The 104818-nt window shown below is 37.9% G+C and overlaps 1 protein-coding gene and 2 long non-coding RNA genes across 3 annotated transcripts; 1 reads left to right on the forward strand and 2 right to left on the reverse strand.

Moving 5' to 3' along the window:
* Window positions 1–5484: 5484 nt before the first annotated feature.
* APC (APC regulator of WNT signaling pathway) lies at window positions 5485–99264 on the forward strand. Its single transcript, XM_054002501.1, has 16 exons — window positions 5485–5659; window positions 38053–38205; window positions 53593–53677; window positions 54607–54808; window positions 60461–60569; window positions 62059–62172; window positions 67341–67424; window positions 73640–73744; window positions 77350–77448; window positions 79984–80362; window positions 81444–81539; window positions 82105–82244; window positions 83249–83326; window positions 85272–85388; window positions 85917–86131; window positions 86543–99264. The coding sequence occupies exons 2-16, from the start codon at window positions 38071–38073 to the stop codon at window positions 93096–93098; spliced, it is 8514 nt and encodes a 2837-aa protein (XP_053858476.1). The 5' UTR covers window positions 5485–5659; window positions 38053–38070; the 3' UTR covers window positions 93099–99264.
* On the reverse strand, window positions 23279–27579 carry LOC128821441 (uncharacterized). Its single transcript, XR_008441118.1, has 2 exons — window positions 27488–27579; window positions 23279–23486 (listed from the first exon to the last, which is right to left on the reverse strand). It is a non-coding gene; the product is annotated as an uncharacterized LOC128821441 (long non-coding RNA).
* LOC128821442 (uncharacterized) lies at window positions 82896–100269 on the reverse strand. The gene is made up of 4 exons (XR_008441119.1): window positions 100186–100269; window positions 99442–99532; window positions 95048–95126; window positions 82896–83019 (listed from the first exon to the last, which is right to left on the reverse strand). It is a non-coding gene; the product is annotated as an uncharacterized LOC128821442 (long non-coding RNA).
* Window positions 100270–104818: the final 4549 nt, after the last annotated feature.

Below are 104818 nucleotides of genomic sequence, written 5' to 3' on the forward strand. Positions count from 1 at the left end.
GGGAAGTCATTCTTCTTAAGGGGGCATTTTCTTTGTGATTGGCAATCCATAAATAGAAAAGGCTAGTCCCTCTGTAGCAAATATCTGTAAAATTAGTATCTAAACATTTGTCTACTCTTTTACTTACTTGGAGTTCTCCAGATTGGCCTCTGTCCTGAAAGATAAATGTTGCCAAAATGGCTCCTCCAAAATGTTGTTTAAATACACCACACAGCAAACTGCCAATTGTAAGAAATGCTTTCCTCCAGTAATTATATTCTCCAGAGTAAGGTGAATATTATTCTACTTAGTATTATAGTTAACAACATTGACATTTTTCATGCCTTTATTTAAAATGTTGTTGTACAGAAAAGTTTTTCACAGTGAGCTATAGAATTACCCCAATGAAAGCACCTCTGAAAACATCCATCTTAGAACTAACATTTGAATATATGGGCCAACAGCTAGAGAACTTGTCTTGGTAGGCAAATTCCCCTTAGAACATTTCAGAGTGAATCTTCAGTATAATCACCTTGTTCAACTGTCAAATTACTGAATTAGAGCTGCTGCCACTTTATATTGATCAGTAGATTCTGGTTTATTCTTGTGTATGTTCTTATGATTACAGATTGAGGACAGAAACTGACTTATGTACATGTATCAAACATTTAAGTGCAATGAAATATTAATCTGATCATCATCTGAACATTGTCTTAAAAACTAAACAACAAGTGGTAATAATCTCCAATTGAATGACTAGCCAGCAAGCTGAAAAGACAAAAAAGGAGATTGTTTCAAAGACTACTTTGATAAACACATTCTCATCCACAACTTTCATGCTACCACAGTATACCATTCACCTTTATTCAGTGAATTCCCCATCCAGCACACAGAGAAATCCTGTGTTTACTTCTGGAATAGGTACTCAGCAGCAGAAGGCACAAGGGGAGGAAAAGGAAAGGTCATAACTAGGTCGTAGCAGTATGTTACTCCTACACAGAGAAGAAGAGAGACAGATTTTAACACAGCTATTTTTTTCTCTAGGGCAAACGGCTAGGGCAAATTCCTACTGATTTCTAATGGCATATGTTTCCTTATGCCACAATTTAGAGTGGTTACGGCCAGGTCCCTTGAGAATCCTAACTAGTTACTGTTTTTTACTTCTCTTGTATGTCTTTATCCCCTGTGAGGCAGGTTAGCTTGAGAGTGACAGATGGTGTATTAGCCAAAGTTTCTTTCTCCACTAGCAGGTGTTCAGCCACAGGGGCCAGGGAGGATCTATAGCTGCAAGAGCTCTGCAGCAGCAGCAGCTGCTTGAAGTGCTCTCAGCATACCACTGAGTTCGTTCACACTGCTGGGGCAGATACATTCTCTATTTTTCACCTGTGGCAACAGTCCTGTGATGCACTTCAGCACAAAGGTGCAGCTTATACTTAAATGTCTGTGTTCACATTATTACCTCAAGGAACCAAAGCTCTACAAATTGTAAATTACTACTGCTGTTGTTACATTTTCCTACAGTTGTTTAGACAAGGTCTCTGCAGGCTGAACAACCTCAGCCCCCTCAGCCTTTCACCACAGGAGAGGTGCTCCAGCCCTCTGACCAGCTCTGAGACACTTCTCTGGACTCACTCCAGCAGCTCCATGTCCTTCCTGTGTTGGGAGACCAGAGTGGGGTCTCACCAGAGCCAGGCAGAGGGGCAGAATCCTCTCCCTCCCCTGCTGCCCGCAGGGCTTTGGATGCAGCCTTGGATGCACACTTGGCTTTCTGGGCTGCCAGTGCCCATGGCTGCCTCATGTCCAATTTTTCATCCACCAGTACCCCCAAGTCCTTCCTCTCTGCTCTCAGTTCATTCATTCCCATGCTTGTGTTAATAGTGGGGATTTCCCCAACCCAGGTGCAGGACGTTGCACTCGGTCTTGTTCAGATTCATGAGATTCACATGGGACCACTCCTCAAGCCTTTCAAGATCTCCCCAGGTGACATCCCTGCTCTCAAGCACGTCAACTTCATCACTCAGCTTGGTGTCATCTGTCCACTTCCTGAAAGTGTACTCACTCCCACTGTATCTGTCATTGATAAAGCCATAAAATAGGATTAGTCCCTTGAGGGACACCCTTCATTACTGGTTTCCACTTGGACATTGAGCCATTCACTATTAACTCTTTGGATGTAACCACCCAGGCACTTCCTTCTCCATCCTACAGTCCCTTGATCTATCAAGATCAAATCTCCCCAATTCAGACATAAGAATGTTGTGAGGGACTGTACCAAGAGTTTTACATAAACCCAGTTAGATGACATCTATAGCCCTTCCTTGTCCAGCTACAGTCCAGATACAGTTACTCCACTATAGAGGGCTACTGTTCAATCTGTTCAAAGACATTCTCTTTTCTTTATTGGATTCAAGAAAAGTTGAAGGTTTCTCTCTTTTTATGAAGTGGAAGATTATTGTGTGTACCACAGAGACATTTAAAATTGTCTTTTTTAGAATTTACTATCTCACAGCTGAACATTCTTTGATTTAATCCAAATTCCTTATAATATAAAATTATTATGATTCTTATCTGTGGAGTTTTATCTTCTTTTTGCCAAGGTGAGGATTAAATCATGAGACAGTATTTCTTGTTTGGACTCAGATGTTTATTAGTTCTTACCTATATTGCAGTCTCACAAACTGTGAGTTCTATAGCACTTCACTCTTAACAAACTAAAAATGGAGCTGTATCTCTCTCTTTACAAGGCCTATTAAGTATAAACTACCCAACTAAGAAATAACATCTAAATTATTTTTACTTTTAACCCAATAATAACCACCCATGGCCCACAATGCAGACTTTTTTATACAATTACACAATACCACCCAAACCCATGAAGAAGGTAAAGAACTAGTCTATGCCCTAAAACCTCCATCTTGCCTTATATATATTACTATATTCTAAAATCTTAAACTCTAAGTTTTCCAACATGTGATATTACACACTTCTATTTAAACTACACACCTGTAATCCCAGTTCCATCATTCAATTTTGGAAGTCTTCTCCACAGCGTCAGGTCAAATGCAGTGTTCTCTTGGGGGTCAGTGCCTGTCAGCACAGAAAATCTAAACTTCTCAGAAACCAGGGTTCCAACACTCATCCTTTAACTTTTAGGCAATATGCTAGTGAAACTAAAGGTGACTGAATTTACAAAAATATTACTGAGAACAACTGTCTTTCAAAAAGCCATAATAGTGTGATACATCATATGACTCTGTAAAAGATACCATTTGGAGCAGCTGAATCACAGGATCATAGAATGCTTTGGGAGGGACCTTATAAAGATCATCCAGTTCCAAATCCCCTGTCATGAGACACCTCCCATTACACCAGGTGGCTCAAAGTCCCATCCAGTCTGGACACAGCTTTGAACACTTCCAGGGATGTGGCAGCCACAGCTTCTCTGGGAAATCACCTTCATAGTAAAGAATTTCTTCCATATATTAACTGTGCCAGTTTTCATAATATTGGTCAATTTTTTATCAGCTGGTATTTAGATATTCGTGATCATGGTTTGTAGGATACAATTTTATGACACTTGACACAGGGATAATCATTAAACAGTAATGACAGAAATTGCAAATAAAAATTATATTCAAATCCCAGGAAAATTTCATTGCTAAATTAAGCAGAAAAAATAATATCAAAACTTAAAATGCACAGACATAGCTATTCATCAGTATGTACCAGCTTTCCTAAATATGTGCTTAACACTCACAAACATTTGTGGTTTGACAGCCTTTTGTTACAGGCTCTAGTATGATCTCTGTCCAAGGCAATTCCTTTGATAATGAGGGGGCAGAACTTGTCTAGACCAAAATAAAGAGAGCAGAAAGCTGTTAAACACTTCAGGTCACATCAAGGCAGGAAATGAGGACTAGAAAACAATTTGAAGAGCACATTGCAAAGGATGCTCAAACTGGTAGTAAAAAGGTCTTTACACACATTAAAAGAAAGAAGGTAGTTACAGAATTCATGAGATGGGTTAAAAACAAAAGTCCTAACTGGGGTAGGGAGTACAAGGGTGTGGTCAAGGATGGCAAAGCCAGCAGAGAAGATCAAAAACTTGTCTGCCCCAGGCTGCATCTGGGTATGCTTGGGATTCACACCACCAGATCTGCCTCCCACTGAGCATGGGATCTACATCAACTTGAAGTAACTTCACAGGAAATACGAGCCTAAATAGGGAAGAGAAATACAGGCTGTGCAAACATTTCATCTGTAAGTGAAGAAAGTCATCCAAACTAGGCAACATTGAGGCACAAATGATGAGAGACCTCAGCTACCAAACTGTGGAACTACTGGTTGTGGCATAGAACCCATCCTCATGGTTGGGAGGAGGCCACCAAAGCATCACTGCCAAGTGAAGCCATGACAGCCCAGCTTGAGAGAGAGAAACTGGAGAGGCTGAGCTCATCCATTGTGAAGCTGAAACACTTGTGGCAAAGCTCACTGAGCACATGGACAAACAAGGGCTGCCAGGGAAGATTTTATCCTCATGTTACCAGTGACAGGCTGCCCAGAGAGGTTATGGAGTCTCCATCCTTAGAGATATTCCAGAACGGTCCGCACACAATGCTCTGCCACTCAGGTGACCCCCTTCTTCAGCAGGGAGGTTAGACCAAAGGAGCTGCTGCGGTATTTTCCAACCTTGCCCATCCCGTGATTCTGTGATCTTTAAAAGGCAAACCGCCCGACCGCCTGCTGCGTGAGGGTCTCAAGAAACACATCACGAGGGGCCATCCCCTGTTTTCCTTCAGCTTCCACAGTGCCCATGGGCACTCTGAGCTTTCCGCCGACATCCCCTCCCTCCCACACCTGAGGGCTGTTCGCACCCACCCCTCAGCAGGGACCTGTGCTTGTTGCGACCCCGGCAGCCTCGGGCTCTCACTGCCCGCCACTCCGACCGTGCCGCGCCGCCCACCTCCTCTGCCAGGGCAGTGCAGCCGCAGCCTCGGGAGACTGACCCTGAGTGACCGGCCCCGGGTGACCGACCCCGGGTGATCGATCCTGAGTGAGTGACTCTGCTCGGGGTGACGGGCCCTGTGAGGGGGATGAACTCCGGGTGACTGACCCTCCATGGGTGACTGACCCTGGATGACTGATCCTCGGCAGGAGACCGACCCAGAGTGACCGACTCCGAGTGGCCGGTCCCGGGTCGAGGAGCCCCGGCGCGCCCCCGGGGCGCACCCGGCAGGTGCGCGCTCACGGGGCGGGGCGCGGCGCGCCCCCGCGCGTGCGCGCGGCCGCCGCTGCGGGCCCGGGATCGCCGCGGCCGCGCCTGCGCGCGCCCCTCTCCCCTCCCGGACAAGATGGCGGCCTCGGGGGCATCGGCCAGGGGCGGCGAGTGAGGGACGGGGGAAAAGCGGCCCCGGCGCCGTGGCTGAGGGGAGGCGGCTGCTGGGCAGGGACAGCGGCAGGGGCTGGGGAGGAGGCGGCCGGGGGTGCCCCGGGGCTCTGCGGCGGGGATGAGGAGCCGGGGAGCCGGGGCAGGGAGCCGGTGAGGAGGGAGCGGGGCTGCTCCGTATGCGCGGCTGCCCGGCGCCCCTCACCGCCCCGGAGTCGGGGCGTAGCTCGGCGGCCCGGTGGAGGCGTCGGAGGAGCCACGACGGCTCTGGAGGGGGCAGAGGAAGGCGAACAGGTGAGTGCCGGGACCGGGATGAGCCCTCGGGGCACTGCCCCCGCCCGGTCCAGTGCGTGTCACTCGAAGCCTGTGCAGCAGCTTTGCTTTCCGTGGTTTCTTTTTTTTTTCGGTTTTTTGTTTGTTTGTTTGTTTGTTTTGGGTTTTTTTGTTTTGTTTTGTTTTTTTTTTTGTGGGTTTTGGGTTTTTTTGGGTTTTTTTGTTTTTTTTTTTTTTTGTGGGTTTTGGGTTTTTTTTTTGGTTTTTTTTTAATTTTTATTTTTATTTTGCGGTAGCACGATGTAATTTGACATCACTGACTGGTTTAGTCCTTCAAAATAAGTCTGAAAGCATTCAGGTACTCCATATCTAGAATACCCCTGGAATACGAAGGCTGCATCTTAGGAAGAGCTTGAGCCGTGGTCTCCTGTGAAAAGATATTTAAAGGCCTTGACCTGCAAGAACCTTAGTTTAAAACTCCACTATTAAACGAGTCATTAACCTCGAAACTTTGTGTTAGGAGGCTTTGTTTCTTCTGTTATGTGCCCTCTGACCTCTGGTGATGAAGGGTGGATGTGTACAGGTGTCTGTGACCACAGCCTCAGATTCTGTAGTAATTTTAGCCTTCGTGGCCATTCACAGCTTCAGAATTGACCGGGTATAAATCAGAATAGTTCCAAATTCTGTAAACATCAGACTTCTTTGAGTAAGTACAGAGAAATGAAGATGCAGGTGTACTAAACCGTCTGACTTACTTGTTTGCTGCTGCCATGCGTGTCCCCCCCAGCTCTAAACAATACAATAGTGCTGACCTGTAGAGCTGTAAGACAAGCCTTTTGGTAAGGCTGTCACAGAAATTTCTAACCTTCTGAAAAAATTAAACATAGTTCTGCAGAATCTGATTTCATGTATTTGCTTCTACCAGCTACTGGTTGAACTAGAGGAAATAGTTCTGTGTACAGGTGGAGAAGCACCTGTACAAACTTTGCTTCAGAAGTACTGCTAACATTTTGGTAAGTTAAGGCTACGTCAAGAGTTAGGTGAGATTAGGTGACTAATTGAAATGCAGAGAAATGAAACATTTTCCTCTCCAGGTGCTGTAATACTACATTTTTAAACTGACTTTGAAAAAGCTTGTATGCCAGATGGGTTCATCCAATCCTAAGCACTCAAGAAATACTGAAGTGGACATCATGAGACCATTGTTATGCTTCAGCTTCAACTTCCTTGATATGTTTTTTTTCCTTTAATTAGAGTGAAGACTATTTATAGCGTAGTTGTGCCCATTAACAAAGGCCTTGCAAGTACTTGCTCTCCTTACATGCTTTAAGTGTCAAAAAAGTACAATATTTGGTTAGAGGTGTATATGTACTTGGTAGCATAAAGGAGAAAAAAGATTGTGGACAGACATATGGTGATGTAGTTACTGAATTAATATTTTTTTATTTCTAAGAAATACAATAAGAAACTCTGCTGAGCATAAAACATGTATTACAGCCTGCCTTGTTTATGCACATCCCCCATGCAATGAAACCCATGCTCAGGTATGTCAAGTGTTGGTATCCAGACATCTGTTGCACAAAATATTCTCCACGTAACTGACATCACAAATACACAAATACAAGTTTTTTAGAACATACAACAAGTACTGTCAGCAGTGTGCTATGCCACTGTATGCAATGAGTTTGTGATACTGTTTTGGTTTGTATTAATGCTAAACTAGTAGCTGTTGACCCTAACAAACACCTGCATTTTGTATTTGCAATATTTTGAGTATGCTTAATACACAAATAGATGTGTTTTTTATCTAAAACTCAGTGTAAGAATTTACTTTCCATAAATACTTTTAGGTTATTTTTAGAACCTCTTCTATCTAGGTAGCTTCTATAGTAAGGCAGTTTTATCTCTCTGTCATTGTATTTAAAACTAAACAGCTTAATTAATATTAAATCTTCCTCAATCCTGCCATGATTGAGAAAGAAAATTTTGATTTGGCTTACTTTATCTTGGCTAAAGTCTAAAAATTCCTTCTTTCTGCACAAGCAAAGCAAGTTGAATTGGTTTTTGATAGTTAACTTTTGTATTGTCTTTTAAGCAGCTCAGTAAAAATAAACAGAATTATTCACACAGGTGAAGCATAGATGTATGCTTTTGGAAATATTAGCAAGCTGTTCTGAAGTATCATGAGTACACGAAATACCATGGAGGAAAGATTGAGGGAGCAGGGCCTGTTTAGTCTGGAGAAGAGAAGACCAGAATCACATCAATGTCTGTAAGTATCTGAAGGGAGGGTGTCAAGGGACTATAGCCAGACTCTTCTCCGTGGTGCTGAGCAATAGGAAAAGAGGAATGGGCAGAAAGTGATGCACCGGAAGTTCCACCACAATATGGGGAAGATCTCCTTTACTGTGCAGATGATCACACACTGGGACAGATTTCACAGAGAGGCTGTGGAGTCTCCCTCATTGGAGGTATTCCAGAACCTGGATACAGTTCTGAGCAATGTGCTCTAGGATTACTCCGCTTGAGTAGAGAGGTGGGACCAGATGAGCTATGTGTCCCTTCTACCCTTACGCATCCTGTGAGTGGGAAGTGAAAACACACCACTGATTTAGGATAGTATGCATCTTGTCTCTACTTCTACAACTTCTCAGAAGTTGTTCCATAGCATTGTACAGTAGATATCTGTTAATTCTGTGGTCTTTTACTCACACTTACCTGAAATTCAGTGTAAGAATTCTTTGGGTTTTGTGTTGTGCCTCATATTCTTCTTTGAGTTGTCTCAGTATAATTTGGACATTAGAAAGCAATATGTAGTCTTTTTATATCAAGTTACATGTTTTCACAGTATGGTTTTAGTAACTTACAGGATATTGATGCAATAAGCAATAATTTAGCTTGTAGGTAATGAATTTGGTTAGTAAAACACAGACTTTTTTAACATTTCATATTTTAATGGAAGTTTCAATATTATGAATGTTAAAAGAAAAAAGTGTCAGGATTATTTTATAATCATTGAAGTGTATTCGGAAGTTTCCCTTGTAAGTTTAATGATGTATGTATGAAACATAATGAATGAATGTATGTGAACTCTGCTGGGAAATAGTTGTAACTAATTTTTAAATGAATCTTCTAATTGTTTGCTGTTCAAGCTCATATTATTTTCATAATCCTTTTTTTACCAGTATTGGTAAAGCAAAACCCCTGTTACTTCATAGCCATACCTCTGACACCCTTCAGATTAACATATCCAACTTAATAAGCTTCAGTACTTCACACTGTTGGGATTTTGGTTCTAATCAACTTGAATTATCACTACAAATATAATTTTGGTTAAAATAGTGTTAAAAATAACTGTGATCTCTGATGGTTATTTCAACAGCAAATGATGGTGTGCTGTCATAGAACGTGAGCTGTTCCCTGATTGCCGTTCAGTTTTAGTTGAAAGGTAGCATTGAGTTGCATCAGTTGTAGCTGATAAAGCTACTGGTCAGTGAGCATTTGCTCAATATTGTACCTCAGTTTAACAGGGATAGTGAAGGATAGGAGAGTGGTATGTGGTTGGAAGAAAGGTTAAAAAGATAAATATCTACTTGCATTTGGTATCTCCATGTGCTATTTTAGCAGTACCTCTGATACTGCTTGCTGGTCATGGTCACAAAGATAGTATATGCTAATTTGAACTGACTGCCAAAGATTAATTGGGTTCATGAGTATGTTCATTTGTGTCTTAAAGCAGTTATTCTTTATTAAATATTAGTCATCTCTAGTGGAAATAAGAAATTTTAGAAGCATTAATGCTTTTTGAGATCAGAGAGAATTCATTTTGCCATTACTTCCACATGGATTTTAAGACGATAAGAAGTAAAATTCAGTAGACAAGACTATGATCTGAATAAATAAATACAGTTGTATTACAGAACAAGTAGTTTGATTTCACTATGGAAATGTTAAACTAAAGCATTGAAGTTTAAGTATCAATAGCATTTTGATACGCTTTCAAAGGTGTCATATTATTCTTCAGGGGTGCATTTTAACCATAAGCTGAAAGAATATTAATCTGTAGTGGATGAAGAAACCTTATTCATGTAGACTTTATTTTCAAAATAAAAAGAATTTAGGCTGTGCAAAATAGTATAACGATGCCTCTCTTAATGCAGTGATTTTTTTGAAGATACAAACTTTATATTCTTACCCTATAATAGAATTCTGATGACATAGTCAAACATTACTTAAGACTTAGCTTTTCATACGTAGATTAAGTTCTTAGAGTGAAAATTGTTTATTTTTCTGGAAAGCAGATACCAGTAAAAAGCTCTTACTTTTGCTGTTAATGGTATGATTGTTGGCTGCTTTAAATAGATTCTGAAATGTGCTGAGTTTCACAAAGCTGAGTTTGGCTGTTAGTAGATTGGCCTTTTTTTGTAGTAACTGGCATGTGGAGGGAACTGGAAGGAAACTAGGACTTCTCATTGTTGTGTGACAAGAGTGCAAAGAAATCATGAAAGCATAAATTGTGTGAGTTGGCTTTCTCTTTATTAATGGAAAAACGTTCTCAGGATCACATGAGCTTTTTCTCTTCTCTGAAACCCCTGCTATGGAGAATCCGCATTGCTGCTGTTCTTCTATTTAAATACCCTCAGCCAAGAATCAATTTAGAACTAAGCAATACTTTTTCTTACAGAATAGTGTTAAAAATTCCGATGTAACACATTTTTTACAGAAATTTAGGTGTATTACAAATTATGCCTAATTTGTCTCATTGTACTCTCACTTTAAGTGGAGTAAGTCATAAAACTCAATATAGTACTTGGTGCGTAGCTATTTCTTGGAATAAGATTTAAATTTGTTTGCATACTATAAGTTGAAATTCAGCTGATGAATGAGAAGCATTTCCCTCAAGCTCCTACTGGCTTGTTGTGTTACAGACTCAACTTGGAGTTTGTGGGTTGAGGACTTTGTGTAGGTAGTGAGGCTGACAGCTGACTTCTGATTCAGGTCTGCCAACCTGAACTCAGTGCCAGGGCAGACCATGGAGCAGATTGTGCTGAGTGCCATCTGGTCTGCAGGATGACCAGGGGATCAGGCCCTGCCTGCCTGGGATCTTGGCATGCATTTATGAAAGGCAGGTCTGGCTTCACCAACCTGGTCTTCTATGACAATATGACCTGCTTGGTGGATGAGGGAAAGGCTGTGGCTGTTGCCTGCCTGGACTCTAGTAAAGCCTTTGGCACCATCTCCCACAGAGTTCTCCTGGAGAAACTGGCTGCTCATGGCTTGAACAGATGTGGTGTCCGGGTGAAAACTGTCTGGGCATCTGGACCTTGAGAGTGGTGATGAGTGGAGTTACATCCAGCTGATGCCTGGGCACCAGTGGGATGTCCCAGTGTCCAGTGTTGGGACCAGTCCTGTTTAATGATGTGTTCCCTCAGTCAGTCCAGATAACACTAAGTTGGGCAGGAGTGTTGATCTGCCAGAGAGATGGAAAGATCTGCAGAGGGATCAGAACAGGCTGGATCAGTGGGTGAGGCCAACGGCCTGAGGTTTAAAAAGAGCAAGTTCACAGTCCTGCCTTGAGTCATAACAACCCCTGCAGCTCTACAGACTGTGGGAAAAGTGGCTGGAAAACTGCCCTGTGGGAAAAGGGGGGAGCTGGTCAACAAGGGTGTCCTGGCCTGTGTCAGCAAGAGTGGGGCAGCAGGAGCAGGGCAGGGAGCGTCCCCCTGGGCTGGGCAGCGCTGCGGCCACAGCTGGGAGTGCTGTGCCCAGTTGTGGGCCCCTGTGAAGCAGAAAGTTGCTGGGAGACTGGAGTGTGTCCAGAGGAGGGAATGGAGCTGGGGAAGGGGCTGGAGCACGAGTCAAATGAGGAGCAGTTGAGGGAGCTTTGGATGTGTAGCCTGGAGAAAAGGAGGCTTAATGGGAACTGTATTGCAGTTGAATATCATACAACTGCCTGGGAGGAAGTTGTAGTGAGGTGGAGATTCTTTCTGCCTGGTAACGATAGGACAAGAGAAAACAGGTTACACCAGGGGAGGCTTAGGTTGATACCAAGGAGAAATTCTTCACCAAAAGGGTTGTCAAGCATTGGAGCAGGGGAAGTTATGGAATATCACAAAGTGGAAGAAAAAGTTATCATTTCCAAGTACCCGGAGGTAGTTAAAAGACTTGTAGTTGTGGCACATAGGGGCATGGTTTAGTGAGTGATGGCTTGGCAGTGTTATTGGTGTTGATGATCTTCAGGGTCTTTTCCAACCTAAATGATTCTTTAATCCTAAAAATGCAAATGAATGCCTGAGTAAGCATGTCAGGTTAGAACTTTTGGCTGTCATTGTACATGCTGAAGTGGATTCCTGCTCCTTATTTTGGTTTGTCTTCTAATGTCTGAATTGTTTGGTTTTGGGGTTTGTGATTTTAGTATGTATTGTTTTGTAACTGTTTTTGGGAATATGGAAAGGTAAGAGTGTGAATAAAAATATAATATATACTGGATACAGAAATAAGAAGTGAGGTTCTAACACAGAAGTGAAAATAAAAAGTACTGTAACATTAAATGTATCCATATAATTTCAGTGAATATTACCCATCAGTGTCTTGAAAGACTTTTTTTGTGCTAAAGTTGTGTGAATATCTTTGGTCACAGACTTCATGTTCAGATATATACAGAATGGATCTGTATTCCATGTTGCTGCTTGTGTTATGCTTGGAGAAACAGAATAAACTTCAGAGTGATAGGAGCAAAGTGTTACTACATCAAAATTATTGTAAGGAATTTGTCTAATGTACTTGTTATACGTCATGTGGGTTTATGTTGGAATAATTTCATGGAAATTCCAGTGTGTTACTAGAAGTGAAGAAACACACCATGTAGTGTGCAGAGATCTTTGTTGTGACAAGTGTTTATTGCTTTTGGGTTTTATAGTTAATAGCTTTTTCATAAGTAGTTTTGTAATAAATTTGTGTCCTTCTCAGTTGGGATAGAGTTGCAAACTCCTTCCTTCTCTACAATTCATTACACAAGTCATTATAAAGATGGTTTTCTTGATTGCTGTAGGTAGTTGTTTCTCAGTGTGCATAGAAAGCTCTTGCTTGAAACTGATCTCTGTTCTCAGAAATTATTCATTTGCCAAGTAGCAGAGTTTGATGAAAGTAATACTGTTTTTCATGTGACTCCTTGGTTTCTCTTAATTGCAACTTAAAACTACAAAAAAGCTAGCACTGCAGAGAAAGGTAAAATTGAGGTGAGTTTATAGCTAGACCTCCATTTCAGTGTTTTTGTTTGCAGGGAGGAGAAGGGGAAGGTTTAGTTATTGCTGGCAGCACAGACCTGAAGATCAAGTTTACACAGTCTGTTAAAAAGCAGTCATATATGCTATTACAAGAGAACTGCCTATCAAAATCACTTTTTTTCACAGATATGCAGGCTCTTTGTTATGCAAGAGGATAATATTTTTTTCACAGATAGTGTGTACAAACTACTTGTATTCTGAACATACATTTAGGAAAGTCTTGTTCTGTAGTTAATATTAATTAACCTTTGGCTATGTTTGGGAGCATATGCAGGATGGAATGGGAAGGAAATCTACCATGTTGATACCTATTTTGGGACATTGGAATTTAGTCGCTTGGAGAGTACACTGGTTTAGTTTGTAATTTTTTTAGAAGTGTTTTTTTGTTTCAGACATGTTATTGAAATGAACTCTCCAACCAGTTTGTTAGGTTAGGAAGTCAACATTGCTCAGTTTGCTGAGTGCATGGGGATAGCTCTGCCCAACATCCACACCCACTGTCAGATCTTTTTGCTACACATTGTAGCAAGCAAAGAAATTAATGTTCATTGTCTATAAATAAGGTAATTCTCTTCTTTAATTAGTGTTCTATCTTCTATTGGTTATTGCTTTCTTGCTTCTCATCCTAATTAGCCCACATTTTCACTGGTTTGTTTGTTTTTTTTTTTTTTTGTCTTTATCCCAGATAGAGAAGGTTTCAATGTAATTGCTGACTTTTCTTTGTTACTTCCTTAATTCAGAGTTCTGCAAAATGTCCTTGTGGTCCATAAATTCTGAAACTCTATGTCCAGTTTCAGCAATAGGTCTCTCTCCCAGGCTTTGTTAACCTCCTCCTAGGTCTGAGATCACTGTAGCTTATCTGGGTTGATTGGAATTGGTTTAGAAGAGTTTCAGTAATTTTCCCAAACTCTGTTCCCACAACAGCAGGCTATGACAAACCTTGCTAAATGCTGGCTGCAGTGATAGATGACAGACTAGAAATTTACACTTCTTAGGATTTAAACAATTAAAATTAAATTTGGTAATTTTGATAATTAAATTTGGTAATTACTATTTTGGTAATTGAAACAATAAATGAGAAAAGTTAATTAAAACAATTAATTAGAAAAGTTATTTGGAAAGTTATATCATTAACTAAGCACTATATGGTACAAAACTATGCATTAGTCATGGACAGGGATCAAACACTTCTGTGTGAACAACATTTTCTCCCACTGCTACATAGACTTTTTTTAAAAATATAACTTTGTTTGGAAACCAACTTAGTAACAGGATTGTCATGTAATTCACTAGCTATAGGAAAAGTGTTTTGTGATGCTGTGGTATAAGAATTTGAGAAGATGTGTTCATGTTCTACAAGAAGCAGTCATGCTGCTTGTCCCTCATAGATGATCAAGGTTTCTTCTACTGGTGTGATGTAGCAACAGCTTTTATTTTCATTTTCATTCTAATGGAAACATTGAAATATTCAGTTATCACTGATAATTGAAATATTTTAAGTGCTTCTTTATTAAAAAAAGAAAAAAGTGGAGTAAAAATTGCCTATTTTCTTTGATGCAGTTTAGTATTGCAATCCATTCCTTGCCTTCTTGAACTATCTGTGAAGAGGTTGTTGAGTAGTGCAATATTTTTTGAGTGCAGTGGTGTTGATTGTAATTTCAGTCATCAAGAGTTACCTCCATTGCTTTTGTAAGTCTAACATACTTTGGAACAGGCTAAGTTTTATCAGACTATGAAACAAGACATTTATTTTGGAAATGGAGTGAAGTAGTTTGATCAAACAAGCTCTTAGTTTTATTAAGTTGCATTTTGTGTATACAGTGTCAGAATAAAAATACTGAGTTCCTCAGCTGTTCCTCTTGGACACAGGTCATAGTAGGGCTGTCTTTGTAGTTCTAAATTCAGAAGCAAGTTTTGCAAATAACTTCCGCTTTGTCTCAAGTCGCTGACATCTTAGTGTCGTACTGCTACTGTCCATCTTGGTTAGTGCTGCTCAGATTTCATGTGTCTTTTCCATGGTTACTCGTTTCCAAAACACCATCCTAATATTTTATGTGTTTTGAAAATACACATTTGAAAGTTTTTTTTTTTTGTGTGTTGCAAAGTCTTTTGGTAATCATATTGATCTGGATGGTTGGTCATGTTGGTCTTTACTATTCAAAAAAATGTAAGCTTGTTCTCTGGACCAGAAATTTGGTATGCCTTCATTTGTTAGCTTTTTCATGCAATTAAGTAATGAATTCTAGTGCCCAACACTTTGAAACATTGTCAGAAGTCTACTTACTGTCTTTTAAGGGTCCAAGTGGGTGACCTTTGCACTCCTCCTGCCTATTTATAGTAAAAAATACTTTTCCTGTAGCTGATGTAGTTCCTGGTTTGAAATGTTGGTATTCTGTAGCAACTTGCTTATTTCAGTGAAAATGCTAGCCATCTTACCATTTTGCTGTTCAGTTAAAGCTTCAAGTACGTAAGTAGAGATTTCATTTTCATGACAAAGAAAAATCAGCTTTCATTCTGAAAGAAAAGTTTGGACTTTCAGGCCTGTGCCAGTGCCTTTCCAGTGCCCCTAATGCTTGCCCAAAGGAAAGAGTGTCTCTTATTGTCATGTTTAGAGGTTCTTTGAGTGAAAAATTCCCATTTATGATGGGCAAAGTATAGGCCATAAAGGGCTAAGTAGCTGTGCTGCTTCTACTATAGTAGAAGAAGCAATACTAGACCAAAGTAGTCTTGAACTGCTCAATACTTTTTAAAATATTTTTTCCTTTTTGTTTTTTTTTTCTTTTTTTTAGGGGTGGGTTTGGGGTTTTTTGTTGTGTCTTTTAAAATTCAGCTGTGTTGTGGAGGGAGAGATACAGGTATTTGAGTTAGACATTCTACAAAGAAAATGCTGTATATGCTTTGAATAATGGGATTTCTGGAATTAAATGCCTGCCTGTTCTCACTGAGATTGTTTCCAAAGTCTGTATTTTTTGCTCAGAAAGATCTACATTTAAGATCTCTATTCTTTCTAAGCTGTTCCCCGCACAATTTGCAATCCAAGGGCTCAAGTAAAGTCTCCTTGATTACTCTGTATTAGTCATGAAAGACTTGGATGTGGAATGAAGTTGGGGTAAAATTGTTGGCTATCAGCAGGTGGTGTACAACAAAAATAACTGCTGTGTAGCACCTGCTATACACCAGGATCTAGACCAATTAAAAACAAAAAAACAAAACAAAAAAAAAAAAAAAAAAAAAAAAAAAAAAAAAAAAAAAAAAAAAGCTGATTATGTTACAATTTACTTACTTCTGTCACCAAAAATGTATTTGTCAGCAGTTTCGGAGTAAAAGCTTCAGTGCCGGTAACCCTGATGCTATAATTGTCACCTGTCATTGCTGAGGAGATAGTGTCAGCAGGTAGTGCTGAAATACATGAGATTCCAAGGTTAGCAAATCCAATATATGATTGTATATCCTTCCACACAGTTGCTTTTTAAAACAAAGTTAAACTGCTTTTTACAAATAATTTTTTAGTATACTAAAGAATTTATTTATAGACTTTATAAATACCAGAATTAAAGACAACTGAATACTTCCCAATTTCTTCATATATTTGTTTCTTCAATCATTCTTGGTACCAGTCTTCCTTCCTCTCTGTATTCCAGCAGAATTACTGTATTAGGGTTTTGTTCCACAGTATTCAAATTGTTCAACTACAAGCATTTCATTGTATAGGACTCTAATTTTAGCCCATTGTAGTGGAGCAGTGACTCTGTTTCCTCAAAAGCGAGGAAAAAACCTTTCAGAATGCATGCAAATGATTTCTAGCATTTGCTCTAGCATTTTTCTACATTTTGTTTTGTTATTTCAGTGAAAACTACAGGTCTAAATTAGAAATAAGAGATGAAAATGGGCATTGTGATTTTTCTTTCATTCCAAATATAGCTTATTTGTTTATATGTATTGTTATATATATTAATAACTTTTTAGAAATCCAATGTACTGAATGTGTCTTAGAGGAGAAATGACAACATAATGATACTTAATTTACATATATAAGTGTCTAAATATGTTCAGAATGATCTCTAGAAAGTGTTAAGAGCATTGCATAGCTTGGAATCAATTAACAGTTTAAAATAAATCAATCTCTTTGCTTTTTTTCCCTTTTTTTCACTTGAGTGTCACTGACATTTCATACAGGGTACCAAGAAGCACAAAGTATGCCTGAGTACCAATTCATATACATATATGGTTATTATATTTTTGTCCTAGAACATCTTTGTTAATTTAACATGTGTACACTGTAAATATATAGCCTTGCATTTGTTTAGATTCATTCCACTGTTGTGTTAATGTATGCCAGTGCAATAAAGTAGCCAGAATATTATGAGGCTTCTTTTTAGTTAATATAAGACTAATGGGATGTTTGAATTGGCATGGAATTAGGTCTCTGACAAAAGCTTTAGTTACCAGTCCAAGTGATGGCTTGCTAATTAAATGTCTAAATGTCATTAAGACCTTGAGAACTAGACTTGATTCATAAAGCTTTTTCCAAAAAAAATGTTTCAAGTGCTGGAAGCTGAAAAGAATTAATTGAATGGAGAAAGAGAACTTGCCTTCCTCTAAAACCAGTGGATTTGTGTATTGCTTTGTTTTCCATGAAAGAGTAGTTGTCCATACATGACTGTCTTTATACTGTTCCAAATCACTCTCTCAATTTTACTTGTGAGCAAGATTTCCAGGTCTTTTTTTTTTTTTCCTTTTTTTTTTTTTTTTTCCCTTTTTTTTTTCCCCACAAGTGAAATAGTGCCCAGAGTCATGTAAAGCTATTGAAGAGTCCATGTGACAGTCTGGTATGCATGCAGCAAGGAAGACTTGAAACTAGTTGTAGTGACAAAGCCTGGTTGTAATTCACTGTTCTCTAATTTAGAAGTCTCAGGTGGTTTAGAATATTTTAACTTGTTCCGAAAATACTGGAAGATGTATCTACCTTCAAGGTATAGTGCTGCTGTGGCTGTTTTATTTTTGCTCTCTGCCAATATATTAAATCTTGTCTTAAAAGTCAACTGCTCTGAGTATGGGTGGCTTTGGAAAATACTTATCTGCTACTTCCTTAGCCAGTGTCTGTTGTTTGAAAATTTTTTGACTAGTGACGTAGAAGTGATGGAGTTCTTTAGAGTGCCAAGTAACTGTTTGTGTGGGCAGTTTACCACCTGGTTCACTGTTTGAAGAAGAACTGTCTGTTTTATTCAATCTGCGTTCCTTCTAAGTTTACTGTACCATTTCTGAACCTCGATGGATAATGCTTTCCATCATTCTTGCCTCTGTTCTGAGTTTTCTAAGTTCTAAGTATAATTATATTGCTTCTGTTCTCTAGAAGCCTCGTAAGCTTCAGAACTGCTTTATGTTGTAGAAATCTCAAATCCTTAAAAAGACACAGATTTTGTGCTAAAGCAATTCTGCTGTTCAAAGCCTGCCGTGTAGAACAGTATTGGGCAATAAGGTTGTCATGAGCCTCACTAACAGCACTTGGCAGCATTTGCTCTTCAGGGAAGGAAGGGCAAAAACCAGTAAATAGGAGAACACCAGGGAAAGTGTCAGCCTGGTGTAGACTAGAAAGCCCCTGCTCTTGTAGCTCACTCAGTGAAGTCACGCTGTGACTCCAACCTTTCCTGGAAGTGCTTGGACATTGTAGAGTGGCTGTGTGCTGTCACAGGCGCTGTCCCACCCTTCTGTGTGGTGGGTGCACATCTGGGCATACAGGGCCAGTTCTGGTTGAGTCAGTCATCAGGTGACTTTAGTCACACCTGTGTGTGATAATGTGATGAATGAGTGCCATGAGTGAATGTTGCACAAAATTCCCAAGTGTCTGGTCATGAGATGGGGCAAAAAAAAAATCAAGTAAAGCAGAAAAAAAAAAAGAAGTGACAACAGCTCATTCGTAGTCTTGAATAAGAAAATTTCAATTACTGCCTATTGTGTTTCTGAAGAATGACTTTGGTTTTCTGTTCAGTGACAGAAGGGATTTTGTCAATGGCATGAGATCTCTCCTATTGTTTCTTCCTTGTTAGGACAAGTATTACCTACTGTGAAGATTTCTGCCTTTCTCTTGCCACCTGAGGTAATTAGCTTACAAAATTAACTCCTTCATTGTTGTGGGAAATACTTAAAATTTTTGAGCTCTCAGCTTACCTTAATTTTCAGGCATTAACAAGACTACTCTGTTTGGATTTTTTCTTTGTGTAGAAAGAATGTGTTATGTTTGTTTGCCAGAGTTTTCTTGGGATTGCTCAGTTTACTTGAGTTTGCAAGGCAAACTTTAAACTTGAATAGTTTGGGTTTTAACATTAAAATGTTACAAATTACTTCTAGCAAGGGATTCTGTACTTGATTAGAAATAAATATATTTATAAAGACTAATGGATCTATGAAATGCAAATCCATGCTGAGAAGGACTGTTTGTGTCAAATATGACTAAGGGCTGGTGTTCTAGCTAACTTGCACTGGAGAGTTTTTAAAATTCAGTCTTTGCATTTAAGATTGAAATATTTGGATTATGTATTAGGAGAAAAAGAGGTCTTCTAGTACACTTAGTGATGGAGAGCTTTTATAAGTATTGTTGTGATTAATTAAAATTTTCCCTTCCCATGACTGTAGGGATTAAAATCTAAGATGCAAAGCGCACCAGTAATGTAATTTTAAATTGTTACATCTTAACCTGTTTCTGCAGAGTTGCAACATTATATTCTTTAATCATGCATTTCTATTAGGGGTTCTAAGATTTAGTGCATGCAGTTTAAATAGTTTGGTTGAGTAGCTTGTGACCTTGGATTCAAGCTGGGAAAAGAAGCTGGCATTGAAATACGTATTCTATCTAGATCAAGAAATTCCTCCCTTCTCAGTTTTTGACAGACTTAAATGTGTTTTTTCTGCTCTTTTAGTCCACTGACGCTTTATTTGCTCTGGGCATGGATATCAGTCCTTTTCTTCAACTGGTTTTTCCCAGTACTGTACTGAAGCAACTTGGGTAGTAGTAAATTTTCAGTAGTAGCTGTCTCAGATGCTGGTTTTGTTACTTTGAAGATGCATGGTATTTCCAAGATGGCCCAAATGGCAGTTTTGTGTGACTCCTAAAAATGTGGATCACAGAGCACTGTTGTAGAGCTTGGTGCTGGAAGCAGCTTGTCTAGAAATACAATGAATATTTCAAATTTGTATTCCTTTTCTACTCTGCAGGTAGATTAATTTTTAAAAAGTATTCATGCTGCTTGAATACTGGGCAGAGCAGCTTGAATTTTTATCCCCTGTTGGCTATTCAGTAAGCTGGATCTTCATTATTATGAGAATAAGATATTGTCGATTTCTCAGACTTTTATAAAAACACTTCTCTCTCCATTGAAAGGAAAAAAAGTTTTTTCCCCTTCACTAGTGTTACTGAAATTAATATTTAAAGATGTCATTCATTCAAAACCCCAACAGAAAAATGTAACTCCTAGCACCCACACCAGCCACACATATTTTGAATTGAGGCTGTGTATTTTTAGCTTTCAATAAACTGACTAAATGGTGTGCCAAATGAGGAGGGGAAGAAATTAGTATGCCACCATTGCCTAGAGGCTTGTGTAAGAGAAATTCCCTAAGGGAGTGAGACCCAAGTCATCCAATGACACATTTTTATGGTGAATAAATAAGCTGAAGAGAGTAAGAATGCTTCCAAAACAAAAGCTAACCCAAAAATATGACATGAATCATTATTTGCAATGATTAATATGGCAGTGAGCAGAAAAACTACATATTGGCCAGGTGTCTTGGAGGGTTGTGCTACCTAAGAGCACAAGTCCATTCTTGTCCTGGTTTTCAGCTGAGATAGTTAATTTTTTTCCTTCCGCGGGAGTGCTACCTCCCACAGCAGCTCATCTTTGCATGCACAGAAATCAATTAATGGTGAAGTTCTGTATTGGTCCTGAGAAATTAACTGGGGGATTTTCTTTCTTAACCTTACCAAGCAATCAGCTCAGTCTTGGTGGTGTGAGACTTATTATAATTGTTCCAAGACATTATGAGTATATGCACACTGCAAGGAATTAAATTCTGAATTAACTGAATTGTAAACTTCCATGTATTTCAGTCCTGAAGTCCCAGCACTGTTCAGTGTGACCCTTACATTAGAGGCTGTAGAACAGTAAAAGTTGGTATTTTTTGAAATACCTTGTCTCAACTTGTGGGCTTAATTCCTACTGAACTTTTGTGATTTGATTAACTGCAGCAATGTTGAGAAATTCATTTCCAGTTTGTCTGATCTGTGCTGATGGATCTCTTTAAACTTGTGACACTTAAAAATATTTTCAGTATACAGTGATAAAAAACAGCCTACTTTTTTCTAAACCAGCTAAGTTGCACTCCTAAAACCATACAGTATAAATCTTCCTTGACAAGCCATTTTTATTTGTGGTCTTTCTTCAAACTCCCTAGTAATTACTTTTATGTACTGAAATGTGGAATTTTTTTATATATCTTTGAGTATGATATATGTGTCCTCAGATTTCTTGCCAGCACTTTATCATGTAAATGATAGTTTTTCTAGATTGATTTGATACAGTTGTCCTGTTGTACCTAAGAGCCTCTAAGGCTTGAGCCTTAATCTTAAGTGTTCAAAATATTTTAATTATGGTGAGAGAACTCACAGCCATGACTTAGCAAGATCTTTGTGTTTCTAGATCTAGTCAAAGCCTTTCTTAATGTGGTGGGTTTTATGAAACTTGTGTCTAGCTTTTTTAATCTTAGCAGACTTGGAGAATGGTCACGGTTAACGTATGTTTCTTGGAAAAGGTCGTTGCTTGCAGGATTCCACAAAAATTAACTTTCCCTCTTTTTCAATACCATTGGCAAAAAACGTATTGATGACCTTTAGCTAAATAGATGACCTTCAGCTAACTGATTTATTACTACTAAAATGTCAGAATGCTTACAAGAAATCAGCTCTTGCATTAAGAACATCTGGTTCAAACTGAACAAAGGGAGGACTGAAAAGAAGATTGTGAAGAAAAAGGTAAATAATCCACTGATAGAGCTTCCATTTGTCAGAGTGGTGTAGAATTCTGGGATACTCTTGGTCACTATAAAGCTTACATGTAGCCATGTAGCATCCATCTTTTAGCAGAGACCTCTGTCAACCACAGTGTAACAAAAAACTGAGTTTAACCATCCACTTGACACGCAGTCATCCATGTGTCATGTGAGTACTGTGCCTTCTTATGGTTAATGTACGAAGAATCTGCAAAATAGTGCTTTATCTTGTAACCCAGGCCACTGCAAGTGTTCCAAGTGTGCACTCAGTGCAGATCTGCCATCAGACAGATCCAGAGTCTGACACTTCCCCAGAAACATGGGAAAATATGCTGGTTTTTATCTTTCTTTAAATGTATTTTTCTAGTCTGTGGCCCCAGTGGAGAAAAGAGAAAAAGTATGTATTATTGAAAAAAAGTCCTCTAGGAATAACCTTCCATCTGAAAAATAATCACCAGAGAATCCCCGAGGTATCCCGACTGAGGGCTTTTATATTGAAGATGTTTGGCCTTCAATACCGTTAACAGACTACTAAAACAGAATTACTGATAGGCTAAAAGGTGCAATTACAAGTTTTCAAATTCACTGGATAAGCAGTTGGAATGAGTGGGTTGGCACATACCAACACAGTCTGGTCAGTGGGCTAAGCTACACTTGAAAGTCAGCTCTTTATCTGACCACTGTGAACTCACTTTCTGCACATTACAGACAAATGACAAGATTCCTAGGTCACATCTCTAAAATCAGCTTCCAAATTTCTTCAAAGGTTGAGCCATTTAGTGGATTGAATAAGCACCATCCATGAAGCAAGAAGTGAAAATTACAGGATGCAGATACAGTAAACTACCTAACAAGCCTGAAAGAGCTACAGCAGAGGAAATGAAGTGATATAATGCCAGGATAGTGTGATGTTCTTAATTAGTGGAGGAGGAAATCATAGGAAATGTGACACAAAGTTATGTCAGGTGGTGCTTATTATGTAGCTGAGATAGAAGAGTGGATGATGAAATACACTGAATTAATGGTTTTCTAAACAAATTCTTCATTATTGCTTTACTGTTTTTAGAAAATGTGACTAGTATTGCAGGCTGGGCTTTGGCTCCACACTAACAGAGCTAACAGATGTGAGGAAGCAGTATTTCTCCTTGATTTTTTAATTTTATTTTTTTATTTAAAGCAAGAAAGCTTCATGCAGATGGAAAAACTTAGTGAGAGGGAATAAAGTATGAGTGGGAGATGCCCCAGAGAGCAGACTACTTCTGGACAAAAGTAAGGAATTGGCAAACAGTAGAGAGCATTAAATAGTAAAGGATTTAAAAAGCAAGTAATGTATTTCTGTACCTCTGACTTAGTTACAAAATAACTAAACAGCATGCATTTTTCTGCTTTTCTCATTTAGGTTATGGTACCTGTCTGTGGGGTAGTTAATTGACCCCACAGACGAGTAAGGACAGACCTTGTCATTGCTTCATTGCTTGTGGAAAAGTCTTCTCAAGTTCAGGAACTGGTAGCACAGCTTCCTGGACAGGGAAAAAAAAAAAAAAAAAGTGGAATTTAGTACATTAGTATAGTAGAAAATCTTTTCTCAGTACAGAAAATTCTTGCTTTTGTAGGATTACTGCATGCGTTCTGGATGATGCATTGGGAACAATAATAGAGTTATTTTCTTCATTCTTTCTTCATCTGCATGAGAAAGGCAATCCTTTAGGTTCTTGATCCTCAAGAAAAGTTTTTCTGATGACCTTTCTAATGCTTATAGTTGGAAGTTTCTATAGTTGGGGAAATAATATGCAACATATATGATAGAATTATGATGGAGAAAGCAGGGCTACAGCTCTTAATGGCCAGAACAGTGATAGTAATGCCAGTGGGATCAAGCTATGAGTTTTCTCAAGTGTGTATATGCAAATTTTCACTGGTCCTGGTCACATGGTAAGGACAGACCTCAGAGGAAACCTGGTCTTCATGTGGTCGTGAGAGATGTGAATGTACTTTCACAGTACTAAAGAAAATAAGGAACAAAGAGAATGTTCAGCTTCACTGATGTTTTTTTTTTTTTTCCCCCCGTGTAAAGTTGAAAGGCACAAGACAACCTTTGGTTACAGCAGCTGCTAAAATTTGTCATTGAGTCCTGTATTGAGATGAAACTTTTGTCTATGTAAAATAGATGTGAAATGTCTTCAGTTTATTTTGTTAATGAAATCTGCAAAGTACCATCTTTTTAAAAGTGCAGTCTAATATAAGCCAATGCCTAAGTCTCGCATTAGAAAATTCTGAAGGCAAGATCTCAGCAGCATTACTGTTTCACATTTGCAAGTAATGCCAAAATAGTTCCTGGCACCAGAGAGAGAACTTAGTTCATTACCCAACCGCTCCCTGTCCAGGGTTTCTGAGGTAGGTGGTTCTGTGCATGTTCAATGACTAATAATGAAATATCAATCATTTTAAATATATTAGATAGTGAAAAGTTTCTAGGAAGAAGAGTATTGCTGCAGAGGGTGAAGTTGCAAACGTTGAGAGAATTATCCTATTTATGAGCCAGCTATCTAAAACCAGAAAATCTCTTGCATTTTCTGTTGTAGTAGTCATGATTTTATGCGGCAAATAGATACTTTGGGGGATGGACCTTATGTTTTTAAAAATTTAGACCTTAATCTTCTCAGAGATTCTAATTAGCACTACTTAGTAGTGGGTTGTAACAGTTAATGACAGTTTCATTTTGTCTCAATATTTTTATAAATGCAATAGGAAACATGTACCATATAGGTTGCATCAAAAATTGCCTAAAAAATACTGCCAATTCCATTTCTGGACCCAAATTCTCATCTGACTGTTTGAGAATGCTGGGCTAAGTAGGCTGTAGGGATCTTGTCCAAAATCACAGAAGTAATTTGAAACTGAACAAGTATCTTTAGATACTAAAATTTTCTATCCTTTGGATTTGATAGCTTACATGGATTCATGCAGAGAATTGACTCTTCTGATAGATTTAAAAGAGTGGGTATATGTAATATCTTGCAGGTATTGCTAAGTCTGTCTTGGTAATGGTTTCTTTCAAAGAATGAAAAAGTCATCTTGTTCCATCTGCCAGATAGAAAATAACTAGCCAAAAATAAGCTTAGTCTAAAGACCTTTTCCTGTAAAATTCCTTTCTTTTTTCCTGAGAGCCTGACCTTTTTTTTTTTTTCTCAAACAGTCTTTTGTTGGTATCAGTTTTATTAAGAAAATCCAGTACTGGACATCGAAAGCAGTTTTGAGAGAATATATTCACCTGTATAGCAGTGGTTTGACACCACTGAAAGATGCAATATGGGAAGGGTCAAAGCATGCTGTTTATTAAACTGAATTTGACTTAATATTGGATTTTGTTGCAGAGGCAAGTACATGTGACACAGACACAGACCATAAGCTGCCATGTTTATAAATCATAATAGAATGGGCATTACCATGAGGGAGGAAGGGAAGGGTTTTTCCCACCCACTCAGCTGTCATCTTGGCAGAAAGCATTCAAGAATTTGTGTTTCTGCTTGTTCTGCAAATAAATGTGGGACTTCAGGCTACAGAGCAGTGAATTTGCTCAGATTGTGACTCCCAGACTCAAAAAGGATTAACCAGTATCAGCAGTAGCAAAAATCGTTTCACGTAGTGGGAACTACAGTTCGTTTTTCAGATGAAAAATGAAAATGCAGAAAATGCAGTATGGTGTGTGTAAATAAATACATTATGTAGCCTTCCATCTTTAGTACACATGGTTTGGGTTCTCAAAACTTAGTTTTTCACTTTTAAGCCTGGAATTTAGTTTTAAAGTACACAGTATTTCAGTTTATTTGGTTATCTGGTGTCATCTTTGCACACGTAGTCATTCCAGGCTGTGTGGCACTTGTTACTTCTGAACACTTGCCACTCTTCAGATTTAAAACTATAACAAGAGCATCCTGATTTGGGGTTAAGCTGTAACTCCTATTGCAACAATTTGCTAACTGATAACTCAGGTGTTGAGTGGTGTCTGTATTTATTTGAATGTACCCTTACACTAACATAAAGAATTTTAGGATGGAGAGAGCTTCACAATAACAACTGGGAGCATTTTGGTTTGCTTTTCTGAGGGGTGGAGCAGTGGTGTATATCACTAAGATATCAAGTAAGATGGCTTTAGGTCTAATGACTAGGTTCTAAAATTTGATCTGTTAAGAGTACTGTGACAATTTGTTACAGCTGAGGGAGGATGAACTTGGTTGCTGTGAAATGAAATCAAGTGGATGATAAACCACCATAAACCATATGATGTCAACAATTACTGTAATTTATAGAAACTTTATAGCAAAAAAATCATAAAGCCTAGAACACTCTTGACTAATGGCCCACTTAACTTTGGCTTAAAGTGTTTTACCGTAACAGCTGAGGTGACAGTACCTCTGCAGTTAGCCTGAGTGGTGAAGTTAGACAGAATTTTGTGCAAAACTATCCTGAAGGTAGCAAATGACGTGTCACCATCTTCTTAATCATGAAGATGTTTGATAAAAGGTTATCTAGTAAAGGGCATCTTTTCTGAGTGTGGATTGTTGCCTTCTCTGATTGGAAAAAGGACATATGAGGAAACAGCTCAAATGAAATTAGTAGCATTTAAGTAATGTGTGGTGCAATTGCTCACATGCATGCACAGGCCCGCAGTGCCTTTAATTTAATCTCATCCCAACCATGAGGTCCTACATATTTGCTTGTCTCATGCAAATCAAAAAGATTATTATAAGCAGAATGAAGGATTATAAGAAGGCATATCAGGACATATGTTTTTAATGAGTTACCTATCCTCATGTCCCCTTGTATAAGCGTATAACTCCATAATTAATGTAACATACCACAGGGAAGGGTATTGTTCTGCTCTAGATGAGGAACCACTGTGCCTTTTCAGAAGTCTTCCATCATGCCCTATTTTGTTGAGGTGGGTCACACTGCCCATAGACCTATTCTTGAATCATTCTAGGGGATTTAAAAGGTTTAATATTGTGCTGTTTCTGCAAAGCTGACTTTTACATAAAAATTTTTAAAAATATTCCTATAGTACCTGTTATATGGATAATTGTTTTTAAAGTGAAAAACAAACACAGCTGAAATATGGCTTAATTTCTCCTGTGTCTTGGAGTTCAGTAGTGTGCTTCTGTGAGGTTTTAAGTCATCCTCGTGAACACGTTGTTACATCCTTACCTTGGAGAGAGATAATTTCTGAAAGGAGATTATAAAATAGTTTCAGGAATTGATTTCTTTCATAAATTAATTTGTCTTTTAGATTTTTTTTTCCAAGTGGTACTTATTGTTCTTATTTAACATCGCTTAAATGTTAAATATATTTGATTTGTTATTCAGTAACAACTTTATATCTGAAAAGCACATGAAAACAATGTTTTGCTGAACCGCAGAGAAATCTGAGATACCCTTGAAGGACACACTTCCTGCTTCCTTTTTAATAAGCAATGTCTCAATTTATTTCTAGGTGAGCTGTGCCAGCTTTAATGCAACTTACTACACGCAGAACCTCGTTTCATTTCTACATGAAAAACGTAAAACGTTCTCCGCGGGCAGGCGGGTGAAGAGCGGCCGGGAGCGGCTTTGCGCGGCGCGGGCTCGGCGTGCGGCGCTGGGGCAGCGCCGGGGCCGCGCGCGGAGCTCCGCCCGGGGCGGGGTGGGGCGGGGGCGGCCGCGCGCGCCATTGGCCGCGCCACACGTGACCCGCGGGGCCGCGCCGTGCGCGCGGCGCAGGCACGGCCGGTGGCGCGGGCGGGGCCGGGCGCTGGCGCGGGGATGGAAGCGCGGCGGCCGCGGCCATGGGGTGAGTGCGGCGGCGGCGGCGGCGGCTTCCCGCGCGGGCGAGGCTCGCCGCGCCCGGGACGGGCGGGGGGAGGGGGGGGGGGGGAGGAAGCGCTTTCGCGGGATAAAGAAAAAAACAACACACCCCCCCCCCCCTCCCCCCGGAAAACGAAAAAGAAGAACCAAAAAATCGGGGGGTGCGAGGAGGGGCTTTCTGGCGGCAAGGAGGGGAGCCCCGCAGTCGCGGGGACAGGCGGGCGGGCACGGCGGGGAGCCGCCACGGGCGAGAGCGAGCGCAGTGCGCCGCGCCGGCCGGAGGCACAAAGCCCTGCGGAGCCTCTGCGCGGGCTCGGGGGCTGGGAGGAGCGGTAGGAGGAAGAGGAGCGGCGGCGGCCGCGGGTCTCGGTGCGGGCAGAGCCGTGGAGGTGCCCCATGCGGGGCGGCGAGGCGCTGCCCGCGGGTGGCACCGGCCCGGCTTTGTTAGGGACGGGCGGCGGCGGCGCCTCCGCTGCCGCAGCGCGGGGGACGCGCGGGTGGGCGGCCGGCGGGAGCGCTCGGGGGGCAGCGCTGCGCCCTCGGCGCGCCCTGGGATCCGCTGACTTCTCACAGATTTATTTAACGTCACAAAGAGGTGCTTGGGTCCACGACTTAACCTGAATGCTGTGGGAAATCTTAATAAATTATGTATGAAGCAGTGGGTCCTTTCTTCCCCTTTGTCAGATACGCAGCTTTTATGCTAGTAATTAGGTCATTGCTAGCAGAGCGCTCCTTGCTTTTGCAAAAATATGTGGCGATTTTTGGAGGACACATATGCTGCCAGATCATTTCATCCTATTCGGGTTTCGTGTCAAGATACGGCATTCTTCCTATCGACTCACATGGAAGACCTTGTCTGTGGGCTGTAAGGGGCATTTTTCGTTTGATAGGATTTTCTTCAGAGGACCAGTAGGACCCGGTTTTGACTTGATTTGGAGAGTCATACCCTGAAAAATGCCTTTTAAAGGCGTAGCAAGAAACACACAGCTTCTTAGTGTGCCTAGAAGTATTTTCAGTAAATTTCAGTGCATACGTGAATAGCACGATATAGATCTGTTTCCGTTTTTAAGTACTTCTTCCACCCTTTGCTGTTTGTTCTGTTGAAAATGTTTCTTTATTTTTTTTCCTACTGTCTTTTTCCCATTTGGTTAATTTTTTCTGTTATCTAATGCAGGTGATAGATTCATGAGTATTTTGTCAAGATTATAGTTCTTTGAAAATACACATAAGCATGTATACTGAAAGCCATTTCCTGGAACCAGACTCTTCTGTATTTTTAAGGAGACTTGAAGTAACTATTAAAATGCTTATCTCCTCAGTTCTGTTAAATACAGTGATGCACAAAAAAGGTTTGATAAAGAAAAGTCTCAGTTTAAATACCTGCTTTATATATCCCCTCAAAACATTTTCTATATATTTAGAATCTTGAATCTCCTGTTTTATCAGTTAGTGAGGCTTTGGATAATATTACATTTTAAAACAGCACTTGAGAACTTACTATTTGGAATAATTGGTTTCAAAAGGTAAATTGTTGATAGTAGATATTTCAGCTTTGGCATTTTGAGGCTTCCTTACAATTGCTTAAATGTTCAAAGAAACAGAAGATGCAGAGGTGTTTTCACAACTTTTTTTTTTTTTTTTCCTAAAAGGAAAGAGAGTGACAAAAGCACAATAGTGATTTTGATGATCATTATGGTGATGCTTCTTCCTGTACTTTTTTAACTCTTAAATAGTATCATTCTGTGTAACCACTGTAGTAGTTCTGTAAGTCACACTCTTTAAATGATAACTTGAATAAAATATCACTTTTAAATATAATACATTAATTTATTTATGGGTGTAGACTTTACTAAACATCATCCCCGAAATACAAAGTACTTCGTAATGATAAATGTTCTGATACATCTTGTCACAGTATGCCATTGTTATATCAGCATGGAATGATACAGCACAAGTTGGAAATTGGCTACAATTGGTTCCCTTGATCTCTAAATTCTTATGCTGGATTTCAGAATGCTTCTTGATTTAGTTGGTAAAATGTTTATGTTGATGACATATGGTAAATTATTTTATTAATGTGGCAAAATCCTGTTTAAAATAGGCCATACTACTAATGATATGTTGTGATGGTAAATTATTGTCAGCAAAGACTTAGTTTCTACTAATGGTTTTCCAAAATTCATGCAGCACCTGTGTGATCAGGTGCTGATACATTTCCTGCAAGACAAATGGTCTTCTGGTCCTTAGAAGTACTGAAGGGAACCCTGAAGATGGCCCTGATAGGTCACCCACGATGGAGAAAGACTTATTTATTCTAAATTATTTTTATAATATATAATAGAATTTTTATAGTATGTACAGTGTTTTAAATTATAACTGATTTATTTCATGTTAATTGTTTTGAGTTCATGTTTTCATGTAAAATATGAAAAGAAATACCTCAGACTTTTAATAGCTCAGGTTTTTTAATAGCTTAAACTTTCTAGAATTTAATTCTTAAAGATTACGAGAAATGTGAAAGTAAACAGGAGCAAGTCATGTGCAGTGAAGGCATACACAATTAGTCATGAATTACAAAGATGATCATCTTGAAGGATGACTGTTCAGGCTTGTGAATCATTCCTGATCCAATGTAAGTTATGATTCAAATGATGACTGGAGTGGTTTGTGTTCAATATAGTGTTTAAATGCAAATCATGTTTCGAATTTTCACAGTCATATTCTGAATACAGCATGACTAACCAGCTAAGGAACTTCCCAACCCAGAATTATGAAGGAAGAAGTGGGAATTTTGTTGACAGTGTAAAGAAGCTGAACTTGACAGTTCATAGCTTGAAATGTATGACTTCTTGATTTTACTCTTTTGGTATTAATAAGAATGTGGTTTTTTCATTGTTAGCATTCTTTAGTGACATTCCAAACAATAAATTATTTTCATTTTTCACACAAACACACACTTGACCTTTATCATACTTGACATGTAATGAGGCACACAAGAGTTCAGACCATGGTGTTCTCATTCCTTCTCTGCCTGGTCTTTCACGGAATGCTGAGAACACGGATCACTTATCACTTTTGGTTAAGATGAACAGATGATGCTTCTGTTCATGGTTGGTGACTACAGGACAAGTATTGAATTTACAGAAGTATCCCAAAATATAATTATGGATTGAAAGCTCTTGTCAAGTTATAAATTCATTTCTGAAAGAATTAAACACAAAAACGTAGTCTTTACCCAGTCCCCACTCAAAAGGATTTAGGAAGGTTGGATATAATAAGATTGGTTTTAGTCTGTTGTCCACAAAAATAACCTTCATGCAGAAGTGGATAGAAAAAACTAAAAAGAAAATCTTCTTCATGCAACTGAAGTTTAGAGAAAATTGTGTGGTCTACTTTTAAAGAGACTAACGCTTTCACAAGTTGTGTTAGGATAAGTAATAACAAAAATGGCTCTTCATCTGGCCTTTGCCTTTTTTTACAGGGTTGAAAACCCCAGGAATCCACAGTACCTGTAATCTGGAGATTGTAATTTGGTATTATTTGTTACCAATTTTTTTCAATGTCATCCTTTTCAAATTTATTTAAAAGAGTAGTATTATATCATTTGCAATTAATTTTCTGTTTTCAAAGCCCTTGTCACTAAAAGAAACTGGATGCAGAGCAGTTTTCTGTGCTTATTGTTTTTTATACTCCTTCCTTAATTTTTGTTCACCTACGTGGGCTCAAGTAGAATGAATGAGAACATGAACAGATCTGCTGCTCCACTCATGGGAGGTTCTCATTCTGGGATGGGTATTTTCTTAGTTGTCTCTAACCACACTCAAGGACACTTCCAGACAGCTCTTTATATCTGTGTGCCTGCATTGCCCAGTTGAAGAGAACCCAAGCAAAATGGCTTCCCTTTCAGCTGCTCCTGGCTCAAAGTTTGGGGGATTGTTCTTAAATTTGGGTGGGGATAGGAGGATCAAATATGCTGGCAGCAAAGGCCATTTTAGTAAAGGATGGACTTATCACCAGATGGAAATAACATCATTTTTTCAGTGTGATGCTGAAGAAGGCAGAAATTTTTTTTTTCTGCTGTTTAGAGAGACTTAAGGCTTTTATGATTTGAGTCCAGTGGAGTATTTTTCAGTGAGTAGGGAAGGAGAGAATTGGACAATGCCAATGAAGGATAAACACTTTTAGATTGGCAAACCTTGAAAGCTTGCCCAAACTGAAATGGATAAGACAATCCCTGACACAGTGATACTCATTTTTGATAAGTTCTTGAACACAGCACTTGGAGTGCTGGTATTTTGCCAGAGCTGAAAACCTGAAGGCAGGCTTCAAACAAAATAATAGAAAATTCAGTACAGTATTCAGCCAACAGAGAAATTGAACTAATGCAAATTGGCATAGTTTGATACATTCAAAAAAAGAACAGTAAAACCCCCACACACTTCTTTCTTATGAGTGTATAGATAAGTGGACTATTTTCATGCAGCTTCCTTAAGGAACTTACTTAGCTTGGAACAGCTGTGCTGGATTTTTTGCCCCTGTCTGTCAGCCTTGCCCCTCATTTGGAAATAGCTCTGCAACAGCTGCTGAAGCATCGTGGCTAATGACCCAGCACAGTAAGTTTAAATTGACACCTATTTCAGATTACCTTGGCAGTCGAGCAATAATCTGCAGTGGTTTAGCAGCTGCTGCTTGAGCAGCTGAGCTCTTCCCTGGGTGGGAACCGTGAGGAGATGGGTGGAGCAGACAGCTGGGAAGGAAGGCACCAGCACAGCCCTCCCGGCCACCCCACCACTAGCCACAGCCACTGCTTGCCAGAACCCCTAGGCCTAGTGCTTAAAAATAATCTGTTTTTAAAGGTAGTTTAGAGAAACTAATTGGAAAAATATCATGACAGTGTCAGCATTTCCTCCCTGAATTCAGTGTAGTGTGCCCTTGAAGACACAATTCCCCATTATACACATTCCTATACATTCCTATAAATAAATGACAAAAATTGATAGAATGGTAAAGAATAACAAGGATGAGATACTGGGCTCTGGACTGAAGAGCTGCATAGAATTTGTGGATGTAGAAAGAAATTTGAGTCAATGGTCCTTCCCAGCGTTACTAAATTATATTTTAGATATTCATGAACTTTCGACAGAATCAATATTTAGATGTAGATACAAAAAAATTCAGAATTTGGATACAAAGATTAAAAAGATCAAAATTTATAAGCATGTAGGTACATTGTAACTACATGCAGAGTTAGATTTGTTACATTAAGAAGATAACATTGTGAAAAATCTGAGTTAACAGAGCATAGGAGTAAATTTGCTTACTGGTGGTAGTACAATGTAATGGTAGTGTTGATAAATTTTATGGATAAAAGCAATAATGGACTCTGCAATATTTTCATAAGGAGATTTAATATCTGACAATTTGTTGGGGCTCTTAAGTAGAACCTCTTCAGGGCATATTGAGTATATATGCTTGCTGATTTCAAAGAAGAAGGCTCTAATCAGTTAAGAAATTCTATGTTTTCAGGCAACATTACATTTTTTCCTGTCAGTAGGGATTTGAGATCAAAATGATTGCATGTAAATTCCTTTCTGGGCAGTGGCTACTGGTACAATTTTCTTAATATAGGAAAATGCATATTTAAATCTTAACAGTATGTTTGCATAAATTTAGGCTTTGCATTAATTTTGATTTGTGTGCATAAAAGAGTTCTATCCAGCTTGAAATTCGTCTTTGATATGTATATTCATGCAGAGTGCTGATTCAGTAAAGCGTGAAATTTCTTGTCACAATTTCCCCTTCTCTGATAGGAGATAGAGAATAAATATGGGTCAAGGAAGTAACACAGATAGATTTTTTTTGGGTGTCTCTTACATGAGGGTATTGAATTTCAAAATTTTTGTATTCTGAAACAGTTATTTTTCAGAGTAAATCTAGAGAACTCAGGATGTATTCTTGCTTTTGATGACCACTTTGTGAAGAAACAATGCAGTTAACAGTGTAAAAGGGAGCTTGACTTGAAGCATAATAGTGAATTTCACAAAGGTGGGTTGTGTTGCATTTGTGATGCATTTTCCCTTGGGCTGGGTGAAATGTGGAATGGATTCTGGAGTTCAGAGTTCTTCCCTTCTCCTCCATTCTCCCTCACTGTAGTGGTTTCCTACAGGGGGAAAGAAGAGCTGTTTATTCTTGATCCAGCTGATTCTGACGCTAGTGGTGTTGCACATATTTGCATGTGCAGTGGTAGAGCTTCAGACTAGTGGGCCATGTCTAAGATATTCCTTGTTTTCTCTTGGGCTGGTTAATTCTGCTCCAAATGAGGTGCGATGTGGCTGGGAAACCTGTCTGGCCAAGAGGGTCCAGAGTTTAACTCTTTCTTCAAAGCAAGTAATTTAACCACTAAGAAACTTCAAAAAGGGGATGAAGTGGTGCAGTCAGTTTCTATTTATGCTGATGGTTCTGTGTTTAGAAAACATATAATATATAATTTATAAATTCTTTTAAATTTATAATTATTTTTTACTCAGCGCATGGATCCTAGGATCATTTTGGGACCTGAATTCTGATCTGATGTGTCAAGTTGGAGGCAGTTGGTAAAAATGTATTTTCAGAAGAGAGGCAGATTTTAATTTTGAGGGGTTTATCTCATACATGGAACAGCTTACGTGTAATGGAGCCCTGTGATTCAAATCACATCCTGAGAGATGACACAGTGTTCAGCATCAGAAAGCCTAAGCTGCCTTGTGGTCATACATTACCTTTGTCAGTTTCACCCATTTTAAAATTAAATAATGGTGTCTTTTGTGAAATACTTTGGCATTGCATTATTTTAGAAGAAGAAGAAACAAATATCTTGGAGATATCAAAAATAAGTACGGCAATTGTCTGTATTGAAGTTTAGGAATACGAGATTGGATTTCTTGAGCCGTGAAGTCTGGCTCCTTCTTGTGTAGTATGCTTGGCAAGGATCCTGCTGAACTACAAGTTCTAATTAATGTTGCCAGCCTAGGTTGATAAATGACCGATTTACACCCATTTGTTCTGTGTCGGTATTGTGTTTTAACATAAATGTCATTCTCCTTCTTCGGTGTTTTCCACTCCCTAATAACAAAGTATGGCTGTGTCATTCCAGCCTTTGATGTACTGAGGCAGCCAAGGTTTTCTTGGCTAATCTCTTCTAAGATACTCTGTCATTCCCTGATCACTTCACATCTTTCTCTGCACCCACTTAACTTAAGTTCACTTTTCTTACCCACCTCTTTGTAAAATTATTTGATTACTCTGGGAATCATGTTGCCTCTCCTTGTGCCAGTCGCATTGGTGGCACACAGTGCCCTGCAGGCTGGCTGCTGAGAGAGTTCACTGCTCCAAGTTTTGAGATTCCTTTGTGAGTGACCCTGTGTCACTATGCTCTGCAATTCCACCCTGTTTCTACTGCTTTACTTCTGAGTTCATCAAATTCATTGTGTATGACGTGGAGTCCTCTGACTTCGTGCAACCTCTTGAGTTTATGGGAGCAAGTTTTGATGCTACTTCTTGTGCCAAAGTCAACAACAAAACATTTAAAAATGCCGGTCGCAGTCTAGTTTTGGGGGAACTTTGCTCACAGCCTGCCTCCAGTGCAATAATTTGGCTTTCAGCTCTGTCCTGTGTCATCTTGATGATTTTGAACTGCTCCTTACTTATGTACAGTTTTTCTGTTCTTCTCTGTTGCAACTGTGGTGACAGTGTCGCTTCCTTTGGGCATCTATTTAACAGCAAAAAAAAATGTTTTGGGTTACACAGGTTGTGGTAATCAGCTAATTTTTTTTTTAATCTGAAAACCCAAAAAGCTTGACATTTGAATAAATCAGGAAGTAACTTCTAGTCTGAGGCAGGATACTGTCTCTTAGTGGTGATGTCCTACTTTCATGTTACAGCAGTAAAGGAAGCTTAGGAATTTCAATCAGAAGGATGGAAAGCCAAACCAAATCTCTCCTTCAGGATCCTTACTCGTTTAGCAGAAGTATGTTATGCACATAAAATACCAGAGCTATGCAATTTTTGTATTTCTATCATAGCTCCTCCCCTCATCCATTTTTCTCCATTTAATTTGTTGTGTGTGTACATCTTGGTAATGGGGGTGATTGTTCTGAATTTCAAATCTGTAAGATAGAATTCCTAAAAATGGACAGGAAATGGAAAAACTGGATACTTATTTGTTATTACGTGTCCTTTCACATTAGTAATGAATTATAGCAATGGGAGAAAAATATACTCTTATCTAGAAACAAGTTGCATGTCCTATGTGGCACAGAGCAGCTTCTGTAAACCACATGTAGATGAATAAATGTGGTATATTTTACTGATATACTTCAGTAAAAACATTCTATCAATATTACAATGTAGTGCTAATTCATGGCAAATAATGGGAAAAAGTTTGCATTCTTCTTCACTTCTGTCTGCCTTTCCTTGAGCTTGTGCATGCAGTGTGTTCTGAAATGTGAAGTATAGCTATTAATTTTCTTAATCATGGAAACTACTACTTAATAGATAAAAGCATACATGAAATAGAAGCAGTCTGTCCTTACTGATTTTTTGGTGTATGTGTGTTTGTTTTGGTTTTGCTACAACTCTTCTTGACAAGACTCAACCTTTTAGGTGAAACAGCTTGATGGTAAAATCCCAGAATTTGCATTGCAGAGAAGTTATTTCAGATTGCCTTTATTTCTCAAAAATTAGGTCTTCAGTAAAGCATGACCAAATTTTGAAAAATAAATGTTACAGATTCTTTTCATTCATGGAAGTCACAATTTCATAACTGGCAAGTGTCTTCTTTCTCCTTTGATGGTGGCAGGTGCTTGGAAAGGAAATAAACCAGTCATTTCAAATGCACTACAACTTTTGTTATTGTTCCTTGCTTCAGTGCTGTACTCTCTTCTTTGCGCTTTCTTCGGTTTAAATTTAGAAAGGTTAAACAGAATTTTCAAAATTTGTATTGAGGAACTAAAAGGTTTTTGAATAATTTTACCTTATTTTTAGTAGACTGGATAATTCAATTGAGTTTCATTGGGAAGAGGAAACTTGATTTATAATGGGTTACACAAGCAGTAAGGTCTAAGTTTGGTCAGAGGTTACAATGAAAATACTAAATAATAGCGCTTAATTGTTTCATCTTTTCCAAAGTACTGCGATAACGAAAGGGAATGTTGCTCTGTAAGTTGGGGTTTTTTTCCCTCTGAGTTACAGGCCATATACTTAGGAGATGTCTGCAATGACATTGGAAGGGTAACTTGTGTTATGTGAATTGCTATGCTTCCTTTTTTTCTCTGTAATGGCTGATGAATAAGAAACTGATAGCATTAATTCTGAATAGCTTCAAACACTAATTAGCCATGTTTTAGTTAACTTACATTGTTAGATTAACAACTTTGCTGGCTTTTGGTTTGGAAAGTGGGGAACAATTTGTAGTTCATAATTGAAATTGAAGTATTTGTTTCTCTCTTCTATATAATGGCTGAGTAGTTGTGCTGGTGTTCTGGGACTGTGTTACAGTTTTACTGAAAACAGTATGGGATGCCTTGATATCAAGAGTAGCTTTTAATCTTTAAATTAAGTGGTGCAGTATGACCACTTTGGAAGAAATTTGTTTTAATCTTGTGCCTTGAAGGATATTTTTACAAAATATCTACATACTTAACTAGATTTGATGATGTGGAGTTTTTTCAGTTAAAATTTCCCAATATATTTACTGGTTTTCTTTCATATAGCATCTCCCTCAGAGTGTGTGCTATTCCTAGGAGCATTGAACATCTGTGACTACCATTCGTTTCCTAAAATAAGTAGGCAGTCAGCATCTTTTAGATATGTGTGAAGATGCTTGTTATCTATCAAAAAATTATTATATATGGTCTATTATCTGCAATTTCTCCCTGTTGAAACTGTAGTGCCAGTAGTAAAGATGCTTTTGTGTGATGCAGTGATTTTCTTTCATGTATGCTGGCTTCCCCTAATATCTGATGCACTTGACAATGAACTCGTTTTCATTTGCTTAATCATGCACACCAAATGGAAACCCACAGAAATAAGTCTTGATCTGGCACTAGTTCTAGTCATTAACAGTTTGGTGTAATGGATTTAAATTAAATGTTTAGAAAGTCGTGTGGTAAATGGGAGAGAGAGATGATTTTGTGGTTAGCTACATTCAAGTAGTGAAGGGTTTTTTCTAAAATGCTTAAATTCAATATTTTCTCTTACTTTTTTAAGGGCTGAGGGTAGCCCAGGATGGCCGCAGCTTCATATGATCAATTGTTAAAGCAAGTTGAGGCATTAAAGATGGAGAACTCCAACCTTCGGCAAGAGCTAGAGGATAACTCAAATCACCTCACAAAACTGGAAACCGAGGCATCCACTATGAAGGTATTGCAAGCTCTGTGCCTGTGTGTGGGGTTTCTGTCACTGCTCTTTGTGTCTTGCATGGGGAATCCCTCAGAGAGTTTTGCGTGCTTTTAGATTCCTATGGAAGTCCTTTTCCAGGCTGTGTAAAGGAAAAGCTTTCAAAGCTACATTTCTTTACTATTATTTTTTAATTTCAAGACTGTTTTCTAGAAACAGCTCCCAGCGTGGTGTGATAAGCACTACCATTTTAGCACAGCGGTACTTCCCAGCAGGAAGTCCAGAGTGCTGACCAAGGTTGACAAAGCAAGTATTGTTTGGCTCTTGAAAATGTGGGAAACACTGGAGGTTTTCAGTGTTTTCAGGTAATTTTAAAAATTTGGGGGTTTACTATAATTAAAATATTTAAGGTCTTAACAGGAGAAGTTTCTTTTACCATAAAACCACAAGTTCTCCAATCTCTCCCAAAGCCTAAATTAATACTTTGAAAATTCATGCAGATCGGTTCCTGTTGGTGTTTGTTAGCTGAGTGTAGGGCTTCAGAGCCACCCATCCAAGAGCAAACACTAGACTCAAGTGGAATTTAGATGGATTTTAATCAATAGGAAGATACACAGTCAGCTGCATCTGTGTGATCCATGATACTGAACAAGACAAAATTTTGCTAGCCTTAGAGCTGCATTAATGCTGTACTCTTCCTAAGATGACAAATCCTGCTGCTTTTTACTAGCAGACAGCAAAACCAGTCTGCTTTTGGTACCTCAGTTAGAAGGGCTCAGAAATTGTTGGTATTTCTTTGTATACTCCTGTATAGGGTAGGCATATTCTAAATATTAAACATTTTTTTTCTCCATCTCCTTGTTTCCTGATCTTTTTATGACAGACTTACTGTTCCTTTACAACCAATGTTTAATTTTTAAAATATGGTAATTTGATTAATATAGCAAATAAAAATATTTGAACTCAATTTTCTTCTCCTTCAGCATGTAGACTGTAAGAAGAAAAATTCACTGTAAGAAGTAAAATTATCATGCTTTCTGAAACACTAGTTACAACACTTTAAAAAAAGCAGATATTTCAGATATATTTAATCCTTGCATTGCAGTATAAAATGAAAATGGCTTTGCTACCTAAATTAAAAGGAATATAGTCCTTTACACCAGCTACTTGAAATGATTGTCATTAACAGCTGCAGAAAAAATGTTCATTGTCTGAGTTACATGTCTGAAAACTAGTTCTGTCATTTATATTATTTTTCTTATATAATTTTTCTTAAGATAATATTACAACAAATTTGTCAGTAACTCCCTTCCACTCCCTGTCATTGCAGTCTAAATTAAAGAAGGCAAGAACAGGACAGATGATCTTCCTGCTAGTTTTACAAAAGAAGAGTAAAAATGTCTTTTTTTCCTCTTCTTCATCCACATACAGGTGTTTTGATTTTTGGTTGGTTGGTTGAGATTTTTCTAGCTTTTGTGCAGATAATTAAATTTCCAGTGACCTAAAGCCAGTCCAGCTGTACAAGCTGGTCTCTAGGGCATTAATTTGGGACGTGGAATGGCTTTATGTTCTTACATTAAATCTGGCAGACAACCAAACAGAAAGTGGCTCTATTGCACTCCTCTGTGCTTATGAAGATATGCAGAGTAGAGGTCTCATTTTTTTCTGTCCCAAAGTTCCCTTCTAGATCTAAGGAATATAACACAAAAAAACCCTCCAACTCATATATCAAAGTCATTATGTTTCTTTTCATTGTGGGGGATGGGGGGAGAAGAGATTGTTCAGATTAGATTTTTTTTTTTTTTAAACCATGTTGTATTAGGAAATCATTCCTCAGGTGTATTTGCTCCTGCACCTGAACTAAGAAGTCATGTCTTTCCCCTGTTTGGTTTGGACCCTTTTCTTTGGAAGGGATCACAACACAGTTTTGATTTGACTTGAACCTGAAGGATGGTGTGGGAATGATCTTGGGGTCAGATTGGAGTAGGTGGGTGAAGTTTGATGGGGATCATTGCAGGATTCTCTTAAATGGGAAGATAATTTTAGTTTTGCAGGCTTCTACAGAAATTGTGTGTTGGCTTTTTTTGCACTGAAAGAAACTACATGGTTTGTATGGTTCCAGTGCCATAATTAGGGATAATTACAAGCAAAGTCATTAGCAGAGCCAGAGCAGTCAGGATTGAAAGCTCTTTGGCTACCATATATGCAGTCAAAAAATTTCCTGAATGTCTTGGAAAAAATGAGCACAGAAGTATCACAGAGCCCTTGTAACCCATCCTGCCAAATGAAATCCCAGATATTAGCTGGGGAGCAGATGTGTAGAAGACAAGCTGTGGTTCCATGGCAAACATCCCTGTTCTTGCAATGTGAATTTTGGTCTGTGGCCCAGTGCAGGGACATCTCACAGTGATTCTTTGGACTGCTGCTTTGTTTGTCTCCTCATTTCCTTATATTCTTTTATCAGTTGTGAAGGGCAGTAGTTAGGAAGGGTATTTTAAAGACAATATTTAAAGAATTTGATTTTGGAAGTAACAGTGTTAAAATGTTGTGTAAGTGTGCCCCCCATCTTTATAATCCCTTCATTTCAGTATTGTAAGGTAATCATACAGGAATTAAAAGCTTAACATGAGCTCATCTTGCACATGTATTTATTATAAATACTATTGACCTATATAAGAAGTATCTCCGAATGCTTCCTGTTTAAAGCTAAATCTCTTATTTAAAAGTGAAAACTCCCATTTGCTGACCAGAAAACAACATAATGGGTAAACAAAGAGAAATGTGATAATGGGGGTGCCAAAATGTCCTGTAAAGCAATCTCCACTTCGTTTTTTAATTTGTGTTGTCCTAAGGATTAGCTGTTCAAACAAAAGAAATCCCTCAGAGTATTATGAGTAACTTGGGAAATTCAGTTGTTTTTATTGGCTTATTGTCAGATGAAATACAGCAGTTTGGTATGATAAAATGTTCTCTCTAAATCAACAAATACCCTGTTTGATGGTCAATGAAATAACAATGTTGGCCCATTAATAAAGAAAAATGGTGTCATTGTCTAGATGTAAGAGTAACTGCATAAAACACAGACTGTGGACAAATTTAGAAAAATATGAACAGTTTTATCTGAATTCAAAACCTGTAAAATTCATGGAGAAACAAGAAGTAATCCATTGTCAGCTATACTACTTTGTGCATATACCTATATGTCTTCCACATTTGCAAAAGACTTTTTGTAAGACTTTCCTGCCTGGTTCTTGTAGAAGACAAGTATTTTTCTCTTTAAGGATTGCATTTATTTATTTATAGTGTCATAGCTAATTAATATCAGCATTTTCCCTATATAAAACCTGGGGGGAGGCAAGTATGTTCACTTTAACCTCCAGAAGTCACATAAGAGTGACATTATGCTTAATTTCCACATTCAATGTTTGAATGCTTTGATTTTTTAGTAAACTAGTAATTCATGATATCATGTATAAGAAAGCCATTTTTAGTGTTATGTGATGCTCTGTGAGCAAAACATTGTCTCTTTTGTTTTCATATAATGCCCTAACAATTTCATTCTACATACAGCTTTTCAGTTTATTCAGTGTCTTCTGTATTGTATCCACATGTATCAAAAATAAAATAGGAAGACTGTTGCTAGAAGTGATTCAAATTTGTTGATTTTTTTTTGAGAAGTGTTCTAACCAGATAAATATAAACTATAAAGAAATGCAGTAGTGGTTAAACTCTTTTCAGAAAATTATGAGCTGCTCATTCATGTGTTGTAGAGGGTGATGTTTAGGCAGATAATTTTCTTCATATAAGCATTTTAGTTTTAATCATTTTCTGTGGGGTTTTTTTGTTTTTATTTAGGTTGCGTGTTTGAAGGAATGAATGTTTAAATTACAAAGTCCTAGAGAGCTCATTAATATCACGTCCATTGCAGATCCAGAGTGTGGTTTATTTTTGACATGGGTGGTGTTTGTGAGTTTCTTCTGCTAGTAAGCCAGCCGGGCAATAAAGCTTGCAATGCTATTCTGTTGGATTCTAACATATTTTCAATAAATAAAAAAAGAAGAATGAAGATATTTTATTTTGAGGATTTTTATTTTGAATACGTTTGTTAAATAGTAAGTTACGGTAATTTAATGTGGTAGCAAAAGGAATATTAAGTCTCTACAGTGTAATATCCCAGATTTATTTCAGTGTTGTGCATACTTTGGGATGTTGATGAATTAATACTCAAATTTGCAGAATTAAAGGTAAAAACAATGGTAAAGAAGATGCCATTGTGCCTGGTTTTCATCTTCTGTTATGATGGCTTTGAAAAAATTGTGAGAAAGCTTATCTTGTATTAGAAGTACAGTACTTTTATGTCTAAATATGATGTAGTTGCATTTTATTTTATCTGCAAGTTCAACTTCCCATTATATCTTTTTATGCTTATTGGAAGGAATGAATATACAAATCCGTATCAAGAATAGCAGATTGACCATCAAGTTAGCAATTTAGCAGCTACACTAGCTTGTTTGTCTCATTTTAAGAAGAGGGACTCTGGAAAATGTGCTGATTGCAGATTGGACCTTGTTAGCCAATGTTTGTCTATAAAAAAGAGAAGATGGATGTTCAGAATGTTCCAGAATCTAACTTAACTGTCTTGTACTGTTTTGACATGCACTTTGTGATCTGTAAGTCATAAGGGTTAAAAGAAAAATTTTCAAAGTGCTGATCCTTTACATCAGGCATACTCATGGCTTAATCACACCCATTTTTAGGAGATTTCAGATACTGTTTTACCTGTTATGCCCCTTGACTAAATTTTAAAATTTCCTTTTAAATGTCTACTGGGCCATTCTCTCTTTAGGAATGAGTAACTGCTCTTACCAGATGTCATCCTCATCAGGTAAGCAGGTGATCCCATTTTCTTTTAAATTGACAAACCACACTTGGTGACCTTACAGTCTGCATAGCCACCACTTCTTGATATTTAACCTTGAAAACCTGTTTTGTTCAGATCAATTGTCTCTGATCATCAGTGTTTATTGATCCTTATCATAAAGCATAGAAGGTGCTGGAGATGATATTCTAATTGGCACAGCAATTTTTGGTTCAATGTGTTGTAAGCTGTGTGCTTGCAAATTAGAATTTGAAGCCCAGCGTAGTCACAAAGACCTCTGATGCACACTGCTTAACATATTGTCATGTGCTGTATACACATGCTGTTTCCATCTGTCTGTGTGCGTACTTCTTCAAGTAGGTGGTAGATGAACACAGTTGAGACATACCCAGGTCTGCAATAACATCTTCAGAAATCTAACAACAGTTTTTCTTCTAAGGTATCAGAAATTACGCATTTTGCTGTGAATACTTACTGTGTCCAATAACATCGCTTTTCCATCTCTGTGCAAAGGGAGAGTGTTTTTAGCTGCAGCCTATCTTTTCCTTTTTTCATTTTATCTTCAGAGAAAATACATTCAGTTGGCATTGCATACAGTGAAATGTTTTGCCAAGGCATATATAGAAAAACAACTGAAAAAATTGCATTAAGCTATGAAAACAAACCATTCAGACAAGAATGTTTAAATATGTTAAAATATTTATATTTGATCTGGAATTGCTGTTGGTGAGCAGGCTACATGTAGTTACTAAACTGCCGTATAACCTGAGATGTTTTATTTGAATCCTGAATGTAGTACAGTACACATTTCTTAGTATATCCCGTTGCATATTAGAATATTAGCATTATTTTCAGAACTGGATTCCAGAATCTGATTTCTGATTGATCTAAGTTATCTGGTATGTTGTTACTTCTGCTAAGAGATCAAGTCAGATATAACATAGTGGATTATAGTTGCTTCATGGACCAAAACCAGAGTTGTGATATCTCCACAGCAACTGGTCATGGAGAACTTGGTGGTATTCCCTACTACGCTGAGAACATCTCAGTAACCCTGTGTGGAATTTTAAGGTTCTTGGATCTTTGATGATTATTCAACTTAAAGGTAGAAAATGAAGTGCAGAATAAATAGTCTTTTTCTTTTTACTTTAGAAAAACAGTAGTGTCTTAGTGAGATTTCTGCCATTACTGGTATTTCTTTTCAACATAATCTTAAGTCACGTGGAAAAAAGAGTGGGATAGAAGAGTTTGAGTGATGATTTTCATGGTGGTAAAAATGAACACATGAGTGTGAACAATTGCAAAAGAATCTTCTGGTGTTGAGTGAGTGAATTGAATACGTGATAAATAAAATTCCATGGTCAAAAGCATAGAAGAGTCATGGCTTCTGGAAAAGAGCCTTAACTTTATGTACACCATGAGGACTGAATTAATATGGCAACAGCATAGAAAGAGGTATTACAGATACTCTGAATACCTGAAAAATAAAAGGGCTTATCCGTGTAGTGTCAAGTTAGTGCTTAGTTTGGATTCACAAAGTTGGTCTGATACTGGGAATTACTGGGCATAAGTAGGGAAACAGAACAATTATAATTGTGCCAGGGTGAATACATGCTGATCCAGAAGATGAGTATTATGTTCTGTTCTGATGAACGTCCTCAGGGATGACCTAGTAGAATTCATCATATTAGGTGCCAGAAAAATCAAGTGACCTGAAAATCTTCCTGAAGTGACGTGGTTGGATAAAATAGGACTTTTCAGGTGAAGACAGAGGAGAAGGAGCAGGACAGGATGGATATTGAGCTCTAATAAAAGATCATAAGTGTCATGAGGAGAGTTATTAGGAAATTAGTAATTTTCCTGAATACTGGATCTAAGGGCATCAGATAACATTGTGAGATAGACAGTGATAGATTGTTTTGTATCATGTGTTTGCCATGGGAAGTGGAATGACTGGAGATGTGGTTTCAGGAAGTCTGCAAGTCAAGGCCAGAGGGAATCTGAGGAGAGGACATTCAAGAGAAATGAACAGTAGGTTTTGCTCATGTATCCTCACTAGGCTCCTGCTGTTGGAGAGGAAGGAGTTTGGTTTGGAAAGATGTTTGGTCTCTCTCAGTGTTAAGGATTGTGTTTACTCTTGATATGTGTTTACTCTGTTCATATGAGAAGCATCTGAGGAAGCTGGGGAGGGTCAGCCTGGAGAAAATGAGGCTCATGGGGGACCTTCTCACTCGATACAGCTTCCTGACAGGAGGCTGTTGGTGAGTTGAGAGTAGGTCCCTTCTCCCAAGTAACAAGTAACAGTCTAAGAGGAAATGGCCTCAAGTTGTACTGGGCATGTTTAGGTTGGATGTTATGAAAAATTTCTTCACTGAAGGAGTTTTAAAGCCCAAGAACACTCTGCCAAGGGCAGTGGTGTAGTCATCATCCCTGAATGTATTTAAAGGAGGCATAGATGTGGCACTGAGGGACATGGTTTCATGTAGGACTAACCCAGTGGTAGCATTAATGGCTGATCTTGAAGATTTTTCCCAGCCTAAGTGATTCAGTGATTCTGTTATCATCCTGTAATGTCAGTACTATGCTGCTGTGAGGTTGCAGACATATTACCACTCTTACTGCGTCCTTCAGTTGTGGTATTTGTTTCCTGTCATCCTAGGTCTGTCTGTGCATGTCTGGCTTACAGCTCTTCAGAGAAGAATCCTGTTTACCTGGATACGGACTGTAGTGAAAGAAACTTCTTTTTTTCACTTCCTTCTTGAAGCAGTTGAACATAGATTTTCCCTTCTTAATTAGCCTATATGTCGCCAAGTGATGAGAACCTTCTAGCACATTCTTCATTTGCTCATTGCTATGCAAGGAGTGTACCTCAGAAAGTGGTGCCTGTTTGAATCTACCCTTGTCCTGGCATTGTTTCCTTGCAACTTCCAGCCAGCTCTAATGAGTCAACTTCATTTTGTCTGACTGATTTTTCAGCATTCTGGCTGATGTGGCCAAAGTTAAGATGTTTGGGGTTTTTTAACACTTTCGTACTCCTGGCTCTTAGGAGGTTTTTTTTTTTTTTTTTTGGTAGTGCAGGCTCTGCTGTGTTAGCAAAGCTTTTTTTTCTTCTCTAAATTTGCAGTTCTTTAAAGCATGTTTTGATCTCTACTCTGTCTGGCACACAGGAGGTGCTTTGTCCTAATTTCTCTGATACTTCACTGAATTTTGTGGCTCCATTTTGAAGAGCATTAAGCAGGAACATAAATTCCAGCCATCAATAAAGGGAAATGCTTTGAAGAGCAGCTAAAGATGCAGTAACAAGTGAGGAGTTTGTGTAAAAAGTTTCCTGCTTTTGAGAAGGAAGCTATGTGAGGCAATCAATAAATCAAAAGCATAAATGAATAAAATTCATGTGCAAGTCATGTTTTTATCAGTTGCAGTGAATTTGACCACCAGATCGGTTCTTTGCTTGTAGCAATAACAAACTTTGTGTTTGAGGTAAACTACAAAAAAAACCTTAGTAATTTGTACAACTGCGTTTATTTTTACTCTTTCTCATTTTTAGACTTAAAACCCCAGAACAAACAAAAACCCCAAAAACAAATAAACAAAAGCATTTTATTTGGGTTTGCAGATTGAAATATTTAAGAAATTACAGTTTTTAGGCAGATGATGCCATCCTGATTTTGCCACTTGGTCTGTACATCCTCTAATACAACTTTACCTATTCTACAAAAAAATTTTCCAAAGTCAGTGTGCTTAATGCTCCTAGGATGGGTGAAAATATATATTTGTATAATATATAGTGTTATTTTCTAATTTGCTGCTGCAAAGGAAGTTTTTAAATTGGTATTTTCAGGCATACAGTGTTGTGTAATGAGTGAAGTATTTCTCTTGAAAGTTACTCCTTTATAGAAATTGAGTCTACAGGAAGCATTGAACATTTTTTACTAGAATTTTTTTTTTTTCCACATTATTAAAAGTAAACTAAAACTCCATCTTCTTCTGTCAGCTGGATTTCTTAGCTAAACTGTCACTTTGAATGACTGTGGTCTCATTATGAGTGGGTCACATACTTTCTGAAAATTGCACTCCCCATCAGAAACACTGCCTTTGGACAGCCAAGCTAGTAGGGGAGAAATAAGTGAGAATTATGAGATACACACCTTAGTCAGCACTGAACAGACAGTGCTCAAAATCCAAATGCATTCAGTACAAGCTAACAAAATATTTTTCTTTCAGGGTAACCAAATTGTGTTTTGTATTCGGAAATAATAATACAGTTTTTAAAAAATTAGTACATTAGCTGTGAATCAGCTAGACATAGAAATTTAACATTTTACCTGCTTATTAAGGGAGAACTTTGGAAACATAAAAGTATCTGGCACTCTAAAAATCAGGTCCCTTCCAAAGGGTTGGCTACACAGGCACAGCAGGTGCACATATGTCCCTGCTCTCAGTGTGAGCTTCTTTAAGCTTTGAATTCATCCCATTCTGCACAAGTGTGATAAAAGTTGACAGAATATGGTGTTACCTAGTTTTGTTCTTTGATTAGCCATGCTAGCTTTCTGATTTTTTCATATTTGCTTTTTTTAACTACGTGAATGAACAGCCGTACTGTACATGATAAAAGCTGGTCTTGTCTGGAAATGAAATGAGGTTTGTTTCTCTCTTTTTTTTTTTTTTTTTTTTTTTTTTTTAGCAAATGCATTGTTTGATGAACAGATAGGGGGAAAAGGAATTGATTCAGCAGTAGCATTCCTTGCCTGTGTTAATATTTGTGAAATAGGTGCTAAATTCTCAGTCTCTGTAACTTGTGCTGCGTGAATTCACCCAGTATTTTCCTTTTCATATCTGCCTGTCTTTCATATAATTTCAACACATCCTTACCCAGCATGTAAGCACTTGAACTTTAGAATTCTTGCAAGGGAAAGCAGTAATCACAGGAAGCATTATATGTTCTTATGATTTATTCTTTTCCCCCTAATAAGAACCTGCATCTTCATTCTCAAATTATTTCCCTTGTTCTTAGTTGGATTTTGCATTTGCAGAATGTTTTTTGTGGCTTTTTGTGCCCCATGCACTCCATCCTTTCAGGAGGGAAGAGGTAATGTTGTTCTGAAGGCACATGGAGGAGACTGTCACATCAGGATAGTGATGCAGGCAATTAAAACACTGATAGCATGGTAGATACTGCAGGAGATAGCACAATGGTTAGATCCTCCAAGAAGTAATTTTGAAAATAATGATGTGTATTGATCATTTGATAAATCCTAATGTGTTAATGCAAGAAACTCTCATAAGGCAAACTGATTCTTACAAATTGTATCAAGTGATGAATTCTGGGAATTTAGTGACTGCACATCTAATGCAGTCAGACATCTTTTTAGGCTCACATGAACTAAAAATGTGGTTATAAAAGTCATTTAGCATTCTACAAATCACAGATATGTAACATATCAGTGAATTTATTTAATCTGCAAAGAAGCAGCAGTGGCATTATATTGTTGGGGGGCTGTGTGTTTTTATGATTTTACAATAAGAAATATTTTTAGATCTTTGCAATTCTTAAGGTTCTACCAGGATCCAAATTGGCTGGAAAATTGAAGAAAATATTTGTTTACTTTTCTTTTTAGAATTTAGGTGAAATAAAGCTGATGATACATATAGTTAATACCATTGCTTTAGACAACCCTCTTTCTGAGCATAAAATCAGATAACTTTAGTTGACCTGACAATGTACTTGCACTAAAAATTTCGTACTGTCTTCTTTAAGTGGTTACAGGAAGTGACAGCTCCTGAGCATGGTGGCACTGGGTGAATATTTTCCATTTAGAAAATGACATTGTTGGAAATTAAAATGAACAGCATCATTTCACATAAGAAATGCATTCCTCTTTCTGCAAGGTTGAAAGTTGAGTTGCTCCGGTGTTCAACCTCAGTCAACAGTGCTGTCATTGGTGGTGTTATCGTTTGCACCTGGCTACAGGGTTGAGCAGCCTGAGCACTTCTTGGCACTTGAAGGGCTCCCAGCAGACCTGATTAAGCAGCAGTATAATTCACCAAAATGTGTAGGAGCAAAGAGCTCCTTCCAAGCACTCCCTCAGCCCCTATGAATGTTGTACTATATGTGACAGAATTAATGCACTGTCAAGTTCATGTAGTTATGAAAGGTCATATAAGAACTTGAACTTAAGTTTCTACTATCGCTACAAAAGAATGATATTCTGATGTCTACCCCTCCACCATGGTTCTGACATTTAATGGTTTTGTGGAATTTGAGTGATATTTTTTTAGTCTATGCTACCTTTTTTTCTGCATTTCTAAATAGTAATTGAAACAATGCTCAGCTCCACTGGAGGTCAAAAATTACTTTCAATTTAGAAAATTTATGTTACATTTTCAGCATACCAGGTTAAAAATACAGGTGCCAATGCTGTCAGAAATATTGTAATTTAAAAAAATGATGATTTGGTTAACCATGATTTTTTATTCATTCATTATGCATATTCCCATTCTGTATGCTGCTAATAGATGATGGATTGCTCTCTGAAATTGTAAACACTTTATTTGTGCAATTAAACCTGGTTTTATATTCAAATACTGTAAATACAGTGGTAACCAACATAACTGGCCTCTGAGTATTTCTGGTGTGCTGCATCCAGGAGTTTCATACATTTAATTTTCACTGTGATTTTCATAGATTTTGTCATTCACTGAATACACATAGCTATGACAAAAGTGAATACAACTAATAAAGTTTAATGTTTAAGGGGTATGGCGGGAGAATAGTGTTTACAGAAGACCAAACATACCTGAATTGCCATCAAAATCTGTTTTTACATATACTATATTTTGAAATATTCCCCTAAGTATTAATATTTATACTTACAGTTCCCAAAAATTGAATACACTTTAAGTCTTAACTCCTTGGGATTTTAAATCAGCCATTGTAAGCATTATTCCTCTGTGATTCCTTTCCTTATTAGCAGCTTGAGTAAATTCACAGCCCTTAAACCATGTTATTTACAAGAACCCTTACCACTTAGCTGGGTGCACTTACTGTTAGTAAAGGTGCTTTTATTTACCATAGTTGTGCAGTTACATGCTGACAGATCTGATCTCTTTTATTTAATTATTCATAAAGTAAGTTTTATGTCAGGATTATATTCACAGAGTCCAAACAAGAAAACCCAACCAACCAGACAAAAAATAGACAATGTTTCAGTATTTCACAGTCCAGAGACTGTGAAGACAGAAACCCTTTTAAAGGATGATGAGTCATAGGGCCTGTTCTATTTCCAAAAACATTCTTTTGTACTTCTGCACAGAACAAGATAAACTAGGTTATACTTAAGTGACCATTAAAATAATTTGACTTGCATTCTTTAAAAGAACAGAAAAAGCCTTGCAGCCTTTTCTTACAGATTTACATTTGTGTATTTTTTCCGTAAGTCACTGCTAAATCAGTAAAGAGTTTGCTTAGAATAATGCTGTAAACCACTACTAAAAAACTTACTGAAATTTGCATAACTAAACAGATACTAATTGAACCTTGGAGACTATTTTATGCTTTAGTGAACATGATATCAAATTTAATATAAAATTATTACGGAAAAATACTATTTCAAAGCACTCTATATACGTAAACAGCATTAGTGTTGAATCCTAGATTTATGAACAGTGAATAAATAAAAAATTTTCATTAGCACAGTAACAGATAACTTGCCATGTCTCCTCCAGAAGGATTATTGCAGAAAACTTCTCTGTTCCTTATTCAAGTTTAAAATTGCAAATTCCCTGCATTGTCATTTTAGCACACAACGTCATTTTCCACCATTACTTGGCCATGGGGCTGCATCTCCTTCTCTAACCTTTGTCTCCTTTATTTAACTGCCTATTGAATTGTCAGCTTAGATTTTGAAGTGTACTGTGATGGAGTTTAAAGTTGATGTCACAGCCCTGTAATGGCATTGTCGCCTTAGCAATAGCACTGTAGAAAAGAAATGTAGAAAAATACAGGAAAACTGACTTGAGAAAAAAAATGCCTGTGCTGTTGCAGGAAAAAGGGCATGATACAAAAGCTAAAAGTTAAAACTTAACTTTCTGAATTGAAACAGAAGATTTGAGCAAGGTGATCCAGTGTGCTAGTGTTTAACTGTTTCCATTATTTAGAAAAGAGCAGTCCTTTGCTGCCTGGACACCTCAGTGATGTAATTTGTAGGGCAGGAAAAGCTGATGGTAGTTCCATTTAGCTTCTTATATTGGCTCTTAGAGCAGGAAGACTCATTACATGGGGAAGTATCCTAAACATGCTGAAACAGCAGTTTTTCCACACATGTGAGAGAGAGGATTCTAAAAAGGGAATGGAAGGAAAGGTGGGATTTTAGGTTTTTCCCTTGTAAAACAGTGCTGTTTTCAGAGAAAAATGATGTATTAGTTATTTCTAAATTTGTCTGAGTTGACAGGTTTCCAATAAGAATGCAAAACTCTCTCAAGACCACTTCACATATCCACACTGTCCTTTTAGACTTTAAGCCAAGACTGCTATCTGCAGATCTGCCCTTGTATCACACAGTGCAGGAGCCCTTCTTTGAAAAACACCACATCAGTTATTTGTCTGCCTTTGCTGACAGGGCAGATGTTATGTATAGAGATGGCTGGGCCATATGGTTGATGAGGGTGCCCTTGAACATACTTAAAAGCAGAAGCACAGGGAAGATATCTTTCCAAGAGTATGGATTTTGTCACCCCAGGCTTGATCCTAAAGGCAAAGCTGACATTAACAGGCAGTGCAGTAGGAGCAACTCTGTAGGTGAATTGTGTTGAGGACCCAGCACACATTCAATCTATATTTCAGGGTATTTTGTCTTTGGACTAGCTTTAGCCTGGTCCCATGGAGTGAATGCCCATCAGCAGTCCTGGGTGTAACTGCTGGCTTGGCTTGATCCAAGAGGAATGTGGTTCATGCTCCGAGATACCTGCAATGGGAATCCAGGTACAGCTGGTGTGGAAGGATGGAAATCTGGCATCAAATTCGTCCAAACTGACATGAATGTGGACAAACACCTTGACTCCATCAGTAAACTGGAAATCTGGGTGTCTATACTCCAGAATTATTTTTCCCAGCTTAGCATGGCAGAGGCTGCAGCACCTGGGCTGCTACCATTTGGTCTGAGTGTTGGTCTGAGGACTTGAGATTATTTCCCCAGAACTCTGCACAGTTCTGTACTCAAAATCCTTTTACTCACTTTTTTTTAGTAACAAGTAAGAACACTTTGAATAGAGAAAAGCTTATCGCTGCACTGCTTAAAAAAAAATCTTGACTTTTTGTAGATTCCATGGGTTTTTTTTCCTCTTGAAAAGAGAATAATGCATTTAAAAGGTACGTTCTGTGTAAGTTGCAAAACCCACTAATATTGACAGTAAGGTACGGTAGACTCTCAAAAGAGCAAAACTTTGGTATGGACATATTTTTAAATTGTCTAGAATTCATTAGTTTTCAGATCTAAACAAAAGTACAATCATGTGTACAGAGTCTGTATATGAAAATTACAGAATACCTTCCATTATTCAGAATTGTTTAATTCAGGTTTAATCTCCTGACTGTTGCTGCTTCTAAAAATATTTTCTAGGCACAGTATGAAAAATGATACTTTAAATTCCAGTAAGGGCTTTTTGCCTTGTAGCCAGTCTTTTTTATTTGTTCTTGCTATTGATGCGTCTGTCATGATGATATTGAAAAGACTTTCACTAACTTGCATTTAATTTTCTACGTGAATTTAGGCCACTGAGCATTCAAGACCTGGGGGCTTACAGGCCCCTTTAGTGTAATAGTCATTGTTTACTATGATTTTTTTGTAGATGAGAACTATGTTCCTTCAGCTGTATAATTTTATCATACACAGTTTCAATAGCACATGGCCGTATTCTCAGATTTGAAGCTTCAGCTGCATGAAGGAATTTACATCTCTTTCTGGTGGGCCTGACGGTGGTTGAAATAGAAGTAGTAATAATACAAATAATAGGTGCCATGAAGGAAACCTAAATCTTTTGCTCCCAGGCATGGTAATAGTAGCATTTGTAGAAAGAATAACATGATTCTTCTTGCAGCTTTACAGTGGTACTAAGGCCTCAAAGAAAACAAATCCTGGGCATTGCTTCTAGTCAAGATACTTTTCTCTTAGTTACATATTCAAAATTTATTTTTACAAGACTGACTGATTTCTCTGTCCTTACATTTCTTCATCTCTTAATTCAAAATAACTGGTATTCACTTTTAGAAGAACTTCCAAACAATCCAATAGATTGAACTGCCAGATAGGTTTATGCAAGATACACTTTACATGATGACAGTGCTGGGGTAAACATTGTAGAATATATCTGATGGGAATTAAAATTATGACATTTGATCACTGCTCACATGAAATATAATTTACATCAGTGTCTCAGCAGCTGTTAAGTGAGCGTGCACTTTAGGGTAGGATAGGATGTATTTACCTTGTGTGTTACTATTGTAAGGATTCTTAATTAGGCTTAATTTCTTATAGGAGGTACTGAAACAGCTACAAGGAAGTATTGAAGATGAGGCAATGGCATCTTCCGGACAAATTGACTTACTGGAACGACTTAAAGGTAAATCTAGAATTATGTTTTAAGTAGGTTAATTTCTTTGTCCATTGTTTTTAGTTTGGGATAAAATTTTTGAAGTCAATTGTATCTTCTTTCCTGCACTGACCTTGATGATTAGGCATAGTCTCAGTGCCTGAACATTTTTGCTAAACATTTTAAGACACATTCTCAGGGAAAAAAAAAAAAAAAAGCTTCTCCATTTATACTTTTGCTGCTGTAACTCTAGGATTTCATATGAATTGCATTTTATATAACTCACATTTCTTTCCTTGGAAAAAAAAAGTTAAAGTTGGTGTAGTTCCACCAATTTTCTAAATTTGTTTGCATATCCTGCCCTCTCCATGTCATATTACTGGAATTGTTTCTGTCATTCTGCAAATTTATGGCCCCTTCCTTATAGCATGGGCTGGAAGTATATATCCCCTTGTATGGGAAGTGCCAGCAAGCCCAGACCACTAACTCCCTGTATACATCCATCATCCCTGCCACTGACCCTGAAATTTCATAGGGATGTCTATGTTTAAGAGCCCTGTGATGAACAGGGTAGTCATCTGTTACATGATGGTGAAACATTTTCAGGATCTCTGGAAAATAAATTGTTAGGAAGTGGGTCACAAGGTAATTCATTATGTTTATGCAAAATTCTGCCCATTTCTTAAGTCCTCTGGGAAGGAGGCAGGCAGGCTTTTGTAGGATACTGTTCTGATTGCCAGGATTGTAGTTTGGCCATCTGCTCAGATAACTGCTGTTCTCCAAGTCCACCATATCCATTGTTTTTGTTCACAGTATTTTCGCTGCATTTCTGTGCAAAATGCTTCCATAAAAAACCACATGGATTTGTTCAGGAAGTAAGAAATTAAGACAGAAATTATCTTTTAACTTCGTGCTGCTGAACCTTCAGCTCTGAAAAATGTTTGCTGTTTGTTATCCAGAACTGAATTTGGAAAGCACCAGCTTCGCTGGGGTGAAGTTAAGGCCAAAGATGTCCGTGCGTTCGTATGGGAGCCGGGAAGGCTCCGTGTCGAGCCGCTCAGGGGAGTGCAGTCCAGTCCCCATGGGGTCATTTCCAAGAAGAGGCTTTATGAATGGAAGCAGAGAAAGCACTGGTTACTTAGAAGAGCTAGAAAAAGAGAGGTAAATTTATTTGTTTATTCCTCCAGTATGGTTTGACTTCTGATCTTAATGTGGAAGTTTACTGACACACACAGTATTTAGCTATCATGAATATGGTTTTGATCAGTGGTGACAGGTAAAAAAACAGGAATCTACATTTTATTTAGATGCACATGCAGAAAAATACTTCAAAAATGAAGTATCATTCAGTTTCTGCTTCTTCATATGTGCATTTCATTGTTACTCTTTGTTGGCTGAAGGTTTTATTTTGATAAGCAGGTTGTAACTGTCTGAAATATATTTAAGTAGCAAGGGTGGAGCATTCTAACCACCTCCATATCTCCTCACCACTGTTGCTAAATGCTGAAGCTGTACCAGGATGATGGTGAAATAGTTTTCTCTTGATTGCAAATGGTTATTAAGTACCATAACTGGTTTATCAATTATTTACTATTAGCAGACATTTACCTAGTGACTCTACTCTCTCAGCAAATGTATCAGCTAAACAAAATATGTGTTCTTATCTTCAAGATGTTGTTGCTATCAGATGTTTTGTATTGACAAAATCCTGGAATTTCTTTTCTTGAAAGGCAGTGGTACCCATGTATAGGAAGACCATACTTTTGGATTATAATTCAGAATTGTAGCACTTTATCAGTCACTTACAAAGGAAATGCAAAGTAAGAGACATGCAGGTATTTCCACTGAAGCCATCTTTATTTCTTAAAATGAATCTGACTGAGATACCAGATGTTTTCAGAAGCCCGTCTGCAAGACAGGGTTTCCTAAAGATTTGGTCCTACTTAATGGATGGGCTATCAAGCTGTGGGCTGCAAAACCAAATAAACTGCAACACAGTATTTTTATGCCTAGTAGACATTAAGTAGCAAAAAAATCCAGTTTGAATTTGTAATAGAAAGCTTTGTGGGTAATGAGCGTGTTGTGGATAGCCCTCTAGAAGCCCTTCCTCTAAAGGATTTTCTCTGGAGTTCAGCAAAATTTTTCCAGCCAAGACCTGAAAGGACAATGCTTTTCTTCCAAGATCCAGGTCCCGGGTTTTTTTGGTCCTATCAGTAGAATAAAAGTAACTTCCCTGGGTCCATACTGAGCATGTTGTAGCAGCCACTCAATTTTTTTCCTTCTCCTAGCCAGGACCACCACTAATGACACTTGTTCAGTTGCATAAAACGTAGATTTCTGAGGCACTGTATAAGAATATTTAGGAATTCGGGAATCTATCTACTTGCTTATCTCAGTCTTCAAGAGTCTGATGTGTTTGTTATTTACTGTCTTAACAAACTGTGCATTTGTTTGTATTCTTCCAGTGCTGTGTTTTGCTACAGATGATACTAAAATCTTTAAACTTGGAACTTCCAGTGTGGTTCCAGTGAACTCCTGCTCACTTGGAACAAGCAGCGTTTATAGCAGCCAGAGTTCTTTAAGGTGATTAGCACCTCTGATTTATGATCTGTGATCCTTCCCCATCCTGGTGGATTCAGAGGTGATTGTTCTTAGGAACAAGAACAATCACTCAGTACTCACTGCCATTTTTCTTGGCAGTGAAGACAGCTTAGGCAGTAAACCAGCCTGTGTTCCAAATAATGCTGGAGAAAAGGGATGTTAAAATTTCAGAGTAGCTTAGACACTGTTACTGTCATAGCTGATGGGGTAAATATTTGTGTTGTGGAGAAGATGTGTGGAGGCATGGCCAGATCACATCTGGCTTCATTATTAGTAAAATGACAGATAATCCAAAACTGCTCTGTTCTTTAAGCTGTTTCAAGGTACATGTGAAAGCATGTAGAGCATTGATAAGAACCCTGGGTAGCCAAATGAATCAAAACTGGGGGGGGGGGGGGGGGGGGAAGTATAGGACTGTGCATCTAAAATCACTACCATTTCTAAAAGAAAATTAAACACTTATTTTCGTGTGTTTTGTGTATGAACTTGTTTGGCATATTTACTAAATTTCTGTGTATCTAAATGTATATATTTGCTAATCAGTTTTAGATTTTTGCACTTAAACAGACTTTCAAGAACTTGTTGAAATATGCAGAAATATGCATCAGGAGACCATTTCCATTCAGTATTTTAACACGCTGGCACAATATATGCTACTTAAGGGCAACAGTGTTTGTGTGAGGACTAAATGATGTATTTAAATATTTACAGCAATTCGGTGGGCACCTGGCATCCAGTCAGGGTCAACCCGCCACACTTGACTGAAAGTGAACTTCAGAGAGGAAGACAATTTATCAATTGATTCACCTGCCAGAATAAAGATGAAATTATTGGCACATATCTCATTTGCTTGGCTCTCTTCTAATTCCAAAGTTTAAAAAACCAAAGAGAAAAATGGGAAGTGGCAGCACTGTGCTTTTAAATTGCCAGTTTAGAATACTCTAATCATGAAATATCTCTTGCTTTCTCTGGCTATTTCCAGGTGTACTTGATAAGAGCATTGTATCAACAAGAAATTTTTTCAGAGTGTGTGTTTGCCCTTGGCAATTTAGCAAATTTAATAATCTCACCTTTCTAAATTCTGTAATTGGCCACTAAAGATGACAGTCTTCTGTGAAATTTTATATATTTTTATATATTTTATATGAAAATGTTTGTATGCCTTCTTTATTCATTCTGGTTTATGGCATTTCTTTGTTTATTTCTTTGATGTTGATTTGGAGCATTTTCTATCTTGTGGCTTCTTTCTTCCATTATGCTTTATCCTTTTGGCTGGCTGGTAAAACTGACCTCAAACTTTACAGCATCAGCAGTGCTTTTCAAGATTTTATTTTATCTCCCACCAATTGAAGTGAAAGTATTAATTATAGTTGTAATTTACATAATACAAGTAGAGTAGCATGTAGTTTGTTTCCCTTCTCCCTTTTAGCCAGGAATAATATTGACATAATTATGCAGAAAATACTTGAAAAAGAAGTCAAGAATTTTCTGCATTCATTCAGCTTCCTCTATTGTTGGGAGCTTCAAAACTGCCATATGAGAAGTCTTTGAAAAACCCACCCTTCAGAAGAACAGCTCAAATAGAAAACTTTTTGTTAACTCATAAAAATAGTGTCAAGTTCCAAAAGCTTTCTTCATTTGCTTTGCTGAATTCTCAGTGAACTTGACTGGGTTTGACAGAGAACAGAATTTTCTCTGATGCTGTGAAAGTCCTAATGTAAGCACCTTAGGGGTATAAAAAATATGGAATAACTGCACTGGTTTTTTCCATCTTGTTTTTCATGACCAGTAGCAGCTCTTCCACTTCAAATCCTCTCCTAACACCAAGAAGCTCCAGGAGGCTGAGAAGCAGCTGTACTTCCGGTTGGAATAGTATCTGAGAGTAATGTTAAACGTGGGGAACAGCTTATCAGACACATCTACAGAGAACTGCTGTTTATTGCTGCTTATTTTCAAGGAAACTGAAGTGCAGCCTGCTGTAGTTGTAGTGACCCTTCAGGTTCTGTGCTGGGAGAACTTAAAGACTGCTAAAACCTGAATTCTCATGGAGCAGTGATACTAAACTAGTAATCCCACATGAAGCATCACTTCAGAAGACAAAATGACAATATTAAATTAAACAAGTCGCCCTCGGGTCATATATTATGTTGTTTATGCAGCTCTGATGGTTCCTAAGTTATTTTCTTGCTTCCAGCATCCATTGGGCACGTCAAAACAGATTGAATGACACACTGTGTCACATACTGAATACCCTACATTTCATAACAGGAACTTAATCACATGTTTACTTAGCTGAAAGTAATCCCTTCAGTTTCTGCTACCAGTTATTTGACATCAGAGGCAGAATTAGTTAGTCCTTTCACATTTGCAAGTCCTCAAAAGTAAAAATACTTTTTATAAGGATTGCATTAATTGTGCAATCTTTAATTAATTTGCAAATTTTATTTCACAGCCTGGACACAACTGGTGCCTGGGCACTCAAGGTGGTAAAAAGGGAAGCTATGCAGAATTCCACTCTGTCCAGAGATTAGGCACTAAGGCTGTGTGGCAAGAGAATGGGCAGGTGAGAGGCAAAAAAAGCTTTCTCAATGAGCTTTCCCCAAGCACCATCTATTAGTTTTGCCTTCAGTCTGTCTGAAGGACTTTAGGAATTTCTGCCAGCCACATCCTTCTGACTGAAGAATTACTGCTGTCCTGTGATACTGCTCTGGTTACCTGCCAAATTATGGTAATTGTTTGTTACTTCTTTTCAATCATTTTTATTGTAAACCTTGGCATCCTTAAATCTGCTTCAACATGACTGTTTGATCAAGTCTGGAAATTTATGCCATTTTGTTCATATTTACAAACATTTAGCACTCTTAGATGTGTGTAGTTTTCCACTCTCACATTCAAGGGGAGGGATCCTCTCGTTTAATTTTCCATTTGCACGCAGGCCAAGCCACTTATATAGGATATGGAATAAATGTTAACTCATCAAAATTAGCTTGAAATATTTTTAAAGCAGGAAATAAGTCAAACAGATTCTTTTAAATGCAAATTTTAAAATTCTTTCTTCTTTATTTTGTGTGGAAGATGAATTACCGTCTCAAATCATGTCTGTGATGCATTATCAAAATAGTCAGGGGAAATTTGTACTTTTGTTGTATGCTGTGTAATTGTTCCTTAATGACTTACAGTAATTATTCTTAATGTGTTTGTGTGCTTTATAAAGATTCATTTGCTCAGAACTGCTGCAGCCAGAGAGGGATGCAAAAGTTAAGGGATGGGAAATAATACTGGGCAAACTTGTATGCAACTTTCTGTCTTCTGGCTAAGTGTTGGTTTTGTCATCTCTGTTAATGAGCAATATTAAAATATCAGAAGGAAGAACAGTACTCACAGAAAGCATTAAAAAGAAAATAATAAACTTGTATTAAAAAAAAACACTGGCTTTTCTGTTTATTCCTACTAGCAAGATTTTGCTGAAAAATTTTAGTATATATTTTGAGGAGTATTGTAGACATGAGCATTATTTTACTATATTCATAAGATTTAGAACTATACAAAATTCAGTTCATGAAGGATTGATAAAGTAGTATGTGAAATTTTTAATAGTTTTTTTCCTTGATAGTCTGCATATATTATTCATTTTGTCTTTCCCAGTTATTATTCAGGTATGCAGTATGCTTATGATACACATTTAAAATATTTTTAACAGCTGTAAATATATCTTGTCTATAACATTTGGTGGAAAACACTGGTTTAAAATATTTTAGACACTCACAGAAATGGCTTGTTTTGCATGCTTTACCTGTAGTTTTGCTAGTGCGAAGGTGAAGATTCTCAATTCAGTAATTCAGGATTGAGGGTTGTACACATTTCTTTGACAGACCTTTTCTTAAATGCTGTTTGCACTAGACAAAGTATATTTTTGAAAGAAGCAGGGTACAAGTTAACACTATAGCAGGGTACAAGTTAGCCACTAATAACTGGTTTTGCTTTCACAAAAGGTCTCTTAGCTTTGGATTTCAAAATGGGTTTTTTAGAGAAATATGTATATTTTTTCTCTCTCATAGATAAGGACCTGACATGCTTAGCACAAAGGAGTGGATAGGTTGATTAGCCAGTGCCAGGGAACTGAACTTAAATGTCTCCTTAGTGTCTTCTTCAAACCTCCGGATGGAAATGAGGTGTTAATGGTGAGAAAATTCCTCCTTCTGCTTTTAATAGATCTCTGTTGCTTGCGGAGCTTGAGAAGGAAGAGAAAGAAAAGGACTGGTATTATGCCCAGCTTCAGAACCTCACTAAAAGGATTGATAGTCTCCCCCTTACTGAAAATGTAAGTACCTTCTGAGTGCTTGGTGAGATGTCTTGTGCTACAGCCTCTGTTTAGATGCTGTGTGTATTTTATTAATTTGGTGACATTCTCAACTATCACTTTAGTTCAATTTTTTTTTTCATTCGGTATGTAATGATAACTTAGCTTAAATAATGCATTTCGTATAGAATTTTACACATAAAATTCATCCGTATCAGTATAAATGTCAGTGAAAACAGAGGAACATTGAGAAGTCATTATGACAAATTAATTGCATGGCAGTACACTTCCTTAACCATCTTCTCCCTTGTTCTTTTGTTTGGTGGATTTTTCTGGTTTTGAGAGTAATATTAGCATATGACAATGTACACAAGAGGTGTTATTTCACAACTATCAGTAAAGTGATTCTACAGCCCATGCAGGTGTTGCTGTAAGCTTTTACCTTGGCATCTCCAAACCATTTACAGTCAAGTCACCGTTAACTGGGATAATAATGTCTGATATCCCACATAATGCAGGATTTCCTGTTAGATGTCAGCAACGTGGATGTATTTGCAGTGCATCCTTCACACACAGAGTTGGGAAGATGTGGTTGAGAGAGTCACACCTGATGAAGGATCAGTCAGCCTTCTGGAAATGGAAACAGACAGCTCTTCTTCAGTGGGCAGAAGTAACACTGAGTCATGGCTGAGCTTAGCAGAGCACCAGAACCAAGGGAGAAGGTCTGAAAAAGATTTTGGGGATCTGCAGCCCATTCTTAAAGCACTGTCAGCTGTATCTCTGTCACACTGTCGTAGGTTTTAAGGTTGACTCCTCTGTTCCATAGATAATGAATTCACTTAGCTACTCTTAGGACTAGAATGCATTACTTAACATCTACACTAAAGGCCTTTTGTGGCAATTTATATCCATTACTGCTTAGGCCAGACACAGCAAACTGACAGGTCCCATTTGGTCCTTGCAGATGATTGTCTTGTTTTGACTCTCTGAATTGACCTTGGTGAAGTCTTTTGGAAAGACTACTCTTGGAGACTTATTTATTTACAGACTGAATAATTGACCAAAGCCAGTGAAGAGCTTTGTGCCTGCCTCAAAATTTCTTTTAGTTCAAAAGTCTTCCCTTAGGCTGTATTGCTGCTCTTGGGTTTAACACTTGTGCTCTTTTCATAGGCTGTACAGTAGCTTAATACTTTTGAATATTTTTGAAAATGCCAATTCAGATGGCACACATCACAATTTTGTTGGTAGCAGCCAGATGTTCCTGTAGGGAATTATAATTTCTCAGTGCTTATTTATTATATTTAGAAATTTGACAAAACTCAGGTATAGTCTGCTGGTTGAACATCATTGCATTCTTGTTTTTCTAATGCAGTCATGTTTTAAGAGCGTATTACTGTTTTGTTTATGAAATTTGTTGTAGAAAAGTAATGGTTCTGCTTTTTGTTCTGAGAAATACATTGTTTACATCAATGGTATTTGCTAAAATGCCTTCCCTGTACTCTGGTTTCAGTTCTCCTTGCAAACAGATATGACCAGAAGGCAGCTGGAGTATGAGGCCAGGCAAATCAGAGCTGCAATGGAAGAACAACTGGGCACTTGTCAGGACATGGAGAAGCGAGCACAGGTACTGTTTGTCTTTCACCATTAAAAGCAAGGGGAAAAGTTTTTCTGCATATTTATTAAATTATTGGTAATTGTATCTTTAAACTGTATGTAAACACAGCATTTAGTTAGCCTTTCAAATACAAAAATAGGAATCAGGACATAAGAAATAATAGGGCAAAAAGTACCCTCATCTGCCTGTTGTAAATAATCCTTTTGATTCAGCAGATGTAGACAATTTATCCAAGAGAAAATACTTTTTAATGATAATTTCCTTACAATTTACTACCATTTTAACTTCAGAAAAGCCAATGTATTTGCAACTGCTTTATTTTACATCTTTTTCTGCTGGGTTTCTTCATGGTTCTGAGTTTAGAATAACATCCAGCTACTGTTGTTAAGTTTCCTTAGCCAGAAAAGATGTATCAGGGGATAATCTTTTCAAACAAGATGTTCAAGTAAAATGTAATTCACATACATATCTGGGAGTTGTTTGCTCTCACCAAGAGTTGTTTTGCATTCATGATGAGGATATGTACATACCTAACCACATGGCCCACCCTTTTGGAAGTATAAATCAGAATGCAATCATGTGCAAATCATAAATTAAATAATCCATTGGTTGCTGGTTATAAAAAATAATCCTCCATAGTAGGAAAACAACAATTTGAATTATTTGTTAACATTTATTACTAGACGTATTAAATAACCAACTTAGTAAGACTTGAGGGTTTTATGGTGAATGTGATGATAATCAGTATTTTCAGTACAAAGTTTTTTTAGGCATTATCTCCCTCGCTAGGTTGACTCAACACAAAATTTTGCTCCATGAGAAACATTTCTAATTTGGTTTTACATTTAAGTTAAAGCAACTGTGCTGATTACAAGAGGTAATCAGAATAGTTGTTTTAAACTCTAAAGTAGTAATCTGGTGGACTTTTCAGAAAACTCTGACAGTTTAAAGTATTTAGCCATAGAGATACCCTGCAGCTGTCGGGTTATGTGTGCAGGGCTGTGCAGGGATTTGGCTGATGTTCTCAAGCAGGCCCAGGTTCAGTCTGCTTGGGGAATCACTGGCTCTGATCTGGGAGCTGCAGGGCAGTTACTGGGGTTTATCATCAGGGGTGATGCCCTCCACAGTTTCAGCTGTGCACTTTGTGTCAGCCTGTCCCGAGTGAAGGTGCTGCACAGCAAAACTCCTGGGAAAGTTCTGCTGCTGTTAACAGGCTTAAGTTGGAGGAAGATGAATTAAGCTAAATAGGCAGGCTAGACTGCTGGCAGCATTCTAAATGCGCTCAGGCAGGGATTAAAAGAAATTATTCAGACACACAACTTGCTGTAGTTATATCACTATGTGGAAGTAATCAAGCTGACCCTGAATTTGCTTCTTCCCTGATTTTTGAGGGGTTTTAATTTTGGTGGGGGGAAGAATGCTGCCAAGATCATGTTGAAACATTTTATGGGTTTCTGAATTAATGTTTGACATGGAGTCTGTCACAGCTGTTTCACTCTCTCTCTGTATGTGTGTAATACTTACATACTTGCAGAAATTACAGTGCCTATTGTGATTATGTAAAGATTATTGAATACAAAGTAACTGCTTTTGCATGTGCTTCTTGTGAATTTATCTGGAATTCCCCTTGATTTCATTCTGCCAAGGACCAGTGCCAAAAATATATAGAAGCTCACTGATGTGCAAATATCTAAGAGCAAATTGTGCATTATTTCACTGTGATCTTTAAATGTGCAAAATGAAACATTTGTATTTGGCAAGGATATTCAACTTAGTAGTTTTACCATTTTCTTTCTGCTCAGTATTTTCTTTCCAACCAAACTGATTGGGATACACAATACTGCTCAAAATGTAGGCTGAAGGGAGGGAACATTTCAGCCACATAAAGGTTGGCATTGCAGACGTCTCAAATTAAGAGTCCCAGAGATTATTCTGTGAGAGATCTGGTAGCCTGCAGTTGCCCAGGTAGTCATTGCACTTTTCTGTAGCTGCCCTTTCTCGTGAGCCTTGAAACAATGGCTTTCTCCCATTTTTTGTCTGGCATGATTTGGCTTTGTTTCCTTCTGAAGCAACTTAACTCACAGCAACTCACTGTTGATGTCTTCTGTGAAGATTGTTCACAATCTTCATGTGCCCAGCAGTTGTTCAGAAAGATAGATAAGAATGCTGTTGGCAATTTATTTCAGCTAGTTTAATGATTTACACTAACTTGTAAACTTGTAACTATTCTCTGAAGCCAGTAATTTCACATAGTAGTGCTTACTCGAAAAAAAGGAAAAAAGCATTCTTAATGATGTTTTATTTTTACTTTTTTATTTCTTCAAAGGTTGTAGCCAATATATTTAGTAATAAGTAGTAGCAAACTTAATTTCTGTAAGATATATTTAAAAATACTTCAGTTCTAAGACTGAATTCATGTTCACATAGAATTTATTTTTCCTTCAAGTCAGACCAAAAAGGATCTTTTTTTTTTGAGGTTAAAATCTTACATTAAATTACCATTCTTATAAGAATTTATACCAAGATCTCTAAAAGTTTGCTAAAACAGCAGGCCACTAAAGATACAAGAAAATTTAGATCCTGGAGTTTCACACATATAAACATTTCAGCACTGTTACATTTATATGGTGGTCTTGTATGTATACCAAGCCATTAATGCATTTGTCTATTATATATGTTTATTTTGGAAAAAAACCCGACCAAACAAAAAAGGCAGACAACATTTTAAAAACATAATGTTATTCCTTATTTTTACTTTCTATATAGTGATTATTTTTCTGTCACTGTGAGTGTGGAATAATTTTATTTTTGTTTTGTTAGACTGGTTACTGGGGCAGCAAAAGCCAAATAATGTGTAACTTCAAATGTAAAGTTACTTTCTGCAACTATTTTATGTTAATAAAAATTACAAGTAAATGTAATAATAAATGGGAATGTAGTTGAACAAATAGAAATCAAAGGTGATATTTCTCAAGTAAGTTCTAAAGTTAAAAACGTTGTTGCTTGTTCCATTGTTTTGCCCATTTGCCATTAGGCTCTACCTCTTTGTGGCAAGAAATGCATCCCTTTTTTCTGTTTCTACAGTGTTTGGCACAATGTACAGTCCTTGTTAGTGGAACTCCCCAGTTTCCCTGTACTAGAAAAAATTAATTAGAAGAATGATCTGATGTTTAAATCCCTGGACTGAAATTGGAAAGGGCAGATAGAATTCCTGTCCCTTTGGAGGACTCAGTTAGTAATACTTGGCAAATCATTCAGTATTTAATTGTTTTCATCTGCACAACTTCTTTTTCCTGTGTTTAGGTGCATATATAAAGATAATTAGATATTCTTGATGCCCTTTATTGGCTACATTGCTGGTTACACAGAAAGAAACTCAATTTATGGGAAATTTTGGGGAGACCTGTGTCTTTTGAGTGCTTAAAAGGGGACCTGTAAGAAACTTTTTATCAGGGAATAGTGATAGGAGAAGAGGTAATGGCTTAAAATTCATGGAGAGTTGATTCAGATTAGGTACAAGATAGAAATGTTCTATGGTGGGAGGGGTGAAACACTGGAAGAGGTTGCCAAAAGGCAGCAGGAACCCCATCCCTGGAAATATTCAAGGTCAGAGAGGGCTTTCAGCAACATGATTTACTTGAAGATGTTCCTGCCCTTGGCAGGGAGTTTGGAGTAGATGACCTTCCAAGGTCCCTTCCAACCCTGACTATTCTATAATTGTATAAAATTCAAGTAATTCTTAAGGACAATGAGAGACATATTTTGTCAGTCATGCATCATGTCACCAATGCATAGATATTCCCAGAAATACTTTTCTGTTATCTTTCTAATACTTAAAAATTTCTTGAACCAGGAGCAAAGGGTGGGATAAATTAACTGTTTGCCTCTGTGTTGAAGCTTTTATGTGTTTTCCAATACTTTGCTTTACAAAATCAAATCAAATTTATAGCTTAAATTTACAGCTTTCCAGCTCTACTAAATGTTGATGCTTATGGTGTTTTTCCCACAGTGCTTCTGATGTGTGTTTCAGTAGTTCATATTTTGTGATCACATTTTCTTTTGTGTTTCTAGCATTGTGTTTCTATTGCGTGTGCATCTTCTGGCATTAGCACCTTTTGAAAGTCCATCTTATTTCCATTTTCAGATTATAAATGTGTCAAATAAGGTTGGTTACAATGCTGATCTTTGCAGTGTCCACTAGATTGCTTTTCTAGTATAGCACTGTAAATGTTAATCAAGTAAAGGCATCAGAACGTTTTTCAACAATATGTCCATTTCATTAATCTCTCCATACACAAAAAAATGACTGTTTAATCAGTTTGGTCTTCTGCCTACATTTAAAGTCAAATAATGTGAATTTATTAAATTATCAAGGTCATACACTTACTGTTTTACAGACTGATAATGCATCCTGTGCTTCACTGTACAATTTGTTTGGAGTACGTGTATCCTGTCACATTTGGAGTCTCTTAACATTCCCCTTTCTAACCACAGAATGGTTGCAGTGGGAAATGAGTAGCAACATGTCTGTAAAAGACTGATTCAGAGATGTCTGTAAAATCCCAGATAAACCAAAGAAGCAGTATGTAGATTTTTTTTTTTTAATATATATATACTTAGCCTGTTAAATTCTTTTTGAGATTTGTAGGAGAGGAAAATCTCCGAGGTTAGGCATAAGCAAAATTATCAAATCAATATAGCAACAGAATATAACAGAAATCTATCAGGGTCTCTTACCTTCAAAGACACTCTGCAAATAAAAAATATCTCTCAGATCTCTGAAAGGCAAGTAAAATTCTGATATTTGAAATGAAAGTGAAGTAATTTGCTAAAGATCTGCATAAAGTGTCAGTTTCAGAAACAGGAATATTGTTCAAGTCAAGGGGAGCATTTTTTAATACTTAAATGTGTGCTGTGTGATGACCTATTACATCCAAATGAGTATTCAATGTTATTAAAACCCCAGCTACTCCCTTCTGTTTTGAATGATTGCAGTCATTCCTTTCATTACAAAGAACACTTGAATTAATGCATGTAGTACCTGTTGCATGTACCTACTGAAGTAGGTTTGTTTTTTAGTCAGCAGTATCTGCCAAGAACGCTTCATGCTGTCACTCTGTACAGTAAGTAAAAGGAGTTTTTGAACAAAATCAAATGTGAAAATCTATTCATTTCAGGCAAGGGTGGCCAGAATTCAACAAATAGAGAAGGACATTCTTCGTATACGACAGCTCCTGCAATCACAAGCAGCTGAAGCAGAGGTTAGTGAGCAATAACTTGCCTATTTTTATTGTGGTATGTATATTTTCTCTAAAAACCCCAAAATATTTGAATAAATGGTAGGCAGGATTATTCCCATCAGCTGTTGATATAACAATTAATCAGGTAGTCAATATTCTTAGACTGTTACTTGCTCTGTTTCTGATGAACTGAGGATGGAATACTTGGATTAGTCCTCATACTACTGTGGAGCTTCTGTCAACAATCATATGTAAGTTAAAAGTTTAGCTTGAAATTTCACTAAAAATGTCAATGTGCAATGTGCTTATGAAGGCTGAGTCCTGGTTTTAGAAATAATTAAAATAATCAGTTGTACATGCCTTTGTGATTATGAATCTTTGATAAGCACCTTCGTGGTGTGCTTGTCTTTTAAAAGAGATAAGATGTAAAAAAAAGGATGAATAGAGCTTCTGTCAGACTTCATTATAGAAGCCTGGTATATTTTAGTGTTTAAGTACAGGGTTCTATATTAAGAAATGGAGAATGTTTCCTGTAAATTACAAAGTCCATAGCAGTAATTGCTATTAGCAAAAACTGCTCTCATGGAAATTCACTTAGAATGTCAGCTCCATTTCTTGTACTGGTAAATTAAATTGTGTGTTTGACATGAATATTTTATTACTTGCCTTCACCCAAAATAGCTACAGAAAAAGCTCAGAGCATCATTTGGATCACTAAAGGATGTATATTTTTCCATTTTGTAAATGGGAATTTTCCACTTGTTTCATAGTTCCAGGATTTGGGGGGAAATCAATTCTTATAAGTGATGCAGACCATAGTGTGTGAAATTAAAGTTGCCTGGTCTATTGACATAAGTCAGTCCAGGTGTTTATAGATATTGACAAGATCTCCCTGAGCCTTCTCTTTCTCCAGCTGAACAGTCTCAGTTCTCTCAGCCTCTCTGTGTATGAGAGGACCTTAAGGACTGCTGTAGCCTGCAAAGGACTACCCTGTGCTGTATCAGCTTCTCCACCTTGGGGAGGGTGCAGCGTGTCCTAGCATGCAGATGTTGGACAGTATTGAACTCAGTTTGCTTCCAGCTGTACTGTGTGCTACTGATTGCACCCCCCTGATTCCCAGCTATTCCAGCAGTTTTCAGTCCACATGCCTGTCCCTGACCTCCTGCTTGCTCCTTGAGCAGCGGTGCAGGGACGTGCCAGGGAGCAGCACCCGGCCATGCCCATTGCCCAGCACATTGGGAGCTTTCCCAGCAAGGCAGCTCTGCTGCACCTTATTCTCCCTTGTGTGCCTGTGACCAAGGACGTTCTCTTATCTCAGCCGTGTGCATTGCCCTTGTGTTGTCACCAGTCAGGGCTCCTGCTTGCCAGCCCTACCTTCTGTCCCCTGTTATTTCTGGTGTAATGCTCTCCCTGCCTGGTTGACCAGCCTCTCAACAGATACTTTTGCCCCATATAGTCAGATGGAATGTTTATATTTTACTCTGGTAGGAAAAAAAAAAAAAAAAAAGAACAGTATTTTGAACTTACTTGAGCTCAGGGACTCAAACAGTATTGAGATGCTACTACAGAAAAAAAGGTTTTGTCATAGTTTTTCACTCCTTCCACCAAATTATTTGGCTGCCTCATACACTGAAGGTCTGATATATTGAAATTTTCATATGATGTGTCTTATCTGGGAAATGTTTGGATATCTGGTTGCATGTTTTAGGACAGACTTACTAGCGTGCTGATGGTGGTAAAGGAGGCAGTCGCTAGACACGCCCTAATACTTTACAGTGTGTTTTTAATCATTTCCAAGTGATGAGCATCTCCTACAAAGAACAGCTAGATCCAATTCTGAAATTGTCTGGTGGTGCAGTCACACTGCAAAGTCCATATAACTGAAAAATACAAACATGAGGCATTTTTTACATTTTTATCCTGTGCCTGATACTGTTACTGAACAAGTATATTTCTTTAAGAAGAAATCTATGCAGTAGTGGGAAAATGCTGGAAAATTCTTTTAACCTCAGCACAATAGTGTTTGATCCCTGTATTTGTGGTTAATGCTTAGTTTTGTACCATACAGTGCTTAGTACAAATGCCAGAGATTAGCCTTGTGTTAACTCCCTACATCTGTGACTAATAAGTTGTGTTCCAGCTAATGCTTCCTTATTTACTTATATCAGTAATTATTATGTACTAGCTGATATGTTAATTTTGAGAACAAGGATTGTGTGTGACAGCAAAGAATGATAAGAGAAGTACATTATGGCCTGATCACATATTTGAGATACTCTCAAGGAGAAAAGATTCATCAGAAGGTTTGAACCATATCCAGATTAAGTCCATGGAAATAATTAGCATATATGCATGTATTCAGGAAATGTGATGAATATGTATTTGTTTCAGGAGTATGCTCTGGTCTGTTAGTCTGTTACTGAGCATGCTTCAAGGAGAATTCCCCATGCATTAAGCACTGGTAATAAAGTAATGTTGGCTTTCTGACCTGGTAAATTGGTTGGAGAGTTTATTTCTTAGTTTCCGGTGCCAATAACGAAATTGAATGTGCTCCTTCTGTTATAAAGATCTGGTAACAACAATAATGATTATTCCAGCTTGTCTGCAGATGCAGTAAGTGCTGTGGTGATGCCAGTCACTGTGGAACCCAAGTGCAATATATCTTGAAGAGTAAGGCCAAATATAATGCAGCAGCTTAAAATCAGCTTTTGGACATCAATGAGCAGAGAAAATTCTCACACATTTTATCACATTTTTAAGGTTTGGCAAATTGCTAAGTCTTGTGAATGATTCTAGAAAAAAATTGAAGGAATTTACCTGCAAGTGGTGGTGTCTTCATCCACTGTAGAGTTAGACCTGTCCAGAAAGAATTTTCAGTTGTTGGGTACAATATGAAATTACTTAAAAGGAAAAAGGAAATTTTTGGCAGTAGTGGTACAGGCCCTTCTTTCATAATATCTGTAACTTATCTGTAACATTAGGCAGTGTTGCCATAGATAAAATGTAAAGGATTTTTTTCTTCCTGAGATTATGCTCAGCAGGTTTTAAACTGTGATGGACAGGAGCATTCTCAATTATTTGACTCACAAGACTTTCTTTTGTCTTCTAATCAACTATAGCAAAATTATTTCTTACAGTTACTTAGTTTCATTTGCTGCATTTTCCATTTTCTTATATATGTCTTACTTATACATGTATGTCTGTTGTGTTTAATATGGAGTAGTGGCAATTCCTCATGAATGTGTAAGTGTCTGCTTTGGCATCTCACATTGACAAAGCATGAGGTAAAATTATGTGTAATTGGCTTTCTTAGCAGAAATAGTCACGGTCTACTGTGCTAGCTAGAGTTTATAATTTTCTACTAATAAATACATGGAAATTGATAATGATAATTCTTGCTGTCTTTAGAAGCACTTAGAAAATTGTGGCAAATGCAATGGAAGGAGGAGCTCCATGTCCCTGTAATCAGCACATGCAGTCTCCCACAATTTTGCTGCAAGAGCAAACAAGTGAACTCTGTCAAACGACTTTCATGGTCTGATGCCAAAATTCAGCAATGGAAGAGGTTACAAACCCAGCTGAGGCCTCCTCAAAAGTCATGCTTCAAAACAGGTGGTGCAGTTTAACCCAGGGACTAGGGCCATTCTCTGGCAGCTGTGCCTCATGTAGGGTTTACAGAGCCTGCTGCTGTGAACATGCTCTGGTTCGTTGCTGATATGGTTGGTAGCATCTGTATTTTATTCCACAGGTCCTGTGTTCAGTGTTTAAAGGCACCATGAAGGAGGGACATACTTTTGGTGGTTATATTCCTTTCTGACGATTAATCTGCAGTCTGTTAGATGAATATTAATTTATTTACAGTAATACTGTATCTATACAAAAATATATTTACATTATCCATGTGCATGGATATGTGCAGTTTTCATATAATAATAAATAAGTATGTTTAATCATGTTATACATTATAATAATACAATACATATTTATATAAATACTCCACTTTCAATTAATAACCTGCTTTCTGCTGCCTGTGTTATTAACTCCTTTGTGCCAGTCTGCCTGAAGAGGACAGCTCACTTCAAATTACTTCAGTGACTGAAGTGGTAGGGAGTCTTCACTGAGAACTCACAGATTTGATGTTCAAGTCCAGCTGATAACTCATGTGACAGTAATGGGGTTTGCACGTTGCCAGCACGTTCTTCATTTCAAATCAGATAAACCCTGCTAGTAACTGTTAAAAACTGCCTTGCAAATTAATTTGTCTGTTGAGTTGACTACGTTTTGTATTGGCATGTTCTTGAGAGTGCTTAGGGAGAATGGGAAGGCATCTTACTCATAAATAGCATGTAGCAATCAAATGTATGTTAATAGAAGCAGAGAGTGTTAAAGGAGAGCAGAAACTTTTCTTGTCAGGGAATGAAATATCTGTGTCTCTGCTGTGGATGCAGCACAACTGTTTAATAGATATACCCCATTTTCACCACCCTGTCCTAACCCCCAGGAGTGTTCTTGGAAGAGGAGTATTATTCCCTCTCAGGTGACCCAGTGGGTCAGAGCCCTGCTAATGAACCATTCAGATTTTCACCTCTAGGAATGTCCAGTACTGCTTTCTTTGTGCTTTCCAGTCATTTAGTGACTGGAAAAATCTGTCTCGATTCTGTCAAACTCATAATTACACTTTATTCAAGATTGAAATGTGTTGCGAGACAGGAATTCAGCATTATGCTGAATTCACCTCATGTACAGCAAGGTCTGATCTTAACTGGGTGCCCCACTCTTGTACTGAGAACCAAAATGTCTTCAGTTACTGTATGAGCATCAATAGCAGTTTCATTTCATACACAGTGACAGAGAAGGTGAAAAATTAGAGATCAGATTTTAAAAAGTAGTGACATTTTGTGTCCTAAAATAATTTGAGATTTGCTTTGTGGCTTACTTACTTTCCATAAGTGAAGGTATAATGTCAAGGAATTTGTTGCCTATAGTTGCTTCCAATTTTCTCATATTACTAGTTTATGTAATATCCTGCATTTTTACATACCTTATTCCTTTAGTTCAACTGTATTTACACTTTTAAATTTATCCCTAAATTAATCACTTCATATGCTGATTACTGGTTTCTGAAATTCTGCTCTGTGTTGAGACTCATCTGTCTTAAGTGAACAAAACAGTTATTTATTCCAGTGATACTGTATGAATTTAAACACTTAGAGTATCCAAAGATGTTCCAGGGTGTGTACATTGAAGAGGGGTATTGCTAAAAGTCAGAGATAAGTATCGTTAAAGCAAGATGAGGCAGACTGTGCTATCCTAGGCTCTGCAGCTCAAGAACATTGCAGAGCCGCATGGAAACTGCATGATATATACCATATGTGGCTAAACTAATTAAGATTGTGTTGTCTGCAAGGTAGTAGCCTCTCAGTCTGTGAATTGAAGCTTGGCAACAAAAGCAATATTTAAAAAATAATCTTGCTTTCAACTCTGGACTTCAGTCATTTCCATGGATTATTCATGTCTTTCTGAAAATCTGAAATTATTTAAACACATTAATAGATGATGTTTGATATTTCACATATTTCATAACTGCTTATTTAAATGCCTATCAGCAGCAGGGAGACCAATTTAATTTTTATGTAAATGTATAAAAATCTGTTTTCCTAAAGGAACTGAAACCGTCTGTACCAGCTTGCCACATTAGTTAAATTTATTTTGACAAAATTTTAGATGGATCAGTATCAGGCTATATAAATTTCTTTACTGTCAAAGTGGTAATTCCTACACTGTTTGTCCTTGACATTTAGAAATATTCTTATAGTACAGATATCCTTCTGTTCAAGCAGAACAGAATGTGAAGCTTAATTGAACAGTGCTGGCCATGGTCCCCAGTAAAAGCAGGGATCACGTGCCAAGCAGAGCAGTTGTTTGCTCCAGTTCTATTACATTTCTGATAGGGATGTGAGCACAGCTGGTGGAAAATGGTGCTGCTGTGTGTCACAGCAGATCCTTTGTCTTGCAGGGCTGTAATCCTCTGAGGAAATGCTTCTCTTTCATCTCGCAGTTTTTTGAAGGCACTCAGTCTTGGCTGTTAATTTTTGAGGCTCAGGGTTATGAAATGCAAAGTGCTGCTCAGTGGTTTCCTGAGGATGCAGTATTGATGTGCTCACAGCTGAGAAAGCTTTGAATGGTAAATTGTACCTCATTTCTGTTTGTAATTTCATAAACTCTTGTATTAACAGAGAACACCTCAAAGCAAGCATGAGGCAGGTTCCCATGATACAGAGAGGCAGAATGAAAGTCAAGGAGCAGCAGAAATCAGTGTGGCAACTAGCAGTACTGGTCAGGTAAGTAGAGTATTTTGCTTGTTTTAATATAATTAAATATTTGAGACATATGATGCTTACATGTTGGTATTTAACTTACTGCATTTGCATGCCTAGTCATTTTAAAAAAATAATTTTTTTCTTCTTTCCATCTATATCTGGGAAATTTCTTGTATTTACTGCAAGGAAGTGTTTGAATAAAGGGAAGTATAAATATTCAGTAATGCAGGGAGCATTTTTCTTTTGTTTAAATGATTAATGAGCCTAATAGTGTGAAAGAGATAGCAAGAATGACTACAGGAAATATATTTCATTGTAGGTGAATTGTAATACAAGAAGTGTTAGTAAATTATGGAAAATTGTTTGAATTTTCATTTTAGAAACTACCACTAAGATATTGGTGATTTTCAAAAAAAGAAGATAAGTAAATGACAGGTTTATTATTAATGTTTCATTAATACTGTATTATCTAAAGCTTTGAAATTGAAGTAGCAATGAGTAATCTCCTGAAAGTTGGCTGAAGTGTTATTTAAATGCTTCTAAATAATTTTCCATTGCTGCTCCTCCTTTTATTACTGAAATACATTAGTGGTATATTTTGAGGTATACATTAAATTCTTTACTTGTCTTTTAAAATCAATATTTATTACTTCCCTCTTTGGCTAAAAATACTTTTATTTATTTACCATGATTATTTTCTTTCATTATTTCCAACTGTAGCTTAGACATTCCCACAAGTAATATGGGTTTTTAAAACTGCACACTATTAATTCAATAGCTGAATTCAAATACAGGATATTTTTGTTACTCCAGGGAAGTAAAATTACTTAAATATTTTCAAACGTGTCTTGTAGAAGATTTATCAGAAAGAATTGTGGTTTGGCTGGAATATTTTACTTGATTAAACATTAAGCACAGCCCATAATTTTGCTTTTGAAATACATTTGATCACCATTTGGAATTAAATTCTATCATCCATATCTTATTGCGGTTCTGACTCTTAATTCTTATGACAGCTTTATTGTTTGGGAAGAAAATAGTTCACTGCTACTTTTGGGCTGAAAGCATAATGTATTTAAATAATTGATGTATTGCTGCTCTGTCATCCATCTTCAGAGAATGAATTATTAGTTTTTCTGGACAATGTATTTTACAGAGAAGGAAGGAAGAAGGGATTGTCATGTCTTGGCAGACTTATGCAAATGGAAGATCCGTTCATAATTCAGTTGAGGCCTTAATGTTGAGGATTTGTGCAATTTTGACCTTTGCCTTGTAAAAATATATAAAACAAGGCTATTCCTTCCTCCTGGTGGGGGATAGAGCCAGGGCACTGTATGTGTGTTAAAACAGCCATCTGGGGATTGTTTGCTTTCAGTGCAAGTCCAGACACAGAAGGTTTAATGGATTGGACATAACATTTATTTCTGATAAATCAGTTCAGTATACTTAGAGCAGTCACCATTAAGTGAAGTGAAAAAAAAAGAGTTTTCACCAAATTATTTTGTTCTAATTGGTTTTATAGTCAGTGTTAATTGAATCCAGGATTTTTCACTTTTCAAGTGTGTCCTTTTCAGCACCATCTTTCAGCTGTCTTTTCCATTGCAGTCACTATTCTCCCGCTGAAGTAAAATTTTGTTTATAGCTTCATTTTGCAAGTTCTATAAAGGAATTTGTTGAGATTATCCATCTTGTTAAGAAAATATGTCACAATACAGGGAAAATTACTCAGCTGGCATGGTAAATAGCAGGGTAAAACAATGAGTGAAAGACACTGAAGTATAAAAGCCAGACACAAGTTGAAGTAGACAGGAAAAGATTTTGAAGGAGGAGATCCAACACAGGAAGGGTCCACGTAGTATTTCCTTGTCATTTCCCATTTTCTTGGATGAATGACTGCTCACCTGACATTAGTTCCTTGGCATTACTCTTTACAAGCAGTGAGAAATGTAGTTATACTTCAGCTGAGCATCCTGGTAGCAGGCAGCAGAGCCATGTGCTGGCTCTGAGGGAATTGGTTACCTGAACTGAGGTTGCTATTTCCATCTACACCATGGTTAATTTTAATAGATAGTGCCCCAGACCTACATAATTTTTTACCTTCTTGGATGAAACAATCACACTGAGCTTAATAATGTATAGTTTTAGTACATACGTTATGTTGAACCTGTAATCCTCTGAATGTAGTTTGAGGAAATACGAAGGGACTGCATGGTGTAAAAACCTGGGAATTCATTCCCATAGTCTTAGCACTGAACATTATTAAAGTGAATAATGGAGAAAATGTAGTGTGATTTTCTCCGTAAGCTTTTAGATTCTGATTTTTTTTCCTGTAGTCAACAGAAAATAAGGGTTTGTTTACAGAGGAAGTATAGATTGGAATAAATTGTGTTAATATAAATAATTCCAGTTACATTCTTGTAGCATAAAATTCTTCTTCTGGAACATGTATCACATTTTCTGGATTCAAATGTGGGAGTGAAATTAGTATAATAATGTGTTTAAATATTCCAGTATAACTAGATTCTTTTCTGTCTATACAAACAATTAAGTTACTCCTACCTTGTACTTACAGTATCTTTCAACTTCATGTTTAAGATGTTGAACTTTGTGAACTGCAAAATACCTCTTTCTCTGTGAAGCACATAGAAGAAACAGACATTATTTCAAAGCATCTTCCATGGAGTTTTCCTCACTGTCTTATCTGTTTTTGCTGGAAAAAAAAGTTATATTTATTAATCCAGGTAGTTTGAAAATGTTTTGCAAATTAGGCTAATAATTCCATTAACAGATTTTAGCTTTTTAAAGGATCAAAGAAAAACTCATGACTACCTTAGGAAAACCAAGACTGAAATCAGTTACTGATACTAAAAGTGTTCTCTAAACAAACATATTTTTTAATTTCCCAAAGCAGATGGGAAGGGAATGATACAGTAAGGGAAACATCACAGAAAGAAAACAACAGCAAATAAAAAAAGTAAAGAATATGAGTGCATAAAAAAAATAAAGAATATGAGTGGATAAAAAGTGGCAGAGAAAGGAAAAATGTAAATACATGAAATTAATTAAAATAAGACAAAGATGCTGATAATTGAGTCTTGCTAATACAGGTAGGAGCATACCTAGATTCTAGGAAAATTACATCAAGCAGTGTTAGCATTATTTTACAGTTTTCACTAAAATAACTACGTAACCACTTATTATTTGCTTTTGAAATGTACAAATTCAAGTAGAGTTATTCATTGCCCAGATCAGTCTCTTGTTACTAGTGGGTTCTTGGATACCTATTTCAGTGCACTACAAAATCTGACATAAAAGTGGAGGCTGTTCTTCTCACTCTGTCAAAATTATTATTCAGTTTGTTCCAAAATCCACTTCTTGGTGAAAATAGTAATTAAACCCATTCAGTTGAAAATACAGTTGTATTGACACTGAATCTCAGGAAAAAGGGTTAATAAAACCAGGTTTTTTGACCTCTATATTGTGTCAGGGCAGACAGGGCCTAAGAGAAGGAGGTTGGCAGTTCATAGTTGTTGCAGAACTGCATCATCCAGTGCTGAAACTGACTTTGCCAATGTTGTTCTGTCCCTCAGACTTTATTTTATATGAGTTGTTGTTTAAATCTGTAGGGTTCTGCTGCTCGAGTGGACCACGAGACAGCCAGTGTTATGAGCTCTAGTAGTAACTATTCTGTTCCTCGCAGACTGACAAGTCATCTGGGTACCAAGGTAACCGAAGATTACAAACCACAGGTCGCTAATGCTACATTTTTACTAATACAATAACCTCATTGTTTCTGCCAGTAGTACTAATATTATCTGAACAGTCTTGTCCATACATAGTAATTTTTATTAAGTTAAAATTTTAGTATATTTTTTCAACTTTGAAAATATATGCACAGAAATCTTTTTTTTAAACTTGCTGATGATGAGTTAAGAGTTGTTACAGTAAGGAACAAGCAATTCCTAGAAGCTACTGGGGTATCAAAAAACCTTGTGATGTTGTTTATAATCCATGATGAAAATTAACATTTTTAAGAGCGCTCTTCAAATACTTTTGCAGAATCCAGATCCACAAAATAGACACAGTTGCCAAGAAATAGACCCCCAAAAAAATTATGTAAGCCCTTCACAGCATCTGCACATAGAAGACTGCATTAAAAAATACATATGCAGCATGAAAAGAGAGGGGAAGAAAAGGGCAGATTCATGAGCCACTGGATCTCATACTGCCTCTGGAATCAGCAGCAGTATGGATACTGTGGGTGCTGTGCTGAGAACAGTCCTCTGGGAAGCTGGACCTATTAATTTTGCATAGAGTTAATGATTTTGGGCCTTAAAACAATGTTACAATGTTGTCATTTCAGTCCCATGCTATATGCACATCCTAAATGGAGGTAACATCAGCTGTCTGTCTACCAGTTTTCACTGCAACCTATAGAACTCTACAAAGTTACAAACAGTGGGAAAGCCCTGAAGGCAGGAACAGGAGTGAGTGTGGAAGGATACAGTCAAAGACTCAGGTTTAACTGAGTGTATTCTCGGGTAGGAAATTATTGATATTAATGCCTTAAAAGGGAAAATGGTAGACATTCTAAATGGAGGAGTACATTTACAGGTGTAAAAAGAGATTAATCTGTGGGCAGTCTTTGTAAACAAGAGAAACAAATAGCTTTTTTTGTTTGCTTTTCCTATAATACATGAGCTGCAACTTGGAGGCCTGATTTGGTGGCTTCTTCAGCTTTATTCTCTGGCAAAAACTTAACCTTCCAAATCCAAGTAACACTGTATTATAGCTGCCAGTTGAAACATCTGCAAAGAGATACACATAAAGCAAAATTAAATTCACTCTCCTGTAAGAATCAAAGACTTTGTTTAAATGCTACATTTGGGGTTTCCCAGATCCAGGAAGAGAGGATCTCCGAACTGAGATGCTAGACTGCCACAGAAGTGGCTACTATTTCAATGGGTTTTGCCATGTGACCATACAGTTTTACAGACTCTAAGATTTGTATTGCCTCAGCAACCCTGTAGTGTTTAGAGAAGTCTGTGTTACCAAATTTCCTGTTTAATCTACCTGCTGCTGTTAAATTTTTTTGAAACTCAGTATGTGTATTAATCTTCAGACACATTGGAATTGTCACTGAAGACACCAAATAAAATCATTCATTGATAGGGTAACCAGTGCAAATATCTAATTATTAGTAGGAAAATTTGCCTAATGGTCCAAAATCTCATTTCTTCCTTAATTACTATATTCTAGAGAAATACACATGCTGCTACTTTATAATTTCCCTTTGATAGTTTCTTTATGTTGTGCTTTGACTTTGAATGTTCCTGTTTATCTTGGCTTTACAAGTTTGGAGTTTTTAGATAGTATCTAAGATCATCCTCTACATCCTGTTATTCTACTAAACGTTGACTAGAAGAATCAAATGCATTTCTTGATTGAAAGCTGTTACAGAAGAGTGGGAGTACAAACCAAATAGTGCCGTGACAACAGTATTACACAAAAGCCAAGGGAATCACTCAAAAATTGTTATTTTTAATAAAAAAAATTGGGTTACTCCAAGTTAAATGGGTAATGCTGGGTTTTCATGGCATGAGTTAATTTGACAAACACTCAGTGTTTTATGCATAATAAATAAGCATTTGTTTGCTTTACTGTTTTTATCCCTGTAAACTTGAAAAAGTATTAATTTAACTCTTTAGTTTTGCATTTGCTCAAAATAATCTGGTCTGTATAAAAGTCAGTGATCATAACAAAAATTATCAGTTAATTTGAGGCTTTTTAAAGGAAAACTTCAAAATTCGTGGATGTCAGGGGTTTTTTGCGTGATGTAGAGTATAAATAAAGTGTAAATAATTCACATGGAGCATAGCTTTTTAAAGACAGATTTAATTTTGAAGGTATTTTGGTTTACCAAAATGAAACACTTTCATTATACATTTGATTAATCTTTTTGTATAATGGAAATCTGGAAGTCTATGCTATTGGTTTTGTAGATTAATACAATTACACACCGCTACCCCCCCACTTCCAGCCATTTAACCACTGTGTGGAATTTATTAAGATTATGAATGCTGAAGTAATAATAGTGTTTAACTACATTTAAATAGTACAATTACATTTTTCACCATTAAATAAGGGGGTTTTTTGCTCATATTTTTGCTCATATATTTTTGCTCATACCATTCAAATTTCGTTTCAATTTGGTGTGTTTTTAAAACGTAACTGTATTTTTAAAATCATTTGACCTGCAGGTGGAAATGGTGTATTCATTGTTATCAATGCTTGGTACTCATGATAAAGATGACATGTCAAGAACATTGCTAGCAATGTCTAGCTCCCAGGACAGCTGCATAGCCATGCGTCAGTCTGGATGTCTTCCTCTCCTCATCCAGCTTTTACATGGCAACGATAAGGACTCTGTGTTGTTAGGAAACTCCCGTGGTAGTAAAGAGGCCCGTGCCAGAGCCAGCGCAGCGCTGCACAACATCATTCACTCCCAGCCCGATGATAAGCGAGGCAGACGGGAAATCCGTGTGCTCCATCTCTTGGAGCAGATCCGTGCTTACTGTGAAACGTGTTGGGAATGGCAGGAGGCACATGAACAAGGCATGGACCAAGACAAAAACCCAAGTAGGTTCTACAAGCCATATAAAAATATTTCAAGGATATATTGAAAAGAGTGAATTTACAGAAAGTACAGCTTTAATCTGACTTCTTGTTGAATGTATGCAAGTTTTCTTATATACATATATGTGTTTGTGTGGTTTCTTCTTTATTTAAATTCAGCTACTGTTGGCAAATAGTATGTGTCACAGATACAATACCCTATTTACAAGCTTTTTATTTAAATCTTGGACTTTGCTGTGCTTTTCAGATAGTGATTCTAGTGGTTTATATTTGTAATTTGTAAAATAATATTGAATATATACTCATTCTGTTTTACATTTTTATGGATAAACAATACCAAATTGCTCTTAATGCAGATGTTTAGGAGATAGCACATTCCATTTGGGAGAGGGGCAGAGAGCACAAATTAAATCTCCATCTATCAAAATGAACTGATATTTATAATGTTATATATGAGAAATGTAAATTAATAGGATTTTTCTCAGGGAACAGTTAGAAAAATAGATTTAACCTTAGAGTTATTTCCTTTGCTTCTCTGACTTGAGGGCATCCCATGAGTGCAGCCTGTAGGCGTCTGTGGGAGGTGTGTGACTGAAATCAGGGTTGTCTTGTGCCTGGTGTAGTTCAGCAGAAGTTGCCTCTGCACAAGCTGTATCAGTACCATTTCTGCATTATCGAGAACCTAGCTCACAAAAGTATGAACTTAAAAACTTCTAGGTTATGAAGTAAAAGGTTTAATTAACCATTCATAGGGATATAGCACCCAAACAAACAGAGTATTATTTATTGCCACCAGAATATTTGACCATATTGATTTGTTTCACAAACATTATTAATTTCTAGGAGTAATAAGGTAATATTTTTTGTACTGCAAGTCGTGCCTCTAACTCAGCACATACATTCAGGATTCTCCCTAATTTGTTTTCAAGCATCAAATATATTTACAGTACACACTTTCTTTAGTAATAGTCTTAACTAATTGTGTGTTCATTGATTACTGGGAAGATACAGACCTGACCAAAACTGTAGCTGCTTTAGACAAAATCATCTGGAAGGTACTAATTATTACCTGTTTCTGGATCAGTGCCTGCTCCAGTGGATCATCAGATTTGTCCTGCAGTGTGTGTTTTGATGAAACTTTCATTTGATGAAGAACACAGACATGCAATGAATGAGCTTGGTAAGATCAGACTTGAGAAACTTGCTAGAAACCATGGCACTCCTTGTGCATGTCACTGCATATATGGCTTTTTTTTACTAACAGTTTAAGCTATTAACAGTAATTCATTTGTGTCAGTTGCTGCCCCCTAAGTGCTGAAAGCAGTTGAAATTAACTACACCATTTCCCAGTGGATAAATTATTATGTCAGTTACTGTTTTTTCTGGCATGAATTGTGAATTTTGGAAGACTAATATTATTGTGGAAATATTTGCAATTTACAAGTATTGGACTTAAAATTGAGACTACTTCCCAGGATGGGTGGTTTTTTGATTGGTGTTTTAGTGGGGTTTTTTCATCCTGCATTTGTTCCTTTTTGACAGCCTGAATTTTTTTAGCCCATGCTCAGTAAATTCCATGCATGCAATTTTAGCAATTCATATGTCTTTCTGAGCATTGCGGTTTTCAGACGTTTGAGGTTTCTTCTGCACATAAAAATTAAATTTGTTCCTTGCTACAAATGTCCTGTACTTACAACATTAGAGTACTGCTATGACTTTTTTTTCTTACCTGAATCTTTTTAAAGGAGGTCTGCAGGCCATTGCTGAACTGCTGCAAGTGGACTGTGAAATGTATGGACTCACAAATGATCACTATAGTGTTACACTAAGGAGGTATGCGGGCATGGCTCTGACAAACCTGACTTTTGGAGATGTGGCTAACAAGGTGAGAGCAGCACTGTAAACTTGCAGTAATTTCAGTTCATAGCTGTTTGAATTACAGCTCTCAACACAGGTGATTAAAACCTCCAGGATAGGATACTGAGTTTAAACTCAAAGCAGGAGTTCCAAATACCTCTCTCATTCCATCCTGTTGCTGATAGAGAGTACCACAAGCAGAATGTTGCATCATACAACTGTGGTATTGGCTCTCAAATCACTTTTGTCACTGAAAGCAAGGATTTTATCTATTGGCCTGCTTTTTTAATGAGAACTAGGTTAGTACAGCACACAGTGATTTTATCGTAACTGATTCTTTCTGAGAATGTTGAATTAAAATTTGTAATTTGGTCGTTTTCTGAAGTTTTCAGTTATTTAACCATACTATTACTGTCTAATGAAATTTTTCCAACTTCTTCAGGCTAGAGCTTGCTTTTAAGTATCTGGAGTATATCTGGCTCAAACTGGGCACTACTTCAATCATTATAAGAGAAAATTTGTTCTAATTTCTGACAAGGACGTTTCTTTTAAACACTAGAAATTTCCAATAGATTTGCCAGCCTGTGGATCTTAAAATAACTCAGTGCTGAAGACCTACCCTTCTGCTCTAGAGGGAAGACATTTCAGCAGTAAATGGAAATAACAGACTTACAAGAACTCGGGATTTGTTCTCTCACTAGGCAGTAGGTAACAACACATTGCTGGCTCACAGGGGTTTTTATCTCGTACAAAGGAAAGAAGGCTTCTAAGGGAGTAAAGGTCCAGATCATGTCCTAGAACTGCTGTAAAAAATACAAAATTTTAGCACAATTTTGCCACTTACGTATTTGAACTCCTAGCTATGCTGAAATTTTTAGTAGTTGTAAAGCAAGTATTTATTGTTGACAACATATTTACTAAGTTTTTATTGAACTTAGATATGATTCACTTAAAATATCAAAACATTGTGCAGAAGCAGCCATCTAACCTGCTGTTTAATACTGCTTTCTTTTTTCTCCTGATTCTTAACAGGCCACATTATGTTCCATGAAGGGCTGCATGAGAGCTCTTGTAGCCCAGCTGAAATCTGAAAGTGAAGACTTACAGCAGGTAATGTTCTTTTGAGATAAAATACTTGTTTTGTTGTCTTGTCTGCCTTAACTTTGATGCAAAATTTTTCTCATACTTACTAATTAGGAAGTACAATCTTCTTGTAAAACATTCTTATCTGTGGTATAATTTCTGGGATTTCTTTTGTGGTTTGTTTTTTTTTAAATCATAATGCATGGGCTGCAAATCTTATTTTATGACCCTGATCTGTTACTGTCTGTTCTAATGGGTCCTGCCATGTAAGGAAAACAGCCTGAAAATAAAGCCTTTAGGAAGTGCTTAGGGTAATCCTCAGAGCTGAGAGAGCAGAACTGTTGGAACTTGTGTAAAATTACTAAATATTAAATTATAATCAACTTTAATTATCAACTTTATGCCTATTGCATACAAAGTGGAACAGTTCTTTAAAAGAAAACCCCCATTTTCCTTGCAGTCTGAGTGAATCATCAGATAAAAGAGCATTTTTAAATAAAATTGACCTTATGTCTTAAAATGCTGTTAACAAAATATTCTTTCCTTAACAGGAGGAGCTCGCTAGTTACAACTGAGGAAAATGTTAGAATTACAAGAGAGATTATCGGATTAAACTCTGTGATATGGTATTAGGACATGTATTGAGTATTCTTGAAAAGAGAGTCAGCCCCATGGGCCCTCTGACCTCCAGGATGTCTCCAGCCACTGGCACCAAGACACCACACACACACAGAGAGCAGGAAGTCTTCCACTCAGGACAAGTTATAAATGGGATTTAGTAAGAATATGGGACTGAGTGTACTCAAAAGGCATGTCCACGCAACTATATCAGCCAGGCAGCTGTTCAGATGTCACTGTGCCTTTCTGTCCCCTGTGCCTTCCTGTGCTGGAATATCACCTCAATCAATCTGTTTTCCTGCATTTGAAACCTTTGGGTCCTGCCATCCCACAATAAGTGTTCAACAGTTACAGAATGCTCTTCCCCTGGATCCCACAGTGTCCCACATCCGCAGTCCAAAATGGGCCGAGAGCTGCTCCCTTTGACTCCTCTTGAGTGTCACAGTTGGGCCATGGGGTGGTGGGTTCCCTGGGAGAGTTCTGGCAAAAGCCTGGACAGGGCACAGTTCCCACCGGGCTTTGGGCTCCTGTGTTGCTCTGGCTGTGTTGAGGTGGGCTCTGAGGAGCTGGTGGCTCCTTGGGAGCAGCCAGGATTGGGTGTTCCAGGACCCTTCCGTGTGCCACTGGCTCCCTGTGCTCCACTGGGGGCGTGAGCAAGGGAGCATTCACCACATAACCTGAGGAGTTTATGCACTTCTGTGACAATGAGAATACCCATAAGCAAAAGTTTTCTATCAAATTCATTTCATAAGGGATACACATGCTTACAGCTGCTCACGAATGGATGGAGTTTAATGTATAATGACTGCCCACTACAGTGACAACCTATCTCAGTCTAACTCCTGCCAAGTACAAAGACATCTTCTGCAGATAACTGTTCTGCTTGTAAAAGGCACAGTGTATTTTAAAAATACTTTAAAGAGCTTTATAAACATAAAAATAATCATACCGTCTGAGAGACAGGCAAGTGATATTGTTCTATTTTCTAAGTGGAAAAACTGAGAAAAATATAAATCTCTCCTCTGAGATGATATAACTCTAGAAAAGACATAAGAATAGAGAAGAAGATCTATCTACAAATGTTCTACTGGTGTGGGAAGCAGGGAACCTGATTTCAAATCTCTGTTTTAAGTACCCACACACAAAAGCCAGTACCTTTGATCAAACTTGATGCTGAAACGTTAGACCAGTCTAGCAGACAATACAACAAAAAACACATGTTAGCAAATTTTAGTTTGGTAACTGAACATGACCACTGTTAATTAACCATAGCAATTGATAATTCCAGGAGGAAAATCTGATAACCTGCTAAAAAAGTACCTATCTTGAAATATGTTACTTTCTCATTTTGCAGGTCATTGCAAGTGTGTTGAGGAACTTGTCCTGGCGAGCAGATGTAAACAGTAAAAAGACTCTAAGAGAAGTTGGAAGTGTGAAAGCATTGATGGAATGTGCTTTAGAAGTTAAGAAGGTATCTTCTATAAGTGATTAAATTGAATTTTTGAGAGATTGCATTTGTTTTACACAAAACACTAATATGACCATTGACCATTTTTGATAACAGCAGTTGCTGAAGCAGTTGATGTGGTTCAGGTAATTTTCCTGCTGTTACAATAGTGTTTTTTTATAACTTAGTCATTTAATAAAAGCTCTTTTCATTTAGGTAGTAGGTATCTATGACTTCTTTGGAGTGTAGATGGGAGTATATTCCATCCCAAAGACTCCTGTCAAATGGTCTTCAAGCCCTTTCTATCATTGTGGCTGCAAACAAGTATTGGGGCACATATTTCTGATACCTCTGGGGCAGGCAGTACCAAATCCATGGCTGAAAGAAGGAGCAAAGTGAACAAAATACATGGGCACTGCTGCCTGCACCCACCTTATCACCCCAGAGAGCAGAATTGGAATGTACGCAACTCCTTGAAGTTAACTTAATGTGTTTCTGAGAGCTTAAGGTCAATAGCTGAAAACTTCTCCTGTCATGTTGCTGTTTTCCTAGGAATCCACCCTAAAAAGCGTTCTGAGTGCCTTATGGAATTTGTCAGCACACTGCACTGGGAACAAAGCTGACATATGTGCTGTTGATGGTGCTCTTGCATTCCTGGTTGGCACACTGACATACCGGAGCCAAACAAACACCTTAGCCATCATAGAAAGTGGAGGAGGAATACTAAGAAATGTTTCTAGCCTAATTGCTACTAATGAGGACCATAGGTAGGTACTCTTCTAACAGTTTTTACTGGTTCTACATGCATATTTAGTAGACAGTTTCTATGACCAAGCCTTAATATGGATGCATGTATTTAGTAATTAAAAACAGTTAATTTGTAGTACATTTGATTAAGTGTTATTTCACTTACGTAACAGGAATATGCAAACAGATTAAGAGCTACTGCTTGCTAATGATGATCTGTACTAAAAGCTATCTATTCATATTTGTAATAGGATTTGGTTAGCGTTCAGATAAAAGCTAGTGGAAATACAAGTTATTTGCAAAGGAGAATTCTTAATAGTCCTTTGTAAGGGCAAAACTCATTTCTAGAATAATAGGTTTATGTTTTGTTTTTTCTCTTATCCTTTTGAAATGCCACTTACAGATGTTTGTTTTCAATTACTCAACACCAGGCAAATCTTGCGGGAGAACAGCTGCTTACAAACCTTGTTACAACACTTGAAGTCACACAGTTTGACAATAGTTAGTAATGCATGTGGGACCCTGTGGAATCTCTCTGCTCGAAATGCAAAGGATCAGGAGGCACTGTGGGACATGGGAGCTGTGAGCATGCTGAAAAACCTGATTCACTCAAAACACAAAATGATAGCCATGGGTAGTGCCGCAGCTCTACGGAACCTCATGGCAAACAGGCCAGCAAAGTACAAAGATGCCAACATTATGTCTCCAGGATCAAGCCTCCCATCCCTCCATGTCAGAAAGCAAAAGGCACTGGAAGCAGAATTAGATGCTCAGCATTTATCAGAGACTTTTGACAACATTGATAACTTAAGTCCAAAAGCATCTCACCGCAATAAGCAGAGACATAAGCAAAATATATACAGTGAGTATGTCCTGGACGCCAGCCGCCACGACGATGGGGTGTGCAGGTCAGAGAGCTTTAATGCTGGCAATATGACTGTGCTCTCACCATATGTAAATACTACAGTATTGCCTGGCTCCTCCAATAGAGGAAACGCAGAAAATTCTCGATCTGAGAAAGACAGGAGTGTTGAAAGGGATCGAACAGTAGGTTTAAATACCTATCATCAAGCTGCAGAGAGTACTGGCAGTTCCTCTAAGAGAATAGGAATGCAGATTTCTACTGCTGCAGCTCAGATTGCCAAAGTTATGGAAGAAGTGACAAGCATGCACATTCCACAGGAAGACAGAAGTTCTGGTTCCACTTCTGAAGTACACTGTTTGACAGAAGACAGAAATGGCCAGAGGAGGTCAGCCTCTGCCCATACTCACTCAAATACATACTTTCCAAAATCCGAGAACTCAAACAGGACATGTCCTGTGCCGTATACAAAAATGGAATACAAAAGAGCTTCAAATGATAGTTTAAATAGTGTCAGCAGTAGTGATGGCTATGGTAAAAGAGGCCAAATGAAACCTTCCATTGAGTCTTACTCCGAAGATGATGAAAGTAAATTCTGTAGTTATGGCCAATATCCAGCTGACTTGGCACACAAGATTCATAGTGCAAATCACATGGATGACAATGATGAAGAACTAGACACTCCTATTAATTATAGTCTTAAATACTCAGATGAGCAGTTAAATTCTGGAAGGCAAAGTCCATCCCAGAATGAAAGATGGGCAAGGCCTAAACATATAATAGATGATGAAATGAAACAAAATGAGCAAAGACAGTCAAGGAACCAAAACGCAGCCTACCCTGTGTATACTGAAAGTGGAGAGGATAAACACATGAAATATCAGACACCTTTTGGACAGCAGGAGTGTGTTTCTTCCTTTAGATCAAGAGGATCCAGTGGCTCAGATCAGAACAGAGTAGGCCCAACTCTTGGAATGAATCAGAAAGTAAACCAGTCCTTGCGCCAAGTTGATGATTATGATGATGATAAGCCAACCAACTATAGTGAACGTTATTCTGAGGAGGAACAACATGAAGAGGAAGACAGACCAACTAATTACAGCATAAAGTACAATGAAGAGGAACATCATGTTGATCAGCCTATTGATTATAGTTTAAAATATTCAACAGAGGTTCCAGCACCTTCTCAGAAGCCATCTTTTACTTTTCCAAAGACTACTTCAGTGCAACTCAATAAAACTGACCATATTCCCCCAAGCAGTGGGAGCACATCAGCCCCATCAGCTGGTTCAAAGAGGCAGAACCAGCTTCACCCAAGCTCTGCACAGAGCAGAAGTGGTCATGCACAGAAGACCGCCTCCTGTAAGACTCCCTCTATTAATCAGGAAACTATACAAACTTACTGCGTGGAAGATACCCCAATATGTTTTTCAAGGTGTAGCTCTTTGTCATCCTTGTCATCAGCTGAAGATGAAATAGGACGTGATCAATCCACACGTGGCACTGATGCCAATAACACATTGCAGATTGCAGAACTGAAGGAGAACAGTGGGGCTCTACCTACAGAAGGTGCAGCAAGTGAAATTACATCAACAGCACAGCACATCAGAACAAAATCCACTAGACTTCAGACTTCTAGCTTGTCTCCTTCTGATTCCTCTAGACATAAAGCTGTTGAATTTTCTTCAGGTGCCAAATCTCCCTCAAAGAGTGGTGCCCAAACTCCTAAAAGCCCACCAGAACATTATGTACAGGAAACACCACTCATGTTCAGCAGATGTACTTCTGTAAGTTCCCTGGATAGTTTTGAAAGCCGTTCAATTGCTAGTTCAGTTCAAAGTGAGCCTTGCAGTGGAATAGTAAGTGGTATTATAAGTCCCAGTGACCTTCCAGACAGCCCTGGACAAACAATGCCTCCAAGCAGAAGTAAAACACCACCGCCTGCTCAAGGAGTTCAAGTAAAAAGAGAGGGACCTAAAGGAAAAGCAACCACTACAGAGAAGAGAGAGCCTGGTCCTAGACAGGCAGCTGTAAATGCAGCTGTTCAAAGAGTACAGGTACTGCCAGATGCTGATACACTATTACATTTTGCCACAGAAAGCACACCAGATGGGTTTTCTTGCTCTTCTAGCCTGAGCGCTCTGAGCCTTGACGAGCCATTTATACAGAAGGATGCGGAGTTAAGAATTATGCCTCCAGTTCATGAAAACGAGCATGGTAACGAAGCAGAACCTGAACAGCCAGAGGATACAAAGGATAACCAAGAGAAGAAACCAGAGAAGCCACCTGAAGCAGAAAAAGACATTCTGGATGATTCTGATGACGATATTGAAATACTGGAAGCGTGTATTATTTCTGCAATGCCAACGAAGTCTTCACGTAAAGCCAAAAAGCCTTCTCAAGCATCTGCTCCAAAAATACCTCCTCCTGTAGCCAGAAAGCCTAGCCAGTTGCCAGTTTACAAACTTTTGCCTTCACAAAGCAGATTGCAATCACAAAAGCACGTGACTTTTACACCAGGAGATGATATGCCACGGGTATATTGTGTTGAGGGTACACCAATAAATTTTTCAACAGCTACATCTCTGAGTGACCTGACAATAGAATCCCCCCCAAGTGAGCTGGCCAATGCAGACAATGTCGGTGTGGGAGCAGAGTCAGGGGAGTTTGAAAAGCGAGACACCATTCCTACAGAAGGCAGAAGTACTGATGATTCTCAGAGAGCAAAAAGCTCAGCTGTGACTCCCCTTGGCCTGGATGACGACAAAACAGAAGAGGGTGACATTTTGGCTGAGTGCATTAACTCAGCTATGCCAAAAGGAAAAAGTCACAAACCTTTCAGAGTGAAGAAGATAATGGATCAAATTCAACAAGCATCTTCATCTCCAAGTAATAAAAACCAACCAGAAGGTGAGAAAAAGAAGCCAACATCACCAGTAAAGCCTGTTTCCCAAAACAATGAATATAGAGCACGTGTGCGAAAAAGCATAGAACCCAAAAGCAATGCTAGTAATGAAAGAGGCTATCCAGAGAATAGAGATGCAAAGAAACAGAATCTTAAAAATAATTCAAGAGAGTTTCATGACAAATTGCCAAATAATGAAGAGCGTGTAAGAGGAAGCTTTGCATTTGATTCCCCTCATCATTATACACCTATTGAGGGAACTCCTTACTGTTTTTCACGGAATGATTCCCTGAGTTCTTTAGATTTTGATGATGATGATGTTGACCTTTCAAGGGAGAAGGCAGAATTAAGAAAAGGAAAAGAAGGAAGGGAAATTGAAAGTAAAGAGTGCTCTAATGCAGAGCAGTCTTCAAATCAGCAACCAAGTAACAGGACACAAGTTTGTCAAAAACACCCAGTGGGCAGAAGCCAGACAAAAACATTCTCTCAGTCAACTAAAGACACTCCAGACAGAGGAGCAGCTACAGATGAGAAAATGCAGAATTTTGCTATTGAAAACACACCTGTTTGTTTTTCTCGCAATTCATCTCTTAGCTCCCTCAGTGATATTGATCAAGAAAACAATAACAGCAAAGAAGGGGAACCTGCAAAATGTTCTGAGGCTCCCGAGCCACAGGTGGAATCCAACAGACCACAGACTTCTGGTTATGCACCTAAATCATTTCATGTTGAAGATACTCCTGTGTGCTTCTCTAGAAACAGCTCTCTGAGTTCTCTTAGCATTGACTCAGAAGATGATCTTCTGCAGGAATGCATTAGTTCTGCTATGCCTAAAAAGAAAAAGCCCTCAAGAATGAAGAGTGATGGTGAAAAAAATAATTCCAGAAACACAGGTGGTATACTAGCTGAAGATTTAACACTGGATTTAAGAGAGATACAAAGGCCAGATTCAGAACATGGTTTTTCACCCGATTCAGAAAACTTTGACTGGAAAGCTATACAAGAAGGTGCAAATTCTATAGTTAGTAGCTTGCATCAAGCTGCAGCTGCTGCATCACTGTCTAGACAAGCTTCATCAGACTCTGACTCTATCCTTTCACTAAAATCTGGTATTTCGCTAGGGTCACCATTTCATCTTACCCCAGACCAAGAAGAAAAACCTTTCACTAGTAATAAAGGTCCAAGAATTATTAAGCCAGGAGAGAAGAGTACACTGGAGTCTAAAAAAGTAGAATCAGAAAGTAGGGGAATCAAAGGAGGGAAGAAAGTGTATAAAAGTATGATCACAGGAAAAGCACGCTCTAATTCAGAAGTTTCAAGTTTGAAGCAACCACAACAGACAAGTGTGCCTTCAATTTCACGTGGTAGAACAATGATCCATATTCCAGGACTTCGAAATAGTTCTTCAAGTACTAGTCCTGTTTCCAAAAAAGGACCCCCACTCAAAAACATGAACTCCAAAAGTCCCAGTGAAGGCCAAAGTTTGACTAGTTCTCCAAGAGGAACCAAATCATCAGTGAAACCTGAGCCAGCTCCTGTGACTAGGCAGCCATCAGGGTTGAACCAGAGTGGATCAAGTAAAGGACCTTCTAGATCAGGATCTAGAGACTCCACTCCTTCTAGACCTCAACAGCAGCCATTAAGTAGGCCTCTGCAATCTCCTGGACGAAATTCCATTTCCCCAGGAAGAAATGGTATCAGTCCTCCCAACAAACTGTCACAGTTGCCAAGAACATCATCTCCTAGCACAGCTTCAACTAAATCCTCAAGTTCAGGCAGAATGTCATACACACCACCAGGAAGGCAGATGAGCCAGCAAAACCTTACAAAGCAAACTGCCTTACCTAAGAGTACCAGTAGCATTCCACGAAGTGAGTCTGCTTCAAAGGGGTTAAACCAAACTCTCAACACCAGTGGATCAAACAAAAAGACTGACCTATCCAGAATGCCATCCACAAAGTCTAGTGGAAGTGAATCTGACAGATCTGAGAGACCTGTTCTCGTTCGTCAGTCAACTTTTATTAAAGAGGCTCCGAGCCCGACTCTGAGACGGAAATTAGAAGAGTCAGCTTCATTTGAATCTCTGTCACCTTCCAGGCCAGATTCTCCCACAAGGTCCCAACTGCAGACCCCAGTTTTAAGTCCTTCTCTTCCTGATATGTCTTTATCCACTCATTCACCTGCCCAGAGTAGTGGTTGGCGAAAATTAGCTCCTAATCAGAGCCCTACCATAGAATATGATGGGAGACCAGCAAAGCGTCATGACATAGCTCGTTCCCATTCTGAGAGTCCGTCTAGGCTGCTGATCAACCGATCAGGAACATGGAAGCGTGAGCACAGTAAGCATTCCTCATCACTTCCTCGTGTAAGTACTTGGCGAAGAACTGGAAGTTCCTCCTCAATCCTGTCAGCTTCTTCAGAATCCAGTGAAAAGGCAAAAAGTGAAGATGAAAAGCAGCATGGAGGTTCTCTCCCTGGACACAAGCAAAGTAAAGAAAGCCAAGCACCAGCAAAAGGTACTTGGAGAAAAATAAAAGAAAATGAAATTCCTCAGATAATGAATGATCCTCAGCATTCTTCTTCGGGTGCCACAAATGGCTCTGATTCCAAAACCCTCATCTATCAGATGGCTCCAGCTGTCTCTAAGACAGAGGATGTGTGGGTGAGGATAGAGGATTGCCCAATTAACAACCCTCGATCTGGAAGGTCCCCAACTGGAAATACTCCCCCTGTTATTGACAGTATTTCAGAGAAAGGGGGTGTGAATGGTAGAGATCCTAAAGAGATTCAAGAAAAGCAAACCCCAGGGAATGGAGGTGTTCCTGTTCGTACCGTTGGCTTAGAAAACCGTCTGAACTCTTTCTTTCAGATAGACAGTCCAGACAAGAAAGGCACTGAAACAAAGCCTCTGCAGAATAATGCCGTTCCTGCACCAGAAATTAACGAAAGTACTGTTAGTGAGCGTACTCCATTCAGTTCCAGTAGCTCAAGCAAGCACAGCTCCCCCATTGGTGCTGTGGCAGCAAGGGTGACTCCTTTCAACTACAACCCGAGCCGCAGGAAGAGCAGCGTGGACAATAGTTCTGCTCGGCCCTCACAGATACCAACCCCGGTGAATAACAGCACCAAGAAACGTGACACCAAGTCTGAAAACACTGACTCCAGTGGAACACAAAGCCCTAAACGTCACTCTGGCTCTTACCTGGTAACTTCTGTTTAAGTGCAACAAAAAAAAAAAAAAAAAAAAGTAAAACTGATGTATTATATACAGCAGCTACTTAGAAACTTTGTTTCAAATGAAACAAAAAAAATGGGGATTGATTTTTTTGTTGTTGTTGTTGTTGTTTGTTTTTGTTTTGTTTGTTGTAAATAGCTTTGATTCTTGTTAGATGGTCCTTGTTCTGGAAGCCATATTTGATAGTATACTTTGTCTCCACTGGTGATATTTTGCAGGAATACCTGATTGACAGTTTGGAATAAAATTGCTAAAGCAAGTGTATTTGTACAGTATGTTTAACATGTATTCCCATGTTTAACATGCATCTCATCCCCTTATCCTTTGAATATTGCTTGTAATTGAAATCATGGAATAGCACAATAGAAATGATGCAGTCATATTGCTTTATCAATAATTTCTAGAAGACAGACCAACTAAACTACATCAGGGAAGAATCGGTATTATTTATGCAAAAAAATATACTCATGTTTAGTATTTGTGAGTTCATCTAACACAATAATTAATCATGTGGCTGTGAAATTCACAGTAATATGGTTTCCGCTGAACAAGCCTTCCTAGCCTGCTTTTCTGCATGAATGGAACTGATGGTTCATTTTATGAAGTAATGATTAACATTTCTGTGGTCACATAATGTGCATAGATAGTTATGGTGTAACAATTTACACTTTGTGCTCTGAAAAAGAAAAAAAAAACAACAAAAAAACAACTGTGTAACTGTAAAACCTTGAACAAAATTATTTTACCTGAATTAGATTTTATCTTAAAGTAGGTAGAATTTTTTTGCTATGCTGTAACTTGTTGTATATTCTGGTATTTGAGGTGAGATGGCTGCTCTTTTATTAATGAGACGTGGGTGATGTCTCAATAGAGACTAAAATGAACATTTCAGAATAAATTATTACTATATGTAAGTTGTGTGTGTTACTTCTGCATTACATAAAAATACAGGATTTTACTTTGAGATGTCACCATATAATGTGGTTGTATGCACTTAAGGCCTGACTTGGAATAATTCTGCACCTCCAATATCTGTTCTTCCTTATCACTGGCAAATGGCTGTTGTAAGATACTTTTAACATTTGCAGGATCAGGCCCTAGGTCTTCTGTAATATATTTGTAATTGAAACAGTTTCACACATCTCAGGTGCATAACAAGGCTAAAGGCAGGGTATTTCCAGTAGCCACGCAGTATAATTGTTCTCATGACTGCAAGCGTGAAACAATATTGTATCTATACAAATAATATTTGTAAAACAAAACATTTTTTGATTGGGGATATAATGTAGAATGTGTAATAGTGACTATAAGATGAAATTTTGCTTCTATTTGCGCTCTGTGGGGGTTTTTTTGATTTATTTATTTTTTAAAAATTATGAAAGGAAAAATATCGCAAGAATCCCATGGCAGCAAGAAATTTGTTACCATAGTAGAAAAAGAATTTTATGCAAAACATGACATTTGCTGCCTCGAGCCTTTTTAATTCAAATATAGATTGTACTAGAACAATGCTGAAAAAAAAACAGATTTGTGCTTTAAAAATATAAATATAGTCTGAATTTAGATGAGGATTACTTCAAAGTAGTAACATGAGAGAACAGAACATTAACCATTCTGTGCATGTTTAAACAAACTATGAAATGAAATGGTATATCAGTTTTGCTGTATCTCAACTGGGTTGTTCTAAAGGTAGCTTTCTAAATAACTGATATGTCAGAATGCCCTCATTTCAGGAAGCCCTGAAATAGAGCAATTTACCTTTATGGTAGCTTTAACACAGTTGCAGAGTGTATCACTTTTGTGGCTTTTGTACTTCTGATACTGAAATGAATCAATTGAATTCATTATAAATCATGCACTGATTTAGGAACACAATCAAGGCACAACAGAAGCAGACAGAAGTCAATTTATACAAAAGCCAGTACCAAAAAGACCTGTTTGGCAGAGGTGATATCTTACTTGCTCTTTTGTTCTTTGCTTCCTGTCAGATTTTCTTAGAGACGTGCCATGTTCCTGTTAAGAAGCAGCACTCCTCGTGTTAGCATTTGTAATATTTTGCATACAGTATCTTCATTAAATTTCTAATATGAATGAATATTTAGTGTCCTTTTAAAGGTGAGATAGAAACAGATTATGTCATCTGTCTAAAGTCAGGACTTCCTGCTGGTGTAGAATATGGAACTCCATCCTTGAGTTTTAAATGAAAGACCACTTTTGTTGTAAATGTGTTCATTTTTTTAAATCCTTATTTTTTGCTGGGCTTTTAACAACTAATACAAAAAATACACGACATAATCCAGAATAGTTGTTTAACACCAGCATTACATATTTGTCCTGTCAATTAAAGAATTAAAGGTAAACTCAGTCTCAGAAAATAAATCCTGGTTTCAGTTCTGTTACTGAAAAATGACTGAAATCAGTTTTTTCATCAGAAGATAACATGAAACTATAAGTAATTGTATGCGTATCAAACACCAGAATGTCTTTGAAAATTATAGCGGCTTCTTGATATAGACTTGGGGATACTTCATGATCATTATAATTGGAAAGTTTCTCTTAGTATCCACTGAAGTAAACTTATATTTGTAGCAAAGACAAGCTAGAGAAACTTTCCAACTATAAGGGTAGTGATACACTAAAATATGCTTCCCATGGGAGTTGTTAAATTTCCATTATAGAAGTTTTAAGAAGAGGTTATGAAACATCTCATAGGGATGGACTGTAGTATATTTCATATTGCCTGTGTGCAGAGATGAGTGATCTTTTGAAATCTCTTCCAGATCTACATTTCTCTGATTCTTTATCTAAAAACTTAGTATCCACTAAGAGCCTTTCAGAATATTTAAAGACATCCATGATGTTTGATTTATGATGGGGATATAAAGTTATATTCTTTAAGCTTAACTAAAAAACAGATCCCAGAAATATAAAATCAAAGATACAAAAAATGGTTGCAATAAGTATATTTGGTCTTGGATTTTGTTAATGATGTCAGAGTCATGATAGTCAGATTTGATTTATGCTGCTAAAGATAACCTCTCGTTCCTTGGTTTTATTTGTATGAAGTTGCCACAGCAGGTAAGAGGACATTATTTATGTCAAGGCAAAACAAAGAATAGCAAGGAGCTAAGGAAACCAAGACTCAATTTACTGTTCTTCTGGGATGCACTGCCTTTCTTTCTACCAATTTTGGTAGAATTTTTTGTGACTTATGCTCAGACCTTTATTTGTCCTTGAATTAGCTTATCATATCTTGTGCATACCAAACTTATACTTAAAAATCAGTTTATACTGAAAGATAACTCATAAAGCTCATTTCAGACTATCTTCTAGCTTTGTCTTCTTGATGTGAAAAGCAGAGATCTGACCTTCCCACAGTTTGTAGTTCACTTTTTAAAATGTGCTTCCATTTTAGTTTCTTGCAGTGTGCCACAGTTAAGGTTACTGCTCAATTTCTGTGTAAGCTCTTCTGACTAAATATTGCAGTCTTTAAAGGGGAATTAATCTATTTCTATTTTTCATGTGCAGTTCTCTATTGAGAGTATTTTCTCCCGAAAGATTAAAGATAATACTCACAGCTTTGTCAAATATGATAGCTTAAAAATTGGAAGCCTTGCCATAATTTCCTGATGAGACTGGAATATTGTTTCAAGCAGGATTTGGCTGCAGAATACAAGTATAGTTTCTGCTATAAATGTCAGTAAGCTGCAGTATTCTTCAACATAGACAAATACCTTTGATGGCTTTGGGAAGTTGGCTGCACTGTCTTTGGTAAAGGAGGAGGGAGATAAAAGGGACAGTTGCAGAGAGAGTCAGGTTGTCCTAGGGATTTACTTTTTTCTTCAGTAAATTACATAAGCTGTACCAGAGAGAGAACAGCTTATGCAGAAATTCATGAGGCATTATTTTGAAGTATACCAGTAGAGCACAAAACTGCATAATCTTTGCCTGATAATCTGAAAACTGAATTATTTTATGTCTACTTTGGAGTACTTCATAGCTGTCCATCCCCTTGATCCCCTTAATAGAAGTTGATATTACCAAGAAAGATAACTCTGTTAGCTTCCTCTTTCTTCTTAAAGATAACGATCCATACTATTTCTAGAACTGAAAAAATAGCATGTGCTGTTCAAAGAAGTTTTCTTCTCCATTCCATGCTTCTGGCTATGAATCCTGGCTCTTACATGACCTTTCAGTGGACTCTTACCTGCTCCTCTGATGGGGTTAGTAGGATGTGTGCTGCTTGGATATGCTGAATTTGGTCAGTGCACAGTTGGACAAGTGCCACCTGAGCCAGCAAAAAAGTAAATAAAACAGCTAGGGCTGGTTGAAAGAGGTTGGAATAGTTTACTTTATAGGAGGTCATTGGATTGAGCCATTACAGCCAATGTTAAGCCTATGTGCCAAGTTTCAGACTTTCACCCATTTTAACACAGCAAAAGCAAATTGAAGTTGTTTTGTTTTGTTTTGTTTTGTTTTTTGGTTTGGGGGGTTTTATTTTGGTTTTGGTTTTTTACTGCATTTTTGTCTAATCGCTTCTAGTGCTTTGCATTTAAATACCTTATATTTGGGTATGTCCTTAATCCTGGTAATTCTGACAACTAACTTCAGAAGTATTACATCAGTATATGGATGTGGAAAAGATACATTTCTTCAAAAATACCCCCCCAAAAAAAGTCTACCATATGTAAACTTCTGGGAGACAGTTTTTAGATTTACAATATTAAATTCAATGCAGTAAGTCCTTCCAGTGAAGAGATTTATTGCAACTATTGCTTTCCTAGAAGAGGCTTGAAGAGGGAGGTTAATATCTCCCATTCTTAAAGAGGTCAGTATTGTAGGGATAATCTGGAAAATGTTTAGGTGGACTCTTTGTACAAAGAAGTTGTACAGTTGCTACAGTTACTAGATGCCTCCCAAATGTCTTTCCCATCTAGTTTTCATGAAATAGTACGAAAAGCCATAAGAGCATCACTAAAAATCATGTGTAGACTTCCACCTAAATATAACTTCCTACATCTACTGTAATGCCTTGCAAAGTTGGATCCACCTGTGCGACAGCTTTTTCTTGATAAGGTGTGTGATTTGGATGAAGCTGTGAATCAGAAGTGAAGTGTCAGTTAACGTAAAGCATGACTTTCTCCACATTTAAAACTCTGAGGACCTTTTGATACCAAATTACCCAAGTGTATTCACTCTCTGGTTCCACAGCCATCTCCTTTGCACTTTGACATTTAACCAGAAGAGATGTCCACTTTTAATTTCATTTCAGATCACATGTAGAAATAAGATTCCTGCATCATAGTTTCCTATATGCAGAATAACAGTTTGTATCTGTAAATGTGTTTATAGAGAATGTTACGTAGCTAAGGTTGAGTTTTTAGTCAGAATGGTAAGTTAACTGCTTACGTATTGTGTTTGGTTACATATTGGAAGTGCAAGGGAATTTGGTGTGGTGCTTTAAGAGTTCACAACATAATTAATGCAGGTGTCAATTAACTTGTGATGCCGAGATGAATTTTCTGCTGTGAACTTTCAGTTTACCAGATGTGCTGTTTACTTACTCTAAGATTGGGGAATGCCTCCCTAGTAGTTTTGCAAATTTAGGAAATTTCCACACAATTACAGGCTTATGTATTAGTGAATCTCTGCCACTTCAAGATTTAAAGAAATTATTCGAATTTTGCTGTTTGTGAAAACATCCTTTGCTTGAGTGGCTGTAGAATTGCAATTAGCGTATCAAGAAGATGTAGAGGGAGCTAGTTCACTCAGTAAAATGCACTTCTGTCTAGAGCTCAAGCCATACATACAAACAGTGTATCTAATGCCATCCTTTCTGGTGGGATCTAACATGAAAAAGCTTGTGCTGGTTCTCTGCAAGTAAACTGTCATCTTGTGAGATCAGATGAATTTGCCCACCTGTAAGTGTTGTTTCTCTTGAACAAACTCGGCCCACAATTATCTTTCCTTCAATTTTGTTGTTTGCTTCTGCCTGAGATGCATTACTGTTTATATCCTAACTCTGTAATGAATTCTTTCTTCAATTATTCTAATGTATTTTGTTTCACAGTATACTTATTCTGAATTTAGTCTTGCTATGCATAATTTATTTATTACTTGCAGTGTTACATAAAATTTCCTCCTGATTGCACCTTGTCAGAGTGGAATTGTTTTCTTGGCTATTACTGAAAGTTAGGTGTCTGTCTACTGTATTAGAAATACAATTTCATTTAAGAAGGAATTTGTTGTTAAGACACTTCAGTAATTCAGTATATCAGAACAAATGCTCAAAAAAAACCTCATGCATTTTCATTTTAGTGATACTCACATTTCAGATAAGTAAGTGGAAAAAAGAAGCTCAAAAACCTGGTTCACCTGTAGAATTCTCTGTTCTCTTTCATGTTTCACCTTAGAAGGAGCTGCACAAAACAAAATCTAGTTCTGACACTATACAATTCCATAATCCCTCTATTACTTACAAAAGTTTCACAAGGCTTATTTCATTATTACTCATAAGCATAGCAGAGACTATTAATTACTAAAATCTTTCTTTCCTGTAATGAATTAATTCTTTAGTCCCTGATTAAACTGTTAAGGGACCCAAGTTGATTAATTCCCAACACACATACACACATATATATTTATATTTACATACATATTTTACACTCCCCTATTCACTTTAGACTTTGACAAAAGTATTTAAATTTTAAAAAGGGCATTGTTGCTGATTACTAAGATCCCTTGTTTTCTAATAGTTGTACCACTTTTTCATATTGAGTTCTAATTTTCAAGTTGTTCTAGAAAAAAATGCACTTAAGTCTTGGTTTATATACAGAAAAGTAAATTGCCTTGCTAGAAATATAAATGGTTTATTAAAAATAATAATTTTTAAAGCATTATAATTATCACCTGCAATTCAAAATCAGTAGGGATCACAAAAACAAGGAGACTTTGAGTGACTATTATATTAAATATAAATGAAAGTAGGCTAAGTCTAATTCTGCCCTTTTTTCTCTAACAGTCCTCTGTACAAAAAGCACACTGGTAGCAAGGAAGGGCTTGTGCATCTTACCTGACTATTGTTAAGGTCTGAGGTGACATAATCCAAAAGACTTTTAGCTCTAAACACTGTACAAGTCAGGCTGGTTGTTTCAAGGCTCCTTGTCAGCAGCTCTTACACAGATTGAAATATTTAAGCCTCGAGTGGCTTTAGAACATCCCACACTCCTTAAATAAGCTATTGACATTTATAGTCCTCTGCCATTGAGATGAACGGAAGCGGTGCTTCTGCTGATTCATAAGGAATGCTGTGTTGGTGTTCTCTGTATGGGCATGAGATAGTGCTCCTTCTGATAACACTTATGTAGCAGACAGGATTCTTAATCATTAAAACTGAAAGGTAGTCTATGGATTTAAAAATCACAGAATCACAGAATGGCTTGAGTAGAGAGGGACCTTAGAAATCATCCAGTTCTGGGTGGAAACTGCCATGGGTAGGGACACCCCTTGCTTTGGGAAAATGGAGCATACAGTCTTGTAAAAGTGCAATTAGTGCTTAATTCTGCGTATTGAAGTCTCATGATAAGTAAATACCAGCAAAATGAAACAAAATGAAAGACAGCATCATTCTCTCTCTGTGCTGTTGAAAACTCACTGTTGGACAGACCTGCCTGTTACTTCCAACTTGAGTCATAATTCATGAAGCATTTTTCACAAAGTTTTGTGTTTTTTTTTCCCAGCCCTTATAGTTCACTTTAAAATATCCTCCTGGAATTCTCATTTCCAAAAACTGTGAAGCAAATCCTTCCCATGTTGCCCCTTTCCCTTCAGTGTCCATTGAACAAATCAAGATTTCCCTCTACATCCCTGTTCTATGTTTCATCTGCAGTCCACTACAGAGCTGCTCCACCAATCCAGGTGAAAATCTGCCCTCTCCTGAATAACTTCACTGGTCCTATTATTATATAGGTATTTTTTAGCATGTTTAAACTCTGGAGTGTAGCCTCAAGTAAGAAGAAACTGAAAATGGATACCAGGTCTGAATAAGAAGGTGTATATGACACTTCCAGTAAAACCCTGTGTCACATACAAACTGTGTCACCTCAAATCATCTCCATTTTCTTGGGCTCCCACTTCCGGTTAGGGCATTTGCATTTACCCCAGGTGAATTGCAGCAATCTATCACAACCACTTTGAATTGCTATTTCATATTTGTAGAGGGCTCTTGTTGCTGGGTTGTTTTGTTTGGGAAGGGTTTTCTTTGAGGCTTAAGGGGTGGTTGTTGTGGGGTTTTTTTGTTGTTGTTTGTTTGTTTGTTTTTGTTGGGGAGTTTTTTGTTTGTTTGTTTGTTTTGTGGGTTTTTGGGGGGGGGGTGTTATTTTTCTTCCCCAAATACCATTAATAGTAAAAATAGAGTCTCAGTCAGGACATCTGACTTGCTGGTTACATTGTATACAGAGACAGAATTCTCGGCTTTAGGGTTTTATAGTGTAATTTTCAGTCCCTGCCCCTTCCCTAGCACTCCAGTGGCCACAGACACAGGAATAACCTCAGCAAGTTCTACACAGCTTTCCAAGACCAGTATCCCTGCTACTACTCTCCAAAGGCATTATCTGTGGTCTTGATGTTTTGCTGCAGATGTGTACAAGTCCTATCCTCACCAGCAATTGTACCTTCTTGTCATACTGCTTTAAATTGTTCAAAACCTGTCAGGTGTTGAGTGCTCTGTTCCATGTCTGAGTCCAGGGCCAGCAGATACTTGGGAAATGCATGCAGCTACAGCGTGCCTGAGCTGGAATGCTTTGTGACCTGCTTCTGTCTCTGAATTCCTCGGGCTGGAAATATCTAGAATTCAACTTTGAAATGTATTCCTTATGCCACTAGAACAAATGGAGTGATTGGATGCCATATACTCAGTGAAGTGATTCTACAGTGATGATGGGGATTAAATGACATGTCTCTACTCACTGCTTCATTTTAGGCATCCTGGTTCCAAGATATTGTGAATTCTAGCACCTATAAAGGAGATTGGTAAGTAATAACAAGATCTGCAGAAAAAAAAAAAAAAACCCGTGCTTCCTCTGTGTGGTCGGTTATGTTTGCCATGTGATCCAGTCTGTAATTCCACAAACTCCATTTCTGACAATTTTAAAATTATTTTTCCATCTGAAAAAGATGTGGAAAATAATTTTTGTCTTCATACCCTTTCTATTTAACAAATGCTGTCACACGCTATGTATCTTTTGCAACACTCAATTTAAATATTGTTTTACAAGATAAGCCACTAATATGTTGGTATTTAAAAGCTACGTGAATTGGAAGAAAAAAAAATAACATGCAACTGTCAAATAAAACAGCATTAAAACACACAAAACCTTTCTCAGTGCCCTGTATTAGCTGGACTGATTGAGGGCAATCTTAATATGCAATGATAGTACTCACAAACTGCACCTGTGTTCACTGCCTTTAACATAGTATCAGAGCACTTCTTCTCAAGGAGAAGCAGCAGAAATTGCTTTACAATGTAATTGAGGCACTAAAATCACTATAGAAATCTAAGGGAATAGTATGGAGTAAGTTTTAGTATTTTTTCATTAAGTTTTAGCCTATATTTCAATTTTTAAAAGATGAAGCTGTGGCAATGCCAAATAAGTATTTCTTAGCATTACTTCCTAAAAGATTAGATTTGATTGTTCTTCAGTTCAAACCCTGCTAGAGCACTGTCCTGCAGAGATTTATGTTTGTATCCTTTTGGTAGGTTCAGACCTCTGTGTCCCAGAAGAAAAGAGCAATGCATATTGTTCAAACCAAATGGCAGTAAAAAGGTGTAGGATGACCACGTTTCATGCAATGGTCAGATCATGAATGTGCCCTGCACACATCATGCCCTTCACAGAGACTATTACTATATTGTACATGGTTTGTCCATATTCACTCTGTGCACACACGATGCACTTAACACCCCTCTCCTTCCTGACAAACCACATCTGTCTTGCTAAAAGCAGGTGACAGCAGTTGACAGAAGAAGCTTCTGCCCATGTTGGCTGATGCATAGATTTAAGCAGTGACAACCTCGACAACAGGACAGCTCCCAGGGTAATGGCAGTTCTTGACACTATTTAGGTGGTAGGGATCTCAATAAAAAGTCATTCAATAGAAAGACATGTGTGTGCAAGTAATGGAGATTTAAAACAAAAACACTGTGAAAAGAAAGAAAAACCACAGGAAATCCATTATCAAGCTACTGCTAACAAGACGAGAACCTTTTGTTGCTAAGCAACAAAATAAGTAATTATTTGTAAATGGATTACCTCTTAGAAAGCTACACTTTCTGTATCGGTCAGTTTGATGATAATCTGGAGATAACCCTCAAAAAAACCTGTCTTTAGCACTGGACAAGTATTGCATCAAACACTTTCTTCATATCTGGCACACCTCACTTACATAACCTTGTTTTTCAGCTGAGGACCTTGTTGAGTCATGTTTGTGAGGAGCTGCCAAGTGGCTGAGCTGGTCCCAGAGAGCTGCAGTCACACTTCCAAAACCTGCTTGCTCCTGATGCTGGCACACAGTTGTGCTGTTCCATGTTTTCTGCAGTACTCTGTACAGTGCATTCATTCTGACAGAATGAGAGCAAAGACATAAGAACAAAACTCCTCATCTTTCAAAAGCCTGAATAGACAATAACTTTTTAAACTGTGCCACCCTGATTCTTTCTGAAGCTTCTCTTAACTCTTCCAAGTTTTCATGACTGGTACTTACAATTCTCCCCTGGGGAAACCACTGTGTTGCACTGGGTCTTAGCATTCCCTCTTCCATAGTTTGTTGCCAGCTGGATATGTTGGTGGAGCAGAAAAATTTAAAAAGACACCACCACAGATAAATACTGAATAGATACCATCAGCTCTTTGTCCTGGTACATTGCTGCTGTATGAAGAGTGTAAGAGTACACAAAATATGACATGTGAAATTCACAGGGTGACTGAATGGTTGAGGCTGGCAGAGACCTCTGGGTGTCATCTGGTGTGACCACTGCTCCAGCAGAGCCACCAAGAGCTGATGGTGCAGGATCATTCCCATCCAGCTTTTCAGTATCCCCAAGAATGGAGACACTGCCACCTCTCTGGGCAACCTGTGCCAGTGCTCGGTCATCCTCACAGGGAAAATGAGTTTCCTGATGTTCAGAGGGAACCTCCTGTGTTTCAGTGTGTGCCCATCCCCTCTGGTGCTGTCACTGGGCACCCCTGGGAAGAGCCTGGATCTGTTTTCCTTGCAGCCTCCCTGCAGGCGTTTGTGTACATTGGTGAGATCCCCTGAGCCTTTTCTTCTCCAGGATGAGCTGCTCCAGTCCCTCTATGGCCTTGGTGACCAGTGACTGGACTCTCTCCATTGTGTCCGTGTCTGTCTTGTCCTGGGGAGCCCAGTGCTGGGCCTGGCACTCCTGGTGTGGCGTCGCCAGTGTTAAGGGGCAGGATCACCTCCCCTGCCCAGCTGGCAACACATCCTGTGGTGCAGCCCAGACGCCAGTGGCCTTATCACAGGCACACGTCGCTGGTTTATGTTGAGATTGGGGTCCAGCAGGAGCCCCAGCGCCTTTCCTGCCAAACTGCTTTCCAGCGGGGCATTCCCCGCCCGTGCCAGTGCCTGGGGCTGTTCCCAGCTGCAGGACTTGGTTTTTCCCGTACTGAACTGCTTGAGGTTCCTGT

The sequence above is a fragment of the Vidua macroura genome, chromosome Z, assembly GCF_024509145.1.
Source record: "Vidua macroura isolate BioBank_ID:100142 chromosome Z, ASM2450914v1, whole genome shotgun sequence".
Lineage (NCBI taxonomy): Eukaryota > Metazoa > Chordata > Aves > Passeriformes > Viduidae > Vidua > Vidua macroura.

What these genes read in the sequence shown, in the direction of transcription:
- APC (XM_054002501.1), top strand. Translation starts at nt 38,071, where the DNA reads ATGGCCGCAGCTTCATATGATCAATTGTTAAAGCAAGTTGAGGCATTA. An exon ending in ACATGCAATGAATGAGCTTG is followed by an intron (nt 81,540 to 82,104) that starts GTAAGATCAGAC and finishes ATCTTTTTAAAG; the next exon opens with GAGGTCTGCAGGCCATTGCT. An exon ending in TTGGAGATGTGGCTAACAAG is followed by an intron (nt 82,245 to 83,248) that starts GTGAGAGCAGCA and finishes GATTCTTAACAG; the next exon opens with GCCACATTATGTTCCATGAA.